At 41.0% G+C, this 144,179-nt stretch overlaps 3 protein-coding genes and 1 long non-coding RNA gene across 6 annotated transcripts; 2 read left to right on the forward strand and 2 right to left on the reverse strand.

The window, feature by feature from the left end:
• The first annotated feature begins 31,268 nt into the window (after positions 1-31,268).
• On the forward strand, positions 31,269-40,094 carry chgb (chromogranin B). Its single transcript, XM_062044955.1, has 7 exons — positions 31,269-31,426; positions 31,527-31,573; positions 34,973-35,063; positions 35,133-36,546; positions 36,640-36,736; positions 36,815-36,916; positions 39,702-40,094. The coding sequence occupies exons 1-7, from the start codon at positions 31,366-31,368 to the stop codon at positions 39,780-39,782; spliced, it is 1,893 nt and encodes a 630-aa protein (XP_061900939.1). The 5' UTR covers positions 31,269-31,365; the 3' UTR covers positions 39,783-40,094.
• Positions 40,095-43,627: 3,533 nt separating this feature from the next.
• Positions 43,628-64,321, reverse strand: trmt6 (tRNA methyltransferase 6 non-catalytic subunit). 2 transcript variants are annotated; one of them, XM_062043578.1, is made up of 12 exons: positions 63,996-64,321; positions 63,592-63,722; positions 63,399-63,508; positions 49,652-49,743; positions 49,492-49,575; positions 49,286-49,410; positions 49,013-49,183; positions 48,214-48,362; positions 48,048-48,133; positions 46,168-46,270; positions 44,445-44,531; positions 43,628-44,364 (listed from the first exon to the last, which is right to left on the reverse strand). In XM_062043578.1, the coding sequence occupies exons 1-12, from the start codon at positions 64,103-64,105 to the stop codon at positions 44,203-44,205; spliced, it is 1,410 nt and encodes a 469-aa protein (XP_061899562.1). In that variant the 5' UTR covers positions 64,106-64,321; the 3' UTR covers positions 43,628-44,202. The 2 variants fall into 2 exon arrangements, with proteins under 2 accessions (XP_061899562.1, XP_061899563.1); XM_062043579.1 differs by having other exon boundaries at positions 44,213-44,364; positions 48,119-48,133.
• Positions 64,322-64,734: 413 nt separating this feature from the next.
• LOC133648664 (uncharacterized) lies at positions 64,735-84,168 on the forward strand. Its single transcript, XR_009825908.1, has 3 exons — positions 64,735-64,927; positions 66,690-66,910; positions 84,039-84,168. It is a non-coding gene; the product is annotated as an uncharacterized LOC133648664 (long non-coding RNA).
• On the reverse strand, positions 65,869-95,177 carry fermt1 (FERM domain containing kindlin 1). Of its 2 annotated transcripts, XM_062044956.1 has the most exons (16): positions 95,035-95,177; positions 92,507-92,659; positions 92,046-92,143; positions 87,117-87,252; positions 86,908-87,045; positions 84,438-84,621; positions 84,212-84,314; positions 84,033-84,140; positions 77,942-78,073; positions 77,699-77,748; positions 75,593-75,717; positions 75,382-75,488; positions 68,354-68,578; positions 68,159-68,283; positions 67,945-68,086; positions 65,869-66,317 (listed from the first exon to the last, which is right to left on the reverse strand). In XM_062044956.1, the coding sequence occupies exons 2-16, from the start codon at positions 92,655-92,657 to the stop codon at positions 66,144-66,146; spliced, it is 1,998 nt and encodes a 665-aa protein (XP_061900940.1). In that variant the 5' UTR covers positions 92,658-92,659; positions 95,035-95,177; the 3' UTR covers positions 65,869-66,143. The 2 variants fall into 2 exon arrangements, with proteins under 2 accessions (XP_061900940.1, XP_061900941.1); XM_062044957.1 differs by lacking the exon at positions 92,507-92,659 and having other exon boundaries at positions 95,035-95,078.
• Positions 95,178-144,179: the final 49,002 nt, after the last annotated feature.

Below are 144,179 nucleotides of genomic sequence, written 5' to 3' on the forward strand. Positions count from 1 at the left end.
CGTCAGTCAAAAGTCACATTTGTATGAATGATGGATATAATATGAGCTGGGCTAGAATAACATCAGTTTCTTTGCTTTGCTCCTTGGTGAGAACCAATCAGTGAGTTTCAAGCCAGGACGCGATAGGAAAGGCAGGGAGCAGCACGCAGGTTCGATGCTGATTTAATCCAGTAAGGCAAAACAACAAACAGCGTGACACTTGGAGGTGCACAAGATGCCCAAGGCAAAGCTTAACGAAACGTAGCAACAGAAATTAGAACTAAAGACAGGAAAACTCTAACAAAACTACAACAAGACTTGACCTGCTGTGACAGGTCATGACAGTACCCCCTCCACCCCCCCTTTCAAGGACGGATTCCAGACGTCCAAAAAAACAAAACAAAAAAGTGACAGATCATGGCACATTTGAGCAGAGATCTATCAGCTTCAATAATCTATGCATCCATAACTGAAAATCAAATAAAATGTATAATGTGCAGGCTTAACTGTGACTGGAGTTTTTAAGTCTGCTTTTAGTCGCCTAAAATGTCCTTTAAGTTAGGATGGAAGGGCAATATCCACAGAAAATTCAACAAAATATTCACATTTATTTAGTTTAGTTTTCTTTTGTTATTTGAATGCAAAAATATCTATACATCTATACATTTGACATATAGAAAAGTGTAAACAGTAAAAGTTTTTCCCCATGAAGTCGAAAAGACGACTTGCACATTGTAATAGTCTTCCTAAAATAATAAAAATAACTGAGCTCAACACTTGCAGGTCTGATTTATTCTCTCATGACGACTCTTTGCATACTAACACTTCAGGGCTGCTGGCCCGCTAATGATTCTGTGACTTATCGACGGCTTAATGTTTCTTGCGAGGACATTATAGAGGCAATTTGGGGAATGAGAGAGAGCAAGAGTTTGCTTTTATTATGAGATAAAAAACAAAAAACAACAACAGTTGCACCGTCCACCTAATGATGAAACCTCCACATTAGGGAGCATAAGAGTACAACAAAAAAGTTGACAATATAGAATCAAGATTTATAATTATTTGTTAATTATTATCAAGTGATTTATTTTTTAATCAGATTAATCGCATTTTGGAGTTTGGATTAATCATTAATCATGATAAATCACAGGTTATTACGTGCTTGCATAATTAAAATTTGCCTTAGCAAATACCAGTCAGGACCTGACTTTATTTTGTATTTTTCTTTATTTAGGTATTAGGTCTCTATCCTGCGCTCTTATTTTTGTTTGACTTCCAGTTTGCCTTTGCCACTCTTCTGAAATGGGCGGTGTCTCCTTCACCTGTCCCAGAACGGGTGAGCCCAGATTGCCAATCAGGCTTATTTACATTCCAGCCTGCCATGGAATATAAAGGGCTTGGTCATTGTAACTTGCTGTGTTGCTTGTGCTAGTGAATCCTGTACACTTGTCAGGTGCAATATTCCTTCTTTGTTGCTCAAATTAAAGTCATGTTCACTTGCACTACGCCTTGGGGTTCAAGACCAACAGAACCTAACAATACCCCTATATTTGTAGACAAATGCAATTTTACTGTCAGAACGTCATCAAGGAACATTTTAAATAGTTTTACTTGAATGCATGTCAAAACTTGGTAACAGTTTAATTAAAGTTCTCTGAGGGTGTATTTTGGAGTAAAATTAGCCAGCGAGGACACTATTCGGAGTCATCTCACTCATTTTTGTACTGATGTATGCATTGAGCTGATTACTGTGTGGACATAATTATTTTTTTGTGATTAATCACATGAGTTAAAGGCCTACTGAAACCCACTACTACCGACCACGCAGTCTGATAGTTTATATATCAATGATGAAATCTTAACATTGCAACACATGCCAATACGGCCGGGTTAACTTATAAAGTGCAATTCTAAATTTCCCGGGGAACTTCCGGTTGAAAACGTCTATGTATGATGACGTTTGCGCGTGACATCAATGGTTGAAACGGAAGTATTCGGACACATTGTATCACAATACAAACAGCTCTGTTTTCATCGCAAAATTCCACAGTATTCTGGACATCTGTGTTGGTGAATCTTTTGCAATTTGTTTAATGAACAATGGAGACTGCAAAGAAGAAAGCTGTAGGTGGGATCGGTGTATTAGCGGCTGGCTGCAGCAACACAACCAGGAGGACTTAGTTGGATAGCAGACGCGCTATCTGACGCTAGCCGCCAACCGCATCGATGATCGGGTGAAGTCCTTCGTCGTGCCATCGACCGCTGGAGCGCAGGTGAGCACGGGTGTTGATGAGCAGATGAGGGCTGGCGTAGGTGGAGCGCTAATGTTTTTATCATAGCTCTGACGAGGTCCCGTAGCTAAGTTAGCTTCAATGGCGTCGTTAGCAACAGCATTGCTAGGTTTCGACAGGCGGCACAGCATTAACCGGGTAGTTACAGGTCCAGTGTTTGGTTCGGTGTCTCCTGATAGTAGTATTGTTGATCTTCTGTCTATTCTTCCAGTCAGGGGCTTATTTCTTTTGTTTCTATCTGCATTTAAGCACGATGCTATCACGTTAGCTCCGTAGCTAAAGTGCTTCACCGATGTATTGTAGTGGAGATAAAAGTCACTGTGAATATCCATTTCGCGTTCTTGACTCTCATTTTCAAGAGGATATAGTATCCGAGGTGGTTTAAAATACAAATCCGTGATCCACAATAGAAAAAGGACAAAGTGTGGAATCCAATGAGCCTTCGTACCTAAGTTACGGTCAGAGCGAAAAAAGATATGTCCTGCACTGCACTCTAGTCCTTCACTCTCACGTTCCTCATCCACAAATCTTTCATCCTCGCTCAAATTAATGGGGTAATCGTCGCTTTCTCGGTCCGAATCGCTCTCGCTGCTGGTGTAAACAATGGGGAAATGTGAGGAGCCCTTCAACCTGCGACGTCACGCTACTTCCGGTACAGGCAAGGCTTTTTTTATCAGCGGCCAAAAGTTGCGAACTTTATCGTCGATGTTCTCTACTAAATCCTTTCAGCAAAAATATGGCAATATCGCGAAATGATCAAGTATGACACATAGAATGGAACTGCTATCCCCATTTAAATAAAAAAAAAAATCATTTCAGTAGGTCTTTAACTCCTTAATTTTGACATCCTTAATATTTATACATTCAACTAATTTGTTTTGTCAGATGGAAAGCAAAAATGAGGCGTTTTTTTTAATACTGACATTGGATTGATTTATGAAATAAAACAATATAGTAATTTGACAATGAACTTTCAGACTGTGCGATATAAAATTAATAAAATACCAATACAGTATTTGTTTTTCAATTTTCTTTCAAATCCAAAACACATAAAACATTGATAACAAATTCAGAAAATTACAACAATTCATTACTATTGGGAAAAAAGCCTTAAAACTTTGCAACTTTTGCCGTAACTTTATAAAAAAGCTGCCGTAAATTCAGACATTTCAGGCCACAACAATCACAAAAAAGTCTGCAAAATCCTAAAGGGATTTTAATGATTTTTTTCATGCACAAAGTGTATCAAAGTGGACTTTAAATACCGTATTTCCTTGAATTGGCGCAGGGAATATAGTATTCGCACGTCTAGAATTACTGCCGGGTCAAAGTCGTTTCTCAAAATAATTAACGCATGCTTGGCCTTATCGCCGGTTTATTATTGAAGCTGGATCAAATTCGTTTCGCAAAATATTAATTTTATTATCGCACGTCTATAATTTTCGCCGGGTCAAACTCGTTTCGCAAAATATTTAGCATATGGCTAGAACTTCCACCGGGTCAAACTCGTTACGTCACGAGTGACGATTTACCTGTCCTCATTTTCAAAATGGAGGAAGCGGCTTTCAGTAGTTTACAATCGCACAAAGGAAAAAAGATAAAGAGCTTTTCAGTAGGATTTAAGGTCCAAGCTATTGAATACCGGTACAGTATGCTAAAGAGAACAGTAAGCAGCTATGTTTTATTAATATACCGTAGCTGCGTGTGTGAAATACTGTATAAGTCATCAAATGACTCCCGCCTCCTGGTGGTAGAGGGCGCTGCCGCGCTAGTGATCCTTCTTGCGACTTCCGGTACTGCAGAAGAAGTGAACACACGCAGCAAGAGATTTTTTTTCAGATGGAGGATTGCATACCAGTATCTAAAATAAAACAGTTTTCTAAACTGGACTTTCAATGGAAGCAGGAGGTAATAACTAAAGGAATATCTCCATCGAAACAGAGACTTTTAAAACTGAAGAAAGAAAATAATGAAGACTTCTATAAACAAGTTATCGATGCTTTTGGTCAGAAGGAGCTGCAAATGGACTCCATTTATAAGTACAGGTAAGACCATAATAACGTTTTATTTAATTAAATGTGCTTTTCATGATGGTATGCTTACATCACACTCAAAGCGCACGCCTAAATTTTATGGATTCCTTTCGGTAAACGCCGGAGTGAGAAGAGGTTTTAAAATAATTACCGCATGCACGGCCATCCCGCCGGTTTCCGGTAAACGCAGGAGTGACAGGAGGTTTTAAATTAATTAACGCCCCTGCGGCCATTCAAGGAAATACGGTACTTCAAGTTTTATAAATGCGCTCTAAAAAAATCTGTAGATTTGAGGGTTAAAAAAAAAACGTTTTAAAAATGTTACTGTGGTTTTTACACTGAATTACACTAACTTACAGTAAATTGAAAAATGATTCCATTGTTATTTTACATTAAAATTCAGGGGACTGAGCTGCCACTTTGTTTGTTTTTTACTGCAAAATCTTCTGTTGTTTTTACAGTGAATTAGTGTAAATTGAAAAACGGTACCTCGTCTATTTTTACACAAAAATTTTGGAGTATGACCTGCCAGTTTTTTACCGTACTTACAGTGTAAGACTCACGCTTGAAAAAGTTTAGACACCCACCTCCTTAATGGAACCAAATGTCAGAATAGTTCCAACGTTAAACCATCTAAATCTACATCTACACGAGATGATCAATGAAAATAGAATCAAAAAGGTCACCACCAAGTTGCCCTTAAGGCTCAGTCTCAAGCAACGTATTAGCAGGACTTTGATTGACACCTTTTACTCTCACTTTTAAACTAAATAATTAAACACCTATGTGAGGAACACTTAGCGTCAAGTGTCACATTAAACAGGTAGAAGTCACAAGGAAGAAAGATCAAAGAGACTTTGGGTTTGCTTCAACAATATGTTTACATGGTGTAATCAATCATAGACATATTGATAGGTTATAATCAAATGTACACAATTATTGATAATACATAAGAGGCTGTTTGTTTTTGTAAAAACAATTTTACATTTAAAAAATATGTGTTGGCCCTGCAATGAGGTGGCGACTTGTCCAGGGTGTTCTCCATCTCCTCGATTCTCCATTCAAACCGATTCTCGCAAAATATATTAGTTGGTATAAAAATTATAACGTAACCCTTTTCAAAATAGGTTACAGGTTACAAAAGCATGTATTGGCTGCTGACGTATAACGTTGCATGCAGCAAAATAACGTGGAGATGGTTTAAAAAAAGTGTCTTTTAAAAAATAGTTTCTTGAAGATTTTTAATCATAATAATCCCGATTCAGATGTAAATCGATTTTTTTGTTGGTACCCTTAATTGTTATCATTATTATCCAAATATACATCTAACATGTTTGTTTTTGCTAGTGAATTTGATTGCGTGAAATGTGGGTTATGTTGAGACAATAAAGCCACAAATTGCAGAGTAAAGACCTATTACACAGCTAAACAGACTGTGCTAAATAAAAAATATTTAAATGTTAATGCTAATCATGACGAAGTGTTAAATGCTGGACTCTAGAAAGAGGTTCGCAGCCTCCGAAGCAGAACCTCCAGGTTCTGTAACAGCTTCTTCCCTCAGGCCGTAAGACTCTTGAACGCTTCATAATTAAATTATACCCTCAACTCCCCCCAAAATGGATTAACTCGCTGGAATAAAAAAGACAATATAACATACATCCATAAACGTGGACGCATGTAAAAAGTGCAATATATTTATCTGTACAGTAACCTGTTTATTTATTTATACATGCACCTTATTGCTTTTTTATCCTGCACTACCATGAGCTTATGTAACGAAATGTTGTTCTTATCTGTACTGTAAAGTTCAAATTTGAATGACATTAAAAAGGAAGTCTAAGTCTAAGTCTAAGTCTAAATATCTTCACATAGCGGATGAAACCAACATGGAGTGTGCCCATACTTGCCAACCCTCCCTAAATTTCCGGGAGACTCCCGAAATTCAGCGCCTCTCCCGAAAACCTCCCGGGACAAATATTGTCCCGAAAATCTCCCGGTTTTCAGCCGGAGCTGTAGGCCACGCCCCCTCCAGCTCCATGCGGACCTGAGGCGTGGTTGGGGGTGGGAGGCGTGGTTGGGGGCGTGGTTAAGAGGGGAGGAGTATATTTACAGCTAGAATTCACCAAGTCAAGTATTTCATATATATATACAGTGTATATATATATATATATATATATATATATATATATATACTTGTATATATATATGTATGTATCTACATCCTGAAAATATGCAAACAAAACTGTGTTTAGATAATTGATACTTCAAACTTGCATAAATAAATCTTAAGGAATATAACATAACTTGGCTTCTGAGAGCTTCAAAATGTAATGAATAAAATGCTAAAGTTGTTGATAAACAAGCTATTTTAATAATTAAATATGGTAATTTTAAATGAATTATTATGATCATTTAAAATTAATTACTTCAAATATGTTTATTTTAATGTATAATTCTATGGCTGGATGTAATAAAGTGTCAGAAAAAATACAAATAAAAATACAATTAATTTTGATGTTTTTAGCAAAATATAGTAAAAATGTATTTTTTTTTTTTTTAAATTAATAAATATATTTATTTTTAGGTAAGATAAACATAATAATACAATTTATCTGTAGTCTGGATGATTTAGTTCTTGTCACCCTGTTGTCCTCCCGTCTCTTCCCCAAGGATGAATCCATGAGCTGGGCAAACGCCTAGAGATGCCCTACGTCAGTGGTCCCCAACCTTTTTGTAACTGCGGAGAAGGTGTAAATCTCGCGCCAGGCCGTACCCATATCCGCAGCAGGTCTCCAAGGTGAACAGCCTCTGGCATGTTAGAACAACGCTTGAAATTTTGTCCGACGGAGGTTAATAAAAAAATACAATCATGTGTGCTTACGGACTGTACCCCTGCAGACTGTAATGTTGTAACAAATAATATTTCTATTAAATAGGCTTTACTTTGCATTTTAATTAACGTGGGATTATTTTATGTATTTAGAAATAATAGTACCAACTTTTTTATTTTTTTCCTCCAACATTTGTGGCACTGGCGTGTCGCCCCCTGATGGACGGCGCCCTTAGCATTTGCCTATACGGCCTATGCCACGGGCCGGCCCTGCTGATGGGTCCTGGTTAGCGCCTTGCATGGCAGCTCCCGCCATCAGTGTGTGAATGTGTGTGTGAATGGGTGAATGCGGAAATAGTGTCCAAGTGCTTTGAGTTCCTTAAAAAAGGTAGAAAAGCGCTATACAAGTACAACCCATTTACCATTTACCATTTAATTATTTAGTCATTCAATCATTTATTTAAATATCTAATTATTTAATAATTTATTTATTTATTTATTTATTTAATTATTTCACGATTTACTTAATTATTTCATGATTTAATGATTTGTATAATTGTTTTCTGAACCTGTGTGTCAGCGCTTTATCAGTTTGTGTCATCTGTCAAACTGACCCACCAACGTCAGGACGGGACTAACACAAATCTAGCCCAATGATTGTTTTGGTCTGAAGCCAGTAAGTCTTTCAAAACATGACGGCTAAGAAAGATATTTACATACTGTAACGGCTGCTATCAATAATAAGGCCGCTATGAGGCAGGTTTAAGTGGGCTTGCTTCTGTGACTCGTTCCTTTATTGAATCAGTCCGCTTTGCAGTTGTACAAGTTTTATCTTGAAAGAAGAGGACAATGCAGTGATCCGACGTGTCGATCAACAGAAACTATCAGTGCTCACATAACCCCACAACCCCTTTCTACCAGCTGGCTTAAATGCCCAGTTAATTAACTTAAAGGCCTACTGAAACCCACTACTACCGACCACGCAGTCTGATAGTTTATATATCAATGATGAAATCTTAACATTGCAACACATGCCAATACAGCCGGGTTAACTTATGAAATGCAATTTTAAATTTCCCGCTAAACTTCCGGTTGAAAACGTCTTTGGATGATGACGTATGCGCGTGACGTAACCAGTGAAACAGAAGTATCGGTACCCCATTGAATACAATACAAAATAGCTTTGTTTTCATCTCATAATTCCACAGTATTCTGGACATCTGTGTTGGTGAATCTTTTGCAATTTCTTTAATGAACAATGAAGACTGCAAAGAAGAAAGTTGTAGGTGGGATCGGTGTATTAGCGGCGGACTACAGCAACACAACCAGGAAGACTTTGACTCGGATAGCAGACGCGCTAGCCAACGCTAGCCACCGACCGCACGGATGATCGTGGTGAAGTCCTTCGTCCTTCCGTCGATCGCTGGAACGCAGGTGAGCACGGGTGTTGATGAGCAGATGAGGGCTGGCTGGCGTAGGTGGAGCGCTAATGTTTTTATCATAGCTCTGTGAGGTCCCGTTACTAAGTTAGCTTCAATGGCGTCGTTAGCAACAGCATTTTTAAGCTTCGCCAAGCTGGAAAGCATTAACCGTGTATTTACATGTCCCTGGTTTAATAGTATTGTTGATCTTCTGTCTATCCTTTCAGTCAGGGATTTATTTATTTTGTTTCTATATGCAGTTAAGCACGATGCTATCACGTTAGCTCCGTAGCTAAGTTAGCTTCAATGGCGTCGTTTGCAACAGCATTTTTAAGCTTCGCCAGGCTGGAAAGCATTAACCGTTGATGGAAGCAGATCAGAATCATATCCATATTTAAGTGTTACTTCTTTCTAAAACTCCTATAGTCATTTTTACATCAGCTAATGTCTCGTGTGGTACAAAGTGCTTGGATTCGAGTGTCCTTGAGTAGACAGGCAGAGCGCTGTTGAGACTGCCATAACATTCCTAAGATAACGAGCACAGGGCAGTGCTGAGCTTGGGGGGACAGGAGGTGGGGGGGGGGGGAGACTGAGCTAAACCGATCTGGACCGGGCTAGGGAACGCTTGGGTGCTGGGTTGGTCTCAGGTTTGTCCTCTAAGCTTGGAGAATAAACCACAAAATACCAACTTCTGCCTGGTGATTGAATATAAACAACAGCATATTGCCATAAAAAGAATCTGGGAGAGACTAGCAATTTGAATTCCCCATTGGAGGAATGCTGGTCAACGCAACAATTTGGGGGCTTCGTCCGAGATGGCACGCTGTTGATTGATGACTTCTTGCAATCTTCTGGACAGAGTCAATTGGCCAATTCAAGGTAAGCAGAACCTTTCTTTTTAGATAAAATCTGCGTTAGGAGTCTGTCCTGAAGTCTGTAAGTCAAACACTGTTTTTTAATCCCAGGCACAGATTGGTGATTTTGATAGATTGATTGCATTTTTGCAGAGCCTGCCATTGCATTAAAATTGTAAATAAGTGGTCAACTCAGGCCATTGTGTCTCGATTACCGTGACGGGCAGTTTCATTGACGAGTGAACTAATAGTTGGGTGTAGCTCACCCTGGGTAGTTGGTCGCCGCCTAAAAGAGCAACGGGTTGATAGATCCCAGTGAGATAAGACACTGAAACGTAAGGAAGCGGGTTGATAGATCCCAGTGAGATAAGACACTGAAACGTAAGGAAGCTGGTTGATAGATCCCAGTGAGATAAGACACTGAAACGTAAGGAAGCGGGTTGAAAGATCCCAGTGTGATAAGACACTAAAACGTAAAGAAATAGACACAATGGCCTTGGAGTGTGACAAACAGAAATGTGATGGCGGCGGGGCAAAATGTGATGATTGGCTGCCGTTCAATGATCAATTGAAGGTGCTTTTGGTGACAATGGAGGCCGCGGGGCGAGACAAAAAAGAACTGAAAAAAAAAAAAAGGACAAAAAAGGAGAACGTTCCTTGAAAGGGTTAAGAGGGAGTTTACAATACTCGAAAAGTCGTGAACTCAAACGTCTGGTAAAATAAAATTTTAAAAAAATAAAAAAGTAACTGGAAGTTTTATGGTAAAGTGAAACGCAGAGAGTGTGCTGCTGAGTGTGAGCGTGTGTGTGCGGGAGTGCTTAAGCGTGCTCGTGTGTGTGTGTGCTGCTGAGTGTGTGGGTGTGTGTGTGCGGGAGTGCTTACGCGTGCTCATGTGTGTGTGTGTGTGTGTGTGTGTGTGTGTGTGTGTGTTTGTGTGTGTGTGTGTGCGCGCTGGTGAAAATGGAACACTCAGGGAGAGAATTTAAGAGTTTGGCGTATGATAAAAGTAAACGGGGATTACGTGGAAAAACGAAATGCAGCAAAAGAAACGATGATAAATGACAGAATGAACTGATTGGTTTTTTGTCTGCCGCGCATGCGCAAGACAATTCAAACGACCCGCCTAGACTTTGACTAGGACACCGCCCCCTACTCCAGTGACAAGAGAAGGAGGTATTAACACGCCCCCTCTAAGATTAATCCTGCCTCCGAAAATTAACCCCTTGTACACGTCTGACCATTTTCTCCGGCAGACATTTTTGACACATGACATTAACACTTTGGACATACTACAATATAAGACTCTTGCCAATGCATACATGCAAGCCATTGTTGACCTTGCTTTCCCACCTGTACCTCCGGGAGGGAACCTTTGGCCAAACACTTTGGACAAAGTTAACCCTGATATACACGGTGCCAAAAACAATATATGGCAGGACATTTTATTCATCCCATGCAAAATAGGGCTAATGACAGAGCAACAAGGAAACGACTACTTAAATTACAGATCGCTGAAGATAAAAGGTTAAAAGAACCAAAAGGTCTAAGATCAGCTAGGGTATATTCAGCAGTGGGTGACCTTGCTTTTGAGTTCCAACAGGTGGAGGAAAGAATCCTCAACAGACGTGCGGTTGGACTCAGGTGGTGGACAACACGATGCTTCAAAGCCTGTCTGGGGTAGACACTGTTTCGGCTGTGACCAGCCTGGTCACTGGAGTCGTGACTGTCCGAACATTTCCGAACAGGAAAGGTTCCGTCGTGCCAACAAACGAACACGAAGGCGTGTAAGAGGACGCCCACATCAGGAGCCGCAGCAGGAAGTACCGACAGGACCCCTGCTGGACATGAGTGTCAACGGACAATTTTATCAGCCACCCATTCGATTCTGAATGCAGAGGTACCAAAAAAACTGTGTGCTTCCTCTTCAAAGGTCGAAGGCTTTGCTGGGGTCACAAGAAGGTTACCTGTCACCAAACCACTTCCAGTTCAGATTGCTGGACCTCCTTTACAGACTGTACCCTGACATTCAAATCGCAAAGAAGGAACATTCCTGGTGTTACCTGACGGCTGAACCACCCAGCTGCGACACCACTACCAAGACTACTCCATGAGCTCATACCACAGCCTGAAACAACAGGAATGGCTGACATCCAACTGCTCTAACGGTGAAAACCCTGACTGGCTGAGATGCTTCCGTGTGTTCTGCCACCCGAGTCGCCATATGTTATGATTATTTATATATGTTGGAACTCAAGGTGTGGCTGCTCATGTTGACCTATCTTTGCAACAGCTAGCATGGTATAAGATGGACACAATAGTGTCCCACATTGTTCCCTTGCTCTCTGTCTCGCCTACAAAACCAAAGAACTTAGGTCCAATGATAAGACACGGCGTAGCTGCCAAACATTACACCGACACCCAAATACCACATTTTCAAAAGATTAGGTTTAGCCCATAGTGATGTTAAACACATTACTATGGGCTGCACTTTAGACACCTGTAGGCTACGAGGAGCTAGCAGCTACACAACAGCTGAGCTAAAACGACACATTACACATTTAAGCATATCAAATAATTATAGTTGCTCATTACATACACATAGTCGTCAAGACAGAAGTCTGATAGAAAGTATTCAGTAACAAACGTGTCTGCATCATTCAACTTTCTACAACATGAGCTTGACTTAATGAATTATTGGGGCCACCAGGTGTGGTAAAATTTCAAGATACTATTGCTAAAGCATTCGCCACAAGGGTAGTATTTTTGTAGTATTGGTGACAATATAAATATAAGCATATTTGTTACTTTCACCATATTGAATAAGTTACATAAAAGCTAGGGTTTAGTTGAGTTTGAGTTAATTGTGATATTGCTAAGGGGTCCCCTACCCTAACAACACCCCCCAGTGGACCATAGAGGCTAAAGAGACAATCATTGACCTCAAACATGACCTGTCCTCCGCTACTTGACTATTAGCTGACCTTTTTCTTGGATGTTTCTGAAAGTGATAGTATGACTAACACAGTCCTTTTTTCAGAAACAGAAGGGGGTGAGTGAGGGTGGATACAGACTCCTTGGAACAAAATCGACAATCATCCGACTCTGACACATTCCATAGTTTTAACGTTTTTACCGTGAGTAAGAAGTTATAACTAATTTTAATTTGAAAATAACGATTTTACACATCGATAGTAGTTTAATAGATCAAATTTAGAATATGGAGGAGGTGAGGGTGAACCATGTATAGTCTTTGATTTCACTGATATGATCAATACGGTACAAGGGAAAAGGTACGTACTGACTTGTGTTGACAATCACAGTGGTTGGCCGGAATCAACAACAACCTCAAAAGAGGATGCAATATCAGTAATTAAATGACTTGTGAATGACCTAGTACCCCGACATGGTTTCCCCAAAAAGATTAGGTCAGACAACGGGAAACCATTTAAAAAAATACTCACTTAGCCTTGGTCGAAAAGGCTTTCGGACTAGAACACAGGTTTGGGGTACCATCCTGAGTCCCAAGGTAAGGTTGAAAGGATGGACCAGAACATCAAAAACTAATTGGCTAAAATCTGTGCACAGACCAAATTTAATTGAATTGACATGTTGCAATTAGTGTTAATGATCATTCAAAGGTCCGTGAATAAAACTGTTTTACCGCCCTTTGAGTTTTTCACCCTATGAGCTGCATACAGGTCAGCCATTCACAGGACCAGCAGCCCCCCATGGAAGGAGGACTCAGCGTAAAACCAAAATGGTATTTTACACAAAAAATTGCAGAATTTGTGTGCCAGTTCTTCTGTACAGATTCCCTTCCGCCCGCTGAGAGGGTCAAGATCAAGGTCATCAAACGCAAGTGGACGGAGCTCAGGTGGACTGGTCCCTTCAAGGTCGTAGAACGGACGTCCCACGCCCTTCGACTGGCTGGTGGAGGGGACACCTGGTACCATCTCTCCCTCTGCACTACAGCTGAAGAACCTGACAGATCACCAGGGGATGTCATTGCTGACATCGCCACAACATCTGCCCCTCAGCCCAGGAGACGAGAGAGATTTTCTACCTACATTACTCTTTTCAACTTCTATATTGTATATCCTTGTGTGAGACCAATCCAGTATGCTAAATGTTTCTTAGTTTTTCTTGCTTGTTTGCAGCATAACTATCTGTGTCGTTACATTAAGTGAAAAGTTTGATGTTTATCCCCGTTTTGTTACCTAAATTACTCTGATATTGATAGACGAAAGGCAGGATGTTACACCCGACTAGTGTTCCCTGACGGACTGGTGCTTGGGCGTGTTCTACTGTCTTTGTGTCTCAGTTCATCCTTCCTGACGACAGTGACTGACAAGTGTCTAAGAACATACAGCGGACTTTAAATAGACTGGGTCAAAGGGGATAGCAAGACTTATTTTTGACCTGTGCAGTGTGATTAATTACGGGGGACACAATAGCTATTACCGTGGTAATAACCTCTATATTTGTTACGACTCAACCCTGAACCATTGGTGTCGGATGCAGACAACATACTCTGGTAAGTTGTGCCCATCGTCCCTTTTATGTTGTTTTGGGGCTTGACCTGACTGATACAGACGCTAAACGAATTATTAAAATTAATGTCCTTGAGAGGGCGTTAACTACTCTGTAGCACCTAAAGTACCACCCCACCTCGGTGGTGTTTCAAAGGCTCACATCTGTGCGTGCTAATGACATCACCACCGAAGGCCTGGTAACTTTGACCTTTGACCTTAGGAGCGGGTGCAGACAACCTGTGGCTCAGGTGGATGCCAAAACCTGGGTGACTGTGTTGCTTCTTCCGCTGGACGTCCCTTTTCCCACACTTACCCCGCCCCTTTTAAGTTGACTGACATGTGTACCCTTCTGTTGACAATGCCACCCGACTTCTTCCCTTTGTGGCCCAAAAGCTGAATTACACACGTTTTCAAATTACAGGACCCTCTTCGTCCCCTAACAAATTGGGTGACATCAACCGTTACTGGTGCACCACACTGATAGATGGCTCTAGGATAGGCCCTTGGGCACGAGCTGACTTATTCTGGTGTTGTGGGAAGCACAGATTGTACATTAGAATCCCGACGTCAGCCGTTGGGCTTTGTGCTATGGTTAGACTGGTGACCCCACTCACCAAATTAACACCCCTTGGAACTCCTGTTTCAGCGACCTCTCTATCTCCCCGCCACCGTTGAGACTAACCAACCTGACTCGTGACGCCGTTGAGGGACTTGCTGAACAACTTGCCCCGACCTCCCTCAGGGCCGTTCAGATCCGCATCGCCCTTGACCGCATCCTAGCCAAGGAAGAAGGAGTGTGTGCAATGTTTGGTGACCAATGCTGTACCTTCATTCCTATCAACACTACCCCCGATGGCTCAGTTCAGAGGGCCTTAAAGGGCCTCCAGGCCCTGTCTAGGGAACTACTGAAGTTTCAGGGGGCTCTGACCCCTTCAAAGATTGGCTTCAAAGCACATTAGGCAGGTGGACTGACCTAATTAAGTCTGTCTTGGTCTCCATTCGGAGCTTTTTTGGCCATCATAGCCTCATGCGGTTGCTTTATCGCCCCTTGGGCTAAGTGTCACTAATGGGGGTCTAGCAAAGTGGTAACTTTAAGACTTTTGAGAATTGTTGGTTTACTTTCCTGACAATGACGACATTGACGTGGACTCCCTCCATCTATCTCCCATGTAAATAAGCTGTTGTTTTATTGCTAGCTTGCTTAAAGAAAAAAAAACAGCACCTACTTTAATGTGGGGCGTGCTTTATAAGTTTTGTACAAGTATTAAAGATCTTATTAGAAGATCTTAAAGGGGGATTGATGGAAGCAGATCAGAATCATATCCATATTTAAGTGTTACTTCTTTCTAAAACTCCTATAGTCATTTTTACATCAGCTAATGTCTCGTGTGGTACAAAGTGCTTGGATTCGAGTGTCCTTGAGTAGACAGGCAGAGCGCTGTTGAGACTGCCATAACATTCCTAAGATAACGAGCACAGGGCAGTGCTGAGCTTGGGGGGACAAGAGGTGGGGGGGGGGGACCGAGCTAGACCGATCTGGACCGGGCTAGGGAACGCTTGGGTGCTGGGTTGGTCTCAGGTTTGTCCTCTAAGCTTGGAGAATAAACCACAAAATACCAACTTCTGCCTGGTGATTGAATATAAACAACAGCATTTTGCCATAAAAAGAATCTGGGAGAGACTAGCAATTTGAATTCCCCATTGGAGGAATGCTGGTCAACGCAACACCGTGTATTTACATGTCCCTGGTTTAATAGTATTGTTGATCTTCTGTCTATCCCTCCAGTCAGGGATTTATTTATTTTGTTTCTATATGCAGTTAAGCACGATGCTATCACGTTAGCTCCGTAGCTAAAGTGTTTCGTCGATGTATTGTCGTGGAGATAAAAGTCACTGTGAATGTCCATTTCGCGTTCTCGACTCTCATTTTCAAGAGGATATAGTATCCGAGGTAGTTTAAAATACAAATCCGTGATCCACAATAGAAAAAGGAGAGAGTGTGGAATCCAATGAGCCAGCTTGTACCTAAGTTACGGTCAGAGCGAAAAAATATGCGTCCTGCACTGCACTCTAGTCCTTCACTCTCACGTTCCTCATCCACGAATCTTTCATCCTGGCTCAAATTAATGGGGTAATCGTCGCTTTCTCGGTCCGAATCTCTCTCGCTGCTGGTGTAAACAATAGGAAAATATGAGCAGTCCTTTCTCCGGTGTCGTCACGCTACTTCCGGTAGGGGCAAGGCTTTTTTTTTATCAGAGACCAAAAGTTGCAAACTTTATCGTCGTTGTTCTATACTAAATCCTTTCAGCAAAAATATGGCAATATCGCGAAATGATCAAGTATGACACATAGAATGGATCTGCTATCCCTGTTTAAATAAAAACATTTAATTTCAGTAGGCCTTTAACAACGTTATCATTGTCCTGCTGCAAAGATGGAGGATTTGAAAAATTGTCCACCGTACAAACTTTGAACAAAATTAAGAATTTGCAAGCAGATCCCTTATAAATTAGCATGTTTTGTACTCAATACAATGCTTTAATTATGGAACAACATACTATCAAATTAATTAAAATGGTTTAGCAGCAAAACCCAAGTGCGCACGAATAGTAGTGTGTGTGTGTGTGTGTGTGTGTGTGTGTGTGTGTGTGTGTGTGTGTGTGTGTGTGTGTGTGTGTGTGCGTGCGTGCCTTGCATGTGTGTGTGTGTGTGTGTGTGTGTGTGTTTGTGTGTGTGTGTGTGTGTGTGTGTGTGTGTGTGTGTGTGCGTACGTGTGCGTGTGCGTAAGGTTCTTCTACCATTTCTTTTAGTTTTTATTCAAGCAATAATAAAAAAGGTAAAATATTAAAATGAGCTCTTCAGGGAGGTTAAAACAGGATGAGAAAAATTGGGGAAATGTAAATCTGCATTAATTATAAATGAACAAGAGCGGGTAAATCTTTGTGGACATTAAGTGCGAAGCTGCTTTATTGCTTTCAAAGGATAAACCTGCTCCTGCAGAATGTTCTGGTCAAAGCTGAGAAGGAGGAAAAAATAAAGATTGCTTGCTGAGTAGTGCAATACATTTTTTTGTAGTTTGCTTTGTTTTTATCATTAGCATGTCCACACATACCTAATACTGTACATATTCTTGACTGGGTTTTACAGTTTGAAATGCACACTGCTCACAGGTAAGGAATGTACATAAGTGGAACAACAACGGTATGAACGTACGGGCGAGCCAAGTCTCCCTGTCCTTACTGTAAGGAGTGACTGTTGTAATCCATTTTAACTGGGATATTTAATGGGGCTTATTATTGTCATTTCCTTGTGTATCTATGCATATATCTATAAGAAGAGCTCATAGTCCATCTATCATAAACACACCATGATCCAAATCTATCTACCCAGGGGTGTCAAACGTACAAACTGGTTACCAAGTATGAAAATAAGATGCAATTTTTTAAATGAAAGAACTGATGTTCTAAATGTGTCCACTGAGTGTCGCAATAGCAATTCTGTTAGGCAAGCAAACGGTTTATACCGAGGCCAAGCAAGTTTGCCAAGCAAGAGGTACACAGTAAAGCGTGGCTGAGGATCCTCCCCTTCAACCCAAATCTGCCATTTTACATCTTCTGCTTTGAACAAATGGTGCTTTGGCACCTTCATTTTCCAAAAATGTCTCTGTCAAAAAAGAGAAAAGTGTACGCAGAGTGCAACTCAACCTTTTTGAATAGTTTCTACCTACGTTTGTATGGTTTGTATAGTGAGCACAGTATTAATACGTGGAAATGACAAATGAGGTATTTGATACCTACAGGAGTGTTATTCATGTATCTAATTAATATTTTGTTCAATCCCAGACAGGCTGTGACTTAAAGTTTAATGGCTTTGTAGATACCCTGGGACATCGTCTAAGTTCATTGAGTTCTTCATGGTGTTTTAGAAACTGCACCGAATTTTCCTCAGAATTTTTAACTAACTAGGTGTTTTGGCAAGAGGATTCATTTTAATATGTACATTTTCAGAATGTGGTTGTTCTATGTTTGGCCGAAGTAAGACAAAGAAAACAATCTGAAGTTGCCTTTATTTTTAAGGTATTATGCCATGATTTTATGAGTCTGGCCCACTTGGGTACAGATTTTTCTTCATGCGTCCCCTGAGCTAAAATGAATATGAACCCCCATATAGGAACAGTTTACGACCCAACATAAACCACATCAAGTGCCATCTGTCTATCTGAACAGTTGATGATCCAAAGCATACCACATCACGTATCACTTAGCTATCTGTAGGAGTCTTTAATGGTCTACAACTGACACATTTTAACAAGTCAGCATCCAAAGCATACCACATCCTAGGAAAATGTTATAATCAATGTATACCACATTGAATGGCACCGACCAGTCTGAACAGCTCATAGTCCAAAGCATACCACATCACACATCGTCAATCTATACGAACAATTTATGATCCAACATATACCACATCATGTATGTTTTATTCATAAGAAAAGTTCACCATTCAAACATACCACATCCTGTATCATTGAGCCATCAAAAGGAACATGTAATGATCTACACATCAAGTGCTGTATATCTATCTGAACAGCTCATAATCCAAATTATACCACATTACATATACAGTATACACACATAAACATGTTGTAAAACAACAACAATAAAAAACATTTATGGAAAAAGTAACTAATTGAAAAAATATATGTAAAGAAAATCACATATTTAAAGAATGAAATACATATAGTTTGGAAAAACGTAAATAAGTAAAAAAATAAACATATTTATAAAAAAGTACATATTTAAGTATGCCACGTCAGGTCTTGTTATTGTCAATGGAGTAATTCTGTGTGTGTGTGTGTGTGTGTGTGTGTGTGTGTGTGTGCGTGTGTGTGTGTGTGTGTGTGTGTGTGTGTGTGTGTGTGTGTGTGTGTGTGTGTGTGTGTGTGTGTGTGTGTGTGTGTGTGTGTGTGTGCGTGTGTGTGTGTGTTCTTTATTTTTTACCTGGTGTAAAGCACTTTGTGTCGCCTGTGTATGAAAAGTGCTTCATAAAGTTGTATATAGTGTTGATTAAATTTGACTTGTTTCCATATAAAGTTAAAGTACCACTGATAGTCACACATACTAGGTGTGGTGAAATTACTCTCTGCATTTGTTACACCCCCTGGGAGGTGAGGGGAGCAGGGAGCAGCAGCGGTGGCCGCGCTCGGGAATAATTTTGGTGATTTAACCCCCAATTCCAACCCTTGATGTTAGGTAATGGGTCCCATTTTTATAGTCTTTGGTATGACTCGGCCAGGGTTTGAACTCACGACCTACCGATCTCGGCGGTCGAAACCACAAGGCCACTGAGCAGGTTATATACTGTATATATATATATATATATATATATATACAAACGTAGGTGTTTTTCCTGCAATGTGGCCAATAGTTAGAGCACAGGCGTAAGTCAAGGCCCGGGGGCTAGATTTGGCCTGGCATTGTTTAATGTGGTCAATAAAGCACTTTGGCACGTGTTGCAGCCATGAAATTCTAAGTTAATTATTATTTGCAAAAAAAAAATAAGGTTTACGAGTTTGAACATCAAATATCTAGTCTTTGTAGTGCATTCAATTGAATATGGGTTGAAAATTATTTGAAAATCATTGTATTCCGTTTATGTTTACATCTAACACAATTTTCCAACTCATATGGAAACAGGGTTTGCATAAGGAAAATTTGTTTTGGGTGTAATGACACTTCTCAAACACTAGTTAATATTAGAGACATAGCATTCACTCATAGGCTATGTCTGCCAACAATATTGCAATGATCGTGGTGGGTTATTTTTGCTACATAGAGGTGTGTAAATGAGGTTTTCAAGACATTTTGTGTCAAAGTCAGTGTATATATGTGCAATAGCACCGTTAAACCACAAAACTGATTGTGTGGTTATGTAATTTCAAATGCATTGTGTCTTCAACGTTATTGAAATTAAAACCAACATTCACTATCACCAAAAATACTGATGCTATTATTTATTTATTTATGCATTCATTTCTTATTTACCTTTGTGTGCAAAAGTGAATATATGTTGTGTGCGTGCACGTAATATTTACTAAAACTTTGAAAGAGCTGCAGGCTTTTAGCGGAGTACTTCAAAGAGAACACCCTGCAAGTAGGAACAAAGCACGCTTTCTCACAGCCAATGTCTGATTAGTCCTTCTTTTCATTTATTAGACCTTCATTTGGGAAATTCATGGAAGGGAATATTTGAAGCAAGATACATTTCAGAGATGGATCAGCTCAATCATAGACTACAGTAAGGGACTGCAGACCACTGCATCAATTATTTGGTGTTTTATTTCATGTTAGTATAAATAGTAGTGTATAGTGTTTATTTACATTTTGGTTGGTTGGGTGAGGGGTGCTAATCCTTACAGACAAGAGGAGAGGAAGAAAGAATCACTACAATGTCACTGTATGGTGTATGATTATTTGACATAAAGCAGACTGTTTTTGTATCCAAACAATGAAAGGTTGTTTGTCATCTGATGTAATTTGATGTTTTTTGCAGGTCTGTGCCACTTACTCCTGCCGCCGGAGTTTACGCAGGTGGCCCTTGTTCCCTTGTTACACATGCCATGCGACAATGCATACATACTTTCCACGTCTGCGAATCATGCATGGAACAGCACCAGGTGCTACAGGCGCCGTCTATTTATGGAGGATGTAGCAAGAGCGCTTATTGCCTCAGCAGTGGCAAGTAGACGGTGTCTCCCAAGGGAACAATGCTTGTTCCAGTGCTTCTTGTGCACACAAAGGAGTGGCAAAGCAGTGCACCAAATAATAATAATGGATTAGATTTATATAGCGCTTTTCTATCAACCAGATACTCAAAGCGCTCACATTCACTCCATGGTGGTGGTAAGCTACATTTGTAGCCCCAGCTGCCCTGGGGTAGACTGACGGAAGCGTGGCTGCCAATTTGCGCCTGCAGCCCCTCTGACAGCCGCTTATCATTCATTCACCAAAAAACACTATAAATATATATAACTTTATATCTATGGATATATACATATATTAGGAAAGCGCTATATAAATCCCAGGTATTATATATGGTTGAAAAATCTAAAACGTAAAAAATGTAAAATAAAATATATGACTTACTTATGATACTTTCTTGAGCCTATCTGTTTTACGATTTAGCAAAAAACTGTCTTTGTTCTAAGAACAATAAGGCATCTAAATCAGCGTTGTTGTGAATTATTGCCCTATTGGAGGCTGTAATTACCTCACCCAAATTATTCCACTTTGTAGCTCCTTTTTTGAAAGTATTGCATATTTTGCACTTTTACAAAAGTAACCTAACACAAAAAATCCATTGCAGATTTATAACAACTTCATATCTATGGATAGGTCTGAGGCTGTTGAAGAATTCAAAGCGTATACATGTGACTTATAACACTTTTTTGAGCGTGTCCATTTATCGTCGCTTAGGAGGCTTGACATAGCTTTAAATGAAGTAGACTCAAAGGATATTCCAAACATTCTTTCTGTTTGAATGAAAATAAATGCTTAAATATCTGCTTGTCACTCCGACTTATGATTTCAAAGCAAGTTATCCTTCAATTGGTATGTAAACAAATATACTAATCAAATGCATAGGAAATTGTGTAACAATATCATGTGGTGATTATACATTAGTATTTAGAATTAGGAATCTTTGGCCACCTCCTGATTCGATTATGATTCAGGGGCTATGATTCCATTATAAACTGATTATTTATACATCTATAATTAATATATTGCATATTATTATCCATCCATCCATTTTCTACCGCTTGTCCCTTACAGGGTTGCTGAAGCCTATCTCAGCTGCACACGGGCGGAAGGCGGGGTACACCCAGGACAAGTCGCCACCTCATCGCAGGGCCAACACAGATAGACAGACAACATTCACACTCACATTCACACACTAGTGCCAATTTAGTATTCCCAATCAATCTATCCCCAGGTGCATGTCTTTGGAGGTGGGAGCAAGCCGGAGTACCCGGAGGAAACCAACGCAGTCACGGGGAGAACATGCAAACTCCACACAGAAAGATCCCGAGCCCAGGATTGAGCCCAGGACCTTCGTATTGTGAGGCACACGTACTAACCCCTGTTCCACCGTGATGCCCGCATATTATTATATTTTTCTAACAATATTACATTTAATTATAAATAGTATTAATAATATTTTTACAAGGCTCCTTCTTTGGCTAATGACGTATGCAGTAATGTGTAATTTCCGGTTTTGGGATGTAGTGGGCACAGCATTAATACATACGGAAGACTAGATACATAAGAATTGTACTAGCCTGCTAAGTGAAGAAAACAAATAAACGTCTGAACTTGATGAGCAGGCATCCTTGAATAATTTTTCGTGGCTTTTAAAAGTACAGAATTTTCAGACACTTTGGCCCCAATCTCCATAAACGTGCGGCTTATAGACGTGTATCGTCTATTTATGGCTGCCGGCCGGACTGTATTGTTATTATTGTCTTTCCTGACTTATTAATCCACTTGCTTATTTCCCCTTCTTCGCTGGTTACTCTCTGCTGTAACACAGTTCCTATTGGCCTCCTGCTGAAGTGTACAATGCATTTATTCTTTTCTTGTTTCACTACTTCACATTCAAGCTATCTTAGCACCGCGGATAACATAGTTTAAATACAAGGCAGGTATCAAATTTAGATCTTGCTATTTCAGTAGCTGAAATTCATGATGCTCTTCAACAGATGCCAAATAGTAAAGCACCAGGGCCTGATGGGTTCCCTGTGGAGTTCTACAAAACATTATGGTCACTGCTACCTACAATATTTCCAAAAATGGCTTTAGAGATGAAAGAAAACTCATTCCTTCTTCCAATTATGACCTCTGCTATAATCAGTCTCTTGCTAAAACCTGATAAAGACCCCACACTTCCATCCAGTTACCGGCCAATCTCCCTGATTAATGTTAAACTTAAAATTATCTGCCAAGTATTAGCTCAAAGATTAGAAAAAGTCACTCCATATATAGTACATCCTGATCAAACAGGTTACATCAAAGGGAAACAATCGTCCAACAATCTTATAGACCAGTGGTTCTCAAATACCTTCAAGTACCCCTGGGGGTACTTGAAGGTATGCGAAGGGGTCCGTGAGGTTTTTTTTAAATGTCTGTCAAAAAGAACTGTGAAAAGAAATGCAACAATGCAATATTCAGTGTTGACAGTTAGATTTTTTGTGGACATGTTCCATTAAAATTGATGTTAAAGATTTCTTTTTTTGTGAAGAAATGTTTAGAATTAAGTTCTATTACAATCCCCAAAGAGGGCACTTTAAGTTGATGATTACTTCTATGTGTAGAAATCTTTATTTATAATTGAATCATTTGTTTATTTTTCAACAAGTTTTTAGTTATTTGTATATCTTTTTTTCCAAATAGTTCCAGAAAGACCACAACAAATGAGCAATATTTTGCACTGTTATACAATTTAATACATCAGAAACTGATGACATAGTGCTGTATTTTACTTCTTTATCTCTTTTTTTCAACCAAAAATGCTTGGCTCTGATTAGGGGGTACTTGAATTAAAAAATGTTCACAGGGGGTACATCACTGAAAAAAGGTTGAGAACCACTGTTACAGATTATTCTGTTATTTATAATCTAAAAACCGCTGTTGCTTCATTAGATGCTGAAAAAGCGTTTGATAGAGTGAATTGGAATTTTCTTCTGGCTACTCTACAGAAATTAGGATTCGGAGACTCATTTATAGCATGGATCAAGGTTCTATATAGTTTCCCTTCAGCTTCAGTTAGAACCAACAGCCAAATCTCTCCAAAGTTTCATTTTATGAGGAGCACTAGGCAATATTTTCTCTACATTGTCAGATCTGAATCGCTTGAATTATTCCCCAATCTTGAAATCGATAGAGGATGATCTGGCATGTTGGAAGCCACTGCCCATCTCACTTATGGTAAGGGTCTCTACCATGAAAATGCTGGTCTTGCCTGTGGTTAATTATTTATTTTCAATGATTCCCACCAAACCTTCTCAAATTTGGTTTAAATCACAAGAGTCACACATCAATCAGTTTCTTTGGAAAAGTAAACCAGCACAAATCAGCCTTAAAACATTACAAAAACCCAAGGAATAAGGGGGTGTAGAACTCCCAAATGTTTTCAATTACTTTCTTGCAAATATACTACAATACATATTCAAATGGATCAATCCCAACTTATTAGATACTTTATGGTTAGATATAGAACAGTCATCAGCCAGGAGATATAATAAAATATAAAGAAAAATAACTGTGTCTCTGCTCACTCCCCGCTGATTTACGCCTATTTGGAATAATCCTGATTTTCTGCTTAACAAGAAACCATTGAATTTTCCAACATGGTATGATAAGGGAGTCAGATGCCTTGGTGATATCATCAATTGAAACAGTTGTATCACTTTTAACGGTTTTATAACACAGTATGCAATAAATCCTAACAAATTCCTAGAATATATACAAATACAATCTGGGGGCGGTCGCCTTAGGTTAGGTGGTGGACTGTCCCTCTCGTGGTTGGGGGATTAGGTTGCTTGCTGCTGCCCATGCCCCTCTGGCTTCGGGTTTCCTTGGGCTTCCTCTTTCCCCTGGGGGGTGGGGCGGGGTCTGTATTGGGCCTCCCTGCGCTGCGGCCGTGCGGGGCCGTCTGGTGCCGGGGTAAGGGGGCTGCTTTCCCCCGATGGTGCTGCCCAACTGCCCTGCGATAGTCCCGATTCTGTTTTTATTTTTATTTTTTTTAAATGTATATATTTATTATTTTATCTATGTATTTATGTATTTTTTAAAATAATTTTTACATTTATTTCACACCCCATTTTTTTTCTCATTTAATGATTTATTTTAAAAGAGAGAACATCAACAATATGATTTGCCTGAGTAGCTGGACAGGACAAAAAATAAATAAATAAATAAATAAAAGCATAGTTTGTCCTCTCCTTCCTCCTCCGTGTGTCCGCACTAACCCAGCTAACACATAGCATTAAAAGTAAGGATGCCCGATAATGGCTTTTTGCCGATATCCGATATTCCGATATTGTCCAACTCTTTAATTACCGATGCCGATATCAACCGATACCGATATATACAGTCGTGGAATTAACACATTATTATGCCTAATTTGGACAACCAGGTATGGTGAAGACCAGTGTTGGGTTAGTTACTGAAAACCAGTAATGAGTTATAGTTACTAGTTACTTCATTTCAAAAGTAACTCAGTTACTAACTCAGTTACTTACACCAAAAAGTAATGCGTTACTTTGAAAAGTAACTATTTAGTTACTTCTTTTTTTCTTTTCTTTTTTAAAAGCTCCCATTAATGCCCTTTAGCCTTCATTTCAGTACTGTTATTGCACTGGAGAATAATACAATGTGTTGATCAACTTGACATGCATTTGCATCACTGAACTCTGCTAAGCAATGTGGTCTACATACAACACACAAACAATGTGGTCTACATACAACACACAAACAATGTGGTCTACATACAACACACAAACAATGTGGTCTTCATACAACACACAAACAATGTGGTCTACATACAACACACAAACAATGTGGTCTACATACAACACACAAACAATGTGGTCTTCATACAACACACAAACAATGTGGTCTACATACAACACACAAACAATGTGGTCTACATACAACACACAAACAATGTGGTCTTCATACAACACACAAACAATGTGGTCTACATACAACACACAAACAATGTGGTCTTCATACAACACACAAACAATGTGGTCTACATACAACACACAAACAATGTGGTCTACATACAACACACAAACAATGTGGTCTACATACAACACACAAACAATGTGGTCTACATACAACACACAAACAATGTGGTCTTCATACAACACACAAACAATGTGGTCTACATACAACACACAAACAATGTGGTCTACATACAACACACAAACAATGTGGTCTTCATACAACACACAAACAATGTGGTCTACATACAACACACAAACAATGTGGTCTACATACAACACACAAACAATGTGGTCTACATACAACACACAAACAATGTGGTCTACATACAACCCCCCCCCCCCGCCCCCCGCCCCCCGCCCCCACCCACACAAAGCACGTACGCTTCTTATTTTCCACCGCAGCGCTGCCACAAAACACACTCAGATCTTCAGTTTCTAGCCGATACTACATAAAAAATAACGTAAAATAACGCAGTAACGTATCATGTAGTAACGGTAACTGAGTTACTGAATATAAAAAATAACGCGTTAGATTACTAGTTACCGCCGAAACTAACGGCGTTACGTTAGTCCCAACACTGGTGAAGACAAGGTACTTAAAAAAAAAAATAATGAAATAAGATAAATAAATTAAAAACATTTTCTTGAATTAAAAAAGAAAGTAAAACAATATAAAAACAGTTACATAGAGACTAGTAACTAATGAGAATGAGTACAATTAACTGTTAAAGGTTAGTACTATTAGTGGACCAGCAGCACGCACAATCATGTGTGCTTACGGACTGTATCCCTTGCAGACTGTATTGATATATGTTGATATATAATGTAGGAACCAGAATATTAATAACAGAAAGAAACAACCCTTTTGTGTGAATGAGTGTAAATGGGGGAGGGAGGTTTTTTGGGTTGGTGCACTAATTGTAAGTGTATCTTGTGTTTTTTATGTTGATTTAATAAAAAAAAACAAAATTAAAAAAACAAAACGATACCGATAATTTCCGATATTACATTTTAACGCATTTATTGGCCGATAATATCGGCAGGCCGATATTATCGAACATCTCTAATTAAAAGAATATTAGCTAATGGTTCTCCCTTGGTTAATTAGAACCAATCCTATGGAACTAACGTTTAAAGAACATTAGCATTATTGCCACATTTTTAGAACCAACTATTACTTTATCTAACATGGGTAAAAAATCGATGTTTGGACATTTGTCCATCAATTCATGAATTGCCCACGTTCTAATCGTGGTGCATCGGAGAATCCATCATTTTCCCATCTCTAGTTAGAATTCAACTATTCATGTATATTTACTGTTCCAAGTGGCCCTCTGGGGGAAGCCATAACTGCATTAATGTGACCCTGAGTGAAACGAGTTTGAGACTCGTGATCTAGGTGTTTTTCTTGCAGCAGCATGTTCTTCTATTAAAAAAAGAAAGAACATAATCACACAGCGTCACAAGTGAGTGCACACCCACTGCTGAGAGTGTGTGTGTGATTGAATGCCTCCGAACAGGAATTGACCCCTCTCGCCACCCCAACCATTCTCCCGCAACAATAAAATGCACTGAGGGTCAGCGGCGTGTAACAGTTGCACAATTGACTGCGTGGCGATGATGTGAGCTGCCTTGACAAAAACGGACGTCGGCGAGCGCTCATGCGGGCTGCTCGCCAAAAGAAGCACATTCATCTTGCACCCGGTGGCCATTTTCCTTGTGACCTCGTTGATTTTCCAGAACGTGATTGAATGTGAATGCGCCGTACATAAAAGGTCACAACGTGAAACTTGTTTGGCAACATCTTTACGGCTCCCATGAGGTTCGTATGGACGTTAGGAGGTCGTATCAGTCTCTTGTTGCGTCGAAAGGGACCTAAACATTGAGAGTAGTCATTCTGCTGTGTAACGCAAGAAAACCGGAGCGGAGAGAAGTTTTTATTTAGTGTTCTCATTTAGGTGGACGAGACTATTGATTCCGGCTTTTATAAACCAATTTGTCCCAACGCGGTGCTGAAGAGGCACCAGTCTCCCCATGAGGAGCGAACATGTGATGTAGTGAAAGATGGATGAATTATTGAGGAGGCAACAGGACGGAATTTTGCAGTCCAAAACAGAGACTAAATCTTACGAGATACAAAGTTTTTACAATGATAAGCATTTTCACTTTGATGCATGTATTATTTGAATAACATTTTTTGTTGCGCTTGTAGTTTGTTTACCATGAAATCTTTCTAATATTGTGACAAAATAAACAGATGTGTGGCTACATGTTTTTACAAAACCCAAAACCAGTGAAGTTGATGAATCCTTTTCAACCAATATTCAATTGAAAAGACTGCAAAGACAAGATACTTAACGTTCGAATTGGAAAATGCTATTTTTTGCAAATATTAGCTCATTTGGAATTTGATGCCTGAAACATGTTTTTAAAACAGCTGGCACAAGTGGCAAAAAGGACTGAGAAAGTTGAGGAATGCTCATCAAACACTTATTTGGAACATCTCGTAGGTGAACAGGCTAATTGGGAACAGGTGTGTGCCATGGTTGGGTATAAAAGCAGCTTCCATGAAATGCTCAGTCATTCACAAACAAGTGAAGAAATGCATGAGCAAATTGTCGAACATTTTAAGAACAACACTTCTCAACCAGCTATTGCAAGGAATTTAGGGATTTCACCATCTACAGTCCGTAATATCATCAATAGTTTCAGAGAATCTGGAGAAATCACTGCATGTAAGCAGCAAGGCCTGAAAACCAACATGACCCTCGATCCCTCGACGGTACTGCATCAAAAACCGACATCAGTGTGTAAAGGATATCACCACATGGGCTGAGGAATACTTCAGAAAACCACTGTCAGTAACTACAGTTTGTCGCTACACCTGTAAGTGCAAGTTAAAACTCTACTATGCAAAGCAAAAGCCATTTATCAACAACACCCAGAAACGCCGCCGGCTGCACTTGGCCCCAGCTCATCTAAGATGGGCTAATGCAAAGTGTAAAAGCGTTCTGTGGTCTGACGAGTCCACATTTCAAATTGTTTTTGGAAACTGTGGATGTCGTGTCCTCCGGGAAACAAAAAGGAAAAGAACCATCCGGATTGTTATAGGCGCAAAGTTGAAAAGCCAGCATCTGTGATGGTATGGGGGTGTATTAGTGCCCAAGGCATGGGTAACTTACAAATCTGTGAAGGCACCATTAATGCTGAAAGGTAAATACAGGTTTTGGAGCAACATATGTTGCCATCCAAGCAACGTTACCATGGACGCCCCTGCTTATTTCAGCAAGACAATGCCAAGCCACGTGTTACAACAGCGTGGCTTCATAGTAAAAGAGTGCGGGTACTAGACTGGCCTGCCTGTAGTCCAGACCTGTCTCCCATTGAAAATGTGTGGCGCATTATGAAGCCTAAAATACCACAACGGAGACCCCGGACTGTTGAACAACTTAAGCTGTACATCAAGCAAGAATGGGAAATAATTCCACCTGAAAAGCTTCAAAAATTGGTCTCTTCAGTTCCCAAACGTTTACTGAGTGTTGTTAAAAGGAAAGGCCATGTAACACAGTGGTAACAATTCCCTTGTGCCAACTTTTTTGCAAAGTGTTGCTGCCATTAAATTCTAAGTTAATGATTATTTGCAAAAAAAAATTAAGTCTCTCAGCTCAAACATTAAATATCTTGTCTTTGCAGTCTATAATTGAACATAAGTTGAAAAGGATTTGCAAATCATTATCATTGTATTCTGTTATTTAAAATTTACACAACGTGCCAACTTCACTGGTTTTGTATATTACATTACCCAGAATCCTTGGAGCTGTAAAAACAGGAGTTAGGTCTGAAATACAATTGTGCAATTTCAGCAATAAAGAGTAGATATATTGTTAAACGTTGTCACAAATTCGGATTAGAGAGTTGATGAGCAGTTCGATTGGCGAAAATGATGGAGATTGTTCAAAATGTGCGAGAAGGTGCGGGCATTGGATAAATGCAATTAACAATTAACTCTACATTTTGAACATAATGGATGTGAAAAAGATATCGGTTATTGCAGTGGTTCTTAACCTGGGTTCGATCGAACCCTAGGGGTTCGGTGAGTCGGGCTCAGGTGTTCGGCGGAGGTCAAAACACACCCGACTCATCATGTAAAGAAAAACTTCCCTCTATCGGCGTATTACGGATACGGCAACAGCAGAAGTCAGACTGATTTGCAGGTGTGTAATTTGTTGTGAGTTTATGCACTGTGTTGGTTTTGTTCTTTGAACAAGGTGATGTTCATGCACGGTTCATTTTGTGCACCAGTAAAAAAATATGGTAACACTTTAGTATGGGGAACATATTCAACATTAATTAGTTGCTTATTAACATGCAAATTAGTAACATATTGGCTCTTAACTAATCATTATTAAGTACTTACTAATGCCTTATTTGGCATGGCCTTATTATAACCCTGGCCCTAACCCTCTAAACCTAACCCTAACCAAATAACTCTAAATTAAGTCTTTGTTACTTAGAATATGTTCCCCATACTAAAGTTTTACCAAAAACATATAACTTTGTCTTGAATTTGAACAAAAAAAACCATTTTATTTTTCACTAAAGAAGGGTTCGTTGAATGCGCATATGAAACTGGTGGGGTTCGGTACCTCCAACAAGGTTAAGAACCACTGGGTTATTGGTACCGGTCTTTAGTAGCAGGAAGTTATCTGTATTGGTATCGGCTTGAAACAATATTGTGCAACCTGAATATAGATATGTTTAAAAATAACACCAAAAATGTTTTGCTTTCTAAAGTAATCATCTTGATTAAAAAAATGTATAACTTAGGGAATTAAAGAAATACATCATAACAATGCATACTATTTTATTTGTATATATTCAGTATTTATATCATAAGTATTGTTTTTATTTTCTGAAACATTCCCTAACAATTTATAATCCAAAGCATATCACATCACATGTCATACAGTATCTGAACATGTCATAACCCAAAGCATACCACACCATCTGTCCATCTAATGTATCCAGTGAAAGAATAACCCAATATAAGGAAAAATGTGAACCAGTCAGAAAATGCATTGCATTATTTGAGTTAAAATTGCCCTTAAAGATGAGTAAATATGTTGATGACATAAGATATAACATTACCGTAAAATTAAATGACGATAAATGCTATCATAAAAGGAGAAGGGGGCTGATAATCAAGTTTGCAGGTCGTGCAGCAATTTGTTGGAATGCCTTCATCTGCCTTTAGGCTCCTACTGGCATTAAACAGCAACATGTCTAAAACATCACCTGTGTGAGTTAATTTGGTCCAGACAGTGACATGCAGAGAGAGAGAGAGAGAGAGAGAGAGAGAGAGAGAGAGAGAGAGAGAGAGAGAGAGAGAGAGAGAGAGAGAGAGAGAGAGAGAGAGAGAGAGAGAAATGGAGCGAGAGCAGCATCTTTCCCCAGGTCTAATGAGTCATGACACGAGCATCCCCTCCCACGCTCCATCCCACCTCATCCTCCACTCCGAGCGCCTTTTTATTGGAGGCGCTCCTCCTCTTCCTCCTGCATCCACCACAGGATCGAGGAGAAGCAGGCCAGGAGCAGTTCTCCCGCCGCACTTAATGGCAACTGAACTCCGAGAAGAAGATGACTATGACTACTTTTCGTCTTCTGCTGCAGCTGCTGCTGCTTGTGAGCGGGCTGACAGGTGAGTGATGACTTCAGCACCCCGGACAGAGACACTCACTTTTTGTGAAGGAACTTTTAGAAAGGAACATTATTCTTATGTCTACTCTACCCCAATGCAGGGAATCAAGCCCTTCCAACAGGGAGTGATGGGCAGAGAGAAGATGTGGTAAGTCTTCTCTTTGCTTTGCAAGCAGAACTTGCATGCATGAAAAACACACACGCAAGCATTGATGCTCATTTAAATTAGTGATGACTGCCTGTGCCTGCAGGGCGTCTTACTGTATGCAATCCTCAACGCAGGACATGGACATGTGCAGCAAGCAACATGATACAAGCCTCTTCCCCTTCAGGGAGTCAAACGAGTAATTGAAAAATAATGAAAACATGAATTCAGATCATTTAAATTGACAGCAAACCCTCAAAAATCAAACACAGTCCCGATTGAACGGCTGGTGATTCGTTCTGCTTTACAAACTACTTTCCCAATCTGAATTAACGGAACTAGAAATAAATCTCTTGCATCCTAACACATTTTTAGCTGAACAAGCAATGTTTCAGTTTGAATTTCATCTCCTTCTTAACTGCCATACAAGTGCAAAAAAAAGTTAACTATCACAATTTGCAGCTCAACTCTAGGGCAGATTTTTTGGGGTTATTTTTTAAGAATATTCTACGTATTTTGCAGCCAAAAATAAGGGGTCTGTTTTCAACATGTATACAAATGTCTAGGGGGCGCTAGCTTTCCAGTGTATTTTATTCAGTATATCCCACCCTCTTTCAGCTTCTGAGATCTAATGACGTAACTATGTATGTTTGGGTGTTGTTAGCATATTAATTGCAATTTGGATAGCTATCAATACCTGTCAAGGACTAATATATATATATATATATACAGTATATATATACACTACCGTTCAAAAGTTTGGGGTCACATTGAAATGTCCTTATTTTTGAAGGAAAAGCACTGTACTTTTCAATGAAGATAACTTTAAACTAGTCTAAACTTCAAAGAAATACACTCTATACATTGCTAATGTGGTAAATGACTATTCTAGCTGCAAATGTCTGGTTTTTGGTGCAATATCTACATAGGTGTATAGAGGCCCATTTCCAGAAACTATCACTCCAGTGTTCTAATGGTACAATGTGTATGCTCATTGGCTCAGAAGGCTAATTGATGATTAGAAAACCCTTGTGCAATCATGTTCACACATCTGAAAACAGTTTAGCTCGTTACAGAAGCTACAAAACTGACCTTCCTTTGAGCAGATTGAGTTTCTGGAGCATCACATTTGTGGGGTCAATTAAACGCTCAAAATGGCCAGAAAAAGAGAACTTTCATCTGAAACTCGACAGTCTATTCTTGTTCTTAGAAATGAAGGCTATTCCACAAAATTGTTTGGGTGACCCCAAACTTTTGAACGGTAGTATATATATATATATATATATATATATATATATATATATATATATATATATATATATATATATATATATATATATATATATATATATATATATATATATATATATATCCTTCTCATTCAATGCGTTTTCTTTATTTTCATGACTATTTACATTGTAGATTGTCACTGAAGGCATCAAAATTATGAATGCACACATGTGGAGTTATGTACTTAACAAAAAAAGCTGAAATAACTGAAAACGTGTTTTATTATTATAATTTCTTCAAAATAGCCACCTTTTGCTCTGATTACTGCTTTGCACACTCATGGCATTCTCTTGATGAGCTTCAAGAGGTAGTCACCTGAAATGGTTTTTAATTCACAGGTGTGCCTTATCAGTGTTGATTAGTGGAATTTCTTGCTTTATCAATGAGGTTGGGACCATAATTTGAGTTGTGAATGACAAGGTGTGTCCACACTTTTGGCATGCACTGTGTTTACACATATATACAGTCGTGGTCAAAAGTTTACATACACTTGTAAAGAACATAATGTCATGGCTGTCTTGAGTTTCCAGTAATATCTACAACTCTTGTTTTATTTTGATAGAGTGATTGGAGCACATACTTGTTGGTCACAAAAAACATTCATGAAGTTTTGGTTTTTTTAATGAATTTATTATGGGTCTACTGAAAATGTGACCAAATCTGCTGGGTCAAAAGTATACATACAGCAATGTTAATATTTGGTTACATGTCCCTTGGCAAGTTTCACTGAAATAAGGCGCTTTTGGTAGCCATCCACAAGCTTCTGGTAAACTTATGGTTTAATTTTTGACCACTCCTCTTGACAAAATTGGTGCAGTTCAGCTAAATTTGTCGATTTTCTGACATGGACTTGTTTCTTCAGCATTGTCCACACATTTAAGTCAGGACTTTGGGAAGGCCATTCTAAAACCTTAAATGTAGCCTGATTTAGGCATTCCTTTACTACTTTTGACATGTGTTTGGGGCCATTGTCCTGTTGGAACATCCGACTGCGCCAAAGACCCAACCTCCGGGCTGATGATTTTAGGTTGTCCTGAAGTATTTGGAAGTAATCCTCCTTTTTCATTGTCCCATTTAATCTCTGTAAAGCACCAGTTCATTGGCAGCAAAACAGGCCCAGAGCATAATACTACCACCACCATGCTTGATGGTAGGAATTGGTGTTCCTGAGATTAAAGATCTCACCTTTTCTCCTCCAAACATATTGCTGGGTATTGTGGACAAATAGCTAAATTTTTGTTTATCACTGATGACGTGTCCAAGCATCACTGTGAGGTGTATTCAAGTTCTATATACATATGTGTATATATATACATATATATACACACACACACATATTTGTGTATATATATATGTGTGTATATATATATATATATATATATATATATATATATATATATATATATATATATATATATATATACTGTATATATATATATATATATATATATATATATATATATATATATATATATATATATATATATATACACACACATATATATATACACACATATATGTATGTGCGTATATATATATAAAAATGTGTATATATATATAATATATAGATATACACACATACATATATATACACACATATACATACGTACAGTATATACACATATATACATATATATATACACGTGTATATATATACACATATATATATACATATATACTATATACACATATATATACATACATACATACATACATACATACATACATACATACATACATACATACATACATACATACATACATATATATATATATATATATATATATATATATATATATATATATATATATATATATATATATATATATATATATATATAAAAGGAAAAACATATGCATGTTTGTCTCACATAAGGATTGTGAACGATATAATAGACTTATTCATCCCACAATGTGCAAATTATGTTCTTGCAGTGTAGGTTTTTACATAAAGTAACATAATAAAAATCAAAAAAATATTAATAAATACTAATAGTAAAATGTACAGATAGAAGATGAAATACAGCCCAAAAAAACACGAACATCCGCATTGCAAACCACGAAAAAAAAATAGTGCAGGTTCCCCTTTAACTTCTCCATATTTCCAATCAGGTGACAAGATGTTTGATGGAAGTTCTTTCCAAAGCTCTCTCCAAACCGGACGCTGAGCTGGATGAGGAATGCAAGGATATCCTGCAAGCAGGTTAGTGGAAGGTTCTGGTTCGTTTGGTAACAAACAACAACTACAAAAACCTGTCCCATTTGTCCACAGGGGTTAAATATGCTCCATTGGACAAGAAAAGCATTGAAGCCACCAATGAAGAGGAGATCAAAGATCACAGAGAGGAGCCTGAGGCAAAGGGGATAGACACGGAAAATATCCAAGCCCTCCTGAAGTCCGTGGAACCAAAAAGAGAGAACCTGGAGGACGAGCGCAGTCAGGAATCTTGGAGTCTAGAGAAGAGACACCAGCAAGACGATGGAGAACATGAGGAGCAGCGGGACAAAAGGAGCGACTGGAGGCCCGGAAGATATCACCAGAAGAAGCCCAAAAGAGATGAGGAGGCGGAAGAGGAGTTGGAGGAAGACGGACAGCGCAGCCAAGAGTCTTGGGATTTAATGAAACGGTCTAGCAACGATGAAGAGGAGCGGTACAAGCGCATCTGGAAGCCCAGGCATCGCTACCACCACAAGATTAAGTTCCACAAACGTGGCGACGAAGCTTCAGCTAAAGATGACTATGAAGAACGCAGCCAGGAATCTTGGGGTCTTGATGATGAGAGGGACAAGAGGAACTGGAGACCTGGAAGGTTCCACCAGAGGAGACACAAACGAGATGAGGAACTCTCAGAGGAAACCAGAGAGGACCCCAATGAGGAACGCAGCCAGGAATCCTGGGATGTTGACACTGATAGATACAAAAGAGACTGGAGACCTGGAAGGTACCACCAGCGGAGACACAAACGGGATGAGGAACCTGATGAGGAACGAAGTCAAGAATCTTGGGATTTTGACAAGAGAGACTGGAGAGCTGGACAGTACCACCAAAGGAGACAAAAGCGAGATGAGGAACTCTCAGAGGACGCCAGAGAGGATCCCGATGAGGAACGCAGCCAAGAATCCTGGGATTTTGACACAGATCGATACAAGAGAGTTTGGAGACCTGGGAGGTTCCATCAGAGAAGACAAAAGCGGGATGAGGAGCTCTCAGAGGAAGCCAGAGAAGAACCTGATGAAGAACGCAGTCAGGAATCCTGGGATTTTGACACAGATCGATACAAGAGAGATTGGAGACCTGGGAGGTTCTACCAGAGACAACACAAGCGAGATGAGGAACTCTCAGAGGAAACCAGGGAGGATCCAGACGAGGAACGCAGCCAAGAATCCTGGGATTTTAACAAGAGAGACTGGAGACCTGGGAGGTACCACCAGAAGAAGCACAAGCGTGACGAGGAACTTTCAGATGAGAAGAGGGAAGAGTTGAACGGAGAGCGGAGTCAAGAGTACTGGAGTTTCGACCAAAGACCCGGAGACAACGGACAAGACATAGAGAAGAGAATATGGAAGCCCAGGCATCGGTACCACCACAAGATAAAATACCATAAGCGTGGAGGAGGGGCATCAGAGGAGGAGGCTCTGAGGAGTGATTCTGAAGATTCTGACGAAGACAGAAGCGAAGTTCTGAGGTACGTCAGCGTCAAACACTCCAGATTACGATCAAATACAAGAGGAGAATGTAGACTTTCATGCTGCTTGGTCTAATTGATGTTCTTTTTTAGTTTTCTTCCAGACAAGCGCAACCCATGGATCTCCCGAGGCTTCTACCACCCCGCCTGGTTTAAAAGGGATCCAGAAGGTCACGCCACATCAAATAAGGTAGACAAGATCTTCATGGAAAGATTGAAGATAGGTCTTGTCCGGCAGTGTCTGGTTCTTAAGTTTGAATGTGTGCAGATGGACGAGGTGGCCAGGCTGCTGAGCTACAAGATCAACCAGCTGACCAACCAGGAGGGACCGAAGGGCATCGTGCAACCAAGGGCACTCACCCCGCATGAGGTAACACCATCCGTCACACACACAACATGACGTCAGCATCACTGAACAAACTTTCAGGTTCCGTGTTTGTAGTGGACTGACTGCTGGTCGGCAGAGCACCAGGCTGCATTCCAAGAAGTGTAGCGAAGCCTCTCTTTTTTCCATCTAGCTAAGGAAGAAAGTAGGTTTTTCCCTTCATGATGTCAAAAGTTAGCAAAGTTAGAGAGATGATGGATTTGTCTCTTGTTTGGTGCTAATAAACAGACTTTAGGGCCATAACCGCCTGAGAACCGGTGTCCTTTGCAATTACCATTTGTTATTGGTTGATTTCAGAGTTAAACACTTCGGAAAATTATAGCCCTGTTATGCAAAACACAAATGTCTACTGCAGAGAGAACTGTTTCTTAGGAGAATATTTATTATTGTTAGAAATAGGGATTCACCAATCGATCGGCCATCAATTGCTATCGGCCGATTTCCACGAAAAAGTACATCATCTGCCAGTGCTGATTAATGCCGATCACAGAAGCTGATTCCCTCTGCCTGATACTCTACTTACTTTAGGCCCCACGGCTGCCAGGAGGCAGCAGTTAACTATGTACTTACTATTTGTCTATACACAATGTGGAGCCACTGCTCCAAGTTAGTAAACATCACCTCCAGATATTGGTCCAATGTTAGCAAAAGAACAAGTATCGGATAATATAAGCTTGCATCTACAATCTTCGCTATAAGCAACAAAGTGTCTAAGGCAGAAGTGTATTAGAAGGTATCCAGTAACAAACGTGTCCGCATTGTTCAACGTACTGCTTAATGACCTTCATTTATTTATTGTGACCACTATATGTTGCCAAAAAAACAAAAGTTCTGCATCAAAAGCATACATCTGTCATAAGGTGAGTGTTAGTTACCTGCCATTGTTCTGTAAGTGCTTTGTAAAGTTTAAGAAATGTAGACTGAAGCGCGTTACACCTGGCTACACTTAAAATAGAGGGCGGATCGAATCCATCCATATATTGGGAGTATAAGTATATGATCAATACTGGAGTGATTAGATCGATATTTTTATTTTCTCAAAATATGTTTCTTGTTGTTTGTGTTCTTGTTTACAAATTCAGAGAATAATTCCCTGGCCAAAGGAGGACTTTGACTTTCAATGAACAGATAATAGTTTTTTATTTTGTTTAGTTATTGGGTAGTATTGACTTTGTTTTGATCAACCAACTGTATGTAATTAAAGAGAATAAGGAAGTAGTTTAAATATTGTGTTGACATTGTCAAACTGTTAATAGCACTTATCATAAGGGATGGGTACCATTCCATGGTACCTGGGAAACAGTATCAATTTTCAGTACTTTTGCGTGTAAATTAAACACTTATTACTGAGCTGATAATAACTTAGCTGTCCATTTGTTTTATCTTGCTTTCTTACACTTTTGTGTATGATTTGCAAATATTAATTCATTTCAGTTTGTCATACGTAGCTGTGTTGCTGTAGTCAGGAAGTAGTCTTTGCCATTGAGTTAAATGTTTCAGTCTTGTCTTCTGTCGAGTTCTACAATGCCCTTATACTGTAAGCATTGTACTTATTACACATGAGCTGCTTGATTGTAACATGCATCTTAGTTGTAGTTGTCATTACCAAATTTTGAGTGTTGAAATTGTAATGTATAATCGCTAATGCTAATCAGTAGCATGCATATGGAACATCCAATGTAAATTAGCATTGAGATTTTAAAATGTGGAGCCTTACTTCTGAGCGCTTTCTATCAGGCAAGCTTGCTTTGTTGACATGGAAAATTGTAACATTACCTAGAGTAGTCCTTCTCAAATAGTGCGATGGCGGGGGGTTGGCGTCTCAGAATATGTAACCACAGTGTGTAACCACGGCGGGAGACGAAGAAAGACTGGTGTGTTTTATAGACAAAATATATTATTCATAGTCACGGTGGAGAGTGGATGCAGAATATTTTCTTCTTCCTAGTGGGGGCGTAACAGAAAATATTTGAGAAGCACCGACCTAGAGGGTGTTTGCTAAGAATACGCCTATACGTAATTTGCCTGCCAAGTGCTTGAATAAATACATTAAGAAAATGTTGTTAATGTGATCAATATTGGCCGATCTCACTCATGATCGGTATCGCAATCGGCAGCTCACATCTTTTTTAGAACATTTAAAAAAAAAAAAAGTTTTTGCTTAATAGAGGACCTTTAAAGACACTTTTAAGCAAGGTTGAAGCAACAGAAGCTAAGCAAAAACTGTTTCATAACATGTTGTTCTGAGGGCAGGCCTGTAAACTATGTTCCATCTTTTGCTCGCTGACCCGGGAAAGCCACAAAGCACATCCAGCGGCTCCACCGTGGATCCACTGGGGGAGAAAATGCAGCAGCTCATTATGGAAATGTCCAGTATACTACTACTAAATGTCAGGCCATGTGCATCTGTGCGCATCGCGACTTGGCCCCAGAACCTGCACTGGAACACTTGTATTATTTGTGTGTACGAGCACATTTTTGCATGGAAATGTTTTCTCGCTTCGCTTTGGGCACAACAGGTTTTTTTTCCTTTTTTTTTATGTCTGCCGCAGCCTTTGCACACCAAGATCACCACATGCTTACGACCTCCCGGGGCCATCAAAGTCATAACGCGGCCATTAAAAGACAAACTGTGGCTCACTTTGAGGCGGCACGTTGCTAGATGAACAATTAAAAAACAGGAGGCAACGGCTATCGTGACCATATGTAGAAGCCATCTGACAAACATAACACGCTTCATGTTTTATTTGCTGACTTGTATCTGTTGCAGGAGAAAGCGCTGGGAAACCTGGCGGCCATGGACGCAGAGTTAAAGAAAATCGCTGCCAAGTTGCACGACAACAGCAAATAATGAGCTTTAAAAGAAGAACAAAAGAAGAAACTGCTGTCTAAATGTCTTGTCTGCCGTGTTAAAAAGAGCCTTGCTTGTTTTGTCGTATTTGTGCTATTTCAACGTGACCTGCAACAAGCATGGGAATGTTTTTTGATGTTTGTATACATATATATATATGAAAATGTATTCGTTGACCTCATTGTGCTTTGAATAAGTCTGCCATGTTTGTGATCAATAAAAGGTTATTCTGGGACCCAACACAAACCTTTTTGACATTCCCCACAAAAAAACAGTAGGATATAGCCGTTCAACCAACTCAATTAAAGCACATTTGAACAGAAATGGTGAATGGATGTAAAATGTGTATAAAAAAGGCAGATTCATTGTTTTTTTTAGTCTCTTTTCCCAATTTTTTAAGCAAGAAAATGAGGACATTGAACTTCCAGACACTTCACAGTATTCGTTAGGTGTTTTCCACACTAAGGGGCACCACAGGACATCATTTGAATCTAGGCAGCGTCAGAAAAATAACGATTTTGTTTTTATCGGATTCAAAGCTAACAAATTAGGCTACATGTTGAATAAACCATGGAGAGTTCTCAGTAGAAAGAGGGGATGGAGACTAGAGTGAAGCTCCCGGGGATGGCAAAGTTAGCATATAAAATACATCTGTATGACATCCTTTGTAAACATTACTATAGTGTACCTAGTTTTAGACTCAGACTAGGGGAGGTGAATGATTGAGGTTTTGTTTATTTTTTAAAGCCTACTAACTAAAACTATTAACTTGAACAACACGTCAAAAGAAACATGGCATGAGTTGTAGTTTCCACAGTGCGATTATTTTTTTTGTCCCGATATGTCGTCTTTAAATGCTACACTTTTAAGGAATGTCTTCCCTATTTTTTTTGCTGTTAATTGGTTCCAGACCACAATTATTTTCATAGTATAAAAAACGGTTTACGGCCTTCTAAACACAATGTTTTTAGAGCCCTCTGTAGACATGAAATACCACCCCTATACTACAGTCACCTTTACACTCGTACCCAATATAGTAGACTTAATAGAAAACCAGACAAGCACTCTTGAGAGCGCAGACCTCTGCCAGGCAATAAACCCCCCAATTAGGGCTTCAACTAACGATTAATTTGATAATCGATTAATCTGTCGATTATTACTTCGATTAATCGATTAATAATCGGATAAAAGAGACAAACTACATTTCTATCCTTTCCAGTATTTTATTGGAAAAAAACAGCATACTGGCACCATACTTATTTTGATTATTGTTTCTCAGCTGTTTGTACATGTTGCAGTTTATAAATAAAGGTTTATAAAAAATTTTTTTTTTAATAAAATGAAATGTAAAAAATGTAAGAAAATTGCCTCTGCGCATAGCATAGATCCATCGAATCCATGACTAAATTAATCGGCAACTATTTTTATAATCGATTTTAATCGATTAGTTGTTGCAGCCCTACTCTCAATAGTAAAAAAGTAATGAATCTAGACTGGAACCTTTTGAGCTATCTACAGTGGAATGAAAGAAACGGAGTGAACCTTCTTTGTCAATCAGGTACTGTCTTTGTCTCTGTGGGTGGAGGTAGGCACCCAAACGTACACAGAATATGAGGCATGTGATGTAAATATAAGGTAACAGTAGAAATTATGCGGCTCAAACAAAAAATCTAATCACTTGTTCTGATTTGTGACATTTCCTGAACAGTTTGATTAAAAATCCACCCATAACTTTTTGTGTTACAATGCTAGCTGACGAATGAACAAACATAACGATAACATAACGCCCTGGTAGAGGTAACAAGAACATCTAGGGTACAGTAATACTTATAAGACAGACATACTGTACAGTAATATACTGTAGTTTCTCACACAGCTTTTAAAGATAACCACTAACCTGTGAAAATACTGCAACATGTTTGATGATCTCCAGTGCAATAAAGTACAGCATCTAGAGATTTGTTCATTTGAGATAATTTAGTCATTTTTATGTTAGAAAATGCTTAATTTAGGCCAAACATACATAAAATGTGCTTTAAAATACATATTTTTGACTAATCACAGGCCATAGCGAAGAACTGTGACATGGTTTTTTCAAACACATTTTCAAAAAACGTGAACAAGCGAAGCCGCAAAACTTGTAGCGTGGGGGGGCCGAGAGACGACTGTAAGGCCCATTTTAAGCATGAACAATATGTATTTTATCAATTGTTTTAAGCATGTGTGTGTGTAAGGTACAAGGTACAAACCCCGTTTCCATATGAGTTGGGAAATTGTGTTGGATGTAAATATAAACGGAATACAATGATTTGCAAATCCTTTTCAACCCATATTCAAATGAATGCACTACAAAGACAAGATATTTAATGTTCAAACTCATAAACTTTTTTTTTTTTTTTGCAAATAATAATTAACTTAGAATTTCATGGCTGCAACATGTGCCAAAGTAGTTGGGAAAGGGCATGTTCACCACTGTGTTGCATGGCCTTTCCTTTTAACAACACTCAGTAAACGTTTGGGAACTGAGGAGACACATTTTTTAAGCTTCTCAGGTGGAATTCTTTCCCATTCTTGCTTGATGTACAGCTTAAGTTGTTCAACAGTCCGGGGGTCTCCGTTGTGGTATTTTAGGCTTCATAATGCGCCACACATTTTCAATGGGAGACAGGTCTGGACTACAGGCAGGCCAGTCTAGTACCCGCACTCTTTTACTATGAAGCCACGTTGATGTAACACGTGGCTTGGCATTGTCTTGCTGAAATAAGCAGGGGCGTCCATGGTAAAGTTTCTTGGATGGCAACATATGTTGCTCCAAAACCTGTATGTACCTTTCAGCATTAATGGCGCCTTCACAGATGTGTAAGTTACCCATGTCTTGGGCACTAATACACCCTCATACCATCACAGATGCTGGCTTTTCAACTTTGCGCTCCGGATGGTTCTTTTCCTCTTTGGTCCGGAGGACACGACGTCCACAGTTTCCAAAAACAATTTGAAATGTGGACTCGTCAGACCACAGAACACTTTTCCACTTTGTATCAATCCATCTTAGATGAGCTCAGGCCCAGCGAAGCCGACAGCGTTTCTGGGTGTTGTTGATAAACGGTTTTCGCTTTGCATAGGAGAGTTTTAACTTGCACTTACAGATGTAGCGACCAACTGTAGTTACTGACAGTGGGTTTCTGAAGTGATCCTGAGCCCATGTGGTGATATCCTTTACACACTGATGTCGCTTGTTGATGCAGTACAGCCTGAGGGATCGAAGGTCACGGGCTTAGCTGCTTAAGTGCAGTGATTTCTCCAGATTCTCTGAATCCTTTGATGATATTACGGACCGTAGATGGTGAAATCCCTAAATTCCTCGCAATAGCTGGTTGAGAAAGGTTTTTCTTAAACTGTTCAACAATTTGCTCACGCATTTGTTGACAAAGTGGTGACCCTCGCCCCTTCCTTGTTTGTGAATGACTGAGCATTTTATGGAATCTACTTTTATACCCAATCATGGCACCCACCTGTTCCCAATTTGCCTGTTCACCTGTGGGATGTTCCAAATAAGTGTTTGATGAGCATTCCTCAACTTTATCAGTATTTATTGCCACCTTTCCCAACTTCTTTGTCACGTGTTGCTGGCATCAAATTCTAAAGTTAATGATTATTTGCAAAAAAAATAAAAGTTTGTCAGTTTAAACATCAAATATGTTGTCTTTGTAGCATATTCAACTGAATATGGGTTGAAAATGATTTGCAATTCATTGTATTCTGTTTATATTTACATCTAACACAATTTCCCAACTCATATGGAAAAGGGGTTTGTACATTTGTGGCAGTGAGTGTTTACAACAGCACTTTTTGCACTTAAACCTTGGAAGTGCACATTTTAATATTCTTAATCTGTGTACTTTTATTTTGAATGAGTGTTTGTGTTAATTTTAACATTAAATTGCAGAGGGACTAGCGATGGAAATTAGCCATTGGCTATAATTTCACATATTAAAATGTAAAATATTCAACAACAGGTATTGTCCTTTTTCACTAAACTAAACCTAATCTAAATAGAGCAACAGGTAGAATGCAATACTCATCAGCACTACATTGTGAATTCACTGCTGTTGAGGAAGCAAACTCCTATAAAGAATCTTTTTAATTCTGGGAGGTTTTAGTCAGGATGCAAAAACAAACAGATCACAGAAATAAAAATGACATAAAATTCCACCCTAGAAATAAAATACTAATGTGTTTTTTTGGACATTTCTTACGTAATATTACAAACTGAAAATAAACTGGTTTGCGGCAGACCAGCTCCGTGATGAATCTGAACAGACACTCTGCTTGCCTGCACTGCTTCACGCGTGTCCACCAGGCAGCTCCGCCGAGGCGATCACTAACGTGCCCTGACGAAAAGTCAGGTCCTTTAGGTCGTTCAACTTTCCGTAATTTTCTGTCTTTTTGGCGCCGGCTCCTCCAAGAGTTTGGTGGAGCTTGTGGTAGGAGCCGACCTCTCCATGGCCACCGTGATGCCTGAGAGGAGGTAGCCCCCGCCACCACTCATCAGCAGCACCGGGTGTGTCCTGTTAGGCAGCACCTAGGGGGGAAATAACTTTTTGTCACAAGTGTACTTAGTCTACCCTAGTAGCAGAGTTGGGAAGTGCTCCAAATAATCACCTGATAGTGCCTTAACCAAGTGTCGGTGAGTCGGAGGTTGACAGTTCCGCCTTGCTCCTTGAGTTTGGTGAAGCACTCCACCAGGGGCTGCATAAACAACATCATGTTTATTAAAAGGGATGAAATAACAGTAGTAAGTAACTATGCTAAAGAATGATGTCACAGTGAATTTGAAGACTTGGCAGCAACCAGCACAGAGTGGTGGAGGAAGTACATATATATATATATACAGTGGGGCAAAAAAGTATTTAGTCAGCCACCCATTGACAATATATATATATATATATATATATATATATATATATATATATATATATATATATATATATATATATATATATATATGTATGTGTAGCCACAGCTGCATATATATATATATATATATATATATATATACATATACATATATATATATACACACACACACACACACAGTATATAACCTGCTCAGTGACCTTGTGGTTTGTCCGCCCTGAGATCGGTAGGTCGTGAGTTCAAACCCTGGCCGATAGATGGATAGATTTTGATTGTAATTGAACATAAATTGTATTAATTGTAATTATATATACTACCGTCTCAACTTTTACTTTCTGAGAAGCAGTGTCCTCTACAGTGGACATCTTTTCTATCAGTTTGGAAAATGCAGTTTCTCATTAAAGTTAAGTCCCATTTTAACTTTTAATATGTAAATACCTCACAAAATTGACGTTTAGCTTTGCTGGCTTCATTTTTTCCGGGTGATGGTAGTTTATTAAGTACAGTAGCTTCGGTGTGCATCAGGTGATTTCCCTCGGCATGGCGCCCCTTGACTGAGTCTGTTTTGGCTTGGAACGCCGGAGACAAATGTGGCGCACTTTATTACCTCGGCCTCAAAGGTTATGTTTTCATCAGGGTTTGTTTGTCTGTTTCTTAGCAACATAAACATTTATATTAGGATTTTCTTGCTTCCTCTTTCTCTCTCCAATGCGACGCTGCACAGAGGATTCCGGGAGATGTAGTTTATTTTAGACCCGCCAAAGCAAAAGTGCTGAATGCCAGGAAGATTAACCAACTAGGTATAGTGGATTTTATTTTGTATTCCTAATTTTGTAGCAACCTGGTTGTTAAAGTTAAAAAGTTTTGTGATTTCAAACAGTGAGTGCACCACAGGACTAGTGACTGTGTGTATCGGCAGGGCGGTGACTAATGAGGACAGTTAAGCTTGTTGTTGTTGTTTTGCCTTTGTTATTAAATAGAAAGTTAATCCATCTACCTTGTTATATTTGTTTGATATAAAGTTTTGTATAGCGCTTCATATTGTGTTAGAAAATGTACAAACTTTTTATAATATACGGACCTTATTCATATTTACATTGTTTCTGATGGAGCAATTTGTTTAAATACACAAGCTCTTCTATTTAGGTAGCCTGTTCAAGAACCATCTAGGTTCCACTGTATCTTTATTTAATTACAATTGGCTTGTGTATCTTAATGTAACCACGTGTAGCACTAAACTTCAGGGTTCAACACTGAATTGTTACAATAATTGTTTGCTTTTAATTTCCTTGTGGAATAAAGCCTGCAGTGTGAAAAAAAAAAAAGCATGTTTTTTTTAGTGTTTCCAGCTAAAGGAAGGTCATTTCCCACACGGCAAGCGGTGGTGGTAATAAGACCTACCCTAAATAATGACCTTCATTTGACAAGGAGACGGGCGGTCGTTGTAAAACACTTATCCTGAGCTCACCTCTTTGTATTGGGAGTAGACCACAAAGGGCCTGGAGGGAGCCAAGAACCTGAGCAAGCCCATCAGGGTGGGACACGGGTGGAAGCGAGAGGCGATGACCAACCTGCGCATAAAACACATGATCACAGCAAATTATTCCAGGATGAAATACACCAACATTGTTATTGGAAATGTGCATGTATGTTGTAATTCACCCTCAAGTCTTTACTATCTAAGCAAGGGGTGGGCAATTAATTTTTACCGCGGGCCGCATGAGCAACCCGAGCACTGCTGGAGGGCCACACCGACAATATTTCAATTAAATTTTGCTCAAATTATTTTTGATATACCGTAAGATAAATAATAATAATAATAATATTTTCATTTAACCTAACTTATCTTTATACAAAAGCAGATGGCTTATAATAGTTTTATTTTTAACACTTTCTTACACAACACTTCCTGATGTATAATACAATGCAAAAATTTCAATTTCTGTCACTTTATATTGCATCGTCTTTGTTGTGAACGTAGCACGCCTGTAAGGTGATTGGCGAAGAAGGACGAAATGTTGCTGTTGCGGAAATGAGGAGTGAGGATAGACGTGGGTGTGGAAAGAACGAGATAAGTTGAGCTATGTTAGTATAGGTTGCTCAATAAAAGTTTAAAAAGAGCGTCAGACTTGGTGTGCACTTCTTCTGGACGCTACAATTGGTGTCAGAAGTGGGATGAAATGCCTCCCAGTTCGCCTTGCCATCAGACCTGGGAGTCTTCATTGAGGGCGGAATTCCCCCATGCCAAGCAGCGTGGCTGCACCTGTAGACGCTGCCTCTCTCCTTCCTCCCTTTCTCTCTCTCTCTTTGCGACGAGCTTCTCACATCCGGGATACACACATACATCTGCAGTGCTGCCGGCACCTTAAGTCCCCACTCAATGTCTTTTCCCTCCCGTTCCATCTTGACAAAGTCGCCAGGAAACATCGTGGCACGTACCTCCCGATGACGTAGCAGGCTGAGCACACAAGCAGCGCAGTATGCGCACACAATTAAGCAGCGGCAGTATGCACAAAGTTTTACTTATGATACCAAATGTAGCGTCCAGAAGAAGTGCACACCAAGTCTGACGCTCTTTTTAAACTTTTATTGAGCAACCTATACTAACACAGCTCAACTTATCTCGTTCCTTCCACACGCACGTCCATCCTCACTCCTCATTTCCGCAACTCAAAAACACAACATCAACTTCAGCAGGTCGTTACACTATATTCTTTAAACACAGCAACCTGTGCAGTCCATGTCTTGTTGAAAACACGCCATTCGTCATCAACTTTTCTTTTTTTAGCGTCTCGGGGATAACCGGGCATCACTTGTCGCTGTGCGCCTTCACTCACAGGACATACGGCCATGAATAACACTTTTCAAAATAAAAGCAGCACAGTTGTATTGCACGCACGACACAGATGTTTTTTTAAATTTATTTTGTAATTTGTGATTGCCGCTGCGCCACGAGCATACGTCCACACGGAAGTAATACAAATAACGCTTTTCAAAACAAAAGCAGCACCGTTGTATTGCACACTCGAAATAGATACTTTTTAAAATGTATTTTGTAATTTATGATTGGCTTCACGCGGGCCGGACAGGGACGTACAAAGGGTCTGGATGCAGGCCCGTGGGCCGCAGAATGCCCAGGTCTGATCTAAGCGAGGGATACGATTTAAGAAGGGACATTATGATGAAGCTGCTATGATGGGGTAGAATCAATAAGCTCCATTAATCACAAAGAGCCTTTAGAGCTACACGTCTTCAAGTTGTCCACCTGGCAGGACACTGACTGCATTCCTCAATCAATTTTTTATTTCTGCAGAACTAATTGAATTAACTGCGATTCATCAGACCAACCCGTCTGCGTTCCTGCCCTGAAGCTGGGCCGCCGCTGCTGCCAGTCGCTTGCGCTTCTCCTCCTGCCTCACCCTTTTCAGCTCAGCCTACGAACACAACATTTGACTTGTTCTTATTAAAAAATAAATTTTAAAAAACAAACAATTTTGGTGCGACATCTCCTTACCTTGGCCTCTTTGCCTCGCTGAAGCTCTCCTTGTAGACTTTGTTCACTGTTCTCATTCGTCACCATGCTGGGGTCCTCTGGACTGTCCCTCTCTTGTGTCTCCAGCTGCGTTGTTGTCTTCTGTGCCGCCACATTGGGTTGCGTTGCTTCTGTGGTGTTGCAACAGGGAAGACATTTAAACTGCTTTAGTGGAAACATTACACTACTTAAAAAAAGTTGAAATGAAAGGTGTCCGAAGTGTTTCAACAACAGCTTGTTTTTTGTCGGCCCTCTGTGTATTTTCTAAAATAAAAATGTATTAATTTTGAATGAGATTTTACACTAACTTGCACACACCACATACAGTGTAATCTAAAGCTTTGCCCAAGTGTTTTTTTTAGCCATTTTACAAAATAATTTTAGTTTTGCTAGGTCAGTATGAGTTTAGAGAAAGCAATGGGTGGTTTGCAACATTTAAAAAGTATTCACAGCTTTGTACAACAGTACATTCCCCACGACCCCTCCCTCCTGCTGAACAACAAGAAATTCAACAGACAAGGTGAATTAGATTTTATTTTTAATTATTGTAGCAACCGGCTGTTAAAGTTAAAGACTTTGTGAGGGGTGACACCAACACCATTACCGCCACCCAAAGGACTGGAGTGGAACAACAACTACCTTGCAGGCAAATTAAAAGAATCAGACACATCATTTGTACTCCATCATTAGATTTTGTAGGTGTAATAGATGACAAAAATGTGCATCTTTTATGTATTTTACTTTCATGGTGTATGCCCTCACTCTGTCCTCCGCAGCTTACCTGTGCTGGGGTCCTTGGCGCTGGTGTCGAGCGTGCCTGCCAGCAAAGCGTTGACGTGGCAGATGGGGAAGTCATGCAGCGTGTCGTGGAAATGAGCGGGGAAGCCAAAGCTCTCCACTCCCGCCCTGACCGGCCCACCCCCCGGGTACATTTGGATCACTGAGCCGTAACCTGGATGGAATTAAATGTTAAATCAGAGGTTGTAAAAAGACAGCACATTCTGTATTATATAAAAATAATAGCCGCAGTCTATTGGAAGAACTCTGCACTTGCCTCCCATTCTTTCCATAACGGCTCCCAGCACGAGGCCAGCGCATGTTTCAAACACCAACACTTTGCTACCTGCGTGGATGTTGGCCAGGGTCAACATCTGGGCCAGTGTGTCGTATCGCAGGTGACTACATCGCACAAACACATAGCACACTACATCTCACACCACTGTATGTCAAGCAAACCTCGTCACAACAAGCTAAACTCACCAGATCTTTCCCGGCTCTCGTCCGTGATACATGAGCGCCAGGATGCGGCATGTTGGCTTCAGAATGGTCACAGTACTTTCATACCTGCGATAAATACAAACCCAGTATATTACATCATATTGCATCATTATTATCACCATTTATAACATGTGAGCTTTACTTCTTCTTTTTCTTCTTAATGTACTTGTCCTGAGCGTATTCCGTCTTATCCCTGAAGGTGGAGCTGTTGTCTATAAGCTGTTGAATGATTTCCTGTGAAGCAAAATACACATACGAAATTATTAAATGTATGATGATGATGCATGTCAAAAAAGCAGAAAAATTTAAAAATATGAAATGAAAACAGTCAAAACAGTTAATAGTCAATTATTGACTGTATGTTGATTAAATAACTGTCTTTTCCCCTAATTATAGTTAACATGGTAAAGTGTACCCAAAGTTTTGACTGGTACTTATCAACTTCAATGTATTAAACATGTATTGATTTTTTTACAAAAAGGGGGAATTTGGGCCACACTGCCAATTTTTTTTTTCAAATCCTAAAATTACAATTAAAAAATGGGAATATAAATTGTAATACAATAGCAACAAACATGCAATATTAAAAAAAATAAAGTATTTATTTCGAGAAAATTATAGTGATTTTCAGAAATAAAATTGTTGTAATTTTAGCAAGTAAATGTCAGAAACAATTTAGATATTTTTGGCTCTACACCTTGCGGGGCGGCAGCTTTACACACACAGGAAGCACAGACAGACACTGACTCTTGAGACTCACTAAAGAAGTGCCGCAAAGTATAAAAAATTAGGAGGAAGAAAATATGATTACAAAGCCAAATGTCCCGTTGTAGTAATATTTTAGCTTCAAATTGTATGGGTATTACATGCCCATCAACAGAGACGAACAAGCAAAGAAATAGAAGGTCATGATCACATGATGGCAATAAACAAAGACAATCTCCGACCTGATTTAAATGGGCTTTTGTTGATTTATTGTGCACTGGCCACTTTATTTTGTTTAAATTTTTTTATGTAGAATTCAATACAAAATCTGATTTACAACAATCCTAGCAAATTCTGAATTTAATAAGCTCAAACAATCAGTTAACACACAATTAATTACCAAAGGGTTTTTAGATACAGGTTTGTTTTTTTAAACCACTTTAATATTCATGTTTTTGTTATTAATTTTTACCCCATTCCTGTTTTTAACTTGTTTGTCCTGTAAAGAACCTTTGGCACCATTGTGATGTTGTAAAGTGTTGTAAAAATAAAACTTTATTCATAAGCGTTATAAAAATGTATCATCCCTGATAAAGAAAATCGAGAACAATCTCCAGGAAGTAAGTGGTGTGTGTCAAAGTCAACAATCAAAAGAATATACTTCACCAGAGTGAATACAGAAGGTTCACCACAAGTGACCAAATAAAAAACATGGAGGCCAGATTAGAATTTGCAAAACAAATTTTGGAACAACATCCTATGGACGGATGAAACACAAATCAATTTGTACCAGAGAACAGTATGAAGAAGGGAAAAAAAAAATTCAAAACATTGCAGATGCTCATGGGTGAAGCATGGTGGTAGTAGTGTCATGACATGGGCATGTATGGCTGCCAATGGAACTAGTTCCTCTGTATTCATTGATGATGTGACTGCTGACAAAAGCAGCAGGATGGATTCTGAAGTGTTTTGGCCAATTTTATCTGCTCATACTCAGCCAAATGCTTAAAAACTTTTTGGACGGTGCTTCACAGTGCAGATGGACAATAACCCAAAGCATTCGGTAAAAGCAAAAAATTAGTCTGTTAAGAGAAAGAAGTGGGATATTGTGCAATGGCCAAGTCAATCACTTGATGAGCATGCATTTTACTTACTGAAGACAAAACTGAAAGGAAAATGTCCCAAGAACAAGGAGGAAGTAAAGACATTAGCAGTAAAGGCATGGCAGAGTGTCAGCAGGGACTGCAAAGGATTTGCAATCAAAGTGAAAGTTTCGATTTATGAATTTGTACAATTACTTTTGGTCCCTTAAAAATGTTGAGTCACATTTACAAACTTTCAACACAATTCACCTAATTTGAATTACAATACTCCCAAATTAAAGCTGGAAGTCAGCAGTTAAAAAACATCTAATCTAGTTTTACTTCAATTCCATTGTGGTGGTAAGTAGAGCCAAAAAGAATAATATTGGGTTGATGTCCCAATATGTATAGACCTGACTACCGTATACACGACACGCCTCAAGGATTGCCTGAATCACACGTCAAGCTGTCTGCCATCTTTGCATAGTCATTTGTATGGCGTAGTGGGTAGAGCGGCCGTGCCAGAAACCTGAGGGTTGCAGGTTCGCTCCCTGTCTCTTGACATCCAAATCGCTGCCGTTGTGTCCTTGGGCAGGACCCTTCACCCTTGCCCCCGGTGCCGCTTACACTGGTGAATGAATGATGAATTTCATTCATTTTTTGAAATTTTTATTTTCAGGCAATGACATAAAAAAGTACAAAGTTGACAACACATAATAATATAAATTAATATAGTGCAAAAGGTAATGTATACCTTATAAGGTATACCTTACCTTATGTAACCCGGGACACATCTCCGTGAAGAAAGTCTTGTGCTGCCCGGACCTGGAGCTACTAGCTGTTAGCCTCCGGCCATACTATCTGCCGAGGGAGTTCAGTCACGTGATCTCCCTCTGTGTTTACATTCCCCCGAGGGCAGATGCAGCCAGTGCATGTGAGATGATCCACGCCATCACATCAAGGCTACAGACAAAACATCCTGAGGCTTTTTTCATCATTTCTGGGGACTTCAATCATGCTACTTTGGACTCAACGTTAGCTGCTTTTTACCAGGCTGTGGATTGTCCCACGAGAAACAACAGGACAATTGACCTACTGTATGCTAATGTCAAGGATGCATACAAGGTCACACTCCTCCCCCCACTAGGGAAGTCTGACCACAATCTTGTCCATTTGCAGCCAAAATACACCCCCCTGGTCCAAAGGCAGCCTGTTAACACTTGCTCTGTGAGGAGATGGTCCCCTGAAATGGAAGATGCCCTCAGGGACTGCTACAACACCACAGACTGGGACGTGCTGCTTCCACAGGGTGAGGACATTGATGGGCTGACTCACTGTCTCACGGATTACCTCAACTTCTGTGTGGACGTGATCTGCCCTGCTAAAACTGTTCGGTGCTACCCTAATAACAAACCCTGGGTAACACAAGAGGTTAAAGCTGTCCTCAACAAGAAGAAAGCCGCCTTCAGGAGTGGAGACAGGGAGGCAATGAGAGCAGCACAGCGGGAGGTGAAACAACGCGTGAGGGAAGCTAAGGAAGCTGCAGCAGAACAACATGAGGGAGGTCTGGGAAGGTGTGAAAACCATCACAGGCCACAAGGCAAAGACCAGAGCTGTTGGGGGGACAATAGAGAGGGCCAATGAGATGAATAACTTCTTCAACCGGTTCAACCAGCCCGTGTCTTCTCCACCCCTCACTCCCCATCGCAGCCACCCCCTTTCCCCTCAACGCACCTCCCCCCCAGCCATGGCAACACCCCCCTCCAACACCTCTACGCAGACATTAGTCATCTCTGCGGACCAGGTCAGAGGTCAACTGAGGAAGCTACAGCCTAGGAAAGCAGCAGGCCCAGACAAGGTGTGCCCCCGACTCCTGAAGACCTGTGCTGCAGAACTGGGTGAACCACTCCAGCGGATCTTCAACCTCAGCCTGCAGCTGGGGAGAGTGCCCACCCTCTGGAAGACGTCGTGCATCGTTCCAGTTCCCAAAAAGAACTGCCCCAGTGAGCTGAACGACTACAGATCAGTGGCGCTCACCTCTCATATAATGAAGACAATGGAGCGGCTCTTTCTCAGACTCCTCAGACCACAGGTGCAACATGCCCAGGACAGCCTGCAGTTTGCGTACCAGGCAGGCGTTGGTGTGGAGGATGCTATCCTTTACCTGCTGCACCGAGCCCACTCACACCTGGATAAGGGAAATGGCGCTGTGAGGATCCTGTTCCTGGACTTCTCGAGTGCCTTTAATACTATCCAGCCCCGCCTACTCCAGGACAAGCTGGACAGAATGCGAGTGGATCCCTGCCTGGTTGCCTGGATTTCAGACTACCTCACCGATAGGCCACAGTACGTCAGACTGAAGGACATCACATCTGACACTGTGATCAGCAGCACCGGAGCACCGTAGGGAACGGTGCTGGCCCCTCTTCTCTTCACCCTGTACACCGCTGACTTCTGCTACAACTCAGAGCTGTGTCACATCCAGAAGTATGCGGATGACACAGCCATCGTCGGGTGCATCAGGGACGGCAGAGAGGAGTTTCGGAGGCTGGTGAGGGACTTTGTTGTCTGGTGCCACAGGAACCTCTTGCAGCTCAACCCTTCAAAGACCAAGGAGCTGGTCATTGACTTTGGGAGGTCGAGTCCAAGGTCACAACCTATTGTGATCGAGGGAGTCGAGGTACAGACCGTGGACTCATTCAAGTACCTCGGGGTGTGGGTGGACAACAAGCTGGACTGGACTGTTCACACGGACCACAGGAAAGGACAGAGCAGGCTGTACTTCCTGAGGAGGCTGCACTCCTTCAACGTCTGTAAAAAACTATTGTGGATGTACTACCAGTCTGTGGTTGCCAGTGTTCTGTACTACATCGTAGTGTGCTGGGGGGGCAGTATATCTAAGAAGGACAGCTTCAGACTGGAGAAACTGATCAGGCGGGCCGGTTCTACGATCGGACTAAAACTGGACTCACTGGTGACGGTGGCAGAGAAGAGGACTGTGGAAACACTAGTGAGCATCCTGGATGATGCCAATCACCCTCTGCATACCATTGTCAGTAGCCAAAGGAGCCTGTTCAGTGCTAGACTGCTTCATCCCAAGTGCAGGACTAATAGATTAAAAAACTCCTTTGTCCCACACGCCATTAGACTGTACAACTCCTCTCTGGGAGGGAGGGGGGTACTAGAATGACAGGTGATGCAAAACAATAACAGTGTAATACGTTTTCATAACATTGTCACTAATGCCTAGTTTATCTTGTTATATTTTTATTTTACTGTTATATTTGTATTCTCATTGATGCTTTTTGTTTTTATTCTACTGTAATATTTTTTCTATTTTGTTTCCATTTATACCCCCATTATTTACTTTTTAAATTCGATCTCAATTCAGTACACTGCTGCTGGAATTTTAAAGGCCTACTGAAACCCACTACTACCGACCACGCAGTCTGATAGTTTATATATCAATGATGAAATCTTAACATTATAACACATGCCAATACGGCCGGGTTAACTTATAAAGTGACATTTTAAATTTGCCGCTAAACTTCCGGTTCGAAACGCCTCTGAGGATGACGTATGCGCGTGACGTAGCCCGGCGAACACGGTTATGCCTTCCACATTGAAGCAAATACGAAAAAGCTCTGTTTTCATTTCATAATTCCACAGTATTCTGGACATCTGTGTTCGTGAATCTGTTGCAATCATGTTCATTGCATTATGGAGAAGGAAGCTGAGCAAGCAAAGAAGAAAGTTGTCGGTGCGAAATGGACGTATTTTTCGAACGTAGTCAGCAACAACAGTACACAGCCGGCGCTTCTTTGTTTACATTCCCGAAAGATGCAGTCAAGATGGAAGAACTCGGATAACAGAGACTCTAACCAGGAGGACTTTTGACTTCGATACACAGACGCCTGTAGAGAACTGGGACAACACAGACTCTTACCAGGATTACTTTGATTTGGATGACAAAGACGCAGACGTGCTACTGTGAGTATGCAGCTTTGGCTTCTAAACATTTGATCGCTTGACCGTATGTGCGCAACTTTTTTTTGCGTATGTACGTAACTTTTTAAAAATATATAAGCTTTATGAACCTTGGGTTAGGTGAACGGTCTTTTGGGCTGAGTGATTGTGTGTGTTGATCAGGTGTTTGAATTGTATTGGCGTGTTCTATGGAGCTAGGAGCTAGCAGAGGAGCTAGGAGCTAGCGTAACAAACACGCAGGTGTTTTTATGCAGGATTAATTTGTGGCATATTAAATATAAGCCTGGTTGTGTTGTGGCTAATAGAGTATATATATGTCTTGTGTTTATTTACTGTTGTAGTCATTCCCAGCTGAATATCAGGTCACCCCCGGCTCTCACAGCATCTTCCCTATCTGAATAGCTTCAACTCCCCACTAGTCCTTCACTTGCACTTTACTCATCCACAAATCTTTCATCCTCGCTCAAATTAATGGGGAAATTGTCGCTTTCTCGGTCCGAATCTCTCTCACTTCATGCGGCCATCATTGTAAACAATAGGGAACTTTGCGTATATGTTCAACTGACTACGTCACGCTACTTCCGGTAGGGGCAAGCCTTTTTTTTTATCAGATACCAAAAGTTGCAATCTTTATCGTCGTTGTTCTATACTAAATCCTTTCAGCAAAAATATGGCAATATCGCGAAATGATCAAGTATGACACATAGAATAGATCTGCTATCCCCGTTTAAATAAAAAAAAATCATTTCAGTAGGCCTTTAATTTTCCTGAGGGAACTCTCCTGAAGGAATCAATAAAGTACTATCTATCTATCTATCTGTATAGTATGTAATGCATGATTGTCCAGTTTTGCCTGAAAGGAAGTGGGAAGAAGATAATTTATTTAATCCCACCCGTTGTTCAAGGATTATAATACAGATGTTGTATCATAGTCACATTACCACAGGTAACAATAATTATTAAATGATAAATGGGTTATACTTGTATAGCGCTTTTCTACCTTCAAGGTACTCAAAGCGCTTTGACAGTATTTCCACCTTCACCCATTCACACACACATTCACACACTGATGGCGGGAGCTGCCATGCAAGGCGCTAACCAGCACCCATCAGGAGCAAGGGTGAAGTGTCTTGCCCAAGGACACAACGGACGTGACTAGGATGGTAGAAGGTGGGGATTGATTAAATTAAAGATTAAAGTACCAATGATTGTGGTTGGAGTTCAAATCCCAGCCGAGTCATACCAAAGACTATAAAAATGGGACCCATTACCTCCCTGCTTGGCACTCAGCATCAAGGGTTGGAGTTGGGGGTTAAATCACCAAAATGATTCCCGGGCGCGGCGCCGCTGCTGCCCACTGCTCCCCAAGGGGATGGGTCAAATGCAGAGGACAAATTTCACCAAATCTAGTGTGTGACCCCAGTAACCAGCAAGCCTCCGATTGCTGACACGGCCACTCTACCAACTTCACCACGCCGTCCCCTTATTACACTGTAACAATAATTTGTATCAACAATGTAGGAATAATGAATATACAAAATGGCAATAATGGTAATAGACAACATAGCAATAATGGTAAGGAAAAATAGAGCACATGTTAACACTTTGAGACAGAGTACAACAGCAGGTCAAATTAAAGACCCTCATCTCTATATTTGAATCAGACCCCATGTTTGTATAATAGTTTAAATCGATTAATAGTTTGGCATTGCTTGTGTTGTAAGTCCAGTTTGTTCCATGGTTTTACTCCGCATAGAGACACACAAAAATGTTTACGAGTGGTTTGAGCTCTCGGCAATAAGAAATATCCAAAGCCTCTGAAGCTATGAGCCTGCACTCGTCTTATAAAAAAACGTTGTAGATTAGGCGGCAATCATTTGTTAAATGCTTTATATAAGATTATTAATTAATTATATTTAACAAGGTCATCAAATTTGAGCAACTGTGATTGCATAAACAGATTATGAGTATGTTCTAAATAACCAATGCTGTAAATAATCCGCACTGCTCTTTTCTGTAATATGATCAGAGGATGAATTGTGTTGTGGTAAGTATTTCCCCATACTTCAACACAGTATGTAAGGTATGGCAGTACCAAGGTGCAGTATAGAGTACGAAATGCATTTTCATTGAGGTATAGTTTTGCTTTGTTTATAATTGAGAGGGTTTTGGAGATTTTTTTTTAATGTGTCTGACATGAGGTTTCCATGATAGTTTACTATCAATTATTACTCCCAAAAATGTATTCTCATTTACGATTTCAATTTGAGTACCATCAATTAGGGCTGGGCGATATGGCCTTTTTTTAATATCTCGATATTTTTAGGCCATATCGCGATACATGATATATATCGTGATATTTTGCCTTAGTCTTGAATGAACACTTGACGTATATAATCACACCAGTATGATGATTCTATGTGTCTACATTAAAACATTCTTGTTCATACTGCATTAATATATGCTAATTTTAAACTTTCATGCAGAGAGGGAAATCACAACTAATTCAATTGACCAAAACTGTATTTATTAAACCGTTATTAAGCAGTGGCACAAACATTCATGTAATTTCAAAACAGAACGTGCAAGATTGTCAGAGACATTTTAAAACAAGCTATTAGTGCACTTTTGTGCATGATGTCCTCAAGATGACAAATCAAAACAACACTAAATTAAAGTGCACTTTTTGTACAGAACGCCACTACAATAGTTTAGAACAAATAAAGTGCACTTTTGTGCATGATGTCACACAAGATATTTCAATAAGTGTCAAATAAAAATTTGCTGCATAATAGGAAATCAAATTGTGTACGTCCTTCGCTATGTGGTAGGTTGCGGCGGACGTTATCTCCTTAATAAAAAACCGACATAAGGACTCCTTATGTCGTTTTTTTTTTTTCATATGGTGTTGATGTGGAAATGGTTGCCTTGGCATTTTGTTGGTGTGGCACCGAACAGAGATGTTGACGTGCGGAGTAAGCACTGTTCATTCTCGAGCGGGTGACTTTTCAAATGATGCTACATATTAGCAGTAATGCTACTTTTTATAGCAACGCTTTCGCCCCAGACTTGACAAATTACGGTTGTCTGTTCGACATGTTCCCACTTGAAGCCAAACCACCGCCAGACGATGGACCCCCTGCTGTTTTTTGGGGGAATTCATTATTCCTTCATTTGTAACCAGATTCGCACCTTCTTTCTCTCGTATTACCGGTTGCATCACAGCTAACATTACCCATGCTGCTGCCTCTTTACTGCGCGAGGGCGTATACGTATGTGACGTATGTCGTGACAGTATGTGACGTGTGTAAGAAGGTGCGCTTGTCTGTCTGTGAGAAGGACTCGGAGACACAGGAAAGAGCGAGGAAAACCTATAGTGTAATGCCAGCAGCTAAAAGCAACTGCGTGAGAACGTATACTCGAATATCACGATAGTCATTTTCTATATCGCACAGAGACAAACTTGCGATATATCGCATATATCGATATATCGCATATATCGCCCAGCCCTACCATCAATACTTATTTTCAGTTCAGATGTTATGTTGCGATTTCCAAACGTCACTATCTTAGTTTTATTTATATTCAAAGATAATTTATTTGTGTCCATCCATTTTTTTACTATGTTTAGTTCTGTGTTTACTGTATTTATGAGCTCATTATAGTCATCATTACTGTAGAATATATTTGTGTCGTCTGCAAATAGTATACATTTCAGTACTTTGAATGTATTAAACATATCATTAATATACACATTAAACAGTTTTGGCCCCAACACTGACCCTTGGGGGACACCACAAGCAATGCCAAGAGTATCAGATAAAAACTGACCCATTTTTACAAACCGTACCCTCCCTGTTAAATAACTTTTTAACCAGTCGCCAGCCCCCTAATTCCATATCTTTCCATTTTATCTAGTAGAATTGAATGATTAATGGTATCAAAGGCTTTCTTTAGATCAATAAAAATACTAACTGCATATCTTTTATGCTCCAGTGCATTAGTAATTTCTTCAATAGCTTCAGTTATCGCCATTGAGGTTGTTCGTTTGGACCTAAAGCCATACTGACCGTTAAGGCTGAAACGACGCGTCGACGTAGTCGACGTCATCGGTTACGTAAATACGTCGACGCCGTTTTTGTGCGTCGACGCGTCGCATATTTACGTCACACTACCGTCATGGCGAAGCGCAAAGCAGACGATCAAAGCAGACGATCAAAGCAGACGATGCGAGCGGTGCGAGCGAGGGGGAAAAAATCACGCCAAAAGTCGTCAAAAGTGTGGAAGTATTTCAATACACAGCCTAATAATGTTGTTGAATGCACACTGTGTCGAGCGTAAATGGCCTATCATAGCAGCACAACGGCTATGAACGAACATTTGAAAAGAAAACCATCAACCATCAACTAGTCAATCGTCCGCGTGAGCATATGTTGTCATCATTACACAAAAACATGAATGTGTCATTTGTATCTGCTAGGGGTGTAACGGTACGTGTTTTGTATTGAACCGTTTCGGTACGAGGCTTTCGGTTCGGTACGGGGGTGTACCGAACGAGTTTCTAAGCTAAAGTTCACTTTAGCTGCTAAAGTCTTAACAAGCTGCTTCGCTCCTGCCTCTGTCTCAGCACGCAGCATTGTCCCACCCACACAACCATCTGATTGGTACACACGAAGCATTATCAGCCAATCAGCAGTGCGTATTCAGAGCGCATGTAGTCAGCGCTTCAGCGTGGAGCAGATAGGTGTTTAGCAGGTGAGCATCAGGCAGCGGACTCTCCCCAAATGATAATAAACACCTCCCAGTCAACTACTAGTAACATCACTATGAGCCCGTTGACCTTCTAGAAACTTAAACTGCAGCTCAGCTCACTCGCAGTCCTGGCTTGAGGTGAAGGCTAATTACCTCTCAGTTCCAGCCACATCGACCCCTTCTGAGCACCTATTTTCAGCTACTGGGAATATTGTAAACAAGAAAAGAAGCAGAGCATGTAGATATGCTAACCTTTCTTCATTACAACTGTTAGTCACTCACTGGAATGAGTAGAATTGGTTATTGTGTACTGTGTTGGACTGGATGTTTATTTTGCACATTTTAAAAGCAATACTTAATGTTTACAGTGCTCCAGAATATTTAGATTGGCACTTTTTTGTATTGGATGTTTATCTTTATTTTTGCACATTTTAGCAAATAAGCAATACTTTCACTTTTGTTGAAATGTTTACACTGTTGTTACAGAATATTTCGTTTTACACTTTTTTGTATTGGATGTTTATCTTTATTTTTGCACATTTTAAAGCAAAATAAGCAATACTTTCACTTTTGAAATGCTTATACTATTGCAGAATATTAAGATTTGCACTGGATGTTGACTTTTATATTTGCACATTAAAAAGCAAATAAGCTACTTTTAATTTTGTTAAAGGTTAAAAGTTTTAAATGTTTACATTGTTACAGAATATTTAGTCATGTTGTTGTCAATGTTGACTGAGTGGCCATACTTCTTTTTTTTTGTAAATAAAAGCCATGCCTTGGCCTACATTTATTTTTTCATCTTCATTTTGAATAAAAAAATAATCGGTAAAAGGAAAAATAATCTATAGATTAATCGGAAAAAATAATCTATAGATTAACCGATTAATCGAAAAAAAAATCATCTATAGATTAATCGATAGAAAAATAATCGTTAGTTGCAGCCTTACTGACCGTCATTAATTATATGATGTTTCTCAAGAAAAGATTCAAGTTGAGAGTTAAATAGTTTCTCTAAAATTTTTGAGAACTCAATCAATGTTTACTTATATAGCCCTAAATCACAAGTGTCTCAAAGGGCTGCACAAGCCGCAACAACATCCTCGGTACAAAGCCCACATAAGGGCAAGGAAAACTCACCCCAGTGGGACGTCGATGTGAATGACTATGAGAAACTTGGAGAGGACTGCATATGTGGGCAGTCCTCTCCAAGGACTGAGGCAAAAGAGAGATTGGTCTGTAATTGGTGAAAGCGTGTTTGAATGATAGGTGGTGATCGGAGAGGCCGTAGGCGCAAACTGGCAGCCTCGCTTCCGTCAGTCTACCCCATGGCTGCTGTGGCTACAAATGTAGCTTAGCACCACCAGGTGTGAATGAATGATGGGTTTCCACTTCTCTGTGAGCGCTTTGAGTATCTAATAATAGAAAAGCGCGATATAAAATCTAATCCATTATTATTATTATTTGTCAATACTTCAGCAACAAGACTGTATCACTGCACGCCGCATAATTTATGAAACTGTTGTATCATAGTCATATTACCACAGGTAACAATAATTATTACACTGTAACAATAATTTGTATCAACAATGTAGGAATAATGAATATACCAACAATGGTATGAGACAAAATGCCAACAATAGTAATAGACAACATAGCAATAATGGTAATAGACAACATAGCAATAATGGTAAGGAAACATTGAGCACATTAATAACTTTTCATATTTTTGATAGAACTACATCATGTAGCCGCTCCAAATGGAGACTGTATGCTAGTGTCACCATTTAAGTAAAAAAAAAAAATCCTCTCCATAATTGCTACAATAAGTGTGCTACATCGATAATTATGAATTGAGGTCCAACAAGATTATTTACAGCCACGTAAATGTGGAATTTCTTCATAAATCACATTGTTGTCACATTAGCCACGTGTACATGGACAACATTTTTTTATTCTGATTATCATTCGGATTAGAATGTTATTGTGTATATGTAACCTGAAAAAAATGATCTGATTATGACGTGCATTTCCATGCATCCCTAAATCGGAATACTTTGACATGCGCAGAACCTAACAAACGGAAAGGTGTGTCATTGTTTGTGCTATGGCACCATCTTTTGTACGAATTTGCTCACTGCAGGTGCTGTAGAAGCAGGAGACTTCCACTGTAAGCAAACATGGATTTACCATTTTTCCTTCAGTTCACTACTTTTGTTTTACCCTTTCTTTTTTAAATGGAGCTGTTCTGTGCCTTTAATGTTGTGAAATGTACGGGTTGCGGCGGGTCTAAATGTTACGAGATTCTGTGTGTGTGTGTTTGAGGCTAGCAGTTAGCACTTGGAGTAGCTGTAATGTTGTGGATAAAACAGCTCGTTAAGACGACAACTGGATCCCTTCTTTTATTGTTACATCGACACATGACAGTCCAGACCATACTTTTGGTTTTGCAACAACCTCAACAGCGTATAATGCTACGTTTGTATATGTTGACTATTTAATTTAATCCCCCCTCCACCACCAAAGTATAGCTGACATCAAAGACATTCGCAGTAAGGATAATTTCAACCCGATTTTCGGAAGAAAGTAAATGGTGAATGGGTTGTACTTGTATAGCGCTTTTCTACCTTTTTTTTTTTAAGGAAATCAAAGCGCTTTGACACTATTTCCACATTCACCCATTCACACACACATTCACACACTAATGGCGGGAGCTGCCATGCATGGCGCTAACCAGGACCCATTAGGAGCAAGGGTGAAGTGTCTTGCTCAAGGACACAACGGACGTGACTAGGATGGTAGAAGGTGGGGATTGAACCAGTAACCCTCAGATTGCTGGCACGGCCACTCTGCCAACTTCGCCACGCCGTCCCCAGTGTTTTCATTCAAATTACTATTGGGATAAACCACCCGTCTCAATCGGCATGAAATACTGATTTCAGGGGCAATCCTGACTGCCATTAGATGGCGGCCGCGGGGTCTAGCAAAGCAATGGGGGGGACACAGGCGCCGCTGGCTCTACAGATGGCTATGGTCCTGACATTTTTGGTAAAGACATCACATTATGCCTTTCTTCTATCACATTTTGAAAACTACAGCAGTTAGGGCCTGAAGTAATGGCTCCCTCTGCTGTTCACCACCAAGTAATGTCCATCACTCAGTTACCATTTGCTTCAAGACTACACAATGTAACATTTAATTGTCAGAGCAACCAAATTACACATGATGGGAAATAATGATTAATCACCTATACATATCTAAACCCAGTTTGACTTTTAAATAAAGGCTACTGCCACCTACAGGTAATGAGTCTTTCCTGGTGGTGCAGTTACATGTAAGGATTATCAACAGTTCCATCCGTACCTGACCCTTTAGACCTTTCTCCTTCAGTGTCTCAATGTCGTCCCTCGTCAGTTTTTGGGATTTACCATCATCTACTATGTTCCTGTTGTCCATGCCCGCCTCCTTTGCATCTGAAAGGGAACGTAATAAAAACATTGGTTTCATAAATAAAACAAAAAACATACTGGGGTTTTCTAGTCAGATCCAAACACACCATTAGAACTTTGAGTGTCCTTTTTTGTTGGAAGCTGAAGATTTCCTCCAGGCAAGATTTCAAAAGAAGTGTTGTACAAATGTCCCACAGCGTTGTCAATGAAGAACCACTGCTTCTCAAACACCACCTTCCTTTGTTTGAAAGACATACACAGGTTTAGTTTTTTTATGTTGATTTGCAGTCATTACCATTTCTGATCATTTTAGACATAAACTGGTAAAAACGTATTAGCAGGTCTACAGCACATAACGTTCTAATTCATAACTCTTACTGGAAAACAGGTAGATTGCATAAACCCCCTACTATACTCAGAATGTTTTATCCTACATTGCGAATACTAACGCCGATCGTGTTGTCTTTTCCAGCGGACAAAAACGGCATAGAGTGGATAACTTTGGACTTACTTTCTGGACTGTAATTGCACAGCTTTGAAGATATCTCCTCGCTTCAGCACAACATGGTCGCCCTCGTTAATCGTATGCATGGCATCATCATCATCCTGCTTGTCCGTCATAATTAAGCCAACCGGGGGGCTAAATGAACGGCTGGACGCTCAGTGTTGAAAACAGGTAGATAAAGACGTGAAGTGTGTCTCAAGGAAGAGCACAGACGTGTATACTAGTACCACCACGTGTTTTAGTACTTCCTTAGCTTGCCAGAAAGGCGACTGTCGAAAGAAGACGGATGATACTTCCGCGTTTCAGTATAACCAGCTGTGATTGGTCCATTTTGAGAAATTTTCGGTTGGCCAGCCAATAGCAGCCAAATGCGATGGTCTGCCTTGGAAAATGTAGATTTCAGAATATTTAAGCGACTTGGACGTCGTTTCAAGGAAAGTACAGCTAAAACAATTTATTTGGTGAAGTTAATATATGGTTAATTAATAATTGTTTAAATGTATATGTAACATTTCACTTTCACCTCTTTTGTTTATTTCTGTTATTTTCTATTGTTTAATATTGTTAATGTTACACCCGTCATAGTGACGTCACTGTTATTTTCTATTGTTTAATATTGTTCATGTTGCACCCGTCGTAGTGACAACACTGTGTACTGTCGTGTTTGTTATGTTGTACATACATGGGATTGTTTAATATTGTTAATGTTAGCAGTATTATTGCTAATAATGATAATAAGTGTAACTTATTTATTGAAGGTCGAACAATAGATGACTTAATGTTGATGTTTATGTGCGCACATTGATTGAACTCCGGGTCCTGTGTTAACGTAGGCCAGGTCCCTAAGTCTTGAATGGCGAGCTGTAGATAGGCCTTGAGCCTGAGCCCAAGGATCTCCACCTCTCAACCCCTGAACTCCACCTGCTCTGGTTGGGCCGGTAGGCGGCTTATAGCCGAACCCCTTGCCTCGCACCTCATTACTCTGCAGCCCTTTGCACTACCTCATACACACCCTGCCCATAAACTGAACTGTCACTACAAACTGCCATATCCACAACCCCAACCCTGGGACCCCATTTTGAAAATTCCTAGTGCCAACACTGCTGTCAACAGAGGAGAAAAATGCTTTGATTAAATACATATATTATTTATAAAGCAAGTTCGAGTATCATTGGCAAATTTTCACCTAGTCCCCGCCTTGGCACGCATATATGTCCTCTTTTTGGGATTTCAGAATATGGTCAGCCTAATGTGTATATATATATGTGATTGATTGATTGAAACTTTTATTAGTAGATTGCACAGTACAGTACATATTCCGTACAAATGACCACTAAATGGTAACACCCCAATAAGTTTTTCAACTTGTTTAAGTCGGGGTCCACGTAAATCAATTCATGGTACAAATATATAATATCAGCATAATACAGTCATCACACAAGTTAATCATCAGAGTATATACATTGAATTATTTACATTATATACCATCCGGGGGGTGGGATGTGGGGGTTAGGTTTGGTTGATATCAGCACTTCAGCCATCAACAATTGTATCATCAGAGAAATGGACATTGAAACAGTGTAGGTCTGACTTGGTAGGATATGTACAGCGAGCAGTGAACATAGTGAGTTCAGAAAGCATAAGAACAAGTATATACATTTGATTATTTACAATCCGGGGAGGTGAAATGTGGAGGGGGGAGGGTGTTAGTGAAGGGTTGAAGTTGCCTGGAGGTGTTCTTTTAGTGCGGTTACATGATTACTAATTCTGAAATAAATTAAAATTAAAGAGCAAAAGGTACAACAACTTTAAAATGCATATCTTTATATATGCAGAAAACTATAGAATCATGTGAATGTAACAATGGACAACAAGGTAATTACAGAAAAAGATTTATTCTTACAACAATCTTTTCATACACAGTTTGAGGCTGAGATCATATTTACATAAACAACAATGGCTTTTGAGTGTACATTAAAATGCTTGAATTAGATAAATAACAATTCATGACACTGCTGTTCTGTTGACTGTAAAACATTCTGGCTTTTTCCCTATGTTTAATACAAAAATACTTCGATATCATACATCGTGTTGTTTCCTGGTCCATATTTGGATGATTTAAAAACTACATAAAAGAACAGAACGCTGTCTTTCTTATTCTTGGCCTCCAGTCAGTTTGTGGAACAGTTCTTCGTCTAGTGTCTCGTTCTGGTCTTTGGAGCGTGTCGATAGGAAGATGTAGCCTCCGATGAACTCGTGCACCACTTTGCAGTCGCAACTCAGACAACAGAACGCTATCGTAACATTCTGGTCAAACTCGATGGTCACCTGCAATCACACTCAACCTCAGAGGTCCATACATACTGAAATCCAATGTTCCCTCTAATGTAAGATCCTGTGCATCTGCTTACAGTGTTTCAAAATAAAATTTAATAATAATAAACACATTATTTATTCTGTATGATTTTGCAATGCAACAATGCTAGTGACATGTGACAATAAGTGGCCATAACAGATAAAATAATGTTTGCCAACACTGTTCAATTATTCTAACGTCCGTCGAGACGCTTTACGGAGGACAGGCAGTCCACAATCACTTTATTGAGAAAAACTGAAACAGAAAGTTACAGTAACGTACACTTTGTCCCATGCTTGTACTACAGCACACATTTCATTGCGCAACATGTGAATGTTTTACAGAGACCTAAGGCGCAATTCAAATACCCCTCCTCCACCCTTGTTTTTGCCGTCCCTCCTTGGTTTTGTGCGTTTACATCAAGCAAGAGGTGTTCCAATCATCCACCAGGAAGGGGGGAAGGGCGAAGTACCTACCTCACAGCGAAGTGAGCTCGCAGACCTCCCTACACTATCCATTGCGAGGAAAAAGAAGGCAGACCAGAAACCCAAAGAAGTGTACAAATGTAAGTAATAAGCATAATTAATAATTTTTTATAATAATGACACTGTTGGTTTAGTCAGACTTCAAACCTTTGCCACTGCACATAAATATTGGCGTAAGACACAAATACACAATGAAACACCTATTGCATACCGCAAGCTGACGCGCCAGCACTTGCATATTAAACCAAAAACGTTGTCTTCAAAACAGTCTTCTTCTAAATAAAGACAGACGAAATAAATTAAAAAGAGCACAAACAGTGCCGAACATTGCGAGTGACAGCCTCTTGAAAGTAAACAAAGATTTGTCGCATCTGCCTTACGTCACTGCTGGCAAACAGCGAGGGTTAATGATGTAGCAAGACTCGATTGACGTCCGTACGCCCCTACTTCGCCATGGCACTAGATGCAAGAGCCAAGGGGCTCTTGAAGTAGAAGAAGGTAGGGGGAGGAGGGAGGATTAAAATTATTTCCAAAGCAGGACGCCCACCCACACACACAATACTAGTACATAGCTCTTGAAATCAAAATTATTTTGTTGTTTTCATCGTTAGTAGGCAAAATCACCTATAGCAGAAACAAATATCTAATGGAAATGACTGCTGTTTATTGATTATAATAATAAGGCATTTAACTTGTAATTATTCAGGTTTGGGACTAGTGTGCTGCTGGTGTGGCCACATTGTGCACCTCTGATGTTGCTCACATGTGGTTCCCTGAATGCTCACACGCACAAAAAATTAAAGGGGAAAATTGCAGATGTGGGAGGCACTTTGATGAATTTTGTACATGAAAGATGCTGAAACTAATCCAATGTGGGTCAACACAGCTAAGATATCTGAACAAATCATTCACATTGTTGTTTTATAACTGTAAAGCACATTAATGTAAGATCTAATAACTATTCAATCAATAATCACTGTTAATGAATTACATTAAATACATTCAATATAAAATGTTGCAAAGGGGCAATAAAAAAAAAAACGACCTCCGAGCAGAAAATGGCCCATAAGCCACACATATGTCTACATTGTTGTTTACTGTGTACATCACTCACTTGTTTTATCTCCCAGTTGACGTTCCACTGCTTCATGTTGGCGAACCTCCATGTGGTGATGGGCAGGCCGGTGGACATGTCAAAACGGATCAGGCGATTGTATGAGATGCCGAGTATCTCATCCTTCTTGCTCCCCTTGAACCTGGCACATATTGCAAAAAGAACATCCTGAAGTGATGTCATGTTGAGTAAAGCGGGTTGTGTCGCAACCTACCTGACAATGTAGTAGTTGATGCCAAACTCTGGCAGCGACTGCCAGGCCTGGATAAAACGCATCTTGGCCTCCATGAGGGAGAGCCGCTCTATGTTCTGATGGGCCTCCAGGATACGCGCGGTTAGCTTGACATAACAGTTACACGTGGTTGTTACAATGACAACAATGACGCGACATTGACTGACTTTTGCCAACCTGTTTGGTCTTGTGCTTCTTGGCGTAGCGCGGCGAGACAAAGCACTCTGCGTTCATCTTCATGGCGTCAAGGTCAGGGGCTGCCTGGCCAGGAGGGGGCGCCAGGCTCTTCATTTGCAGAAAAGACTGGATGTTCCTCACCTCTGACTTGTACGAGCTGTAGGCCATCGTCTTGCCTTTGGAGGCCAGGATGCACGCCGCTTTCCACTTGGCATACTGCGTCTCCTGCAACGCCACACATTCATTTCAAGGGTTAAAATTGTTCTGGAAATTACATGTTTTAACTAGGGGTGTCCACATCCAATATTGGTATCTGATAAAATCAGGTATCAGATTATAGCGGCCTTCATCTAAAATGTCCAATACAAAACCTACGATACAAGAAGTCTGTTCTGCCCCTCCTAACGTTTCTTCTTGCTAATTGAGCAGACATGTTGTCATGAGAGCTTCTAAGAGACTTCAAAACACTGAAAAATTTAACATACAGAAATAAAGTATGTCAACTAAATTGGCCTTTGTGTGTGAATGTGAGTGTGAATGTTGTCTGTCTATCTGTGTTGGCCCTGCGATGAGGTGGCGACTTGTCCAGGGTGTACCCCGCCTTCCGCCCGATTGTAGCTGAGATAGGCTCCAGTGCCCCCCGCGACCCCGAAGGAAATAAGCGGTAGAAAATGGATGGATGGAATGTACCTTACATGAGATACCAAAGAACTTCCATGTGACCTTCCACCATTAAAAAAATGCATTTATAACTAATACACTAGCTCTATGCAAATTCACATTGGATATACCATATAAATGCTACTAACCAGTATAAGTGTCCCGACATGAATTTGTTGAAAGGACTAGTTGGTACAATCCCTGGGGACTCTGCATGGCAGGGGCGTCCTCCTCCCTGAGCCAGGCTTGCACCTGACCGGGTGATCAAATCCCTGGGTGTGTGCATCCCATTAGGTGTTAGCCTTAGCAGCCCAGCTGGTGTCACTCCTCCTCAACCACAACCAATGGCTCGTCCTCTCTGCTGTGTTGGCCAAATCTTTAATGGCCTGTCTGTGAGCCTGCCCCCTGACTCCAACCTCCCTAAGGAGCTTTGCTGTTGTGCTTGCTACAAAGCCCCTACAGCCCACCTCCACTGGGCGCACCCTTACCCTCCAGCCTCTGTCCTCTGCCTCAGCTGCAAGGTTGGAGTACCGCAGCTTCTTGCGTTCATACGCTTCTTCGATGGCATCCTCCCACGGAACTGTCAGTTCAATAATATAGACTGTATGGCAGGTTTCAGACCATAGGACGAGGTCTGGACGCAGGGTGGTCGTTGCGATCGCCGGGGGGAAAATGAGCCTCTGATCTAAGTCGACTCGCATCTGCCAGTCCCTGGCTGCATTCAATGGGCTTGGATCAGGATTTGAAGGTCTCGTCTTCAGCTTTCCCCCTCCCGAACAAACGCTGGTAGGTGTCGGCACACTTCCTGGTTGTTGATGGGTTGGGCATTGATGGATATCCTCCTGCACTCAAGTTTGTCAGCTAGACATCTGAGGACCTGGTTATGTCTCCACGTATATCTGCCTTGAGTGAGGCTGGTTCTACAGCCAACCATTATGTGCTTGAGTGTTGCTGGGGTTGTACACAGGGGACAGGATGGGTCCTTTCCAAACCATTGTTGTAGGTTTATGGGAGATGGTAGCGTATCATATGTTGCTCGAACGATGAAACTCAGTCTGTTGGATTCCATGCCCCAAAGTTCGCTCCACGTGAGTTTTTTCTTTTCAACACCCTCCCACCTTGTCCAGCGGCCTTGTTTGGCTTGTGTTGCGGCTTTGGAACGTCTGGTTGTTTCCTCCTGACGACGCACTTCCCCTACAACCATAGTTCGACGTTCGGTTGCAGATGCCTTTTGCCAGGGAGGAGTTACGGTTCCAAGGCCAAAGCCTCTGCCTTCTTGGACATGGCCCACTACGTCACGATAGAGCAAAGCTGATTTGGTCTGTAGCACAGCTGTGACTAGGGTCCACTTCCGCCCTGTAACGAGGCAAGGAGCGGCGGCTCTCACTACAGGGTCCCGGGAGTCAGTGAGGGACATCTCCAGCCTCACCTTGGCACATTTGAACTCTTCGACCAGGCTAGAAATTGGCAGCGACAGGGCTCCGTTGCTGTAGAGTCCAACGCTGCTGAAGCACTTTGGAAGTCCGAGCCACTTCCTTACATGCGAGTTCACTAGCCTTTCCAAGCGAGTAGCATGGCATATTGAGACCTCATACATAGTTAACGGCCACCGGAGTCTGGGTAGCAACCCAAACTGCAGGCACCAGAGCTTCAGTTTCCCTGGTAGTGCAGTGCTATTAATCTGCCTGACGCCGTTAGCCGTGTCCTGCCGCAGTTGTTCAAGTTGCTGGGTGTCTCTTAGATCTGCATTATACCATCTTCCGAGGCTCTTGATGGGCTTCTCTAGGAGTGTTGGAATTGGTTCCTCGCTGATGTGGAACTGCTCACCTGTTAGTTGGCCTTTTATGATGGAGATGCTGCGTGACTTGCTTGGCTTGAAGTCCATCCGTGCCCATTGAATGTTTTCCTGGAGTTTCTGCAGCAAGCGTCTGGTGCATGGTTTTGTTGTTGTAATGACGGTCATGTCATCCATAAAGGCTCTAATTGGCGGAAGACGTAGGCCACTCTTGGTCCTCTCACCTCCCACTACCTACTGGGATGCCCGTATGACCAGCTCCATTGCCATGACGAATGCCAGAGGGGAAACTGTGCAGCCCGCCATGATGCCAATTTCCAGATGCTGCCAGGAGGTGGTGTTGCCCTCAACTGTTACGCAGAACTGGAGATCCTGAAAGTAACTCTTGACCAGTTCAGTGACTTGGTTAGGTACACCAAAGAAATTGAAGGCCGTCCACAAGATCTTATGAGGGACTGACCCAAAGGCGTTGGCAAGGTCTAAGAACACCACATGTAGGTCTCTCCGTTCTTTTTTCGCAGTTTGTATCTGGTGCCAGATCATATTGGCGTGTTCCAAGCATCCTGAGAAACCCTGGATCCCAGCTTTCTGCACCGATGTATCAATAAAGCTGTTTCTTTGCAGGAAGGTAGAGAGCCTCTGGGCAAGGACACTGAAGAAAATCTTCCCCTCTACATTCAGCAAGCTGATCTGGCGAAACTGGCCTATGGATGACGAGTCCTTCTCTTTGGGGATCAGGATGCCTCCTGCTCTTCGCCAAGCTTTCGGTATCACTCCCTTCTGCCATGCTACCTTCATCAGCTTCCAAAGGTATCTTAAGACTCTGGGGGTGTTCTTATAAAGCCTATACGGGATACCATTGGGCCCGGGTGATGATGCTGATCTTGCCTGCTTCACGGTCCTCTCCACCTCGCTCCATGTGGGAGATCTTATGTCCATTTGGTGTTCAGGTGCATGAATTGGTGGCATGTCGGGCGGGACCGTTACTGGCTCATGCCTCTGGCCGTCAGTGTAGGTCTTCCTCAGGTGCTCCTCCAGGTCTTTTATGGGCACTTTGAGGCTCCCACTCTTCTCTTGCTCAAAAAGACCTTTGACAAAACTGTAGGGATTGCTATAGAAGAGGGTTCTTGTCCGTTCTTTCCTCTTGCGTTGTCGTCTGAGGTGCTCTGCTCTTCGCAGCTTTGTCAGCCGTTGCTTTATTTCAGCCTGCAGAACTTCAATTCCCCCTCTTTCTATTTCTGTTGCCTTTCTCCACTGCTTCCTCAATTGTCTCCTTTCTTTCACCAAGCTGTCAATTTCACGCTGCCTTCTGGACCTTGGTTGGTTCGGGGAGGGAGGGCCTTTTTTCTGCCTTTGTGCCTTGCTCTTTACCCCAAATCTTTCGGCACCATAGCTGTAGATGGTGGCTCCCATGTTGTCCAGTTTTCTTTCAACAGGACCCTTCTGTTGTTCTAGAAGGAGGACCAGGTCTGAGTCAACGGTCTCCCACTCTCTCTTCTGGTTGGACTTGGGCCACAGGATCTGGGCTTTCCTTCCTTCCATCTTCCTCTCCGTTGCGGGCAGAGACTGGCTGGGATCAATGTTGGAGACTGCAGCTGGCTGCTGCAGGACTGGTGCTGGCTGGCTGGGCTCCGGTCTGGAGGCTGCTGCTGGCTGTGGCTGGTTAGGCTCCAGGCTGGAAAATGCTAGAGGGTCTATGCGACGTTGAGCTTCTTCCGATGTTCTGATACCCTGAGGACTGTGGGGGTTCTCCTGCCTCCGGGCTTCACTCGACTGATTTGGCCTACTTCTTAAGAAGTACTGGTCAATGCGAGACACTTCGCTGAGCTCGCTGAGGCATTTCCTCTTGCCTTGATAGATTTTAAGGCCCTTTGCTGTTGTTATTTTTGACCAGCCACAAATGCAGTTCTGCAGCGTTTGTCCTGTTTGCGGACCATTAATTGTCGTTCTGTTCGTTGTCTGTTCCGTTCCGTGGTCTGTCACTGTGAGATCCGTCCGTAATGGGTCATCTTCCGCTCCCGCTCTCGCAGACCCAAGGGGTATTTTCTTCTTTGGCTTTACCGAAGCAATGATGGGTGGAACCAGGAACGCTGTGCAGCGCTAGGTCCTGCCGGTAGAGTTGCTAACCCACACCAGCCCCGTTGGGGTCTATTCCCTCCAGTCAGCAGTCTTTCCAGGCCGTCATCTGGTCTTTCCCTGATTGTCAGTTGCTCTTTCGCAGCGGTCACTGGATCTTCTCCAGACTTCAGAATTTGTTGAAAGGACTAGTTGGTACAATCCCTGGGGACTCTGCATGGCAGGGGCGTCCTCCTCCCTGAGCCAGGCTTGCACCTGACCGCATACCTAAATGAGGCTAAGTGACACTGCTGGGAGGCTTTTCCACCATTGGGACACATCTTCAGTTGTGTGCCCCAGCGTCACGGGGTGTTTCGGCCCGGCTTACCACAAGACACCCTCTGCCGAGGAAGGGCCCACCCCAGGGTGATCAAATCCCTGGGTGTGTGCATCCCATTAGGTGTTAGCCTTAGCAGCCCAGCTGGTGTCACTCCTCCTCAACCACAACCAATGGCTCGTCCTCTCTGCTGTGTTGGCCAAATCTTTAATGGCCTGTCTGTGAGCCTGCCCCCTGACTCCAACCTCCCTAAGGAGCTTTGCTGTTGTGCTTGCTACAAAGCCCCTACAGCCCACCTCCACTGGGCGCACCCTTACCCTCCAGCCTTAATATCGGATATTGATTGGATATCAGCAAAAAAATAGATTATATCGGCTTGCAGCGTGCTCACTTGTGCAAAGCTGGACAACCAGTTTCTTCCAAAAAACACACAAGGTTGGTTTTTTCTTGTATGTTATTTACAAAAGGTAAACATGATAGGCTTTGGCTACTAGGAGCTAGCAGCTACACACAAGCTAAACATACATAATAAGTGTCCTTAATTGAACAATATTGCTGCCTAAAATAATGACATTTGTCAATATAAACAAGTTAAAATAATTATAGTTGCATATTACTTACACATACAGTCTCCAAGGCAAAAGCGTAGTGGAAAGTATCCAGTAATAAACGTGTCGGCATCATTCAACTTACTGTGACATGAGCTTATTTTAATGAATTATTGTGTTCACTCTGTGTCAAAAAACAATTACTACTATAATTCAACTTAAAGACAGCATAAGTCCATTCCAGATTGGTAATAATAACTAGGTTAGTGTTTTTAATGGTAGGTATGAATTTCATACAGCACCTACCATTGTTCTCTGTTTGACAAAGTTCACTTGATCAAGCCTTTTCTAACGTTCCACACTACAAAATAATGAAATATGTATTATTTGTGCTGATATTGTATTGGACCAATGCAATGCAAGGAATGCAATATTAGTATCGTACACCTCTAGTTTGAACTCAAAGACAACATCTCCAGGTGGCCCAGATGCTTGAACACGAGCATTTAACATATCCATTTGCTTAACTGCAGAGAGTACCAAGCTTTTCTTTAGGGCTAGCATTATTCCACCTTTTTCCAGGTCGCTTTTCCATATACAAGACTCTGACACAGAAAAAGTTGTCCCGCACATATTCGGCCTTCTGAGGCAGTATTTGAGCCTTAACAGAGGCTGGATGCTGCCTGTATGCAAGTTTAGGCCAGAACAGCGGCGTTTTAATCCATTTTCTAGATTGGAGTTCCGTAAAAGCAGCATCAACAAGGAATGGGAGAATAAATATGATAAATATTACAAATATTCTGTCTTTAGAGGTAGTATCAAAGTCATAACTGACACTGAGTGATGCGTACATGTATACACATATTTCTGGGCACAGACAAAAAAAATGCCTTAATTTACTGTATGAAGTTAATATTGAATATTATATACATGCAGCATTTTTCCACAAATAATACGGAATTCAAGTAATAATAAAAAAATTATAATATTAAAGTCCTTTTTTTATACACGTTCCATGCTGAACTTTCTTTCAACTTGAGCTTTATATATGCCATCTTGCCTGTGCAGGTGGTGTGTGTTGTTGTGTCTACTGTAAAACACATGACACAGTTGTGAAGTGAATTATATTTATATAGCGCTTTTCTCTAGTGACTCAAAGCGCTTTTACATAGTGAAACCCAATATCTAAGTTACATTTAAACCAGTGTGGGTGGCACTGGGAGCAGGTGTGTAAAGTGTCTTGCCCAAGGACACAACGGCAGTGACTAGGATGGCAGAATTGGGGATCGAACCTGGAACCCTCAAGTTGCTAGCACTGCCACTCTACCAACCGAGCTATACCGCCCCGTTGTAGTAAGAAGTAAAAAAACATCTATTCAGGGTGAGGCGATTAAACAAGTGGACGACACCCCCCAAGATTAATAGGGGAACGGCGTCTATCAGAGCAGATAATAATACATTACAGAAAACCCTTGTTTAACGTTGTTCGGTGGTAAATGAATTTAAATGAAAGTAGAAATTATTAATTATGAATTGGATATTTTTATAGATACAGCATAAAAAAACTGTTTTTATTGACAACTGGTTTCTGATATATGATCTAATGTCTAATTTTACGCCCCGAAGGACTTACGGTGTCACAGCGGATGTACACCTCGTTCATGCCGTCGGCCACTGGGAGGAGCAGCTTGATACCGAACTTCTTGTCCGTGACGTTGACGTCAGGCACAATCTCGCAGCCTGTCAGACAAACACCAGGATAATAGACAGACTTACATATACTGCACTGTACATACACACAGATGCATTATTTCCATTACTGATAGTTTTCTCGTGTCTCTGACCTCGAAGATGAAACTGCTCAATGGGTTCTCCACTGGCGGCCTCCTTGTTCTTGTAGTAGGAGATGGTGGTGTCCTTGAATACAAACCAGTACTCTTTATAAGGCCGGAGCGTCAGTCTTCTTGGTCTGAGTTAAGAGACACACAATAACTAAAATGCACAAAATGTTACATTCAGGCATAAGCAATTAAATCCTGTGAATTGTTTGCACTACTACTTTTAAAAAAGGTTTCTAGGCCATTCCACCAAATCGCTGCCATTTGCTAGCCATGTAAAATTCTCAAAATAATGATAATATTAATAATCTGTCCTTTTTGAACTCTAAATCTAAACAAAATGTCTAAACATCTAAACATATTAAACTACTCAAAAATAATGACTTTATTTCCTTTTCTTACAAAGTTCTGAGGATGAAGATGATTAATTTAATTAGCAGGAGTAAATTATATATGAAATATAGCTACGGTACATGGCATTTATGCTAATAGAATGTTGACAATAAGTACATTAAAGTGACCAACAAAATACTATATTTAAAAATAAATACCATTAAAACAAATTATTTAGACACAGTAACAGAACTGTGCTGCAACTTTAACTACTTTAGGCCTTCCTATGGCCTCCTGGGGATTTAAATGATGCATCGTCCTGTGGACCATGTGACCCTTGGGATATTTCAAATTTTTCAGAGGGGCTTATGTGTTAGGGGGACAGGACTGAGTAAAAAAACCTGGGACACCACGCAAGTGTAAATTTGAACTTAATTGCATTTTTAAAGAAAATGAAATTAACATAAAGTTTGGATAAGAAGTGATTCAAATATATTAAAAATAAAACTTTTCCAGGATTTTAATGATTGTATAATTTCATATTAAAGTCTGATTTCAGAAAGCGGGGACATGCTTAAATAAATGTTGTATAAACGGTATTCATCAAAGGGGAACTGCACTTTTTTTGGGGAATTTTGCCCATCGTTCACAATAATTATGAAAGACATGACGACGGATGAATTTTCTTTTTAACATAAAAGTCCGCCAATGCGAGCTCCACTATTTTGCCCATAAAATCCAATAAATGACTATTCAAAAAGGACCAACAATACTCCATATAAATTTCGTTTCTTGAATATTAACCAAGTATTAGTGATATTGCTATTATAAGCGATAAACTATTTTTAGTAGCGCTGCGATCACGGCCGTGTGTGTCTATGTTTACATCATCGAGTGGTCTGCTGCTACCTCGCTTCCCTGCTCCCTGTAAGTTTATTCTACAAACTTGTAGATCATAAATCATGCCTTGCACCTAAAAAATGGATGGCTGAGGATATATTCCAACAAGTTGGGAGACTTTGACAGACATTTAAGACTTGGAACTGGCGCAAAAGACACGAAAAGCGTTTCTTCCCTCCGCCCCCTCACCCTGTTTCGTCACGAGGATTATGAGTCATTCTTCATCTAAATGGGAATATATGAACATCCAAGCAGTCGGCATCCTATTGACATCAGACATTGCACAGTAAGTGATGTTTTATTATGGATGTTGGCTCTCATAAAGTCTGCAGTGAGCAGAAATCAGTGATAAAGAACAAAAAAAAAAGCAAACGATGTGTTTAAAAAAATAAAATAATGAAAATACGTAAATATTAAAGGTTATTATAAATGTGCCTGTTACTACATTACATATATACTTGCATAATTTATATAAAACCCTAACGGAGGTATATGGATGTGAAGAGCTCTATAGGTAGAATTGAATGGCTCCCATAGGCTCCATTGTAAGCAGACTTTTGATCGCATTTATTTAATATTTAGAATGCATTAAAATAATTACATCCATTGTCATGTCTTTCATAATGGTTGTGAATGATAGCCAAAATTCCAAAAAAAATGCAGTTCCCCTTAAAACATGTGATCACATCAATGTGCCAAACACTTTGCTTCATAAAAATGTATTTGAAAGTACACTTTTATCATGCATTTATATATTTTATTTCCTAGGGATGCAAATGTCACCGATTCTGTGGAATAGCTCTCGCATTGTAAAGTATTCTATCAGTGGTAAACGACTAATAACAATAGGCGCAGCATACAGGATCCAGGTGGATTTACCTAAAAAGCCGCAAAGAATCTGCCAGTTCTGGAATGTCTGTAATGTCTTCCTGGAGGTGGAACAAACAACTGTGAATTATCCTATATCCTCTTGAGGCAAAGCCATGTCAAGACATGCAATCAATAAACGCGTACCAATCACCTCTTGGGCAAAAACAGCTGGTTTTTTTCTACTCTCAAAGCGCCAATGACAACAACAAATATTTGAAAGGATAGTCACAGTGTGTGGTGAAATATGTCTACCAGGATTCTGTCTGTGTGTCCGCCTTCCAGCGTCACCTCCAGGTTAGAGAGGGCGGCTTCTACTTCGTCTATTTCTGGCTCGTTGGAGTGGTCCAGCGGTTCACTGGACATGGTTAGTTTACAGATGTGATACTGGATAGATGAGAGAAAGCACATTTTAAAAATGCTACTTGTACAGTCCATACAGGTGTTATGATGGCTGCAGTTGACCCTGGAACAGATTATTCCTGCAGTGGTACCTCGGTTTTTGTCTGTCCTACTTTTTTAATTATTATGATATTTTTTATACAGTCTTGGTTATCATACGGCCAAACTATGCACGTAACAAATTAGCCTGTTTACCTGTGTATGACTCTGCAGTATAGAATGCCCAAACAAATAATCCCATGCCTTGGTGACTCAGTCTCTGTGAAATGTTTATGTAGTACGACTGTAAAATAAGTGACAGCACTTCGATAAAGAAAGTGAGAACCACTATTGAATTCAATGAAAAAGAGTGTGTGGGTTTTGGAATGGGTACGGAATTGGTACAAACCGAATTTGGGGTACAGATTCGTGTAAAATCAAACTGGTGCAATATTTCGATACCTTTGTTATTCATGACCTCACTTCCGGTTGCAGACTCGTCACCAGCTCAAGCACTCGGTGGGCAAACAGGCATATTCGTTGCAGACTTCCTTTTGGTAATGTTACACTTTTCCATGCCAACAAAGCACGCATGCCAGATAGAAAGTGCTCAAAAGCAAGGCCCCATCCACTTTTCAAAATGTACGAGCTTGATACTAATTTACATGAAATATGCCATAAACATGCTACTGATTAGCATTCGTTTCTTTACACGGTGATTTCAACACCTCCAATTTTGTACTACGATGCACGTTACAATCAAACAGCTGGTGTCTAATAAGTTCAATACTGACAGTGTAATACTTTGTAAGACTCAACAAAAGAGTCAGCAACACACCTAGGACAAACTGAAACAAATGCATACAATTGCGACTCAAGTGTGAGGAAACATGATATGGCAACTGAAAAGTGCAGTTATCACCTCACTATTAAATATTACATGTTAAATGTTATATTTAGTACCATATGAAGTTAATGAACACACACCAAAACACTAAAATTGGTACCCGTATCAGGGATTTACGTTATTTCTTATGAGAAAAAAATGTGTTTGTAGGATTCTGTCTTTGTCTGACCTTTTGGAACGGATTACTAACATAAACTAAGGTACCTTTTGCTTTTCCTTTACTTTTAAAATCTCAACGAATTCCAGAATGTATTAATCCTTCAACCTTCCACTGCATGCTATCAGCTCAATTTTCTTCTTTTATTCATCTGAGGGATTTTACTCAAGCCCTAACTGATCCTCATGTGAATATCCTGTCCGGCAGCATGAAAAATATTATCAAGAATTTGTTGAAAGGACTAGTTGGTACAATCCCTGGGGACTCTGCATGGCAGGGGCGTCCTCCTCCCTGAGCCAGGCTTGCACCTGACCGCATACCTAAATGAGGCTAAGTGACACTGCTGGGAGGCTTTTCCACCATTGGGACACATCTTCAGTTGTGTCCCAAGGATAAACATACTGTATACCGATCCGCAGTCAGCATCTTTCTAATCGATCCACTCTCTTTCAGAACAATGAGAATTGTTAGCGTGTACTACAGTACTGTACAGTCGTTGAGAAGGTCTGATTCTTATAGTGTCATCAATTTCACAGTGCTGAGGATGCAGTATGTGGCGGCTCTCCAGGTAAACCACTTTAGTAGCAATTGACCTTTCTGCTGTTACAGCCAAATGCTATAGAATAAGTCTCAAGAAAGCGTGGATGTCGTCAAGAATTGCTGTCTACGCTAGACATGAACACACACTGAAGCCAATGAATGACAAAACTGTCATTTGTCTTGATGTCTAATTGTCACCATGCTGCTAAATTTAAGCAATAATTGTATAACAGAAAAAATACATTACAAAGAAGACGTACAACTAGTATGATTACTCATTTGTACTATTTTACATTACTACCAGTGAAACACGAGACTAGGAATGGGTACCTTTCACATTCGAACCAATACAGTACCAATTACCGGTACCTGAGAATCGATACTCAACGGTACAAATTTTCGGTACTTTTGTATGCGATTATGTGTTAATAAATGTTAATTCTTTACTAATGATAGTATTATATTTAACATTTGCCACTGAGATGATAATAATACCTCTGCTGTCCAGTTGTTATACCTTGTTTTCTTACATTACTGAGTCTCACTTGCAAGTATCATATAGCAGACTTTGCATGCAGTTGCAATTCAAAAAGGGACAAGCGGTAGAAAATGGATGGATGGAAGATGGAAGTAGTGTATAGACTACGGCAGAGTGGTGTATAACGAGAGTATGGTCAACTAAACAACAGGCGCCATCTTTGCTACCAAGGACGTGTGCGGTTGTGCCCGGATGCATCCAATTGTTTTTTCTGAAGAAATAAAACAAAATACTATGTCTAGATATAGTTCTAAACATACGCCAGCTCATAAACGTACAATAACACATGCTTTTATTTTGTGAAAGTATAATTTTGCAGCCGTATTTGACGCATTCTGCTGCTACATTCCTTAAGTGTATTGTCCCTTTCAATAAACATAAAAAGATACACAGAACGACCAAAAAAAACAACTTATTACCCTCATTTTGCCAAATCTTATTAGCTATGGACAAACAATCACAGAGAAATTATGACTTTTGTGTGTAGAGTATGTCAACTATGGTGGTAATACTACTGTATGTATTACTCACTATGTATTATTGCAATGATAATAATAATAATAAAAAACAATTATATTCTAATGCACTTTTAATCAAACAAGATCTCAAAGTGCTACACAATTAAAAAGATAAAAACAGGGTGGAGAAGACAAAAAATACTAAATAAAAACAAAAATACAAGGTTAGAAATCACATTAGTAATTAGCCTTTCTGAATAAAAAGGTTTTCAGGCCTTTTTTAAGAGTCCAGGTTCTGAATAGCCCTCAGCTGAATTGGGAGGGTAATAGACCTTTCTTTTTCGTAACACGGTACGTGATTAAGTGTACTTTTGTATTTATTTCCCCATATTTCTGCACAATACTCAGATATGGTATTAATGACGAGCAGCTGAGAATTTAGAAGGATATTTGGTCCACAAAATATTTTGCTTTATTAACTAATGACATACAGTATTTCTTGCCACTTTATGTTGTATATTTTTAAAAGATTTTCAGTTCACTTTCTCATTCATTATTATACCCAAAATGTGGTTTCTTTTACTCTTTCGATCTACTCTGTCTATTTGTATTTGTGTTTAACTTTCTTTTCTGCAGTTTCCGAATATCATTATTTAATTTTTACTTAAATTCAAAGATAGTCTGTTTTTGTCAAACCATCTTTCAAATTTATTAATTTGTCTGTTATTATTTGTATTAACTTCTGAGTGTTCTCACCTGAACAAAACACATATGTTGTGTTGTGTGTTTACCTGGCACAAAACACTGTAGTTGGTGACTCTCCAGTGTTGGCGGCAAACTTTCACGTCTCATACTTTCCGGGTTGTGGGGAAAGCAATATAAAGGTTTTCCACAATTCTCGCGGGTGGAGCAGCCCCATGCTGAACAACAGGGCATTTTCACACATCAAAAAACTGACAGGGAAGTGCCGCAAACACATTGCATCAGTTGAAAGTTGGTAGCAATGATGGCGCCCTGTTGTCACGTGAGTGCCTTTTGACCAATCACTGAGGAGATCGCCTGAAACCAGGTTGGCCATACTCGCTCTATACACGATTCTGGACTACATCATAGACATATGAGGGCGGCATGGCGTAGTGGGTAGAGCGGCCGTGCCAGAAACCTGAGGGTTGCAGGTTCGCGCCCCGCCTCTTGACATCCAAATCGCTGCCGTTGTGTCCTTGGGCAGGACACTTCACCCTTGCCCCGGTGCCGCTCACACTGGTGAATGAATGATGAATGAATGATAGGTGGTGGTCGGTGGGGCCGTAGGCGCAAACTGGCAGTCTCGCTTCCGTCAGTCTACCCCAGGGCAGCTGTGGCTACAAATGTAGTTTACCACCACCAGGTGTGAATGAATGATGGGTTTTCACTTCTCTGTGAGCGCTTTGAGTATCTAATAATAGAAAAGCGCTATATAAAATCTAATCCATTATTATTATTATTATTATTATTATTATATACACTAGACGCCTCACGGACTGGCTGGATCAGGGCTGCCTCTCCCTCTATACGCAAATCACGCGCTATGTCGAGGGTCTAGCGGTGGTGTTCCCATTAAATGCAAAAAAGCGCATGCAAAATGATTGCAAAATTAATGAATGACAGGGCTTTTCATATGACATTTTACCGCAAACAAATTTCTACCCCTTTCCTGCTCACATAGTTTAATTCTAAAGATGCATCAAATTAAATTCAAGTTTGATTAAAAAAAGTATAGAAATAGTTTCTCTCAAAATACAATTCTATTCAGGAACGGCCCTGAGCTGGATCATACGTGACGCTGCCTGCCATCTTGCGGCAGGCATTTGTCAGGACTTCAGCAGCAATACCATATCACTGTACGTCATATAAATTATGTAAATGAATGGCATTTCATATTTTTGACATGCACTACATCATTTAACTACCACACTCCAAAAGTAGTTAAGTTTAATTATTATTGAAATATTATTTTCTATTTCCTCTCCATGATGACTACAATAACTCTGCTACATTGACAACTATAAATCTATTTTTTATTATAATTATTGACAGCCATCTAAATATGAACGTTAATGCGATTTACCATACCATACCATACCAACTTTATTTATAAAGCCCTTTAAAAACATTTATTCATAAAACACATTGCTGTCCGGTTGACAGGGCGGTGTTGACTCTCGCAAGATTACAAGAAGCAGTGGGCGGATCCAGGTGCTGTTGTCGTGGTCAGGAAGTAGTCTTTGTCCTTAAGTTAAATGTGCCATGTGTCTTTTAGGTTGAATCCTACAAAGTTTTTGTATTGTAATTATTACACACCAGCTGGTTGATTTGAACATGCATTTTAGTTTCTTTGATTACCAAATTTGGAGGTTTTGAAACCGCCATGTAAAATCGCTAATGCTAATTCGTAGCATATATATGGCATATCCAATGGCACATCAAGCTAGGGCATTTTGAAAAGTGGAGCCTTACGTTTGAGTGCTTTATATCAGACATGCTTGCTTTGTTGGCATGGGAAATTGCAACATTACCAATCTGCTACGATTATGCCTGAGCCGGTGCAGAGTCTGCAGCCGGAAGTGACGTCACATGCAACAAAGGTATCAAAATATGATATCGTGCGAGCTTACATGAATCGGTAACCAGCAGTACGACGGAAATCTGTCGGTAACTGTAAAAGTAGTCATCATTATTCTATATTGCATATTGGTGCTGTGGTTACTGGTATATTCATTACAAAACTATGTTTCTTACAAACATTGTATGCACATCAGTTTTGGGACACCCGGCCATGACATCACTACAATATTCTTCACCTTGTTTATTAAACACACCAAAAACAATTTTAACAAAGGCCAAAACATGCAAGGCAGTTCAACATATAGTATATCATAGAAAAAAATATATCTTTTTTTTGTAATCTTTGTGGGTGTGAGTGATGGGACCCCTGACCAGTAAAGAGATGGACCAATCAATGGAGCCCACCTTCCTTTGCAGCCAAAACGGCTTGGAAATAATTTCTACAAAAAATATTAGATGTCTGTGAGGTAATGGGCCACTGATCCTCCACACCCACCTCATTCAAGCATGCCATGCAGAGCCTACTTGAAAGAATATAATTGTCCAAATGCTAAGATGAGGAAATAATGAATTCTGATTAATAAATTTGCTGATTAAGACGTGTTTCCATTTGTGCCCAGCATATTCCTCTCATATACACTTCAGTCCAATTCAAGATATGCAAACACTGTGCCACCTCTCGATGATGACACATGCATTACTCCTCTCAAAACAGACAAATACACAGACACACCTGGCTAATTACTCTGATTCATACTCACCTGCAGGGAAGCAAACATCAGCATCTCCTCCTCAGTGCAGTCTATCTCCTCCAGCAGGATGGACCAGCGACCCTGCTCGTACAGCTGCGTTATCCTAACAGCATCGTACTGGAAGACGCATCAAACACGGAATAAGGCGAGACACTGGGTGTATTACATCACATTGAGACCTTTCTTACTTTAGGGTTGAGGTCAAAGAAGATGTTGTATTTGAAGCGCAGCAGCAGCTTGTCGTTTTCTTGAACGTCTTGCTCCATGAGGGAGCGAGACGAGTCCAGCCAGCTGTCAAACATAACCACATGCTCAGACTTAACATACAACAATTTCCCTTGTGGGTCAATAAAGTTTGTCTCAGTATAAGTCTAAGTCAACTCCGCCTGCAGAAAATACATGTGACATGTCTACCCGGCGTTGTTGATGGCTTTGTCCACCAAAGACAGAGGCTGGTAGAGTTTGGCCAGATCAGCGGGAGGCAAGTTGGGTTGGGAGTCGGCGAGAGGGTTCTCTCCGAACCAGAGGCTGGTGGCAGACACTGGCATGCCGTTTTCGGGGTCGTATGTGGCCGTCATGGTCTTGCTGTACATGGGGCCTACATTGGAGATGACAGGAGTTGACATTGAAATGGCAAGATAGTGGTTGTCTCAGCTTGAATGCACGCCTAGAGGGTTCCTGGTATGCATTAGTGACCTTTTGATGCTAAAACAGCCACATAACGCTTTTTTATGAGAAAATGTATATTTATTTGTTTGCTCAGCATTTGTGAAAAGAGGCACTCAAATGCTTGACAAAAAAAATCCTTTCTTGGGCTTTGCTACACGTCTTCAATTGAAGTTGAGAGCTCTGCAACTAGTCAGTAGCTGACTGATGGATGTGGAAGCTGTAAATGTTGTTATTCAGGGAAGAGGCTAACCTAGCATGATGTTGCTGTTAAAATGTGAGTGTCGGCACGTAGCAGACATAGCTATGCTAGCGTCGCCAACGTTGGCGTCTTCCTGTCCCACTCTTTATTGTTACGTTGTTGTATGTGATATATGGCATTTATTATGTTAAAGAAGTGCAGAATTACAGTGTTAAAAGTGGATGAAGTAAACAGCCGTAGACAAACACAGCTCATTAGCATTAAAGCTACAGACACACAAAGCAAGGGCTTATTTCAAGCACTTTTAAACTGTCTAAATTCCAGCATTAAGGCTAACACTTCTAATACACCAGTGTTTCCCATAAACTGCCAAGATACCTGTGGCGGTGGGGGCGTGGCTATGGGCGTGGCTATGGGCGTGGTCACCATGACATCATCAAGTAATTTGCATAATTTACTACAATGATATGATTTTCTCTATAAAGGCTGAAAAAATGTATACTTACTAATTAATAATAACAGTTTTGTTTTAAACGTACATCCATGCATCCATCCATTTTACAATATAATTACAACACTTTATGTACATATTTATATACAGATTTGAACAATAAGTTATTCACTGAAATATATTTATTAATTGTGGTTCTTACAAAATATATATCTTATAAAATATAAAAGCTAAAATGTCTCTTAAAGCTCTGCTCCTTTAATTAGTGCATACTAAATAATTTAACTTTAGCCTACTACTACAACCATATTATTTACCAGCAACATAAAGTGAAACAAAGGCAGAGCTGTCCTACCACAGTCAGTAACAAATAAACAGAAAACAGTAGTGGTGGTAGATAGACACAGAGCTTCATCAAACATCTGATCCACTGAACAAAGAGCTCACTGACAAAGCTTAACCTATTGTTACTATAACAATCTACAAGGTTAATGTAGGTTGCTTCTCTTTCTTCCCCTCCATTTTTCTGCATTCTTTTGTATCTCAAGTTATCATTACGTACAGGTATATGTATTGTTGCATTTGAACAACCGTATTGTTGATAATAAAGGTAAAGTATTGGTATTGTTCATTATCAATAGCGCTATTTCTATTGGTATTTGTATTGCTCCATTTGTAGTGTAATAATGCTCATTGTCATTTCTGTATTGTGTTTTATTTTCGCTAACTGCTTATTTGCTATTACTTTTACCATCATATTTGTACATGTCGTATTTGCTGATGTTGCTCTATTGCTGTTGTTGTTTTTGTCTCTCTGTCTAATCCCCCTCTTGTCCCCACAATTTACCCCTCTGTCTTCTTTTTTCTCTCTTTCTATCCCCTCCTGCTCCGGCCCGGCTGCACCAAATGATAATATAAATACATTTAATAAAGTTAAATACAAATAAGGCAACAAGAAAAGTATCCTACACTTCTCTTTTGTAAAGTAAATCTGAACAGCCGATATGGGCATCTACATCAACTATATGATTTGCCTGAGAAGCTGGACAGGACAACAAAAAAATTAATAATTTTTTTTTTTTCATTTGTGGCGGACGTAATTCTTTCGTGGTGGGCCGCTACAAATAAATGAATGTGTAGGAAACACTGTACACTATTGTAGGACACTCATTTTAAACTGCTAAATACATCAGATCAGGGTTTCTCAAACTGTGGTAAACGTACCACTGGTGGTACGCCGGCTCCATCTAGTGGTACGCCAAAGAATCACTTAATAAAAATGTTTAAACACAGTGCTGCTGTTCAATGTGTGTGTAATGTTACAGTGACCAAAAATTTTAAATATACTTGTTAAATAAAACCTCTGCCTTGTTTTTAATGAATATTTAGGCCTGCTACGCTACTGTCTTTTAATGTTGGTCATTATCTTTGGGCAGCTCCTTGGGGAGCCAAGTGTATTCTGAGGTGGTACATGGTGAAAAAAGTTTGAGAACCACTGCATTAAATTATGCAGGTGTACCTAATTATGAGGACAAGAGTGTATGTTGATGTATTTTTGACAGCACCTGAGCCCCCTGGTCCCCCGTTGACTAAATCAATGTCCCAGATGTCCTCTAATGGAGAATTCTTGTCTTTCTTCTTCTTCTTTTTAGAATGATCGTCTGGGGGCTGGAGGAGGGACAGTTCTTCTGACCGTCTGATGTCTGACACGGAGACAGGAGTGCTTTATTCATTTATTTTTAACCATATGTAGTGAACTTAGGGTGAGACTTACTGAGTGTCTGACAGATCTCCGCCACTGCCTTGAAGACGACGCAGGAGAAGCCGATGATTATTTTGATGGTTTTCATGTTGGGCAGTTGCAGCAGAACGCTTTTGTGTTGGGGAGTGTAGCGCAGGTCTGCATCAGCCTGCAGGGAAAGCCTGCTTTATTACCATGACAGATGTGTTTTTTTTGTCATAATGATCATACAGAACAAGAATAGGGCTGCAACAACTAATCGATTAAATCGATTAAAATCGATTATAAAAATAGTTGCCGATTAATTTAGTCATTGATTCGTTGGATCTATGCTATGCGCATGCGCAGAAGCTTTTTTTTTTAAAAAAATAAACCTTTATTTATAAACTGCAACATGTACAAACAGCTGAGAAACAATAATCAAAATAAGTATGGTGCCAGTATGCTGTTTTTTTTCAATAAAATACTGCAAAGGATGGAAATGTAGTTTGTCTCTTTTATCCGATTATTAATCGATTAATCGAAGTAATAATCAACAGATTAATCGATTATCAAATTAATCGTTAGTTGCAGCCCTAAACAAGAATATCACTCAAACTAGCCGATATGTCAAAACTAGGGGTGTCCTGAAAAAACTTTTTTTGATAATTTTTCATTGATATTGAAGCCATTTTTTCTGCTTGACATGCACTTCATAATTTTTTCCTAATAAATGCATATCATCAAAATTTAAATTGCATTTTTAACATTTGTGCATTGATAAAAATTAAAAAGATCATGGCATCCACACACCACCACTCTCATGTTCACTCTATTGCAGTGGCTGTGTGGAAACTATGTCTACATATATAAAGTTCTAGACACTTTTTTGTATTAATTGCACTCCAACATTTAATCAAAACAACAGAATATAAATCAAACATTTTATTAATCAAATTATTCTTCAGATTATTAATTGTTGAAGCACTAGCCTTGAGTATTGGCCGATATATCCTCACAAATTTTTGTTTTGAAGTGCGGAATGATAGAAAAGATTTGATAAAATGAAATTAGTCAAACAGAGAACAATGGCAGGTATGAAAACACTAACCTATTTATTATCAACTGTCTGGAACTGACTTATGCTGTCTTGAAGTTAGAGTGGAGTGGCATTTTTTTTAATGACACTTAGTGGCCACAATTACTCATTAAGTTATGCTCATGGTGTAACATACAACTATAATTATTCAATATTTGTTTATACTTACGGTAAACATGGGCTGTTTTAGACTACAATTGTGTTCAATTAATGCAGTACTTCTCAATGATGTTCTGTTAAGCCCCACCCCAGGAAGAAGAAAACATTTTGGACCCCCCCACCCCACTCTCTACTGTGACAATAAATAGTATCAACTGTCTATAAAAAGTATATAAGTACACCTCTGCCTTACATTGTATCTTTTCTAACATTAAAGAAGACAAAAAAGAAAAACGATTTATAAACGTACAACATAGAATAATCTATCAACATTTTTAAAGTGCATCAATTTGCCTAAAAGTCTTTTTTTAATCCTTATTTAAACTATAAACAGATTTTGACTGAATTGAACTATTATATAATTATGATATATATAATTGAATAAACACAATAAATAATAAAACATTCAAATTGATCACCAACATTAACTCAAGAGCACAATACATGAAACACTAAACAAAAATAAAACAATTTGTGCAATTTTTTTTAAACGTAAATGTGGAAGTCAGGATTAATGGCTACAATAAGCACATTTTGCGGTGCACAGCTTTCTGAAGCGGGATTTGAAATATGATACTGCATGTTTATGATAAAGAATGTCACACCTGCCCCCCGACATCGTACTGTGCCCCTCCAGGGGGGCCCATCCTACTATTTGAAATGGACTGAATTAATGCACAGGTCGCCCTGGGGGGGGCTTCACAGCTTTTGCGTAATACTTCGTTAGTGCACATTTGGCAGAAATTTCAGCCTCAAGTCGTTTTGAGTACGATGCCACAAGTTTGGCACACTTATTTCTGGGCAGTTGCGCCCATTCCTCTTTGTAGCACCTCTCAAGTGCCATCAGGTTGGATGAGAAGTGTTGGTTTTCATCCAGGATGTCTCTGTACATTGCTGCATTCATCTTTCCCTCTAACCTAACTAGTCTCCCAGTTCCTGCTGCTGAAAAACATCCCCGCAGCATGATGCTGCCATCACCATGCTTCACTGGAGGGATGGTATTGACCTGGTGATGAGCAGTGCCTGGTTTCCTCCAAACATGATGCCTTGCATTCAATCCTTGTCTCATCAGACCAGAGAATTGTGTTTCTCATGGTCTGGGAATCTTTCAAGTGCATGTTGGCAAACTTTTTACGAAGAAATGGGTTCTGTCTGGCCACTATACTATTGATTGGCGGATTGCTGCAGAGATGGTTGTCTTTCAGGAAAGGTTATTTTCTCTCCACAGAGGAATGCTGTAGCTCTGACAGAGTGACCATCATGTTCTTGGTCACCTCCCTGACGGGACTAAGATGAATATAATGATGTGTGTACATTGCTACATTCATCAGAGTTGGTTTTCATCCTGAATGAAAACCAACACTTCGCATTCAACCTGATGGAGTTTGAGAGGTGCTGCAAAGAGGAATGGGTGAAACTGCCCAAAGATAGATGTGCCAAGCTTTTGGCATCGTATTCAAAAAGACTTGAGGCTGATTGCTGCCAAAGTTGCAATAAAGTATTGAGCAAAGGCTGGGAAAACTTATGCACATGTGTTTATTTGTAATACATTTTCAATTTAAAAAAAACTTTCACATTGCCATTATGGTGTATTGTGTGTACAATTTGGAGGACAAAAATGAACTTATTCCATTTTGGAGTAAGGCTGTAACATAACATAAATTGTGGAAAAAGTAAAGCGCTGTGAATACTTTCTGGATACACCATAAATGACTTGACTAAAATACAAACAAAGATCAACCTTGAGTTCTTATTGGAGGACATTTTCTGTAGAGGTTAACTAACTGTACGGTTTTTCTATAAGTAAACATGCTGCAGGACTGCTTGTATCGCAGTGCTTTTAAATACAAGCCTACATAATCGAATATTTGTTTCTTGCTGATATCGGACCAATAACCAATATCAATATCGGATTGGATCACCCCTCATCATCAAAGGTGATGGCGGCTCAAGACTTTCGCACGGTGCTGCATCAACATGGACTCTTTTTAATGACAGGTGACATGTTTCCTGGTAATTCACACTTGTAATTTCATACTTAAAGGAGAACTTCACTATTTTGGAAATGTGCCAATCATTCACAATCCCTATGTAAGACAATAAAACTTGTCTTTCTTTTTTTATGCATTCTAATTTGTAATATACAGCAAGTATGAGGCGGCTAACAATGCAGCTAATGGGAGTTAAGCCCTTTAAAAAACATCTAAAAACCGCCAACAATACGCCATTTACATGTTGTGAGCTGCATATTGACCAAGTATTAGCGATTTTGTTATCATAATCCCTAACGTTAAGGAACTACTTTTAGCGGCGCCATGATCACAGACAGGTAAGTAGCTACTGCAGCTACTAATTTACTAAGCTAGTGAGCTGCTGCCTTGCTTCTGAGTTGATAAAAGTTAATTATAAATCATGCATCTCACTTGTATAGTAGAAGGTTTTGGCCATAAACCGAGAAGTTGGTCAACTTTGACATTAAATTTTGGCCCGGACATCGCGACAAAAAAACACAGACATTTGCGCCCACCTTTTTTTTTTTTAAATCTGCGCGACGATTATAAATAATTCTTCATCTAAACGAGAAGATATAAACATCCAATAAGTCTGCCTCCAAGCGAGAGCAGACATCGTTCAGTAAGTGATTGTTTTATTATGTTCGTAGTTTGTATTTCTTGTTTAGCGCTTAGCAATACTGCTACTTGATGGATCTGCTTATCACTCAGCTTCTAAATCTTGTAGCTCTTTCTCTTTGTATTAAGGCTCAAAAATATAAAGTTCTGATCTTACATGAAGTCTGCCATGATTAGTTATAGTTCCTGTTGTAGGAAAAAGCGAACGTTGTGATGCGTTGGTGAAATAAATGAGCCGACGTATGCTTAAAATGACCAAAATACAGTAAATATTATGTGTTACTATAAATGTGCCTGTTACTACATTACATATACACTTATCACATGTACATAACATTTTGATGGATGTTTTTGGTTGTTCGGGTGCGTTTAGGGCACATCCGACCGGTAGGAGGCCACGGGGAAGACCCAGGACACGTTGGGAAGACTATGTCTCCCGGCTGGCCTGGGAACGCCCCGGGATCTCTCGGGAAGAGCCAGACGAAGTGGCTGGGGAGAGGGAAGTCTGGGCTTCCCTGTTTAGGCTGCTGCCCCCGCGACCCGACATCGGATAAGCGGAAGAAGATGGATGGATGGATGGATGGGTTTTTGGTTGTATTTTAGAGCCCTTTGTTGGCGGAATAGAAAGAATATCATTGGCTCCGTTGTTAGCGAAATTTTGTTAGCATTTATTTATGAGTTAGAATGCATAAAAAAAAGAAAAACATATGTGCATGTTTCACATAAGGATTGTGGATGATAGACAAGATTCCCCTTTAAGAGAACAGAAGATCAGCCCAAATGCAAAAATACCACCATGTTATAAAAAGGAACATTTTTGTAATTTGGTCCTACAATGGGATATTTTCTGCATGTGGATGAAACATATTTTTAAGCTATATTTCAACCATCTGACATCATGCGGAGACTGTTGGTCATTGATTTTACAGGAAACTAATGTTCAGACCTTGCGGGTTCATTTTATGTTAGCTGATAAATTCCAAAGTTATGTTCGAGGTATTGTGAGTAATAAAAACAAAGTTTCAGTAGTTATATTTCAAAGTACCTTCAGAGCGGAAAAATAGTCCATTTGGCATTCATGATGCAGCAAACTACCTGAATTCCATATTTGTCCAAGGTCCAGTGGGTCCTCAGCAGCCAGCAGTTCCTCTGCTCCCACCACAATGCATGATCTGACCAGTCCTGAGGAGCCTCTGAACAAAACATCACATCAAGTATGTACAATCACTGCATATACTACTTATTAAATACATATAAGAGTCTTGTTTATGAATGTTCTTGACATTATTATGCGCATTGCGTGAGGACTACAAGTCATTTTCAACTCTTCAAACAAGCCTGCTCATGTGTACTTGCGCCTCCATGTTGACATATCAGATTTGAACCTGGCTGAACTTTGTCCCCCGGGGCAACACGGCCCATTGTGGTAAAACAATGGCACTCCAGTGTGGAGCAATTCAGGGCAAACAAGGGTGTGGCCTCCTGACAAACAGCGCTGAAGTTTAAACGAGCACAGAGCGGAGTGGCTCATAAAGTGGTTTTCAAATAACACGTACTGATCTTCTCCACCAGCTTCAGCATGAGGCCGCCGATGTGCAGGTCACCCTTCACCCGCAGTTTAAACCTCATGGACTCGTCGCCCTCTTTTTGGTCCACGTGCACCGTCAGCTCCCATGAGGTTTCCCCGTACTCGGCGGCCGTGATCATGGCTTTGATTGGCACAGAAAATACAAAGACAATAGACCAGCGCAAATACAAAGACAATAGAACAGCGCGAAGACAAAAATATATTCTAAAATAAGAATAACAAGTAAACACTAATTACAAATAAATTAAAATGAAATCAAACTATCAAAAAATAAAATACATAATACAAAGGATAACCTGTGTGCGTACAAAAAACCCAAGTGTAAATTCCATCTAACTACGTGTTTTTTCTTCTTTTATTGATAAATGTTGGGCAACAGCTGGGAAGTAGAGTGTTGCCTGAACATCCATATTAGAAATAAAGAGCATTAATAAAGAAGAATATGCAAGGAGCGATCAAAAATTATATTTATTCCTTCCCAATGTTCAAGAATGTCTTAAGAATCAACTTGTCTCTATTGGAATTGTATCTTATATTTTTTGATGTATTCTTTAACATGTGCTGTTAGACTTAGACCAGGGGTGTCAAACGTAAGGCCCGCAGGCCGGATCAGGCACGTGAACAGGTTTTACGCGGCCCTGTGGGATGAGTTTGCTAAGTATAAAAATGACCAAAATATTTGAATGAAAGAAACTGCTGTTCTAAATGTGTCCACTGGATGTCGCAATAGCAATTATTTGTATCTTTGTAGATTATGCTACACATGTAAAAAAAAAAAAAACACATGTTAGTGCACCAGTTGAGGAAAATGAGCAAACTACATAAATCACATCCTGTAATTTGATTTTGATATTCTTTTTTTATCTTTATATATTGAAAATTAACACCAATGAGTTGACTGATGAACATTATCACATAATTTATTTAGAAAGTATAAATAACAACAAATAAAGGTGGAATACTATTAACCGCAACATGTAAGTGTAAAAAAACCCAACAACATTATAATTTGTACATTTTCAGAATGTGCTTGTTCTATTTTTAAACAAAGAAAACAATCTGAAGTTATTTTTATTTTTAAGTTATCGCGCCGTGTTTTTACCAGTCCGGCCCACTTGGGAGTAGATTTTTCTCCATGTGGCCCCTGATCTAAAATTAGTTTGACACCCCTGACTTAGACAAAAGACTTAGACAAACTTTATAGATCCACAAGGGAAATTGTTATAAAGTTTTCACAAGTTAAAGGGGAACTACACTTTTTTTTTTAAAATTTTGCCTGCCGTTCACAATCATTATGGACAACATGAAAACGGATGGATTTGATTTAATTCTACCCATCCATTCATTTCGTACCGCTTGTCCCTTTTGGGGTTGCGGGGGGTGCTGGAGCCTATCTCACATATTTAATACATTCGATCAAAAGTCAGCTTACAAATTCCCACAAATCCATCCATCGTCATGTCTTTCATAATGATTGTGAATGATTACAAAAAAAAGTGCAGTTCCCCTTTAAGTAAAATGCATTGTGATGTGTTATTTAATTTTGACATTTGCTCTGTAAAATTGACAAATAATTGTGTCAATATGAGCTCTCTTTTCCTGTAGACATACCAATTTATACTTGTGACGGTTACATTTTCCACACATTACGTCATTCCTGCACAACTACTGTTTTTCCCATCATCAGGACTAATTTTTATCACTTTATACTCCAAATATGATCATTCTTTCCTCGTCCGTGTGGCCCTGACTTAAATTCTGCACCCATGCAACACGACTCAGCAGTGTAGATGTCTTTCATATTATTCAATGATAAACTGGGGGATGGATGAGCGGTGTGGGGGGAGGCAGGTAATGAGGGAGCAAAGAGGAGGAGGATCAGGAAGGGTTGAGCTGTGGAATGCATGACGAGCATGGACATGAATGGGCTGCACAGGAGCACCAATCTCTCCTTTTCTTTTGCTTTGGCTTGGAAGCTTGAAAATTAAAATCACAACAATGTAGGAGTCATCTGTCACCACTGAGGACGTCTAAATAAATACATTTATTCTTATTCTAACTTTTGAATTTTTTTTTAATTTGAATTAAAATATACTATTCAATACAATAAATACAATATTCCTTATCCTTACAGACAGGTATAATTAGAACTACCTAATAAGGCTGTATGACAACCATGTTACAGATAAACATGTCCAGTTTTGAATTAATTAGAGTGGCCATTGTTATTCTTCCCAGACACCCAAGATAATGAAAAAAACCCTTTTAAAACAGCCACTCTGCATTTATTTGAATCCACTTTAGTAGCACATTTTTGTACATTTGTGGCACATATGACGAAGAACAAACCATAACAATAGACGCATAGTTTGGTGGGCAGGTAAAGACCCCCAAAGGGGTTAATGACGTCACTTTTACTGAAGTTTAAAGTGTTCCCCCACATTACCCCACAGAAACTAACGCCTAACTCCAAAGATTAAGTTTATAAATTCTTACCTTGTTTGAACGCGTCTTCTTGCTAACGGAGGAGGTCTCGTGAGAAGTGGCGAGCTCCTCCCAGGTGAAGCCACGCCCCTCCCTGACACCCAGGTGTCTGACGTGCGTAGGCGGAAATGGTCATTAGTGACGTGCGACCACTGATTTTCTTCCCAATCCGATACCGAGTGAAATTCATATATATATATTATATATATAAAATCACTGATTGTGATATCCTATTTCTATCCAACACTGTACGTATTGTCTCAAAGTAGCTTACAATAAAAGGATACATGCACTTGTTGTTTTATAATATGGAGTGACTCGTTTTAATTTGCAGGTACATTTATTAGATACACAAATAAAGTTTGCAATTGATGTTTTATTGCAATTGCTATGTATGATTTAATGACACCTAGACGATCGATTGTTTAGGAAACCTTACCTGAATAAATTAAGGAATTTTGCCTATGTGAGATTAGTGTTGTGTCATATACTTATATATATATATTAGATACATATTTTTCCCACCAATCACTTTTAATTTAGTCAATAAAAAATGATGTTGTTACTTTACACCGTGTTCCTGTTAAAAATATACATTATCTCAAATAACTAAAGTATCAAAAGTATCTATATTTTGTTTTTCAGAATTGATATTACACTTTGGTATTGACAGTAAGGATATTTCAGTATCGATCCGCACGTCACTCGTGGTCATCTTTGAAGCGTCGCTTCCGGTGTTGTGCCTGAAAACGCACCCCTGCCATAAAATGCACCCCCTGACGCGGGAGCGCGCTTACGTCACTCGCTTACGTCACTCGTCTCGAAAAGTATATCTAAACTCGGCTGTAATCACCGAAGTGGCTGAAATCGCCTCTTTTAAATCGCCTCTTTCGGCATAAAAAAAGTACATAAAGTGAAATACTCCAAGTTTTCTTTACTTTTGGATGGATTAAAAATTGTGAGCCTTTAATGATTTCGCCGTCATTCAAGTGGCTGAAATCGCCTCTTTCGGCATAAAAAAGTACATGAAGTGAAATAATCCACGTATTCTTTACTTGTGGATGGATTAAAAATTGTGAGCCTTTAATGATTTCGCCGTCATTAGATCAAAAGTACATAAAGTGAAATAATCCAAGTTTTCTTTACTTTTGGATGGATTAAAAATTGTGAGCCTTTAATGATTTCGCCGTCATTCAAGTGGCTGAAATCGCCTCTTTCGGCATAAAAAAGTACATAAAGTGAAATAATCCACGTATTCTTTACTTGTGGATGGATTAAAAATTGTGAGCCTTTAATGATTTCGCCGTCATTAGATCAGATAAGGCGAAAACAATAACCAATTAATATTGGAATATTTGCTGTCCCTAAAATGTAGTATTAATTGTCTACATTGACAGCTTACTGTAAAGAATATATACACCAAAGTAAACCTCACTATGTACTTTTTTAGAAACATCAAGGAGAACGAATGTTTGCTGCTTCATTCGACGTGTTGTCGTGATCCAATACTCGTATTTTAAAAAATATGACATTTTCTTTAACTTTAAGAAGCTCATGGGTGGATGGATGAATAAATAAATGAATGCAACTGATATCTACGATTGATTTGGTTTTAAGAAGTTTCAAATTGAACATTCACAAATAACGTTAAAGTACCCGAAGTACAGGAGGTGGAGTTATGATGGGGGTGCATTTTCCACAGCTGCCGTAAAATGCACCCCCTATCTATCTCTGGCTAGGAAGGTCATAGAGACTTGGCACTCACCCTGGTGACTCATCATAGCCCCCTCAGTGTACAGTGAAAACCATGTGATGATCGGACTACCAGAAGTGGAGTTAGGGTGGGGGTGCATTTTTAGGCAGGACGTTCAGGCTGCTGCCTGAAACTGCACCCCCTATCTATCTCTGGCTAGGAAGGTCATAGAGACTTGGCACTCACCCTGGTGACTCATCATAGGCCTTTCAGTGTACAGTGAAAACCATGTGAAAATTGGACCACCAGAAGTGGAGTTAGGGTGGGGGTGCATTTTCAGGCAGGACGTTCAGGCTGCTGCCTGAAAATGCACCCCCTATCTATCTCTGGCTAGGAAGGTCATAGAGACTTGGCACTCACCCTGGTGACTCATCAAAGCCCCATCAGTGTACAGTGAAAACCATGTGAAAATTGGACCACCAAAAGTGGAGTTAGTGTGGGGGTGCATTTTCCATAGCTGCCTGAAAATGCACCCCCTATCTATGTCTGGCTAGGAAGGTCATTTTTATTACAAAAAAGAACACTTTTTTGTAATAAAATTTAACTTCTCAGTACACTTACTTTTAAGGCCAGGACACCACATGATGTGCCATCTTGCTGGCGTGCATGGGCCAGGGTGCTGCATGCCCACCTTGTCACATTGCAGTCTTTCTTTCGCATAAAGGCCCTTAATGATAGAAATATTATTTGTAAAAAACTATTGCACCATTGTCATTTAGCAGCTCTTAGAGCTGCTTTTTCTCTGATGTTATAGTGCAAGTACTATGTATCAGACATCATCCTTTAATGGAAAAAAATACCTTGTTGACTCCAGGCATCTCTGAATGTTCCTTTTAGATTCCCAAAAAAAGGCATCTCCTCTCATGTGGGTAGATGACCTTTGTATTTTTAACATGGAGCTATGATGAGTCACCAGGGTGAGTGCCAAGTCTCTATGACCTTCCTAGCCAGAGATAGATAGGGGGTGCATTTTCAGGCAGCTATGGAAAATGCACCCCCACCCTAACTCCACTTCTGGTGGTCCAATTTTCACATGGTTTTCACTGTACACTGATGGGGCTATGATGAGTCACCAGGGTGAGTGCCAAGTCTCTATGACCTTCCTAGCCAGAGATAGATAGGGGGTGCATTTTCAGGCAGCAGCCTGAACGTCCTGCCTGAAAATGCACCCCCACCCTAACTCCACTTCTGGTGGTCCAATTTTCACATGGTTTTCACTGTACACTGAGGGGGCTATGATGAGTCACCAGGGTGAGTGCCAAGTCTCTATGACCTTCCTAGCCAGAGATAGATAGGGGGTGCATTTTACGGCAGCTGTGGAAAATACACCCCAACCCTAACTCCACTTCTGGTGGTCCAATTTTCACATGGTTTTCACTGTGCACTGAGGGGGCTATGATGAGTCACCAGGGTGAGTGCCAAGTCTCTATGACCTTCCTAGCCAGAGATAGATAGGGGGTGCAGTTTCAGGCAGCAGGCCTGAACGTCCTGCCTGAAAATGCACCCCCACCCTAACTCCACTTCTGGTGGTCCAATTTTCACATGTTTTTCACTGTACACTGAGGGGGCTATGATGAGTCACCAGGCTGAGTGCCAAATCTCTATGACCTTCCTAACCAGAGATAGATAGGGGGTGCATTTTACGGCAGCTGTGGAAAATGCACCCCCATCATAACTCCACCTCTGGTACTTCGGGTACTTAACGTTATTTGTGAATGTTCAATTTGAAACTTCTTAAAACCAAATCAATCGTAGATATCAGTTGCATTCATTTATTTATTCATCCATCCACCCATGAGCTTCTTAAAGTTAAAGAAAATGTCATATTTTTTAAAATACGAGTATTGGATCACGACAACACGTCGAATGAAGCAGCAAACATTCGTTCTCCTTGATGTCTCTAAAAAAGTACATAGTGAGGTTTACTTTGGTGTATATATTCTTTACAGTAAGCTGTCAAGGTAGACAATTAATACTACATTTTCGGGACAGCAAATATTCCAATATTAATTGGTTATTGTTTTCGCCTTATCTGATCTAATGACGGCGAAATCATTAAAGGCTCACAATTTTTAATCCATCCACAAGTAAAGAATACGTGGATTATTTAACTTTATGTACTTTTTTATGCCGAAAGAGGCGATTTCAGCCACTTGAATGACGGCGAAATCATTAAAGGCTCACAATTTTTTATCCATCCAAAAGTAAAGAAAACTTGGATTATTTCACTTTATGTACTTTTTTATGCCGAAAGAGGCGATTTAAAAGAGGCGATATCAGCCACTTCGGTGATTACAGCCGAGTTTAGATATACTTTTCGAGACGAGTGACGTAAGCGAGTGACGTAAGCGCGCTCCCGCGTCAGGGGGTGCATTCTATGGCAGGGGTGCGTTTTCAGGCACAACACCGGCCAGGAGTAATCAAACTCAATTAAGGTTTGTCAACAACAGTCGCATTGTTTTTTCTTATAAACCACAAAACGACATTTTATGTTGTAGCTAACATCGCCAGGAGTTAGCAGGGTTATATATATGGTTAGCATGCAGCGCTTGGATGCTAACAACAAACCTTTGCATTTAAACGTTTCTTTCACGTCACGTCAGTGCCAATAAGTCCACAGTAGGTGGGACAGTGGCACTAAAAGGTTGCAAGACTCACGATATAAAATAAATTCTACGAACCAGCAAATTTGTTAATTATTGTGTGTTAGGGTGCTAATTTAGCATCATTTCAGCTGGGCTCCAATTCAATTCAACTTTGTTATCATTGAGATAACAACGAGGCAAGTTTACTGTACTGACCTTTAGGAATGGACGCTATTGTACAGATATTGACTTATTCAAATTGAAAAAAAATGCAGTTTGTCACAAGACTTACAAAGTTACAGTGGTCGATTTGGATATTGTACCCCTGTAAAACTATAAATCAGGGGTGTCAAACGTACGGCCCGCGGGCTGGATCAGGCCCGCAAACGGGTTTTATCCGGCCCGCGGGATGAGTTTGCTAAGTATAAAAATAAGCCGACATTTTTTAATGAAAGAAACTGCTGTTCTAAATGTGTCCACTAGATGTCACAATAACAATTCTTTGTATCTTTGTAGATTATGCTACATATGTTAAAAAAACAAAAAACAGACGATGTTAGTGCACCAGTCGAGAAAAATTAGCCAACTACATAAATAACATCCTGTAAGTTGATTTTGGTATTATTTTTTTATCTTGATAGATTGAAAATTAACACCAATGAGTTGACTGATGAACATTATCACATAATTTATTCAGAAAGTATAAATAACGACAAATAAAAATAGAATACTATTAACCGCAACATGTAAGTGTAAAAACAACAACCAACCACATTATGATTTGTACATTTTCAGAATGTGTTTGTTCTATTTTTAAACAAAGAAAACAATCTGAAGTTATCTTTATTTCTAAGTTATCGTGCCGTGATTTTACCAGTCCGGCCCACTTGGGAGTATATTTTTCTCCATGTGGCCCCCGATCTAAAATGAGTTTGACACTCATGCTATAAATCAAGGTTTTTAATGATGTGCAAGCCATGAACGAGTCTTTTTTTTTTTTATTGAACTCACAAGTACTCGTGAAAAAAACAGATTTTCTGTAGTTGTCTCTTTATCATCGACTCTGTTTCCTGGAAACGAAGGCCAATTCATTTAGTCTTTGATCATAACTGAATTAGGTTAGCAGGTTTGAAATTATGTTTTCCTTCATTTTTTCCTGCTGTGGTTTCTTGCCTGAAGCTATACGCTTTGAAAACCTCTGCTCTAAACATGTGCAGATACCACATCAGGTGTCTCCTGTTTTTTTTTTTACAAACCCACAGTCAGTGTGACAAATAAAAAAAAACCTTAGAAGATGAATCAGCCCTTCTTTTATAATGCCCACATCCTTTTTGAACTGAACTAGTGTGAGTCACATATCACCGGTTCCTTGAACACACCACTGGAAAAGAAGGCTCGTTTTCCTAACCGTTGGTATTTGAGGTGTTCATTTGTATGTAAACTCTGCACTATTCGGTACTTCTATCACAATGAGGGTTAGGAAAACTCTTGTAAACCTAAGATTATTAAATAAGCTTATGTGCTTTCCCGCTTCGTAATAATAATATTCATAATGTAATTAGTTATGACTCTTTGCAGACAGTTGACTCACATTCAATATTCCCAAGAACTAGTGAGTTATCATTAGTCATACTGTCACAGGAACATGCAAAAATTATAAGGTTAGCCGCCACATGATGGCGCTATTAGACCAGGTTTAAAACATGACCATTGTGATCAAATAAAAAAATTATGACCAGACACTCACTGTGTTCTTCTTTATTTATCATTGAAAATCTTTATTACAGAGTTAAAAAGATGGCTGGGTGGCTGACATTTGCGGCCCCACTTTTATGGGCTGACATTAGCAAAACATATCCAATTAGAGTTAACAACCATAGGGGACTTATTAGACATGTTTATAGAGGTCAATAATTTCTATTTGTTTGAAACAAAACAGAACTGAGGCCCAAGTGGGAAAACAGAAGCTTTAGAGGAGCCTCAGGATTAGTGAGTGTCCAAGGCCGCAAACAGCTTGGTAGCACGGTAGGGTTTCAAACCAGCGGGCTGCAGCTCCCCGACCACTTGACCATTTGCACCGCACCCTGCAGCAGATGAAATGAGGCGAGTACGCGTGCGAGTCTGTTTAGTGTGTCGTGCTGGCGCATGAGATCATCCCGAGGCCTTGTGCAAGAGGAAATGTAAATTCCATGAGAAAGAAAACAAACAAATAAACCCAGAGACTTGTACGCTGTGTGGAAAATAACAGCACTTGGACCTGTCTAAGCCGGGATGTTGTCGCACCGCCATGACACCTGCAGAGAGTGCCATGAATCGTCAAGTATTGATGATGAAATGCAATGCTGTTCTGAGACACGATCAATTACGTTTATGACATGAACCAACTGGGAAGGCGGGTGGAAACAACATCTGTGGGGGCCTTTCTGTATTTATGGAAAGAGAAAACCTCCCGGTGACCTGGGAACACGCTTACCCAATTAGCAGCCTCGCCGATGGGATCAAATGGAAGTGAAAACATGCGCTGCCGTGACGGCGACGTATCACAATGACCCATTCATGCCGCCCGGGCCCATGCTTCTGGGATGAGGTGAGGGTTGGTGGGGGGGTGGTTATTCCAGAGTGGGGTGGTGGAATGGATGTGAGGGAGTCGTGAATTCAACAAGGAACTACCTCACCGCTCTCTTGATGGCTCGTCGGGAGGCCCAAATGACTCAATATGGGTGCGAAGGTAAACACGGTTCAAAAAGTGTTGTTTTTATAATGTTAGAACCAAGGCTCACCTCAGACCCCCCTCCTTCTTTGGACGCTCTCACCTCTGCAACCCAGCGCGACCGCTGGCCTGGTCCTGTGGGAATAGTGTGGAGGAGGCCTGAGAAGTAGCAGTAAAAGAGAAGGTCTTGACAGTTCCGGGCTCAGGGGATCTCCAACCGCTGCCTTATGGCCCCCAAAGTGTTAAAGCTCAGATTCATTTTCCTTCCATAAATACGCTTCTAGTCTCAGCCCGCGATTCTTGATGTCCATTTATTTTTTTCGGAAGCTTTTGACCTCTTCATGGGTCATCAAATCCTGCACAAACTCAACAAAAGTCAACCAAAGATAACACTCAGGGCAGCTTGATATGATTAAAACTTTTGAAACAAATAGATTAAAACCTCACAGTACCTTTTGATTGACTATTCTTTGCAATGCGTGTATGCGCCGTATAAAAGGCTGCTCTATTTCCAGGTTAATTGTTTATTTATATGAGCGGAGCCAAAGGCACGTCTATTAATGGAACCTTTACTTGCTTTTCTAGGTTTCCTCGAGACTTATAAAAATGTTCAGCATAGAGACTTCAAACAACAGACAGAGATGTTTTTGGAAAGGGTTGACACCAAAACGAAGTTCATTGTATCTTTACTTACTTTACTCTGTTCAGCCGACTTCTATACTTACTAATAATCAATTTTCTTTTTGCAAAAGTAGGTCCTACATGGCCTACAGCGATACCTCATCTTTTGTTAGTAATCTGTTCCAACCGGTCAGGTGGAGACTGAATCGTACAAAAATTGAAGCAATTCTTTCCATTAAAATAATACAAATTTGTTTCAGACACCCAAAAATATCAACACAAAACTAATTTCATTGAGAACTAGAAAAGCACTCTGACAGCACAGACCTCCGCCAGGCCTTATCTAGTAAAGAATCCTTTAAACAAATCCTGAATTCAGATGGTGATTTTAGATCACCCCCAAATCGAATAATTTCCTCCCAAAATCCGTCCCTAACTTTTTAAGCTTTGTTGCATACTAACAGACAGATAAACACGACCCAGTTATTAAATTAACCTCCTGGTGGAGGTAATTAATAGAAGGATAAATAAAATTACCCAGCATGCACAAGACCTTAAAACAACGTTGCGAACTTGTTGAATTAGGTCCTGACGTTGAGCAACTCAAACTTAACGCTAGAACAACATGCTTTTTGACAACGTTTAATCAACGTTGAGTTCTAAAGTTGGTTTGACCATTGAATTTTGGTCATTTTCCAACCAATATTTTACAACACAAATACAGTGTTGAAACAACATGCTTTTTGACAATGTTTATTTAATTTCAGGTTGTGACATTGATTTGACCATTTAAATTAGGTAATTTCCCAACCAACAACATGGATCCAACGTTAGACGTCAACGTTGTCTCAATTTACAAATACAACTATTTTGCATTGTTGTTTCAAAGTCAGTTTTAGAGGACATGTATGTATAATCAACATTGTATCAATGTCTTGTGCCTGCTGGGTACCATGTCTGTTTGTTTTATTTGGCTGTCTCTTCCAAACATACTGTAAGAGGGTTCGGTCTCATCAGCTGAGCCCATTTGTTCTATGGCAAAATGAAGTAAACAGAGTGAACACTCATCCACCGTCATCCACTCTTATTGTCTCTGTGGTTGGAGGTGGGGTTGCTATGTAATGTAATAGAAATGATCCGGATCACCCCCACAATCTAATCACTTGTACCTTATCCCATTTTGGACCTTTAGTTAAAGTTTTATCAGAATCGGCCCATGACATTTTTTTAGTTTTGTTCCTAACTAACAGACAAACCAAGGAAATACTTAACATCCTGGCAAAGGAAAATACTTGGGCATACAAAAATGTATTTGCAGCAATATAGCGCAGTTGCTGAAAACCGTACATACCTTGGCACTTTAGCTTAAATTAGCCATGCTAGCAATTAACAATGGAGAACGAGGGGAAGACTGAGGGCACGGACACAAACTGAGGACTGTGGACTATACAGTCGTCCTTTGTTTATTGCGGCATACTGGTTCCACACCTGACCTTGGTAAACACATTTTCGTGAAGTAATATTGTTTTCGATAAATCAAATATTTTCAAAGATGGAGCAGAAAAAAACTGTTCTTCTGTTTTTTAAAACATAATTCGAGCCCTTTAAACATGAAATAACGCCCATATAATCACCTTAAAAAAGTTTCACCCAATACAATAGCCTTGAGTGTATTCTACTGTAGATTACAGTACTCTTCAACGGTCCAGACATCTCTGTCTGGACTGGAGCCTGCAATGCCTCAGACTGGAAGTCTCTCCAGAGAGTGGTGAGGACGGCGGAAAAGATCATCAGGACTCCTCTTCCTCCTATCCAGGAGATCGCAAAAAGCCGCTGCCTGACCAGGGCTCAGAAAATCTGCAAAGACTCCTCCCACCCCCACCAAGGACTGTTTTCACTGCTGGACTCTAGAAAGAGGTTCCGCAGCCTCCGAAGCAGAACCTCCAGGTTCTGTAACAGCTTCTTCCCTCAGGCCGTAAGACTCTTGAACACATCATAATTAAATTATCCCCTAAACTCCCCCCAAAATGGATTAACTCGCTGGAATAAAAAAGACAATATAACATACTGTACATCCATAAACGTGGACGCATGTGAAAAAGTGCAATATATTTATCTGTACAGTAATCTATTTATTTATTTATATATATTTATTTATTTTATATATATATATATTTATATATATTATGTATATATATTTATTTATTTATATATGCACCTTATTGCTTTTTTTTATCCTGCACTACCATGAGCTTATGTAACGAAATTTCGTTCTTATCTGTGCTGTAAAGTTCAAATTTGAATGACAATAAAAAGGAAGTCTAAGTCTAAGTCTAGCCCAGAGGATCCTTCAAGCATCATTGCTATGGCTGTTGCCCGGCCATTATTGAAATACTTACCACATTCTGGGTAATTCTTCTAAGTTAGTACTGGGCTTCCATGTGCTGAAAGTTGTTCTGCAAAAAATTGTTCAACTTGTCAGTTGCAGATATGACAATTAGCCGCGTTGTTAGCATTGCGTCTCCCACGTTGTCATTTCTAGATCGCTCAAGCCAAAAGCCCCCCAATGTTGTGTAGAACTAATGATATCGAAGGTGAAGTCCATCAACAAACTTCATCTCCACTCACGCACTTTTGGACAGCTGCTCATAGCTGAGAGCTGATATCAGTCTTGTTAGCATTAAGTGGCGTGCCGATTCCTGCTGCTTTTGTCTTTTATTTATTTATTTTTATTTTGAATTTGTGTGTGCTGATTGTCGTTGATACAGTAGCGCCGAGATTAGGTGCTGTGTTGTTGTTAGGATTGTTCATCCTTAACCACTCGGTGAATGTCTCTAATCGATCGCCACACCATGATTATAGAAAATCAGACGAATACTACTCTGTAATACATATAAGACTTAACTTCAGTAACACTAAATTTAGGCAAAAAAAAATGTAGAATATGCTTTAAGCAATTTTTTTGAAGAAATATTTGAAGTGCGATGTGGTGAGGGATAACTAATACCACAGCGTTCATTAAAGAAGCATCATTTTGCATTTTAAGGTACAATATAAAATTTACAAAAATAAACTGTACGCTTATGTTACAGTATTTCCCTCCGGACGCTGAAGTATCATAGCTCACAGTCGCCACTTTGCTGCAGTAGATGGATATCATTCATTCCTCTTGGAAAAGCAGCAAATGTGCCATGTGACAAACAAAAGCAATATGTGGGGGTTGTAGGAGGATTGGAATTACATCTCTGCACACCCCCAACACTACTATCTGTTATATCACTCGCTCGTGCTCGGGCCGTCGTTAATTCTAATTGTCAGCCGCTGTTCTGGAGGTCATGTTTATAACGCAAGATATAATGTGGTGCTTCTTTGGCGGAAAGTGGCAACTGTTAACCGGCAAGTATCGCTTTACCAGTTCTTAACCGCTCTTTGTCATTCTTCTGCTCCGAAGCTGAGTAAATGAAGGTAAAAAATGGCCATCGTCCACCTCAGGCATGTTCTTGGCCGCTCCTAGCCTCAGAGACGCAAATTGTGCGTAATAACCTTCCAGTGCTTGCTCGTTCTTCGTCACTGTCAGCAGGTGTGAGGGGAAAGTCTGAGGTAGCTTTGTGAACATCAGGTGTGTTGAATGAAGCCATATGCGGCCAGTGTGACTTTTATTAGGTTTGTCAAAGCCTTTAGAGACGGAGAAGGAAGCAGTGTGTGTATAATGGCTTAAAAATACCACCTTTTCTCCGCATGGTCTGGACGCTGAGGCAGTTTGCGTGGAGACTTCGCACGGAAGCCATCTGATGCCGTGCCGCCGCATGCTGAGCTGTGGTGCAATGTGGAAGGAAAAGACCACCCCCACCCACCCGGACATCACTCAGATGCCATGACCGATCTTACAGGTAGAGTCTAAGAGGAAGCAAGTGCCTCCCACGCCCCCCGCTACACATTAACTCCCCTGACTGACCATGAATGGGTGCCATTTTCAAACATGTTAATGTGGGTAGCCTCTGCCTGTATCAGCTGATGCTGGTTAGTGTTGTCTTTGGCCCGACCTTAAAGGTCTGAGTAGGGGAGGGGAAACATACTGAGGGTCAGAAAAGGTTGCATAAACTCTTGCCGGGATAACTTTACCGACACTTTCCGTGGCCGGCCTTCTGTGAATGGATCCATTGTGGGCTCGCGGAAAGCAAACCCCAGTCAGGATCCAGTTCATTAGCACCTATACTACTGTTTGAAGCTAGTTGTTCATCCGGTAACTGAAGGGAAACCCCGCACAGACATTATATAGATAAACATATCTAGTGTGTGTATGTGTGTGCATGCTCCTGTATAATACTTCTAGGGATCTACAAGGGGGGTTTCCAGTGCAATTCACTTTAGGGCAAATACAATACTTTCCATGGTGCAATAAAATGCATGGGGAAGGAACACAGGGTTGGTGGGGGGTGCAACTCTGAAGGTGGGAAACAACCTTGGGATTTTGCTGAAAATGTATTTATGGATTTGAAACTCGCATGTCGTGAAAGCCTCTGACCTCGACTCTGTAAGTCCAAAGCATCATCGAAAGCATAGTAAGAAATGTAAGGACAGTCCATCAATTACAAGGATGTGAGCGCTGTTTGAGAAAAAAAGAGCGAAGTCAAGAAAAAAATGAGGAACATTTCTATCAGTATGAAGTGCTGCCACGCAAACCCCCAAAATAATTTTTTAAAAATCAAGATTACATTTCTTGCAATTGGGTGCATTTCTACGCTATATTTTACCTTTACATTTATTCTCATCTACCAACCTCTTTTGGCTGTGTTTTAGACACTTACATGTCTAATGTAATGTACCACAGATTGAAAATGTTTTTGTAGATAATTTACTAATATTATCATCAATGAAAATGTAATGTCAAATTATAGAACATGCATGCATACAACTCAGAAAACATTTCACATTGGGCAACTCTGTCTTGTAGCCACAGCTCCTCGGGTAGTATACTTCCACTGTTGTGACCTCTGTTTACAGTCCGTCACGTCAAAATAATACCTTCTTGCTGGCTACTACTAAATACTATAAAACTACAACTGGTTCAGAACTAACAGTGTTCAGGTGGTAATCACCTAAATATGATAAGCAGCAAAGTGGACAGCCGTCAAAGCTGTGGTTAAGAGAGCGAACGGAGCAACAACAAGTATGCTAGCTTGAGGGTTAGCTAACTAGCGAACTTGTTTCGGTGCTGCTGATCGTTTCCCTGTCCTGTAACTCAGTGCGGCATTTAGGCAAGAGGAACACCGATTACCTGCGGCTGAGGCGAGCGTTCAACAAATTTAATTTAGATCCTATTTTTATTGATATTTCTTAAAAAAAAACGCAGATATTTTGATGTGAAAACTAATGTTTGAAAACTCGGATTTCCGCATTTTCGCGCACATTTCACATGCCTGCAATCATGAAGAAAATATCGTTTGACTTATCTGAGTTTGTTGTTATTTGCAAAGCAATGCAGCCAGCCTCTGTTGCAAGCTGTGGCGATCGCTCATTGAATGTAAGTGAAGCTAAACTTCTCCTTTAAATTTAATTAGATAATTTGTTGCATATTCATTGTTAAACTTACACACCCCGTTTCCATATGAGTTGGGAAATTGTGTTAGATGTAAATATAAACGTAATACAATGATTTGCAAATCATTTTCAACCCATATTCAGTTGAATATGCTACAAAGACAACATATTTGATGTTCAAACTGATCAACTTTTTTTTTGTGCAAATAATCATTAACTTTAGAATTTGATGCCAGCAACACGTGACAAAGAAGTTGGGAAAGGTGGCAATAAATACTGATAAAGTTGAGGAATGCTCATCAAACACTTATTTGGAACATCCCACAGGTGAACAGGCAAATTGGGAACAGGTGGGTGCCATGATTGGGTATAAAAGTAGATTCCATGAAATGCTCAGTCATTCACAAACAAGGATGGGGCGAGGGTCACCACTTTGTCAACAAATGCGTGAGCAAATTGTTGAACAGTTTAAGTTAAACCTTTCTCAACCAGCTATTGCAAGGAATTTAGGGATTTCACCATCTACGGTCCGTAATATTATCAAAGGGTTCAGAGAATCTGGAGAAATCACTGCACGTAAGCAGCTAAGCGTGTGACCTTCGATCCCTCAGGCTGTACTGCATCAACAAGCGACATCAGTGTGTAAAGGATATCACCACATGGGCTCAGGAACACTTCAGAAACCCTCTATCAGTAACTACAGTTGGTCGCTACATCTGTAAGTGCAAGTTAAAACTCTCCTATGCAAGGCGAAAACCGTTTATCAACAACACCCAGAAACACCGTCGGCTTCGCTGGGCCTGAGCTCATCTAAGATGGACCGGGACGGTATAGCTCGGTTGGTAGAGCGGCCGTGCCAGCAACTTGAGTGTTGCAGGTTCGATCCTCACTTCCGCCATCCAAGTCACTGCCGTTGTGTCCTTGGGCAAGACACTTTACCCACCTGCTCCCAGTGCCACCCACACTGGTTTAAATGGAACTTAGATATTGGGTTTCACAATGTAAAACGCTTTGAGCCACTTGAGAAAAAGCGCTATATAAATGTAATTCACTTCACTTCACACTTCACTGATACAAAGTGGAAAAGTGGTCTGTGGTCTGACGAGTCCACATTTCAAATTGTTTTTGGAAACTGTGGACGTCGTGTCCTCCGGACCAAAGAGGAAATGAACCATCCGGATTGTAATAGGCGCAAAGTTGAAAAGCCAGCATCTGTGATGGTATGGGGGTGTATTAGTGCCCAAGACATGGGTAACTTACACATCTGTGAAGGCGCCATTAATGCTGAAAGGTACATACAGGTTTTGGAGCAACATATGTTGCCATCCAAGCAACGTTACAATGGACGCCCCTGCTTATTTCAGCAAGACAATGCCAAGCCACGTGTTACATCAACGTGGCTTCATAGTAAAAGAGTGCGGGTCCTAGACTGGCCTGCCTGTAGTCCAGACATGTCTCCCATTGAAAATGTGTGGCGCATTATGAAGCCTAAAATACCACAACGGAGACCCCCGGACTGTTGAACAACTTAAGCTGTACATCAAGCAAGAATTGGAAAGAATTCCACCTGAGAAGCTTAAAAAATGTGTCTCCTCAGTTCCCAAATGTTTACTGAGTGTTGTTAAAAGGAAAGGCCATGTAACACAGTGGTGAACATGCCCTTTCCCAACTACTTTGGCACGTGTTGCAGCCATGAAATTTAGTTAATTATTATTTGCAAAAAAAAATAAAGTTTATGAGTTTGAACATCAAATATCTTGTCTTTGTAGAGCATTCAATTGAATATGGGTTGAAAATGATTTGCAAATCATTGTATTCCGTTTATATTTACATCCAACACAATTTCCCAACTCATATGGAAACGGGGTTTGTACTTGTATAATAGACATGTAACAATACACACGTTTCATATCATTTTATTGTGACCATAATAATCACAAGTTTAATATTATTGTTCCAAGTTTATCTAGAGATCTCTTGGTAAATTGTTCTCTGTTTAAAACGACTTGCGGCAAATCTAGGGCAAATTGGGGCCCAAAGAACACTTTTATTTGTGTGCCCTCCGCTATTACAAAATATTTTCACTCTTTTTTTATTTGTGTCAATTTATCTTTATACCTATTGTTTGACTCAATCTTTATTTTAATTGGATGCATGTTTTGGACTAAAACAAATTAATGAGAAATAAATTGTTAAAAAAAATTATTTTTCTGTGTGCAAAATAACACATTTAAAAGAATTTATAACATAAATGTGCAAACCTTCCGACCATATATCCCACTGGGTATCAAACCCAGTATGTCTGCCTCTCCAAAACTAGTGCATTAATACCGCATGCCGCGGGAGACAGTGATGATGTCATGGAAAATTTGCTATTATATTATAACAGGCTAGGAATGAGTTTGCGTTAACATTTTATATGGGGTGTGTCATTCATTGTTTTACATTTTGAATGCACCTCTTTACACAAAATTGAGCCCACCCATATTTTTGGTTTTATTTAGGAGTGCAACGATATTTGTTCGGTCGACCCAGCATGTGATAATATGGGTCGGCTAGAAAGTTAAGGAGTTCCTGGTACAGCTTCCGCCATCTTATTCACTGTTATTGTGTCCTTGGGCAAGACACTTCACTCACCTTGCTCCCAGTGCCAGTCACACTGGTGTTTGTTTGTGGCAGGACTCTTTTTTTTCTTATTTCTTATTCTCAATGGAACTTTTCTGGATAAATCATGGTTAAAAAATGTGTCTTATGGACGGCGGATTTAAAATGTCCATATGAATTTTTTTTTTTTTAATATTGCAGCACTGGATTTAATGGGGTACTGGAGGAGTTATGCCGTGGTAGAGGTTTGTGCGAATTGTCAGGTTCAAACACTGATGACATTTATTAATCAGACAAGAAGCAAGGAATCATGCAGAGACAGAGTTAAATTTAGCTCGAGGAGACACGTGTTTTGGGCTGTATTTGTTATGATCCGCTGCCCGGATCATAGTTTTACGTTTTCAAGTCACATGTGTTTTCAGCACCTTGTTTTGTTTCTGTTGCCATGACGGCAGATTTTGCTCACCTGCCTCTGGTTAGCGTTTGGGACGCGCACCTGTTGCCCGAGCGCTAATCAGAGGGCTATTTAGTCTTCGCCCGGGCAGCACTCTGCCTGGCTTCCTAATTTGCTTTCACGCAACAGCTAACGACCACTTTGTTTCCTGCTAGCTCTCATGCTATATTATTTTACTTGCTAGCTCCCACGCTAGTCGTTTTTGTTTTTTCCTGTCTGATTTAGTTCCTGAATAAATCATTTTTCCTACCTGAAAGCTGTGTCCGAGCCCGTCTGCATCCTTGGGAGAACACCTCGCACCACGATGCGACCAGGTCGTTACAGTAGGAAGCCAGCAAGAAGAAGTTCTCCCGCAACGAGCACGTCGGAGGAGATGGACGAAGGTGCGTGGATGGTGTTGCGAGCAATGGAGGCGGAGACTCTCCGCTATTCCCCCTCGGAGCACCAGGACCTGATCTGGGGTCCTAACGGAAAGTTGGTCCCAATCCACTCCGTTTGGCCCGAGGACATCGCCACACCTCCGCACCACCGGACGCGTCAGCGAAGACGGAAGCCACCCAAGAGGTCTTCACTTCGCTGCCAAGACGCGCCACTCCCTCAAACTCCTCCACCGGTACACAGTAAGCAACATTCAGCCCAAGATTCCCCTCCTCAGATGTTTGGCAACCCAATTGACCATTTCGCCAAACATTTCACCGATTGGGCTGTCAGTCAGCTGGAGACCCACACGGATGACGTCATCCCGCCCACTGTGGATGACGTCAGAGACGAAGATTTTTTTTTTAATTCTTCTGCTCCTTTTTGTCAGCCACCTCCTAAGGACTTTAATTCTAAGATAAAACATTATCAGGACATTTTTGTGAAATGTAAAGTTAGTCAGTCCCAGTCACCTGACTTTCTAGCTCCACCCCCAGTGACTATTGCTCCGCCCACTGCACATATTTTTTCTCCCTGTGCTCCCACCCAGTCTCAAGTGGGGGGTGACAATAGATATTTTGGACAATTTAGAGGAGAGGATTCTGCCCTCCCCCTGACCTCCCTCCACCCACCCTTGAAGACGGTTCCAATCTGCAAGAAGCGCGTCTGGGATCCGCTTTTTGAGGGGGGGGATAGTACTGGGAGCTGTGCGAGTGGGGTGGCACAACGGCGTGCTAAGCCGCAACCTCCTGCTCGGCCACCGCCACCTGTCCTTCGGCGGGCTAAGCCACAACCTCCTGCCCGGCCGCCACCACCGGTTTTTCGGCCTGCTAAGCCGCAACCGCCAGCTAGGCCACCTGCACCTAAGCTAGCACCAAGGCTAAGGCTAGCACCTGCCCCACCAGTACCTGCACCTCGGCTGGTTCCCACACCAGTACCTGCACCTCGGCTGGTTCCCACACCAGTACCTGCACCTCGGCTGGTTCCCGCACCAGTACCTGCTCCACGGCTGGTTCTCGCACCAGTACCTGCACCACGACTGGTTCTCGCACCAGTACCTGCACCACGACTGGTTCTCACACCAGTACCTGCACCACGACTGGTTCTCGCACCAGTACCTGCACCACGACTGGTTCTCGCACCAGTACCTGCACCACGACTGGTTCTCGCACCAGTACCTGCACCACGACTGGTTCTCGCACCAGTACCTGCACCACGACTGGTTCTTGCACCAGTACCTGCACCACGACTGGTTCTCGCACCAGTACCTGCACCACGGCTGGTTCTCGCACCAGCACCTGTACCACAACTGGTTCTCGCACCAGCACTGGCTGCCACGACAGCGACTCCGGCTGCCACGACAGCGACTCCTGCTGCCACGACAGCGACTCCTGCTGCCACGACAGCGACTCCTGCTGCCACGACGGCGACTCCTGCTGCCACGACGGCGACTCCGGCCGCCACGACGGCGACTCCGGCCGCCACGACGGCGACTCCGGCCGCCACGACAGCGACTCCGGCTGCCACGACGGCGACTCCGGCTGCCACGACGGCGACTCCGGCTGCCACGACAGCGACTCCGGCTGCCACGACAGCGACTCCTGCTGCCACGACAGCGACTCCTGCTGCCACGACAGCGACTCCGGCTGCCACGACAGCGACTCCGGCTGCCACGACAGCGACTCCGGCTGCCACGACAGCGACTCCGGCTGCCACGACAGCGACTCCGGCTGCCACGACAGCGACTCCTCCGGCTTCCACGGCGACGTCGACTCCTCCGGCTTCCACGGCGACGTCGACTCCTACCGCTTCCACGGCGACATCTCAGCGACCTCGAGTGGTCCGGCGGCGCAAGCGGAAAGCAGGTCCCCGCATGCAGCCCTCGAGGTCAGTGAAGGGACGCCAGTGGCGCAAACAGCAGCGACATTCAAGACTTTGTTGCAGGACTCAGAGGCTGCTGAAATTCTGGCGCCACTCACGCCCATCTTCTCGGCGGCCACGAATGTGGCCTTACCGTGTTCGCCCGCCTCGCCCGCCTCGCCAGCGGCGGCGGCGTTCCATTCGCCGCCGCCACCTGACCCTTCCCCGGTGGATTCGGGGACACGTGGCCTGGCGACCCACCACCAAGTCACCCCCCCGCCCGCCCTTGACTCGTGAACTATTGCTTGTTTTTTTTTTTCGGGTTCCAGTTGTTTTTTTTGTTTTCAAGGGACATCTGGAATCTGTCCTTTTAGGGGGGGGTACTGTTATGATCCGCTGCCCGGATCATAGTTTTACGTTTTCAAGTCACATGTGTTTTCAGCACCTTGTTTTGTTTCTGTTGCCATGACGGCAGATTTTGCTCACCTGCCTCTGGTTAGCGTTTGGGACGCGCACCTGTTGCCCGAGCGCTAATCAGAGGGCTATTTAGTCTTCGCCCGGGCAGCACTCTGCCTGGCTTCCTAATTTGCTTTCACGCAACAGCTAACGACCACTTTGTTTCCTGCTAGCTCTCATGCTATATTATTTTACTTGCTAGCTCCCACGCTAGTCGTTTTTGTTTTTTCCTGTCTGATTTAGTTCCTGAATAAATCATTTTTCCTACCTGCAAGCTGTGTCCGAGCCCGTCTGCATCCTTGGGAGAACACCTCGCACCACGATGCGACCAGGTCGTTACAGTATTCTAGTTACAGATCCAAACTACGTTCTAAAACAAAAGCCCGCGCGCCTCCTCTATTTATTAGGAAATGGCTCTATTACATCACAGTGACTGAGGGAAGGGGGTAAACTCGACAACTCCAGTTAGACACAATATTATGATTATACAAAGAAGCAAATATGTTGACACTTGGTGCTATTGCCCAGGCTCCACTTTGTCTGCGTCCCGGAACCCAATGTTCGGCTTTGGCAGCCAGCAGGCCAAGTACTGGTGTTATCGCCCAGTCTCTGCTTTGTCTGGTCCCAGAACTCAATGTTCGGCCTTGGCAGCCAGCAGGCCGAGTCTGAACACAACACTGATAAAGAGGCTAGCAATCTCAAGAGATTGCTAGACCTAAACAAATACAAAAATACCATTGCAGCACAAATCGACTATATTTTATAGTAACGGCTAGGGATGTCCGATAATGGCTTTTTGCCGATATCCGATATTCCGATATTGTCCAACTCTTTAATTACCGATACCGATATCAACCGATACCGATATCAACCGATATATGCAGTCGTGGAATTAACACATTATTATGCCTAATTTGGACAACCATGTATGGTGAAGATAAGGTACTTTTTAAAAAAAATAATAAAATAAGATAACTAAATTAATAACCTTTTCGTTGAATAAAAAAGAAAGTAAAACAATATAAAAACAGTTACATAGAAACTAGTAATTAATGAAAATGAGTAAAATTAACTGTTAAAGGTTAGTACTATTAGTGGACCAGCAGCACGCACAATCATGTGTGCTTACAGACTGTATCCCTTGCAGACTGTATGGATATATATTGATATATAATGTAGGAACCAGAATATTGATAACAGAAATAAATGGGGGGAGGGAGGTGTTTTGGGTTGGTGCACTAATTGTAAGTGTATCTTGTGTTTTTTTATGTTGATTTAATAAAAAAATTTTTTTTTAAAAAAACAAAAAAAAACGATACAGATAATAAAAAACCGATACCGATAATTTCCGATATTACATTTTAACGCATTTATCGGCCGATAATATCGGCAGGCCGATATTATCGGACATCCCTAGTAACGGCCCTTAAACATAAAGTTATGTTGATAATATATACATAATTATTCTAACAGAATGTAGCTTAAATTCTTAATTTCTCCTAGCTGAGGTCATCTTGTACTTCTTTGGACAGCATGCAAGTTGAGTGAATACAGCTCACAGATGGTTTTCCCTTACTATAAATGGGTAATTAATTTCATGCTGTTACATTTCTTAATATTTACACATAAAGCTTGTAAACTGTTAAAAACTTAGAAAACACATAGAAGCTAATACAAATAATAACAGAAGAATTTTAAAGAGATGGTTTGACAAAAACATACTATCTTTGAATCTTACTAAAAGTAAAATAATGCTATTCGGTAACAGGAGAAGAGAAAGTCACACAAATACAAATAGACGGAAAAGACATTGAAAGGGTAAACAAAATCAAATTTCAAGGTGAAAGGATTGATGATAAAATGAAATAGAAATCTCAAATAAAAATATACAACATAAGGTAGCAAGAAATACATCATTAATGAATAAAGCTAAATATGTATTGGACCAAAAAGCACTTATTCTTTACTGTTTATTAGTGTTATTGTGAGTTATTGTGTAGAAAAATGGGGAAATAGATGGATGGATTAAGTAAACAAAATCATATAGTGTTGAGTTGAGTTGAGTTTGAGTTTATTTCGAACATGCAAGCATACAACATGATACATCACAGTGTACTAATATGATCCAATTTAAAAAACTGTTTGAACTCAAAGTGTTTACAAAATACAAAGAAGAAAATCATGATTCTGAACTTATTGATAATCCTATTTATCTCACAGTATAAAATACAACTTACTTCACTATTTATTTTTTATTTTTTAAATAATATTATGGAGTATATTGCGATTAAAGTGAGAAAAGGAAGTGAACAAAAGTGTTAGCAATTACAATGTAATGGACAAGGGGTATGATTAAATAAATTCTGCTTCTTCCTACTCCTTTTCGAACATGTCGAAAAGACAAACTGGAAATTGCGATGTATCATGTTGTAATTGTCTGCATGTTCGAAATACACTCAAAACCAACCAACCAACTGTTGCAAACACACTGCAAAATAAGACAAAATGATTGTTGATCTTATCTCTATTCCCTGAGAGGTTGCATAGTCTTTTGTAATCTTTCTGGGTGAACTCCCCATCGAACAGTGAGCTAAACCTCTTCGCCTCTTTTTTATGGCACGTGTGGGACGCCCTATTTGTACATGCTCGCAGCAAATTAGACCAGCAGCTGCGCGTGACTCTCTCATTCCATGTTGGCTTTTCATTATAAAAATATGCCGCGGCAAAACCTCCGGCTCGTTTGCAGAAAAAGATGTCGCCCCCTCTCCTCCTGGGAGTGACACCTCTCTTCGTATTCACAGTCTTTGTTCTTGGCATGAAAATATATCTGGAAGAAAGTCGAGGAGGGGGGGATGAAGGGGGGTGGCGGAGGTGGGGGTGGACACAGAAGGACCACCGCTGCAGATGTTTTCCACATGTAGGAGGAAAACAAGCTGCAGCAAGATGCGAGGAGAGGGAAGTGAGAGGGCTGCACCTGTTGTGGGGCGATAGCAAGCCAGGAGTGAGCTCACTTCTTCTAATGCGTAAGACTGCTTTTGCTATCAAGCAACTCAAGAACATTTTTTTGCATTCATATGTTCCATATTTGCATACACATAACTTAGGAATTAAAAGACTACAAAATGATTTTATCGGCGCAAAGTGTCAAACGCGGACAACTCTTGAAAGAACCACTGAGATGCAAAACAGACCTTGACCGTTTGATTGTGTAAACTATGAAACAGTTTACAGGAAGACGACTTTCTTTGACCCTGTTGCAGCCAAAGAAAACAATCATAGAAGCCTGAAACTTACCACACACGTTTAAACAAAACAAAACAAAAAGCAGCTTAATTTGTCATCGTGTTTACTGAAAAATTTGAATAAATGCAGACAAGCCAAGGCCAAACCGACTTAATTTAGATCATCCCTGCTTATATCTCCTAATGTCAACGAAAGTGGCAATTAAATCTTAAATCTGCACAAGGGATGTAACAATATGAACATTTCATAGTATGGTTAATGTCACCGAAATGATCACAGTTATCATTACTGTCACAGTATTGTTAAATGTGCTCAGAAAGTACAGAGTCCACTCATTCAAGATTTCGTAGGCTTATTTTGTGGTAGTTATGGCCAAAAACACCTACATTTGCGACAGCATTTTCAGAAAGTTGCAGTAAAAGATTTTTCCTATATTATTGAATGAACTTGTTATTTTGTGAATTTGTTATCAATGTTTTGAAAAACACAAGATTTAGACAAAAAATTGGAAAAAAAATATTGTATTGATGTTTCACTCGTTTGTACCCCACACATACTTACAAGTAGACACTAGATGGCAGTAAAGACATACTCAGTGCCACGACTTGGTCCATGGCGTGGATTGTTTTTCCGAGGTGCAAAGCAACTTGACTGGACACGGCTTGGAGGTGAGTACATTATTTAATATAAGGACAATAAAAAGGAATAAACAAAAGGCGCTCACAGAGGAGGTAACAAACTTGGCTATGAAACAAAAGACATGCACTTGGGCATAAAAACTATAAACATTAAATCAAAACTTACTTGGCATGAGATGAAACAAGAACTATGGTAAACAGGTGCAGAGCATAAATTTGTGTGGAGAAGGTGTGATGTCGCCAGGACGAACAACAGAAACAGAAAAGCTTATATAGTGACATGATAAGTGAAAACAGGTGCGTGACTAACCGTGAACAGGTGCGTGACATGACAATGTGAACCAGGTGAAACTAATGGTTGCTATGGTGACAAAGCAAGGGAGTGAAGACAAGAACTAAAAAGTGTCCAAAAACCAAGCAAAACAAAAACAAGATCAACACAGACATGACACTCAGAGCTCATTGTCAAATTACTGTTTGTAATAGATATATTATTTATAATTTAGGAAGAAATAATACTAAAGACTTCTTTATTATCCATTGTCCAAATGTTGCAGACATTCTCCCTGTTTATTTTATGCATGAAAAGTGTTTGTCCATCTTAAACATTTGTTTATGTTCCAATACATTTAACTCTGCACGTTAAGAACATTTGTGAACTGTTGAGAGCGATCTATAGCGATAATTTTTGTTGGTAAATGAGAGACGATGAGAGGTTATCGTCCCACTTCAACATCTCTCTCATGTAAATGCTGCCTCTGTGCTGGTTAGCGTTGCAAATGAAAATATGTTCTTAATTGCCTTGCATTGGGTAAATAACGTTGAATAACTATGTAAATAAATTTAAATTAGGAAGTGAGTGCGCGGGTGTCAAATGTTTTTATACTCCATTACTCAGAAGGCTTAGCGCTGTAGATAGGGAACCAGAAGTATAGGTCTGAGCTAAGCGGGAGGACACTATTTGTGCTGTTTGAGCAATAAAGAGTTGATATACTGTCACACATGGGAATTCCTAATTTGTCTACCCAAGAAACAGTTGATGTGCGCATTTAAGCACAGTTTGGAGATAAATTAGTTTGTCAAAAAATGATGCTGATTGGTAAGAATGTGTGGGCAAGTTGCATTGGACACATTTGCAATGCCGCACATAATTTGTGGGTCTTGGTTGAATTTGCGTGATTGCGACATCCATAATTTTTGGAAGGACTGACGAAATCTTTTAACCACGTTTTATATAAAAAAAACAAAAAACAGACAATATACTTTCTTCTGCAGAAGAAACAATAAAAAATGTTTTGACTTTATAAGTTGTTTAATTATGTTTATATTCTTTCTTCTTTTTTAAATTTAATAATATTTAACATAACTAACAGGTGTTGCACATGTTCACTTCCGGTTTATGTGACGCCACGTGGGTTCACTTCCTGTTATAGACAAGTCTGCGTATGGGTCTTCATATCTACTACTCTTTCCAAAGAGATCACAGTTTATAATCTTAGTTGCTCAGAAAGCAATGTGTACAAGTTTAGATTGTGTATAGGGCGTTTGTAACAGGGAAAGACACTTGTTTTCATGTTAGCATTTAAGATAGCTTGCGATTAGCGCATACGCTGTTTCTCCAGGATATGAGCAGTATCACCAAGAGTTTATCAATGTGCGGTTTTACAATAATTCAAACTTGAAATGGTAATACTAACCGTCGGAAATTTTACCGTCATTATACCGGTAATCGTTCCATTTCTAATCTGCACCTTTTTATTTGAAATCTGCATCAAAATGTAATGAGTTGTCTCTTCGCTCTTGCGCCATCCTCGACACATTTTTGTTAACTTTGTTTGTCTTTGCGGCAAACAAATCAAAAAGCTTCAATAGAAATGCCTCCTTATCTGAGATGTTTTTGGGAAAATATCTTAATCAACATTTCGCACCTGCAAGATTTTCATCGATTAGTTATTCCTTGCTACACTTTGGAAAAGTGGTAGGTAAATATCATTTCTGACAGCGTGACAGGTCAAAAGCAAAGTCCTGCCGCGGAATTGAGTTCTTAAGCTAATCAGGCATGATTGCAGCTTTGCAAGCCAAAACACACTGTGTGTGAAAGAGGCTGTTTTCATCGGCTCGCTGCTACAAGGCCCCTGGCCGACAGTAACCTGTTCTCCCAAGGCGCCCTACTCAAAAAACATCTCTACCAGACCGGTCCTGCGGCAGGTACCGTGGCCTGTCCGGACCTCCTCGTGACACCACAGCAAGGCTGGCAGCACATGGCTTCGTGGTGTCCGTTCAACGTGACCAGCTGTCGGACACAAGGGCATCTCTTGTTGTCGCGAGCTGTTTGTGGCAGGGCTTTCTCGTGGAAAGTAGCAAAGACCAGCCAACATTCAGTGCCAATTCCAAATGACTCTTCTTCCAGCTTACCTGTGCCATGAGTGTGGAAGCAGGTTACCCAGATCTGGATGGAACCATTGGAAATATTTCCCTGCATTGACTGAGGATGAAGCATTTGTTTGGGGCTCTCAGTGGAGAATTGCACTAACTGTAAATGATTCTGACTCTCCAGTTTGTGTCATCTGTTCCTAAGAAGTAGTAAACAGTTAGTTTGCCATCAAGCCGTTCGGCTCGTAGCCTGGCATGATGAAGAGAAGGGCTAAAGTGTAAGAAAACATCAGTCCTTCATAGGATTATGTGTTTATAATTTTTACTCACTGAATAATTTATTGTACAACAAGCAAAGAGTGATTTGATGAGAAGGAAATCTGTATATGATTTCCTCGTGTGTGCAGTCCTCCTGGCAGTCAAACCTCTTTTGCCCAAACTACTACTCAGTTTAGAAGCATAGGCCATGCTGCAAATATTTGGCTTGGCCGTGGACATTGAATTATATTGGCACAGAAAGTACAGATATAAAAAACAGCAACGAGGGAACAATTATATGTATATAAAAAAATTGAAAAGCAGTCAAACCAAGTGCTACTGGTGTTCCCTTCCCTTCCCTTCCTTTCCTGTCCTTTTCTTTTTGCCTTCCTTTTCAGTCCTGTTTTTTCTTGTGTACTCACGTACACTTAGGCATGCAGGACACATGACAATGTACAATCTTTGGTGACAGCCAAAACCATTAAATGAAGAGTCAAAAAATCCAGACAGCAGATGTGCGGACAGGGTCAATAAGGCATTGTTTACACTGCACACTAGTGTTGTAACGATACCAATATTTTGGTACCGGTACCGGTACTAAAAATGTTTCGGTACTTTTCATACTTTTCTAAATAAAAGGGACCACAAAAAAATTGCATTATTGGCTTTATTTTAACAAAAAACTTTAGGGTACATCAAACATATGTTTCTCATTGCAGTTAAGTCCTTAAATAAATTAGTGAACATACTAGACTACTTGTCTTTTAGTAGTAAGTAAACAAACAAAGGCTCCTAATTAGTCTGCTGACGTATGCAGCAACATATTGTATCATTTATCATTCTATTATTTTGTCAACATTATTATTCTACTTGTTCATTAACTGTTAATATCTGCTTACTTCCTGTTTCAACATGTTCTATCTACACTTCTGTTAAAATGTAATAATCACTTATTCTTCTGTTGTTTGATACTTTACATTAGTTTTGGATGATACCACAAATTTGGGTATCAATCCGATACCAAGTAGTTACAGGATCATACATTGGTCATATTCAAAGTCCTCATGTGTCCAGGGACATATTTCCTGAGTTTATAAGTGTAACCCTTGAAGCTGGCTTCCCCTATCCCGGGTCCGTCTAGTCCTCGGTCTCCCTATGAAGTCTCTGCGTTGTGTATTGTATTTTTGTGTGCGTGGGAAGACGGAGAGAAAGACCAGGCAAGGAAGCATAGGATCTGGGTGGAGTCGTCTTTATCTCAAATCTTCACCTTTAGAAAACACATGGAGTTGTCTTTATCTCAAATCTTCACCTTTAGAAAACACATGGAGTTGTCACAAAATACAAAATATGTCACACTATAACACTTTATATTTTAAAACACAATCAACTTCTCTCATCGTGACCAGTAATATACCCAGCAGGTAATGTGTGTGTGTGCGTGTATGCGTGCGTGTGTGTGTGTGCGTGTGTGCGTGCGTGTAGACATAAACGACTGAGTGAGTGGATAATCATATGAAAAGAGCCAAAACATGTCCTAGCATAACATGCTTCTGGGATACCACACACACTGGCATAAAAACATAACAAAATCAACAGTCTCTTCACAATTTACAAAACCCCCACCTTAATATAACTCTTAGCCATCATATTTTGTGAATAAATCGGCTTAATAGTGCAAAACAATAACTTTTTTTCATCTTTTAACTGGGGAGCCTGGTCCCTTCCTGCTTACCTTTAGAAAACACATGGAGTTGTGACCTAAGATGGCCACAACCAACGAAGAAGAACATTCACAGACAACAGTGAACAGACCACGAAGTGGCGCCCCCTGGAGGCTTCCGTAACAACTGTCTCAACCTTTTGAAAGAACCTCTGCAGACTCCCCACATCAGTTCACCTCCTTACACCCACCCCTTATTTCTATGATGGCGTCTCAGCCATTAGATACACAACCCCTCCCTCTTCCCGTGTCAACCCGATACCTAGTGTTTGTGATATGAGAGGTGAAGTGCAATGGTGCAATGTATCATGCTCAGTGTTTAACAGCAGCCATCTTCTTTTCTTTAGCCGCCAGCCACAGTCTTCGTCCTATTTCAATCTTTTGCTTATCAGAGACAGGTTTCACAGCTACCGAATGGTAGGACAACTTCTTGGGAGGGCATCTGTGTCTCGGCGGATTTCTCCTGCTCTGCACAAGCTCTTTGGACATCACCTTCAGGTTACCGGGCCCCCTCGGTCCATGTCCAGTTTCTAACATCTGTCCTTGACCCTTGTCCTCCCCTTTATCCGGTTCGCTTTGATCCCCTCCATCCTGTATCTCCTTAGGCTGAGTTTTACTTGCAGCATATCCAAGGTCCTGCATCTGAACATCTTCGATCGCATCTTCAACACTGCAATCTGTATTCACTGCCCTCATTCCACACCACTCCTGTTGGGGCTCCAAGGGGAGGAACATGCATTGGGTCAACAGATTCTGGTGGACCACTCTCTCCTTGTCCCCCTCTTTGGTCCGGACCACGTACACAGGAATGTCCGGCTGTTTCTTTATGACAATGTAAGGCTGGCGCTCCCACCTATCTCCCAGCTTCTGCCGACCTTCAATGTAACAAATTTTGACAAGCACCCTGTCCCCGGGCTCAAATTCCTGAGGCTTCGCCTTGCGATCATATTGTTTTTTCTGCTGTTCTTTGGCGTGCCTGGACATCTTGTTGGCCTTATCATAAGCATTTCTCAGGCAGTCCATGAGGGCTTGCACATATTCACTGTATTCACATGGCTCGTTGTTCTCGGGCAGCCCTAAGACAAGGTCAATGGGCAGTCTGGGATGTCTGCCATACATTAAAAAGTATGGTGTGTAACCCGTCGAGTCATGGCGTGTACAGTTGTAGGCATGCGTCATAGCGTCCACATGTTCATGCCAGCGGGGCTTCTCTTGAGGATTCAGTGTTCCCAACATATCCATCAAGGTCCTGTTAAATCTTTCGGTGGTTCCGTTTCCCTGCGGATGATATGGGCTTGTGTGCGACTTGGTGATACCAGTGATCCTGCACAGCTCCTTCACAACAGTGCTCTCAAAGTTTCGACCTTGATCAGCGTGAAGTCTAGCCGGGAACCCAAAACGGCAGAGGAAGTTCCTCCACAGCACCTTTGCCACTGTGCGTGCCTTCTGATCCTTGGTCGGGTAAGCTTGTGCGAAACGAGAGAAGTGATCCGTTACAACCAGCAGATTCTCGATCCCACCTCTGGACCTCTCCAATGTCAGAAAGTCTATACAGACCAATTCCATCGGTGCACTGGTGTGGATACTGACGAGGGGGGCTCTAAGACCTGCTGTGGGAGTCTTCCTGAGACAGCACCTCTCGCACTGTTCACACCATGCTTTGATATCCTGGAACATCTTGGGCCAGTAAAAACGCTCCCTCATCAGTGCAAATGTGCGGTCCAACCCCAAATGGCCTGAATCATCATGGAGGGCCGTCTTAGCATACCTCTGTAGCTCCATGGGCAGCACCAACTGCTCAATAGACCCTCTTTGTCCATCATAAACTTTGCGGTAGAGGATGCCGTCCTTGACCACTAACCTCTTCCATTCCTTTAGGAGAATGCCCACCGGTGCCCCTCCTTCCACACTATCGCTCCTCTTAGGTTTGGTGTTCAGAGACCGATGGTGCAGCACTGGTCCAACCACAGGGTCATCTCTTTGGCCAATCCTAACTTGCTGCTTTGCCATTGCAGGCAGTGAGTCTGTCCCAATACCATCATAGGACTCAGTTAGCGGTTCAGGATTGCCTGGCTGTGGTCCTTGAAGATAGTCTGTCTCAACCTGTGCTGTGTTTTCGACTACCTCATCCGAACTCAGAGACTTCCTCTCACTGTTGCTGGACTTGACCCACTGTGGACATGTCTGCAAGGCTTGTGCGACCTCCCGACTGGATAGTCTGGACAAAGCATCGGCGTTGGCATTGCATTTCCCTTGACGGTATTGAATATCGAAGTCCAGCATTGACAGGTGGGACACCCAGCGCTGACCAGTCGCGTCCAATTTTGCCGTTGTCATCACATATTTCAGTGGATTGTTATCGGTGATGACAGAGAATTTGTGCCCATACAGGTGGTCATAAAACTTTTCTGTTGCCGCCCACTTGAGAGCTAAAAACTCTAACTTGTGGGCCGGGTAACGCGTTTCAGATGGATGCAACCCTCTACTGGCATATGCAAGGACGCGCTCCTTCCCATCTTGAATCTGAGCAAGAACGGCACCCAGACCTTCCCCGGACGCATCAGTCTGCAACAAGAATGGTAGGTTGTAGTCTGGGTAGGCGAGGACTGGGGCGGTGGTAAGTCTCTGTTTCAGACCTTGGAATGCAGCCTCGCAATCTTCCGTCCAATGGAACTGGGGAGGTGGGTCAAAAGAAGTCTTGGCCCCCCTTTTCTTCTTTCTTGGGTCTCCCGAAGTGAGACGATATAGAGGCGCCACCAGCTTTGCATAACCTCCCACAAACCGCCTGTAGTAGCCTGTGAAGCCCAGGAACTGCTGTACCTCTTTGCGGTTAGTGGGGCGTTTCCAGTCAGTCACTGTATTTATCTTCTCCGGGTCTGTCCTGATACCCTCGGCTGACACCAGGTGCCCTAGGTACTGAACCTCCTTCTTCATCAAATGGCATTTGGAGGGCTTCAGCTTCAGCCCGTGTTCCCGTAGCCGATTGAACACCACTTGAAGCCTCTCCAGGTGTTCGTCAAAGGTTTTTGCAAAGACAATGATGTCGTCAAGGTAGATGAGCAGGTTGACGTAGTTCAGGTCTCCAAAACAACAGGTCATCAATCTCTGAAAAGTTGATGGGGCATTTTGTAACCCAAATGGCATTCTGTTAGCTTCGTACAGCCCCATGGGTGTGCTGAAAGCTGTTTTGTGCTTGTCTTGCTCTGCTACTTCAACCTGCCAGTACCCAGAGGTGAGGTCGAGGGTGGAGAAATACTTTGACTGCCCCAATGCTTCCAGTGCATCCTCTATCCTTGGCAACGGAAAAGCATCCCTCGTGCTGCACAGATTCAGCTTCCTGTAGTCCACACATATTCTCAGGGACCCATCCTTCTTAATTACCACCACCATCTGGGAAGCATAAGGGCTCTTGCTTGGACGAATTACGCCAGCCTCTTCCATCTCCGTGAGAGCCTTCTTGACGCCCTCCCACTGGGCGGGTGGTATTTTACGGTACGGGAGCCGAAATGGTTTTGGGTCTACCAGGGGTATTTCATGCTGGACAGTTGTTGTTTGTCCATAATCCAATGAGTGCTGGGAGAAGACATCACTGTTCTTCCCTACAAGCTCTTTGAGCCTAGAATGCTGCCCCTCATCATCTATGGCAGCACCACTGAAATCTACACGACATGATGCAAGGCCTTTATTACTGCTCACCCCTTGCTCATGCATTTGACATACACCCGTGCCAGGCACTTCCATCTTGGTGTTTTGACCCCTCCCCTGGCCCTTTTCCACTGTTTGCAGTACTTCCTGAATCAGAAAGACCTCTGCCAGCTGAGTGCTGGACCTAATAACAACTGTTCGTTCAGACAGGTTCATCACTCGGACCGGAACCTGCTGCTTGGTCACATTAGCCACGACTCTGCCAACAACAAGGCCCACTGGAAGCTTCAGAGAGGGCTTGGCTTCAATGAGGGCAGTATATGACTGTTTCTTGGGTCCCTTCATTACCTTGCAGTTCACAACAGACTCACTGCCTGCAGGCACCAATACTTTCTCCCCATAATACCGAACAGGGCCCACTCTGCCGTCTAGACCACCAGTCCCCGTTTGCTCCATCTCCAGTAATGCAGAATGCCATTCTGGATGGGTATCTTTGATGCATTGGAGGAACTGCAGCCCATAAGTGTCTTGAAGGTGTTGTCTCGAGGCTCGTATGACATTTGTCCCCACCAGCAAAGGAACCATGGACCTGTACTCTGTTTCAGGGACAACAAAGGCTGGTACACTGGCATATTCTTTTCCAAAAACCTTCAACCGGACAAGCAGAACACCATGGTGAGGGACATCCTGGCCACCTGCCCCTTCCACTGGAATATTGGAAGGCTGCAGCTTCTGTTGGCACAATTCAGGGTGCCTACGCCAAAAGTCATATGTAATGCTGGTTATTTGTGATCCGGAGTCAATTAAAGTCCTACATATTTCACCATTGACCTCCACATCCCCCTCATTCCTGGGGCCCACCAGGGGTGTTCTCTTCTCCTCTCCTCGCTCTTCTGCTTGGGGACCTAAGTGTTTGCCCATGGTTTCCCCTTCTACCACAGGCTTTATGCGTTTAAAGAACATCCGGCCTGTGTCATGCCGTGTTGTGCTGTGTCCTCTGGGGAGACAGCCTGAGGATGCGGTAGGTTTGTGTTCAGGTTAATATTAGGCATTAGAGTTCTACATACTCTGGCCATATGTCCGGCCTGCCCACAACGATAGCACACCAACATGGCAGCTTCCCTGTCATTCCTCACTGCTAACAGTGGTCTGGTTGGAGCAGGGGTTTGTAAGGAAACTAGTTTTGATTCTAGCTGTGCAAGCTTTTTGACCTGCTCCTCTTGGTTCAGAGTTAGCTTCTCTATCAGCCTAGTCAGTGTGGACAGCTCGGAGGAGGGTTTCACTGCATCAGTCATCTCTTTTGTCGCCCCTTGCTGTTCTCTGGCCGCCACGTGAACCTGGGTGAATGGTTTCTTTAATTTATGTTGAGGCTGAAACCTCCTTACCTCCCTTGCCAGACTTCGTAGTTCCTCTTGAAGTTCACGAAAACTCAGGAGCCTAGGTTTCAAGGGGGCAATCCTGAGGTACACCCCTTCATCATTTAACCCCCTCAGGAACTGACGTGTGAGTTTGGCATCACGGTCTGGGTACGGTTGGCCCCCACACTGAGACTCCTCAACTGAACGGAGGGTTGCTTCTAGCGCAATAGCATAAGAGCACGCGGTTTCTTCAGGCCACTGGCTTCTCTCATAAAAGTCTGCCAAAGGATCCAGAGACCTTTGCATGTCTCCATATTCGGCTCTCAGCTCATCAAATGCTCTCTCTGGATGCTGTTCTTGGAGGGGGAGATTTAGAACCAGCCTCCTGGCCTCCCCGCTCAAGTGACGCACAATTGTTGCAAAACGGAGATGTGCTGGCAGCCCACCCGCTTCCAGAAGATACTGCATATCCCGTATCCAGTCTTCAATGAGGACTCTACAGTCAGGGCCTCCACTGAAGATCTGCACATTCCTCACTTGGTGTGTCTGGGTGAACCCAACAGGTGCAGGTTGCATTGTGCTATATCTGGCCTGTCCTGTGATGGGAAACACAGCTTGGGGCACATGTTGGTAAGTGAGCATGGATGTCGATACGGCAGGACCTGGAGCAGGCGGGAGGGGGTTTGGTGGGTTATATGTGGCTGCTTGGGCGGTGTACCAATCAGGGGACCAGGCAGCATTGTTTATCCCAGTCCTAGGGGTGTGAGTGGTGGCTTGCAATTTAGGCTCTGAAATCTGCGGGAATTCATGCGGGCGGGTCGGGACTAGTGGGTAGGGACTGTTCGCTTGGGGTGCATACATATTGGGAGGTTGAGCCGCATACACTCTATCATGGGGGAGGTGTGGCTCGGTTAGTGGGGCGCACCTGACATCCTGTCCTGGGGTTTGGCTATTTGGGATGGGCAAGTGGGCAGCAGCACCATGGGCTATGGAGGCGGAGTCTAGCCATGTAATTGGGGCAGCATCATAAAGGTTGGATATGGGGGTACGTGTGGAGACTGGTGGGACTGACACAGAGGCCGGAGTGTACATTCCATCAGGTAGTTGCTGAGTCTGGAGTGGTGGGACATACCTGGCACTCTGTGTTTGTGGTATGGGTGGTGGAGCATGGCTAGTGGCCATCTGATCCGGTATTGCCATTGTGGGACTTTGAAAAAAGGGTGGGCGACATGGTACTGTAACTGTTGGAGTCTGAATTGATCCTGGGACCTCATATCTATTATATATTGGGCTGAGTATGGGGGGTGACAGGGTTGGCACAGTTTGGACTTGATGGGGCTCCGTTTTGGGCCTAACAGCCTGTTGGGGGTCCATGTCATGTTTAGAGTCGGCCATCATGTGGACAATACCCTGAGGTGACACCCCTCCATCAGGACCATGGTCCACTATGCCAGCACGTCGATTTAAAGTCTGTCTCACTGTGGAGTGAACTTGTGTCGGTGGTCGACTAGGGGTACCTACGTGGGGACTTTGCATCTTCAGAATTCAAAAGTGCTGCAGGCTTAGATAACTTGGGTGCATGTACTGAGGTAAGTATTGTGTGTGTGAGAGAAAGTGTATGTGTTTATGGTGGCAGTGGTGTTGGATTGTGATTGTGTGAGTGTGTTTTTTTGTTTTGTTTTGTTTTTTCAGAGTAGGTCACAGACACCATAAAACATTCCCATAAAGCATAAATATAGAAAAAGGATATGTTTAACACAAATGTTTTCCTTCTTTCCCCTCTTAACTCCTTCTCCTGCTCTTGTGTGGCATCCGCAGATCCGGGTCACGGCACCAGTTGTAACCCTTGAAGCTGGCTTCCCCTATCCCGGGTCCGTCTAGTCCTCGGTCTCCCTATGAAGTCTCTGCGTTGTGTATTGTATTTTTGTGTGCGTGGGAAGACGGAGAGAAAGACCAGGCAAGGAAGCATAGGATCTGGGTGGAGTCGTCTTTATCTCAAATCTTCACCTTTAGAAAACACATGGAGTTGTCACAAAATACAAAATATGTCACACTATAACACTTTATATTTTAAAACACAATCAACTTCTCTCATCGTGACCAGTAATATACCCAGCAGGTAATGTGTGTGTGTGCGTGTATGCGTGCGTGTGTGTGTGTGCGTGTGTGCGTGCGTGTAGACATAAACGACTGAGTGAGTGGATAATCATATGAAAAGAGCCAAAACATGTCCTAGCATAACATGCTTCTGGGATACCACACACACTGGCATAAAAACATAACAAAATCAACAGTCTCTTCACAATTTACAAAACCCCCACCTTAATATAACTCTTAGCCATCATATTTTGTGAATAAATCGGCTTAATAGTGCAAAACAATAACTTTTTTTCATCTTTTAACTGGGGAGCCTGGTCCCTTCCTGCTTACCTTTAGAAAACACATGGAGTTGTGACCTAAGATGGCCACAACCAACGAAGAAGAACATTCACAGACAACAGTGAACAGACCACGAAGTGGCGCCCCCTGGAGGCTTCCGTAACAACTGTCTCAACCTTTTGAAAGAACCTCTGCAGACTCCCCACATCAGTTCACCTCCTTACATAAGCATAATATACATTTTCAAAAAACGAAAGATGTTGTGATGCCAAAAAATATCAACGTAATCATAGTAGTATCAACTCGATACATGCTTGTACTTGATATCATTACAGTGGATGTTAGGTGTCGATCCACCAATGGCGTTTGTTTACATTTTGATGCCGGTGAGCTATTGTATCCTCCTATGGTGTGTAGTGAAGCATGTTTAGCTATTCCTCGTCCTGCAGGGATGATACTTGTAAGAAACGTACTTTATTTGTCGCCAGGGAGAGCAGGATTAGTGATTTAGAAGTAGCTAAAACACTGCCGACGGCGGATGGACGTTTTCCGCTAGCTAGCTAGCCATGTCTTAAAGCATCTCTTCCTAAAGACGTTTCAGTGTTATAACTTCACCTTTATCATTAGTTTTTAAGCCAAAATGCGTCTGTTCTCCCTTTTCTGTCTACACACTGTGTCTGCCTGTAAGTACTCTGTGATTGTGTGCCGCCGAACATGATCCTCTGCTCGTAAACCAGCAATGTCACGACCTGACTTCGACGCGGTACGTTTCATAGGCGGTATCGTACTGAAAATGATTCATTGGTATCGCGGTACTATACTAATACCGGTACTACCGTACAGCCCTACTGCACAACAAATCAGATTTTTTTGTCGGTAAGTGACAAAGACCTGATTTTTTTTTGCAAGTCTAAACGTTTCAAAGTACTTCAAATGTAATCTTTTGGCATCAGATTCAGGCCACATCGGAAGGTAGTCCTGAATCCGAATATCTGATATTTTCAAATGTGACTGCAGTCTAAACGCAATCCGACCTGTATGTGACCTGTATGTGATTTATTTCGTCAGCTTTGGGCAAGCTACGTCATTTGTGTGCGCCGGAAAGATGCAGTTGCCAGCGGGATTTGATTTCTATTTAAGACGACCAAATTTTCGGTGTATCACTTGTCAAAAGTGCGCAAATAATAGGCTATATGTAATATTTTAGTATATATTTTGATTCCGAAGACAGCGATTGTTGAAAGACCGGAATTGACGCTGTGGCGCATTTGCTTACATGTGAGTTGAAAAATAAAGCTCCTGTAGATCTACGCTGATGTTCCTGTCTCCTCTACTTAACAGCCATAAAAAGATTACAACCCTCCCAAATATATGACACTATATACATCCATCCATACATTATATTACTTTAATTTAATTTTACGTAAAAAAAACACTCATTTGTAAGGTGTTGCTTTCCTGTCGGTCAAGAGTTCTTTTGTTTTCACTTTTTTGAACAGCGCATGCAAGGAACGTCGAGGCCACATTGTGGCCTGTGCGCGTTTACACTGGAGATAAAAATCACATTTTACTTTCAGTGTAAACAGTCAGCTGGAAAAATCAGATCTCAAAAAAATTTGATTTGGGATACTTTGGCCTGCAGAGTAAACGTAGTCTAAGTGGAGACCACAATGAATTAAAGAAGCAAAGATGCACACACCGGTGACAGTCTGTGCATATTGCTTTGTTTTAGGATTCAAAACAATAAATATAATTTGGCATACAAAAGCTGTTTAGTGTATTTTTGGGATTTTGCTAATTTCTATAAACCTTATCATGTCTTGACTTTTGCACTTCACATTGCCTCAAATTATTGACTTAAACTGAGGGGCAAGATGAAGTGGTAAAACACCTGTTTTTTTATCAAAGGCCACATTGCAGTGAGGACTACCCTCAGAGGGTCGCTTGTAACAGTGAATATATTTTAATACAAATGTATAATTGCCTCATGAAGATATTACACAATAGCTTGCACATTTGATTATTATATATTATTTTATGTGCAAATTTATGGGTAACTTGCTTTGAAATCATAAGCCAAGGTGACAAGCAGATATTTTGTATATTTATTTATATTTATTTGTATTTATAATTTAAGAAAAACATTTGATATGATAATTATATAATAATAATTTTGGCATGATCAAATATAGTGTAAAAGATATGCAATTGCATGCGACGCTGCATGCATTTTTCAGTCAAAATTTAAAAAAACTAATACATTTATTAAGACGGATTAAGTGCTTTATTGATGCACATTTTCGCGAGCCACATAAAATTATGTGGCAGGCCTTGAGTTTGACACCTGTGCGCTACGTCACCACCTCAAGCTGTTTGGTATCTGTAACATAGGCAGTAAACATACTCCACGGCAATGTACTATATTACATCACAGCTATTAGAGAGATAATACGATTTAAAAAGCAAACGCCACAGTATTTAGAAGCTACAGTATGTAAATGGTAAATGTAAATGGGTTATACTTGTATAGCGCTTTTCTACCTTCAAGGTACTCAAAGCGCTTTGACACTATTTCCACATTCACCCATTCACACACACATTCACACACTGATGGCGCAAGCTGCCATGCAAGGCCCTAACCACGACCCATCAGGAGAAAGGGTGAAGTGTCTTGCTCAAGGACACAACTGACGTGACGAGGTTGGTAGAAGGTGGGGATCGAACCAGGAACCTTCCGGTTGCTGGCAAGGCCACTCTCCCAAGTACACCACACCGTCCCCAGGTGTGGCGGACCCAGACGTGCCACACTATTATGTTGTTGCTGTTAAAATGTGAGTGTAAATTAGTTGTGTTAGTTGGTCATCATGACGAGCGGTTTTAGAAAAAAATAATTTTCCAAACATTTCTAAGTTACAAAGTGTCGGGAGCACACTTTGTTTTTCGAGGGCCATACATCCGCTTGGTACTTAACTCTTCTCTTAGCCTTACAGGCGACTTGGGACACCACTTGCTTCACGTTAACGTGCAAAACCAAGAGCCACGGGCTAAGAGGGAGGATTGGGATTTAGCCTTAAAGGCCTACTGAAATGAAATGTTCTTATTTAAACGGGGATAGCAGATCCATCCTATGTGTCATACTTGATCATTTCGCGATATTGCCATATTTTTGCTGAAAGGATTTAGTAGAGAACATTGACGATAAAGTTCGCAACTTTTGGCCGCTGATAAAAAAGCCTTGCCTGTACCGGAAGTAGCGTGACGTCACAGGTTGAAAGGCTCCTCACATTTGCACATTGTTTACACCAGCAGCGAGAGCGATTCGGACCGAGAAAGCGACAATTACCCCATTAATTTGAGCGAGGATGAAAGATTCGTGGATGAGGTACGTGAGAGTGAAGGATTAGAGTGGAGTGCAGGACGTATCTTTTTTCGCTCTGACCGTAACTTAGGTACAAGCTGGCTCATTGGATTTCACACTTTCTCCTTTTTCTATTGTGGATCACGGGTTTGTATTTTAAACCACCTCGGATACTATATCCTCTTGAAAATGAGAGTCGAGAACGCGAAATGGACATTCACAGTGACTTTTATCTCCACGACAATACATCGGCGAAGCACTTTAGCTACGGAGCTAACGTGATAGCATCGGGCTTAACTGCAGATATAAACAAAAGAAATAAGCCCCTGACTGGAAGGATAGACAGAAGATCAACAATACTACCAAACCCTGGACCTGTAACCACACGGTTAATGCTTTCCAGCCTGGCGAAGCCTAGCAATGCTGTTGCTAACGACGCCATTGAAGCTAACTTAGCTACGGGACCTCGACAGAGCTATGCTAACAACATTAGCTCTCCACCTACGCCAGCCAGCCCTCATCTGCTCATCACGACCCGTGCTCACCTGCGTTCCAGCGATCGACGGCGCGACGAAGGACTTCACCCGATCATCGATGCGGTCGGCGGCCCGGAGATGGAGGAAGTCAAGGTGAGGACAGCAGCGCGGCGGTGGGCGTTGTAGCGTTGGATAGCGCGTCTGCTATCTAACTCAAAGTCCTCCTGGTTGTATTGCTGTAGCCAGCCGCTAATACACCGATCCCACCTACAGCTTTCTTCTTTGCAGTCTCCATTGTTAATTGAACAAATTGCAAAAGATTCACCAACACAGATGTCCAGAATACTGTGGAATTTTGCGATGAAAACAGAGCTGTTTGTATTGGGATACAATGGTGTCCCAATACTTCCGCTTCAACCCTTGACGTCACGCGCAAACGTCATCATACCGAAACGTTTTCAGCCGGAAGTTTCCCGGGAAATTTAAAATTGCACTTTATAAGTTAACCCGGCCGTATTGGCATGTGTTGCAATGTTAAGATTCCATCATTGATATATAAACTATCAGACTGCGTGGTCGGTAGTAGTGGGTTTCAGTAGGCCTTTAATCTTGATTTTGTCTGGGTTTATGTGGTTTAGATGACAGCTCTATGTGCTGCAGGGTTTAACAAGTTTACAGGAAATGTTAACTCTGATGAATCATCAAGCCATGGTTGAGCATTTAAACTAAACAATTTACTATTTATATTACTAAATTATTGTGTAAGCACCTTAGGGGATCTGCTCCAATTTCGTTGTTTTTTGAACCTGTTCACTGTAATAATGACAATAAAACTCTATTCTATTCTATTCTATTCTAGATTACAGAAGACTTAAAACAAAAGAACATTGTTTTTTTATAAGGACTTCATCAGCGGGCCATTTACTGTGTCCTGGCTCATTTGCTACAGAAGCCCCACCTGCAGGACACAGTAAACACAAGCGCATCGTTCCTCTCATTGACCCAGGCAGCTAGCCAGCTACCTAGCTAACCATCATGCAAACCTTTTTAGCCAGCTTTGTTTGTTCACAGCTGAGGCCCAAAAGAAAGGCAGTAAATGGCCAGCTTTGACAATTTTCACACAAAAGCAGCACTGTTGGCTAACAGTGAGTGGCCTGTTTCTGGGAGGTTTGAACTGTTCCTGAGGCCCATTTCATGGAACAGTTAGCAAGGCCAAAGGCAACCCGTGGACTGGAGTGATAGTTAAGGCCTTCTAAGCAAAACTTGGATCTGAGTTTCTAACTCGCCCCTCGTTGCCCGCTGCCCCCCAGCACCCGCTTCAGATGTTTTCACAAAGCCAAGTGGGAACTCTGGGTGCTGCAGGTGTCCTCTCATAAAGAGCCACATCACATGGGTCGGCTGATTGAGTGACCTGGCATGTTTTCCCTCACCACAGGTGTTGGAAAATTTAGACAAAAAGGAATTGGCTGAGCAGGATTTAGAGCATTGGTAAACCTCATTATTGTAAATAAAGCACTTTCCTACTATGATGCTGGGTTTTAATGTGTAACTTGGTTGTCCTGTCTGGACCACAACCCGGAAAATGTGCATTTGTTCCTGGTTCACTGAACATTCAAACTGGCATTGGGTCAAATGTTTTTCACTAAAAAGTACATATTGATAACAAATAATTGAAAGTGCCTGATTTACTAAGATCCAAATACTACATAACTTTTTGCCAGGAGGGCCACATTGGGTTCTAAGATTTGACAGGGGGGCCGGGCCAGGAAGAGATGGATGGAGTGTTTGTGTGAAATAATATAAATTACATGTAAAAGCCATTACGTGAGAGGATTTGGCCTACAAACATGTAACATATCATGAGTAGGCTGCAAGGCTCATTGTACACACAGCTTTTGATCGGACTTCAGTAAAAAAATATTTCGTTGTCCACTCTGCATTAAATACTCGGCACTCACTGTCCACTTTTCTTTGCTTTGATAAGCTCATTTTTACAGAGGGGCTCACAGGACAAAGCTAAAGAGAAGAAGGGAGTAATATCCCACAGGCCAAAAAGGTCAATGAGCACCATGTAGTGGGGAAACGCGATATTACATGGATATGGTGAAACGAACAAGGTTTACCGACGATAATAATATGAAATGTAATTTAATAATATAATTTAATGGGTGGCTCCTCCTTAATGATAGTCAAGCGCTGAAAACGCATACGGGAGGCAGAAGCCTTAAAGGCCTACTGAAATGATTTTTTTAAATTTAAATGGGGATAGCAGATCCATTCTATGTGTCATACTTGATCATTTCGCGATATTGCCATATTTTTGCTGAAAGGATTTAGTAGAGAACAATGACGATAAAGATCGCAACTTTTGGTATCTGATAAAAAAAAGCCTTGCCCCTACTGGAAGTAGCGTGACGTAGTCAGTTGATAGCCTCCTCATATTTTCCTATTGTTTTCAATGCAGCTAGAGCGATTCGGACCGAGAAAGCGACGATTACCCCATTAATTTGAGCGAGGATGAAAGATTCATGGATGAGGAACGTTAGAGTGACGGACTAGAATGCAGTGCAAGACATATCTTTTTTCGCTCTGACCGTAACTTAGGTACAAGCTGGCTCATTGGATTCCACACTCTCTCCTTTTTCTATTGTGGATCACGGATTTGTATTTTAAACCACCTCGGATACTATATCCTCTTGAAAATGAGAGTCGAGAACGCGAAATGGACATTCACATTTTATTTTATCTCCACGACAATACATTGACGAAACACTTTAGCTACGGAGCTAACGTGATAGCATCGTGCTTAACTGCATATAGAAACAAAATAAATAAATCCCTGACTGGAAGGATAGACAGAAGATCAACAATACTATTAAACCAGGGACATGTAAATACACGGTTAATGCTTTCCAGCCTGGCGAAGCTTAAAAATGCTGTTGCTAACGACGCCATTGAAGCTAACTTAACTACGGACCTAACGTAATAGCATCGTGCTTAACTGCATATAGAAACAAAATAAATAAATCCCTGACTGGAAGGATAGACAGAAGATCAACAATACTATTAAACCAGGGACATGTAAATACACGGTTAATGCTTTCCAGCTTGGCGAAGCTTAAAATGCTGTTGCTAACGACGCCATTGAAGCTAACTTAGTATAACGGGACCTCACAGAGCTATGATAAAAACATTAGCGCTCCACCTACGCCAGCCAGCCCTCATCTGCTCATCAACACCCGTGCTCACCTGCGTTCCAGCGATCGACGGAAGGACGAAGGACTTCACCACGATCATCCGTGCGGTCGGTGGCTAGCGTTGGCTAGCGCGTCTGCTATCCGAGTCAAAGTCTTCCTGGTTGTGTTGCTGTAGTCCGCCGCTAATACACCGATCCCACCTACAACTTTCTTCTTTGCAGTCTTCATTGTTCATTAAACAAATTGCAAAAGATTCACCAACACAGATGTCCAGAATACTGTGGAATTATGAGATGAAAACAGAGCTTATTTTGTATTGTATTCAATGGGGTACCGATACTTCTGTTTCACTGGCTATGTCACGCGCATACGTCATCATCCAAAGACGTTTTCAACAGGAAGTTTAGCGGGAAATTTAAAATTGCACTTTATAAGTTAACCCGGCCGTATTGGCATGTGTTGCAATGTTAAGATTTCATCATTGATGTATAAACTATTAGACTGCGTGGTCGGTAGTAGTGGGTTTCAGTAGGCCTTTAACAATGATGAGAGTTTTTTGTAAAAAAATAAATAAAAAAAATAAAAACTTTTTTATTTATTTTTTTTTTTTTCAATAATTTGGACAAGTTCCGCGGGCCGGATTAAAACAATCAACGGGCCGTATAGGGCCCGTGGGCCGTAGTTTGCCCATGTCTGCGCTATACAGTGTGTGCACTAAATAAAATAGCGTGTACTATGAGTGGGCGTGCCGCGTTTGATCTACTAAGACTGTGTGTGCAATTGAAAAGTGGTGCGGACCCCCTTATTTAAATTAAGATTTTGCGTGCATACTGGAATTTTACCACAGAGACGATCATTTTATTGCTCCTACTTCCGTGCAATATGTTGAACCAGCAGCACGCATCTATAATCTGTAACATTTAGACTTAGACTTCCTTTTTATTGTCATTCAAATTTCAACTTTACAGTACAGATAAGAACAAAATTTTGTTGCATTAGTTCATGGTAGTGCAGGATAAAAAAGCAATAAGGTGTAGATATAAACAAATAGTTTACTGTACAGATAAATATATTGCACTTTTGCATATGCATCCACGTTTATGGATGTATGTTATATTGTCTTTATATTCCAGCGAGTTAATCCATTTTTGGGGGAAATTGAGGGGATTATTTTAATGCGTTCAAGAGTCTTGCGGCCTGAGGGAAGAAGCTGTTACAGAACCTGGAGGTTCTGCTACGGAGGCTGCGGACCTCTTTCTAGAATCCAGCAGTGAAAACAGTCCTTTTCTGAAAACACCTTTTCTGAATCGCAATTCTTGACAACAGAAACATATGCACACTGACACTTAATTATGTGTGCGAGGCTGTGCAATGCAAGAAAATGCACAATGAAAGACGTCTTTTCATGTTGGAGATGTATGATATTAATTTATTTTCTAAATAAAAATACAAAACCCAAAACCAGTGAAATTGAAACGTTGTGTAAATCGTAAATAAAAACAGAATCCAATGATTTGCAAATCCTTTTCAACATATATTCAATTGAATACACTGCAAAGACAAGATATTTAATGTTCAAACTGAGAAAATTACTTTTTTTTTCAAATAATCATTAACTTAGAATTTAATGGCAGCAAAACATTGCAAAAAAGTTGGCAGAGGGGCATTTTTACCACTGTGTTACATGGCCTTTCGTTTTAACAACACTCAGCTAACATTTGGGAATTGAGGAGACCAATTTGTGAAGCTTTTCAGGTGGAATTATTTCCCATTATTGCTTGATGTACAGCTTAAGTTGTTCAACAGTCCGGGGTCTCCTTTGTCGTATTTTACGCTTCATATTGCACCACACATTTTCAATGGGAGACAGGTCTGGACTACAGGCAGGCCAGTCTAGTACCCACACTCTTTTACTTCAAAGCCACGCTGTTGTAACACGTGCTGAATGTGGCTTGGCATTATCTTGCTGAAATAAGCAGGTGCGTCCATGAAAAAGACGTTGCTTGGATGGCAACATATGTTGCTCCAAAACATGTATGTACCTTTCAGCATTAATGGTGCCTTCACAGAAGTGTAAGTTACCCATGCCTTTAGCACTAATACACCCCTATACCATCACAGATGCTGGCTTTTGAACTTTGTGCCTATAACAATCCGGATGGTTCTTTTCCTCTTTGGTCCGGAAGACACGACGTCAACAGTTTCCAAAAACAATTTGAAATGTGGACTCGTCAGACCACGGAACACTTTTCCACTTTGCATCAGTCGATCTTAGATGAGCTCAGGGCCAGCGAGGGTGGCAGCGTTTCTGGGTGTTGTTGATAAATGGCTTTCGCTTTGCATAGTAGAGTTTTAACTTGCACTTACAGATGTAGCGATGAACTGTAGTTACTGACAGTGGTTTTCTGAAGTGTTCCTGAGTCCATGTGGTGATATCCTTTACACACTGATGTTGGTTTTTGATGCAGTACCGCCTGAGGGATAGAAGGTCACGGGCATTCATTGATGGTTTTAGGCCTTGCCGCTGACGTGCAGTGATTTCTCCAGATTCTCTTAACCTTTTGATGGTGATGGTGAAATCCCTAAATTCCTTGCAAAAGCTCGTTGAGAAATGTTGTTCTTAAACTGTTCGACAATTTTCTAACGCATTTGTTCACAAAGTGAAGACCCTCGCCCCATCCTTGTTTGTGAATGACTAAGCATTTCATGGAAGCTGGTTTTATACCCAATCATGGCACCCACCTGTTCCCAATTAGCCTGCTCACCTATGGGATGTTCCAAATAAGTGTTTGATGAGCATTCCTCAACTTTCTCAGTCTTTTTTGCCACTTGTGACAGCTTTTTTTAAACATGTTGCAGGCATCAAATTCCAAATGAGCGAATATTTGCAAAAAATATTAAAGTTTACCAGTTCCAACGTTGAGTATTTTGTCTTTGTAGTGTATTTAATTGAATATAGGTTGAAAATGATTTGCAAATCATTGTATTCTGTTTTTATTTACGATTTACACAACGTGCCAACTTCACTGGTTTTGGGTTTTGTACAAACAACAGTAAAAAAAAACACCAGCAGACACCAAACAAATCAGTTGAATCCCTTTTAATTAGCCCCAAAATTCATCCAGCAGCTATAAAATTTAAAAAGTAAATTGCTGCATAGACAATATGTGTAATATTATTTATTTCTGACTGTCCGAAATGTTGACACACATGTAGCACAGAGAATTCTCGTCTGTCCATAATGTGTCTTTGCAGCGCGAGCTCTGATACTGCAGCCGTGTGTGGAACTGTCAGTTTGCACGTCTTTCTGCTTCTTCTTCGCTACCACTGAGACTAGGTCTATTACTGAAGTGGGAAAGGGGTAGGATTAAATAAGCTTTGCTTCTTCCTACTCCTTTTCGGACATGATGTAAAGTGAAATTATATGAAACCGTGTGATGTATTATACTGTAAGTGTGTTCATGTTCGAAATAAACTAAAGAAAGAAAGAAAGAAAGAATGCCGTAGGCATGCCTTCTGTAGCTCACATTGGGTAATTACAGTTCACTACACAATATTACCGTCGCTATGGTATATTCTTTTATAACCTGTTCTGATTGTTAGTCCGCAATTACACAATGTTTAATAGGCTGAATATTACATTTTATTAATAAGTAGGTAGAGAAGGTACAAACATTGTTATGCAGAGATAAGAATGCCATCAACTTGCACTACTCTGCAGACGTTTGGGGCAATAATTACGTAAGCACACTAAATCCACTCGTCACCCTGCAGAAAAAAGCAATGAGGGTCATTCAGAAGGCAGGATAAAGTGATCACACAAATACATTTTTCTTACATTCAAAACTAATGAAATGTAATGATCTTGTCGAACTACAAAGAGTACTAACTACATTTAAAGCAAAAAACAATCCACTGCCTGGGAATGTGCAAAAGTTTTTCACTGAAAGGGAAGTGGATTATAATTTAAGGGGTCATTTCAATCTTAAAATTCAGAATGTATGCATGACACAAATAAGCTTTTGTGTTTCAATATGCAGGGTTAAACTATGGAACAGTTTGAATGTGTAATTTAAAGAGTACAACCTTAAAGGCCTACTGAAATGAATTTTTTTTATTTAAACGGGGATAGCAGATCTATTCTATGTGTCATACTTGATAATTTCGCGATATTGCCATAGTTTTGCTGAAAGGATTTAGTATAGAACAACGACGATAAAGATCGCAACTTTTGGTATCTGATAAAAAAAAGGCTTGCCCCTACCGGAAGTAGCGTGACGTAGTCAATTGAACATATATGCAAAGTTCCCTATTGTTTACAATGATGGCCGCATGAAGTGAGAGAGATTCGGACCGAGAAAGCGACGATTTCCCCATTAATTTGAGCGAGGATGAAATATTTTTAAATGAGGAAAGTGCAAGTGAAGGACTAGTGGGGAGTGGAAGATGCTGTGAGAGCCGGGGGTGACCTGATATTCAGCTGGAAATGACTACAACAGTAAATAAACACAAGACATATATATACTCTATTAGCCACAACACAACCAGGCTTATATTTAATATGCCACAAATTAATCCCGCATAAAAACACCTAGGTGTTTGTTATGCTAGCTCCTAGCTACTAGCTCGAGCTAGTTATAGCTCGAGCGGGTAATATGGACGGGATCCTGTATATATAACTCGCCAATACAATTCAAACACCTGCACAACACACACACTCACTCAGCCTAACCTAACCCAAGGTTCATAAAGCTTATATATTTAATCAAAGTTACGTACATGACACGCACGTACTGGCAAGCAATCAAATGTTTGGAAGCACGCGGGTGGGACCTGATATTCAGCTGGGAATGACTACAACAGTAAATAAACACAAGACATATATATACTCTATTAGCCACAACACAACCAGGCTTATATTTAATATGCCACAAATTAATCCCGCATAAAAACACCTAGGTGTTTGTTATGCTAGCTCCTAGCTCCTAGCTACTAGCTACTAGCTCGAGCTAGTTATAGCTCGAGCGGGTAATATGGACGGGATCCCGTATATATAACCCGCCAATACAATTCAAACACCTGCATAACACACACACTCACTCAGCCCAAACAACCGTTCACCTAACCCAAGGTTCATAAAGCTTATATATTTAATCAAAGTTACGTACATGACACGCACGTACGGGCAAGCAATCAAATGTTTGGAAGCGCGCGGGTGGGACCTGATATTCAGCTGGGAATGACTACAACAATAAATAAACACAAGACATATATATACTCTATTAGCCACAACACAACCAGGCTTATATTTAATATGCCACAAATTAATCCTAATGCTAGCTCCTAGCTCCTAGCTACTAGCTCGAGCTATTTATAGCAAGCGATCAAATGTTTGGAAGCGCAGCTGTGTACTCACGTTATCGCAACTGTGTATCCAAATCAAAGTCCTCCTGGTAAGAGTCTCTGTTGTCCGAGTTCTTCCATCTTGACTGCATCTTTCGGGAATGTAAACAAAGAAGCACCGGCTGTGTACGTGTTGTTGCTGACTTCCCTCGCAAAATAGACACTTCGCACCGACAACTTTGTTCTTTGCTTGCTCAGCTTCTTTCTCCATAATGCAATGAACAAATTGCAACAGATTCACCAACACAGATGTCCAGAATACTGTGGAATAATGAGATGAAAACAGAGCTATTTCGTATTGACTTCAATGGTGTCCGAATACTTCCGTTTCAATGATTGACGTCACGCGCATACGTCAACTCTCAGAGGCGTTTCGAACCGGAAGTTTAGCGGGAAATTTAAAATTGCACTTTATAAGTTAACCCGGCCGTATTGGCATGTGTTGCAATGTTAAGATTTCATCATTGATACATAAACTATCAGACTGCGTGGTCGGTAGTAGTGGCTTTCAGTAGGCCTTTAATTTTGTTTAAAAAAAACGATACAAAGACATGATTTTCAATATGTACAAGAAAGAGGGTTACAGGCTAACAATCACAAAGTGTTTACATTATTATTGTACATATAATTGTAAATATTTGGGTAGTTATTAATTGGTTGGTCTTACCATCAATTAGTACTTGTATTCATGTGACTACAGTATGTGTGTATTGTACGTATATACTGTATTTTTGTGCCAAAGAAAAGTAAGTAAAAGATTATTGATGATATATTGTAATAAGACCAGTAAATTTATCATTGTATATAATAATAATGTGTGTGTACATGTGCTTTGTGGACTTGGAGAAGGTATTCGACTGTGTCCCGCGGGAAGTCCTGTGGGGAGTGCTCAGAGAGTACTGAGAGAATTGTGGCGGTCCGCTCCCTGTATGATCAGTGTCAGAGCATGGTCCGCAAGTCGGACCCAATTCCACTGAGGGTTGGACTCCACCAAGGCTGCCCTTTGTCACCGATTCTGTTCATAACTTTTATGGACATAATTTCTAGGCACAGTCGGGGCGTTGAGGGGATAAGGTTTGGGGGATGCAGGATTAGGTCTCTGCTTTTTGCAGATGATGTGGTCCTGATGGCTTCATCTGGCCAGGATCTTCAGCTCTCACTGGATCGGTTCGCAGCGGAGTTTGAAACGACTGGGATGAGAATCAGCACCTCAGAGTCCGAGTCCGTGGTTCTCGCCCGAAAAAGGGTGGAGTGCCATCTCTGGGATGGGGAAGAGATCTTGCCCCATGTGGAGGAGTTCATGTACCTCTGAGTCTTGTTCACGAGTGAGGGAAGAGTGGATTGTGAGATCGACAGGCGGATCGGTGTGGCGTCTTCAGTAATGCGGACGCTGTATCGATCCGTTGTGGTGAAGAAGAAGCTGAGCCGGAAGGCAAAGCTCTCAATTTACCGGTCGATCTACGTTCCCATCCTCACCTATGGTCATGAGCTTTGGGTTATGACCGAGAGGACAAGATCACGAGTACAAGCGGCCTAAATGAGTTTCCTCCGTCGGGTGGCGGGGCTCTCCCTTAGAGATAGGGTGAAAAGCTCTGTCATCTGGGAGGAGCTCAAAGTAAAGCCGCTGCTCCTCCACATCGAGAGGAGCCAGATGAGGTGATTCGGGCATCTGGTCAGGATGCCACCGAACGCCTCCCTAGGGAAGTGTTTAGGGCACGTCCGACCGGTAGGAGGCCACGGGGAAGACCCAGGACACGTTGGGAAGACTATGTCTCTCGGCTGGCCTGGGAACGCCTCGGGATCCCCCGGAAAGAGCTGGACAAAGTGGCTGGGGAGACGGAAATCTGGGCTTCTCTGCTTAGGCTGCTGCCCCTGTGATCCGACCTCAGATAAGCGGAAGAAGATGGCTGGATGGATAATAATAATCATGATAAGGAAGCTAGTTATTTGATTTATTAAATAAAGGGGTGGGAGTAAATATGTTTAACATCTAAAATTAACCATTATGTATTGTTTTAATTTTTTACATGTTTTCATTGGGAAGTATTTGTTTCTATACCTGTACCGTACTGTAATGGTATCAAGAGTATTACCTTTTTTCATTATTT

The sequence above is a fragment of the Entelurus aequoreus genome, linkage group LG04, assembly GCF_033978785.1.
Source record: "Entelurus aequoreus isolate RoL-2023_Sb linkage group LG04, RoL_Eaeq_v1.1, whole genome shotgun sequence".
NCBI classification, from domain to species: Eukaryota; Metazoa; Chordata; class Actinopteri; order Syngnathiformes; family Syngnathidae; genus Entelurus; species Entelurus aequoreus.

What these genes read in the sequence shown, in the direction of transcription:
- chgb (XM_062044955.1), top strand. Translation starts at nt 31,366, where the DNA reads ATGACTATGACTACTTTTCGTCTTCTGCTGCAGCTGCTGCTGCTTGTG. An exon ending in GCTTGTGAGCGGGCTGACAG is followed by an intron (nt 31,427 to 31,526) that starts GTGAGTGATGAC and finishes ACCCCAATGCAG; the next exon opens with GGAATCAAGCCCTTCCAACA. An exon ending in ATGGGCAGAGAGAAGATGTG is followed by an intron (nt 31,574 to 34,972) that starts GTAAGTCTTCTC and finishes ATTTCCAATCAG; the next exon opens with GTGACAAGATGTTTGATGGA.
- trmt6 (XM_062043578.1), bottom strand. Translation starts at nt 64,105, where the DNA reads ATGACGGACAAGCAGGATGATGATGATGCCATGCATACGATTAACGAG. An exon ending in AGAAAGGTCTAAAGGGTCAG is followed by an intron (nt 49,744 to 63,398) that starts GTACGGATGGAA and finishes TTTGCTTCACAG; the next exon opens with GAAATCATTCAACAGCTTAT. An exon ending in CGCCAAGGACCCCAGCACAG is followed by an intron (nt 48,363 to 49,012) that starts GTAAGCTGCGGA and finishes GCAACACCACAG; the next exon opens with AAGCAACGCAACCCAATGTG.
- fermt1 (XM_062044956.1), bottom strand. Translation starts at nt 92,657, where the DNA reads ATGATCACGGCCGCCGAGTACGGGGAAACCTCATGGGAGCTGACGGTG. An exon ending in TCTTTGACCTCAACCCTAAA is followed by an intron (nt 84,141 to 84,211) that starts GTAAGAAAGGTC and finishes TGCGTCTTCCAG; the next exon opens with TACGATGCTGTTAGGATAAC. An exon ending in TCAACTGGGAGATAAAACAA is followed by an intron (nt 66,318 to 67,944) that starts GTGAGTGATGTA and finishes GTGTGATTGCAG; the next exon opens with GTGACCATCGAGTTTGACCA.